Below are 143,676 nucleotides of genomic sequence, written 5' to 3' on the forward strand. Positions count from 1 at the left end.
TGTAACTTTTAAACAGTTATGTAAGACAATAAGAGGTAGGTAAAACAGTAATGAATGAATATCAATGGATACTAACATGTGAAAAATATTAAAATCAGAACAACAGAAGGAAGAGTAAAAATATACATATAAATTACACGTAAAAGTACAAACATTTGTGTTTGGTAGAATATTTTTTTGTTTCAACATTGCTTCTTGGCCATTAATCTTACATCATATGAATACCACTTTTGTACAATAAAGAATGCATTCGTGGGATGATAAGAACCCATAATAAAAACTGCCAGATTCTTAATAAGGAGTTCGTCAGTGAAGAAAACGTGCCAAAAATTGCATGACTTTCTCCGATAACAACTCCAACACTTGTGCTGTGTGTGTGCAAAAGGCCAAACTTTGGTTAGACAGGAGTTAAAGGATGGCAGACCTGTGTGGTGTTGCTTGAATCGTTGTTCACACTCTGACTCCACACAGCTGATGGTTCCTGCTTGGTCTCCATGGCAGCACGGTGCCAGGCCCGTTGCCAGCCTTTTCACTGATCACTTCCCACCTGAGACAAGCCAGGGACGCCTGCAATGCAGACATAAACATGATTTATGAGCTTGTAATGACAAGTCAATATGGTGAGGATATTTCTTACTGGTGCCAAATACAAATGAGTGCACATGGATTTTGTAATTAATGAGAAGTCAGAAGAGGGTGGATATACATGTTTTTTTTTTTTTTATTGAGGATGTGGACATGACTGGGGGAATTTATGAATGGGTCCCTGAACCATTTCACCTTTAGCAATGTTGGATTGTATTATAGGACTAGACTATGCAGTGGAAGCACAATGAGGGAGTGCAGCCCTGAGCTGACAACACTAACGTCAACCTGAAGATGAGATTTTCAGGATTTCCACACACAGGATCGCTCAGCTGTCAGGACATGCACTCCAAAATAAACCAGCATGTGTCTTCGGTGCACAGAGCGGTCACACACGACTCTCAGCGGGGGTACGAGGGGGGAAAAACGCGGTCGGCTTAACGAGGCCGACGGGAAAGTGGAACGGTGTAAATACAGCCGCGTTTCGCCACATAACCCACGGTGCAGAATCACGATCCGGTGAACTAATTCAAAAATGTAGTTGGTATAATCAATAATAAATCCGATTCCCCCCCATTTTAACCCCGCAGGTTCGCGGTCCCAACCGGACCATACCACACAAATGAGCGCCGTAGAAACCCGGGCATTCGCCGCAGCGCAACACCAGCATTACGGCCGTTTAGTCCCCGTGTAAGGCCTCGCAGCGGGACAAACATAACTTGTAAGGGCGCAAGACACCGGCGACATTTTGCTTTTTTTAACAACGGCGGCTCTGGAGTGTTAACGGCCCGCGTTATTTTGGTTAGACCCACCCGTCCCCCGTTTCTAGTTGAGTCCAGCCCTTCAGGTCTACCGTGAACAAGGAAGAACGGGCTCCATTTTGGGTGGGACTAACAACAACGGTTACATTTCGAAGAGACCTCGGGAAAATAAATATATTTTACAGCGATTCTATCAATCCAAAACAACCCGCGTGATTGATTAACATTAAGAAAGAGATTAAAGAACAGTCATGCCACTGAACTAACCGTGAAACAATCTCCGGTTTTCTTACATTTTGTGGGAAACGAACAAGTCGTTCTTACCTCAGAATGGTAGCTGCAGAGATGGCCGCATTGCATATATTAACATAATCTGCCTAGCAACACGGAGGAACGTAGGTTCTGATTGGTTGTCTTTATCTTTTGCGAAACTGTTAGAACAATATTTTAAAACATGTTTACGCATTACTTAAAAAAAATAGTAGAACTAACTAATAATATCGACGCCAATAATTCTGCAGTCATAGCCATCATTTTACAGTTTACGTTACTACAATAACAGCCAATCAGAAAATCCATTCCATGACCTGTCATATATATATATATATATATATATATATATATATATATATATATGCTCAAAAAATATATATATATATATATTTTTTTTTTGTTGTTGTTTTACTTAGGGACGGCAGAGACGTCAAAATGCTGGTAAATAACAAAGGCATTTTCAAAAGAAAAAGTTGTCAGTGACCTCTAGCGGTCGTATGGGGTACAGCAACAACATTCCCACATAAAATTCAACCCAACTTTTTTTGGGCTCTTTTCATTTTGAAAATAAAGAAAATAAAACTAAAAAAATTTAAATTAAAAAAAAATGAGCGCAAGAGATACACACATATGTACTATTGAATCTGTTCGATAAACGGAGGAGTCTCAAATATTCAGTTCCTCGGGATTTGGTTAATCCCTTTCTATTTGCACTAGCTGTTGTTTAGGTTGTCTCCCTGACATTTCTATGTTAATTACCTTTTTTATCAGGACTTTATTTCTACACTTCTTCATTATGGCCACTAGAGGGAGCCAAACACTCACGATTCTACACACCTGCTATTGCGCAATACAGCCACATATTTAGTACTGTGGATAAAAATCAGGTCTCAATAAATAAGTTAAACACAATCTGTTTTTTGTTTTTATCCCCAGTGTTCTGCAGAGCAAGCAAAGTCTTTTCAATCAGGTGTTTCCAGGAACACAGTTTCAGCTCTACAATGGATTGTTTGGGGTATGTCAACAGTATTCAAGCGATCTAAATCTTCTGAGATAAAAAGTTCTCACTTATTTTGAAAATTTTTTTTCTAGAGACCCAAAATGAGTACAAGGTCAATGGAGTATGGTGGAGGAGCATCATCTTTTTTTTAGGTGTGGCTCAACAGGGAAACCGTGCAGATCTGAAGGAAGTAGAACGCATTTAAATACACAGCCGTCTTGAGCTCACACAGCCTGAGGTTGGGGTCAAAATTAATTTTTCAGCCAGACAGACATGGTTTTTCAAAACAATCAGCATGGACATTATGTGTAGCTTCAAATCTCAGACAACCCAATCTTCGACTACACAAAAGAAAGACCTGAAAACTACAGCCCACATAACAGAACAACAGTTCAACAGCTCAAAAAGAAACTATTTGGATTTACAAACCTTAAAGAAAGAAAGCAGAGTTACTGTTAATGTGAATACTGATACATTGGGTTTAGTTATTTTTACTTATCTAAACTATATTTATGAATGTGACGAGAAAGACAAGAAGATTATGCCGTACAACAAATACACCACTGCTTTCATATACAGTGTAAAAACCGCAAGATGAAAGAGAAGAAATCTAAATGAGAAACAGGGTAAAAACAAATTCTCATAAATTTTAGAATATGATATAAAAAATATCATATTCTAAAATTTTAAAAGGAGAAAATCATGAAAATACATAGTTTCATTCAAATCTATAAAGGACAGAAAACATCCATAAGTTGGTACATGGAGTTCAGCAGTAGAGTCAGTTTAGGAATGTTAAATCATCAAAGTTCAATAAAAATCTATCTCCCATGTGACGTTGTCAACCAGGGAGCGAAAACATCCAAATATTCCTCACACTGTTTTGCGCTTGCTGAAATGTCTGGAAATAAAACAATAAAAAATGACATGCTCCAAAAATGATGTCAGCAAACCCCTGCAGATCAATTGTCACTCTTCTGGGTTTTGTTTTTAAAGTTTTATCCATGCACAACTTTGGTTGTGTTGAAACGTGGCCAGGTTGTGTAATCTGATGGGAATTTTATTTTTTCACTATTTATTTTTTTAATTTTAAGCGTATATCATGCCTTTTCAAATTAATTGAGTGATTTAAAGGAGACATATCATGCTTTTAAATCCTTCCTTTTTACATATAAATCATACAGTTGTGGTCTATACAACGCGAAACTGCAATGCTTGGGTCTGAATTCCTCATTATTATAGCTCCACAGGCCCCTTTTCAACCCCTTTTCTGATGCGCTTCTGAGAGCAACTCGTTTTGGGGCGGTCTCTTCAAATGCAAATGAGACACTTCATACCCCGCCTCCTCTCCAGGTTGCAGAGGTGACACTCGGTTCAACGTCACCCTGTTCGGCCATCTTTGTAGTTTGATAGAACAGATACAATTATCTAGCGGCGCAGAAACTTTATATTCACACATTATTTACAAAATGTCAACAACGGAAGATTTGTCCATCCAGCCATACATGTTGGAGCCAGAGTCGGACCCGGCGGAGCGAGATGAAAATGACGATGATGCACCTTCAGAACAACGTCTTCATATGGATGTAACGCAATGGTGTGTTACTATATTTACACTAACTTCTCCATCCATGCCCACTACTACAATACTGCCTGTATTACAACGACTATTTAACACAGAAGTTACATTATAATCTAAAACGAGCACACAGCGCTAACATATGAAGACGGTGCAACTGCTAATGCTAACAAAACAATGACAGGGACGTCTTATCATCACACTTTTTAGCGTTATATACAGCTTACCGAAGTGCTCTGTTCGTCGTCTCCATAGATAGAAGGAACTGACCGCTCAATCAGACGAAGTCTTTCGGCAAATCCTTCTTTATACTGGCGGAGGTTGCTGAAGCAGTCGTCCTTAAAGTGCTTCGCGCACACAAAAATGACCTTACCCACAGATGTGGGTACATTTCTGTGAAAAATAAAACTCAACCAGGCACTTCGAAAAGGTTCTGATGCTGGGAGACGGTGTAACGAAGCTTGTGGGTTACTACATCCAACAACCGAACATTTCGACTTATCCTCTCGTAACTTCGGTTGGACTACAAAATCGCAGCGAGAAACAAAAATGGCGGATTGCTCGAAACGTCGATGTCCTAATTTGGCAGTTCCGCTGAGAATACTGTGACGTCATTGTTCAAAAAACGTAATAGAGAATAGAAAAATCGAAACCGATCGCAAAATATGACCAAAACAGAATATAAAGATATCAACGGAGCACCTGAAGAGACTACTTTGAACTTTTCTGTACTTCTAAACACTCTAAATATACACCAAAATGCATTTAAGGGCTAAAAAAGTGGATTTAGCATGATATGTCCCCTTTAAATCTCTTTTAAATAATTTTTTTTAAATGTATTTCGATGGCAATTTGATTTTCTAATCTTTTTTTTAATTTTCAATAGTTGGTGTTGAAATCTCTTCGAAATGTAACTATTTATTGTTTTCCACCCAGTGAAGATGTGATTCACGCCACTGACCAGCTTTACCATCGTTATTACCCAATCAAACGTTTAAAGCAGTGATTATTTGAGTGTAAGTGCATTTCTACAGGAAGTGGGTTGTCTTTGAGGCAAAGAGCAAGAAGGAAACTTATTATCCCTTCTTAATGTTTCACAGGCTGCTTCAGGCAGGATGAGGAGTGAGAATAGACTGGGCCAGGCTCCTGCAGCCTCGATGACTTAAAAGAGTCGTTTTTACACACTTTTTAACCAAAGGTCAAGTGGAGCCACAAAACAAACTAAACATAACCGACTGTAGCTAAAAGTCGATAGATTTGCTACATTTAGAAAAAACCCCAGCTCATGTTGAATTTAGGACATTTGAGAAGAGTGTGAACTGTGACATTTTATCACAGTTTTAACATGTTAGTATGGCTTTTTAAGTCATTGGAGCTGTTTTAAGTACTTTATCTTGTTTTTAAGTAATTCTAGCCTTTTTTTTATTGCTATTTTAGAGACCGCATTTTGTAAAAGTTCGACTGTCCTTAGACATTTAATGATTTTACCTGATTTAACATTTTTATTGCAATTAGGACATTTTAGGTGTTTGGGATGTTTTGGTCATTTTAGCAGTTTTAGACATTTTTCAGTTTTTTCAGCTGTTAAGAAAGTTCCATTCGCTTTTAAGTTATTATTTCTCTCCGCTTATCAAACACACAGGTAAACCCGCTTCCTGAGCAGTAAACTCTAATAATTTACTGCCACATTAAATGAAACCCTGTATTTCTGTTTTTATTCTGTGTTCGCCTCCCGGGAAACTCCACATTTATCATCCTTCAATGAAAAGCAGCAAGCAGGTGACACATACTCCAGATGACAACCGATTGATTTATCACATTTAATTCAGAAGTCCTTTTGAGAGATTTTCCACTGTGCTCAAAAATTAATTGAGATTTAAAAAAAAGTTTTTTTTCACATGAGGCTGTGAGTTGCAGCATTCCTGTGTGCTTTTGTTTGAGGTTATATCAGTGGTTTACAACCTTTTTTTCCCCCCTGAGCTCCCAACATTGATTCTAAGAAAATCCCTGGTTTGCAAGCACATTCCAGTGAAACAAATAGCTTGACAAACTCTGAGCAGCATACGATGACTTTGTCATACGACGCTCATGCAAAGGAGGTGATGTCGGTCAGCTGTTCTCACCACAGTGAGTAAATATGAGCACATTATTCTAGTATGGCCTCTCTGCACCTGTGCAAGCAGGTGCGTTGTTTTGTTTTTTTTAAGAAATCTTAAATGACACTGTACTTATCTGTCTCTCTTATCTGCCCGATTTCTTTTTACACTCCTTATCATTCTTTTCTCTCAAAGGGTTCACTGGCCTCTTGAATGTTGCAGTGGGTGTTCTCAGTGTACTTCACTGATATAAGAGATTTGTTCCATGCAGGTTTTGCTTAAGAACCAATAATTAATTCGATTTCTAAACCATGTCGTATTTTCTGTTGCGTAGGACTTTCACTGAAAGTGCTTTATTAAAAAGACCCTTGAAAATAATCTCCAGATTTCAAGTGTCTCTTTATCTGGTTTTATTCTGGCATATTCTTCTCCACTGTTGTAACTTCTTAACTTCTAGTTGATTAATTGACTTGTACGTGAGAAACTATGCTCCATTGCAACACTGAGCAAACTTCCTGTCCATCCCAGGGCACACACACACACACACGCACACACGCACACACGCACAGACACACACACCCAGTGACACATACTGTGCAGTCACTCCCACAGGGGATTCAGAGTCACCGACAAAACATGCAAACTCACACCGAAGAGTCCAACCTGCAGCCTGACTGAGGACCTCTTGCTCACTTACAATTTATAGAAATAAACAACATGGTACACAAACAAACTAAACAAAATAATTAGGATTTTTTTTGGGGGGGAGGGGACTTATTGCCGTCCTCCAGTAATATACAAAACGCCACAGGACTCTTTCAATGTAGTTTTAAATGGTGTAATCCTTTAACAACATGGATACTTGCGTGACAAACATGTGACTCTCCCTGAATTCAGATTGTTTTGCCTGCCTGAGATTTAGGGTTTCTCACTTCTTGCAGAATAAAAGAAAAAAGGACAAATTCCGAGGAAAAATACAATCAGAATAACATGACAATTATATAAGGATTAAAAAAAAATAAGGCTTAAGGCAAAAAAGCTTGTTGAAAGAGTTCGTTCTCACAAAAATGTGAAAACTGATGTTAATCTCAAAGTTTTGAGAAAAATGTCAAAATCCAGTGAAAACTAATCGGAATTCACTGAAGAAAATTGAGAGAGAAAAAAATCACAATTCAAAAGGAGTCAAAATTGGGGAAACAACAATTATATGCATGTAACTATATGATTGTTATCAATGTCATAAATACAATATTATTGTTGTACTATCAATCTTATTAAACTGTGTGTGTGTGCGTGTCTATATATCAGGTTATTATTATTATTATTATTATTATTATTATTATTATTATTATTATTATTATTATTACAAGTAGTAGTAGTAGTAGTAGTAGTAGTACTGTCCGCCTGGTGGCGCAGTGCGCGGTGCTGTGGCTGCTCACAGTGCCCGGGGGGGTGGAGGAGGTGGAGGCGGGGAGGTAGAGGAGGAGTAGCGGGAGGAGGAGGAGGTGGAGGAGGCGGCGGAGCCACATTTCCAGAGGAGACCGACCGTCAGACGCTTCAGTCCCTCCAACGTTTTCTGCTCCGGCTGGAACAACAAGCGGATCCGGACTCGTCGCGCCTCCGTCGGGAGACAAACCAGCAGATCATTCCCTGGACTTTGCTTCGCTCTTTTACTCCCCCGGGACGCCACATTTGACAGATCTAGCTTTTTATTTTTTATTTTGATATTTTATTTTTTCTAATTTTATTTTACTGGATATAAGTTATCTCTAGTAGCACTCCTGGAAGATGGGTTCGGTCCCCGCCATATCGGTGCTGGTCCTGGGCATCGTGGTCCCGGCGCTGGCCGGATACATTGAGGTAGGTGGTGCAAGAAATCCGCTCCGAACGACTGTTTGAGAGGCAAACAGCAGGGAGGGTTTCTCCCCCCGTGAAGGCTGAGCGCCGTCCTCTTCCTCGGCTCTGCCGCCCGCAGATCCGCTCTGAAATGTGCGTATTGATCAGGCTTTTACACTTCCCTGTCAAGTAACGGGACAGATCAATACACTTAAATAGATAGAGCCTTTATTCCAGTTTTTGCAGCTTTTTTCATGCATCGTCTTGTGTGTTCACGTGGTTAAATATTAACCAGCCTGCTTTGAGGTCATTCCTCACCTTTAGTCTTGAGCTCTGATTTGTTGATGGTCAATGACCCACAAGGAGAATCATTGTGGGTTTTGCTGCAGAGATCAAACCAAAGACAGTCAGTGCTTAGTCAGGCTTTTGGTTTTTTTTGGGGACACTTAGAATATCTGCACTGGATCTCAGACATATAGAAGTCTGCTGTCCATTATCATTATGGAAGAGGAAATCCCATCCAGAGGGATTTCAGCTCTTCCTGTGTCAACAGGATGCCCCCCGTCCACACCAGACCCCCAGTTCCTGCTCAGCAGGGGGGCTTCTACTGTCTTCATGTGTCAGCCCTGTTGATGAGCATTACAATCTAAATGTAGGGTTCTCTAGTTCCTCCACCAGCACTCACACACGTGACACTTTACCTACTTCTGTGCTGGCTTACCGCTGACGGTCCCTTCAATGTCAGACATGTGTGTCATTGGATAACAATGTACCCATCCTCAGCGCACCCCCGCCACCCCCGGCCCCCGGCCCCCCCCTCCCAGGGTAAACACAAGTGTTCCTGCTCACTGTGGAGGCAACCATGACAAACCATTTTAACGAGACGTCTCCTCCTGGCACTGCTGAGTGCCGTGCAAAGTAGTTATCAGTGGATGCTTTTCCTCCCCTCCTGCGACAAAATAAACCCTCGGCCATTTTGAGGCAGCATTGCCTGGCATTGTGTGTCTGTGTGTGTGTGTGTGTGTGTGTGTGTGTTTATGTGTGTGTGTTTGGAGGGGGGGGGTAATGGTTATTATGTCCCCAAGTAAATCCATGCTGCTGCACTCTCTCACAAAGACCTATCCCCACTCCCCACTCCTCCAATGCAATGATTGCCTCCTCAGTCAGCCTTTCTAACCACACAGACGGGCCAGTCGATACTGTACTGACTCCCCCGAGATGATTAATGGACAAAATCAATGAATTTTCATGATCAGTCACCCAGATTAAATTGAGAAATTTATGGTGGCTGCCGTGCTCCTCGGCTATAAAGCTGGAGATTCTTTAACCAGCGGCTTTGTTTGCTGGATAGTTGCAGCGAGGCCAGTTGGATATCAATCCTTCGTCTGTAAAGCTTTGTCACACCTGAGACACGGGCGGCTGGCGCCGGTCCTAGTTTACAATGGCCCCACGACACTTTATGACCTGGGCAGGTCATCAAGTCCGTCACAGGGAAAACACAGACACATTTTCACACAGAAACTCATGTCATTTATAATATAATACCAACTGTAAGCTAAGGCTGCACAATATCAGGTCAACGTGCGATAGTGTCGAGTGTAACGATGGGATTTGCGATAAATACAAAGTACATGATGTTTATGTCTTTGCGTTTTGAGATTTGTTCTTCCAAATAACAGTGCTCTTTCTCTTGGCTCCGATTTACCCCTTCTGTGCCTGACTTTTAGTCATTTTTTCCACTCGACTTTACTGCCTTCATGTTTCTGCCCAATAAATCCCACTTTCCTGTCGTATTTGATGTTTTGTCATTTTGAAATTGAGCACGAACTTGTTGCAGTGCGGTCAGTTTTCACAGTGGCGATACGTTTGCCAAATGCTGTGCGGCGCTCGCATGAACATATTTAACACTAAAAGGATAACTTTGTAAATAATAACGACAGAGGTGACAGATTCCGGAGGTAATTGCTGGATGTTTGACCCGTGTCAGGACCGGACTCGTTGCCCTTGACTGTTGCTGCTGCTGCTGCCGCTGTGTGCGGTCTGAGCCGGCCTGGTGAGCCGCTGCACACACAGCCGAGGTACATATTGCTGTGCTGACAGGCTCGCTCTGCTCCTGGACCTTGATCTGGAGTTTATGAGCCTTTCCGGCGGCGTGGGGTGGTTTATTCCTCCGGCTCCACCTGCCACCTTCCATTGTTTGCCGTCTCTTTGCACATATGTTGGAAATGAGGCGGCTCTCTTCTCCTGCAGTTCCTCCTTCTTTTTAAAAAAAGCATTACGGGATTACCAGCTACTTACAGCTGTGTAAACAGTTTTGTTTTGTCAGATACCTGCGAGAGCGCCAGATTGTGAAGCTTTTGTTTCTTCAGCTGTATTTTACCCCCCCCCCCCCCCCACCCCCCATCTTAGCATCTCTGTGTCGCAAGGAGTGGTTTTGTCTGATGCTTTCATTAACAACGAGCAGGAAACAGAGTATTTATTTAAATTTTAATCACCTTTTTGGAGAATCCGGAGTGAACAGCTGTGCCATTTCTAAGCCTAATTTGAAAAATAGGGCATAGGCTCGCACCACCACTGAGGTTTACACTGAGAGTTGCATCACACCGAGGCATTCACTGATATGGTTCCCACTGGATTAATGGAACAGAATATCTGGAACAGTCAATGCATTCGGTACATTTTATTCTCTCTGCTGACTTAAGCGAGCGGAGATTATCACGGCAATGACACACGGTGTAAAATGACTGCGCGTTATGCAACACCACATCGCATTTTTGTGTCATAAAATCCCTCCCCAAAAAAATGTTCCCCTTCCAGCTGGCCTGTAGCATCAAATATATCAGCATGTGTCTAAATCCAAGGCAAGACAGAGCCTGTAAGGGAGGGACTTGTTTGGAATCTGCAGTGTCTTGGCTTGATCGTCTATTTTCAAGCATGTACGACTCGTCAGAGTGACCAGAGAGGACTAGACGGATCCAATGAGAAGAAATGTTGCATACATAATTCTGGGGGGGAACGATCTGTGCAGTATAACCCCCCCCTGCTGCTGTGCTTCCTGCTCTTTGGTTGCAGTGATCTTTGCAGCAGCCTTTTCCCCCCACATATCATCCAAAGCCTGCGTGCTTGCTGGTAGGCTAAGCATTGACATTAACGTGTGCTGTCTCCTGCGTGTTTGATCTGGATGCGGGCTGATAGCGAACAACTGCATGTGAATGACCCCCCCGCCCGCTCGGATGTGATTGTCGGGGCGGGTGTTACGGAACTGTCTGTTAGCAGGGCTGAATGATTCCCTATGAGGGCCTTTTGTGTTCCAGTGAAAAGCCTGGGACAAGCCAGGGTGTTGTTTCCATAAAGAGGTGAGCACAAATGAGGGGCCGAACTGGGCTGCTGGCAACCTTTCACTCCCAAAGAAGAAAAAACACACAAAAAACTAAACAACTATCAGTAGCACTTGTATTCAATAATGGCCTCTCAATACATCGTTGTGGGTGGTGGAGCGGTGTCAAAGCCTTCTGCCGGCTGTTTCTTTTCTCTCCCCTGAGCTGTTAAGATTGCCTTTTTGACCTCCGCGTCCTGCCGTGTGTCAATCAAGTTGAAGGCGGTGGCCTGCGCTCCATCAGCACAGAATCAACCCCCGCTCGCCCTTGAATTTGTAGATTAGCGCCTTTAACCTCGCTTTCAATTGTCGCAACGGCCCCGCATCCCGCGAATCCTCTTAGTGACAAGAAACACTGCGTGCTTATAGATCTGCGAAGGGAAAGGTACTAATCCCGGAGCCCTGCGCACTCGTACGCTCGGTCACCCACTCACTCAGTCAAGCCCACACTTCCACACCCTGCAGAGGCAAACTGACTTCAAAGTGCCACCGAGCACAGCGAGTCACCTGCATGTATTATCAGTGGTGTTCGCTCAATGGTGGAGTCTGATCTGTGCTCTGTGACTAACAGTAGGAAGGGATGTCTGATTGAATCTAAGCCCTTAATCTCTGTTCTTTCATTTTCTCAAAGACACCTTCATGCCACTCGGATCATCTCCACTTGTCTGTCTTCGTCTGTCTCCCCGCGTCTTCCTCCGTGACTGTTTCTTCCTCCGAGCATGTCTCCCGGAGCGATTCCATCGACAGACACGCTCTCAGCTCATCCCGAGGATTTAAATAGAGAGGCCTCATCAGACGAGCCTTGTTCTCACGATGCCAGGCTTTGTCTCCCAAGCTCTGCGTGTGCTCTAATTATCCCAAGTGAATAGAGTTGCCTTCGAGTTTTGCCTATTTTTATTTTTATGTTACAGCTGGAAATGTGTGGTTGTTCATCTGTTTGTGACTTTGTTTCGTGCTCCCGAATCCTCCTCCTGCAGCTGGGCTCATCACATATTTAGTTGGGTTTTTTTTTTTTTTCCCGGTGAGGGATCCTTGCCACGGAGTGAGTGGGTTCATATCGACACACCCATGACTGCACATCGCGTACGTTGCATCAGGCCTCCTGCCATATGTAGGCCAACCTGCGCCGTGGTGCCAGACCTCCTCGTGTGCACGTCGTCAAGGTGAATGCCACTACACCTGCGTCTGGCTGCTTTTGTGTTTTGTTTTTTTTTTGTTAGGTTTTTTTTCCCACTTTTCCTTTATAAAACGGCCTGCCTCAGCACAGATGCACAAGCCTTTCTTTTGTGGGTTTTTATATGGTGGAGTGCTCAGGAATGCATAGCCTGAAGTGCCACCGCCATGCTGTATTGTGTTGTGAGCGGCTCTCTTCCTGCGACGCCGATTGAATATAACTATACACGGTGGCAGGTTCAGTACACATGAATACCTTTACAAGCAGCCCTGCTATCAGACGTTATTTTTTAATGTATTTTCTCTTTGACAAAGAGAAGAAAGTCAGTGTAGGTGGCTTGAACCCGGTCACCCCCCCCCCCCTCTCGGTCTGTGTGTGTGTGTGTGTGTGTGTGTGTGTCCCTGTGGCTCTGTGAGTCATTCTTGCTGCTTGAGATTTTCTACCCATGAATAAAATATCTGGTGTGCTATCAGTGAGATACACTGCATCTGTATCTGCGCCTATGGCCCCTCCCGTCTCGTGTCCCCAGCCTCCGTCTGTCCGTATGTGAGGAAGCGTTCGCCTGGTGTCTCCTCCTGGTTTAATTCAGGTGTGCGCCTCTCGCTTTGTAACATCGGGGAGTCATATCACCGACTCTGGCGTGGCCTTTGCACTGATTTGTCTGCCTGTTATTTCTTTATTTATTTCACTTTGGCAAAGTGGAATAAAATGGAGGCAGGCAGGCAGCTGAGAATCAAAGAGCCAGTTTTGGCTGTGTGCTGGGCTTTGTGTCCTGCTGTTACCACATTCATCTGCACCAGCAAATGCACAAGCGTAATTTGTGAACCCGTCTTCAACTGGATTGTTCCTCTCAAGTCAGACCCAGTTTTGCAAACTTCAGTTGTAACTGATGTGAATTTTCTTGGAGCTTTTATTTGTCTCTTTGTCTCTCGACGTGTTCTGTGTGTGGGTTCGTCTGTTTTCATGCGTTTGTGTCTATTCCTTTATTATAAAGCTCTGTTATACTCCGTGGATGTGGGGAAGCCATTTTTGGACATCTTGTGTCCTGAGGTGACTCGTTTCGGCACGTCATTCAGGGCGCTCACATCCACGCGTAGCTTTTCTGCGAGCGCCTTGTGCTCTGTAACTTATGCATGGTCAGGTAGAGAGACGGTGACACGGTTTTAAAGCTGACAGAGAGTTGGGAATGTGCCGGTAAGCTGGCTGAATGTCTGCCGGGCTGCCTTGCTGCAGCGCTGCACAAATACTCCCATTTGCTGTCAGGGAAAACAGAGCATGTTCGTTCCAGCTCCCTCCCTGTCCACTTTACTGCTTACCGAGCTTCCTTCGTATCGCTCCCCTCTTCGTGGAAATGGTATCCTCCAGACTGGAACCAAGGGCAACATGGACTTCATCCTGTGTCTAGTTTATTACTTTTTTTTTTTTTTTTTCCTTCTCCAAGTTTATCCTCTTCTTTCCTCAGGAGAGCGGGGGGAAATGAAAATGTCAGAATGGTAAGAGATAGAAGCATTGCAGTATAACTGTATACCCAGAGAGAGGGAGACAGAGAGAGAGAGAGAGAGAGAGAGAGAGAGAGAGAGAGAGAGAGAGAGAGAGAGAGAGACATGTGCTCCTGCAGCCACTGCTGGTAGTTAAGCTATGTGACAGGCCTGTTAGCAGTCTGTCTGATACAGCGTTTTCTCAAGGAGAAGGTGGCCAAGGACGAACAGCAGCCCCGTAGGATGGTCCGCCTGGGGCGCAGACAGGACAAGGGGAGGTTTCACCCACAAAGGAGGGAAGGTCAAAAAAAGGAAACGTTATGAAGCAGAACTGTATTTTTTTTTTCAGGATTGGAAATGAGATGCAAGCTTCTTCCTTTGAGTTTTTTTTTTTCTTCCATCTAATTATCCCAAAGCTCTTGCCTTCACACACTGTAATTAATTCAATAATAGGTGTTCATGCGTGATAAAGAGCTAAAGCCAGCAGATCTTCATGCTGCCCTCAAAGTGGTAAAAAGTGGTGGACGTTAGCGTTTTGTAGAATTCAAATAGAGGGTTACGCACAAGTGAGAGTAAGCTCGTGAATGCCAGCGGAAACGCTGATGAGACACACAAACGCCACGAGAAGGTAAGAGTGAGAGTAAAGTAGCATATCAGAAAACCTATTTCTTCAGGTTTTTCTGGTAGTGGTGACTTAATTTGGGGCTTTTCAGTCGAGAGTTGGCATGTTCTCCCTGTGGCATACATGGGTTTTCTCAGAGTTGCTGTTGTCACACAGCCCAGAAACATGAGTTTGAAATTACTCAACCATTCCGATTGGGTTGAATCACTCAATTCCAGTATTTAAAACCATCAAATAACAAAGCACTGGTATCATTCCTGTACAAATAATGTTGGAATTTGTATCTTCGACAAGATTCTACTCCCTCCTCCCTCTGGCCGTGAGTAGTTTCAACCATTTTGCTGCTCATAAATAAAAAAAAACACTGCCTGTGGATCAGGGGAAGTGTGTTAAACGTAACTAACCCCCAGAAAGAATCAAATTTACAAAGATTGACTCAAAATGAGAGATTATTATTCAGTAAAACATTAAATATCAGCTTATGATACTCACTTTAGTAATGTTTTGAATTGCATTTGTTTTAATGCTTGTAAAATGGTTAATATGTGGTAATTTTGTACATAATCTTTCATTCAAATAAACACTTAATTCTTTTTTAATTCATTTTCCTCAGTTAATGCCCCCAAAATGACTCTTATGACATTTTTCTCTCATAAGCATAGCTTATCGCTTTGTCTTATTGTGTTAAAAACCCAACTGACAAATACATAAAACATATAAATATAATATCATACTGATTCTGAGAAGATGAAAACAGCCAATGTTTGACTTTTTTTGTTTGATAAATGTTGTTTTCTATTGATTGATCAATCAGCTGACCTGAAAGCTCTTTCCACAGTGGATGGCCGCTCTCAGCATTTGTCTTCATTCTCTTTGTGCATTACTGCCAGATTGTAGACCGTGTGTTTAGTATTCTGCGCCAGGCCTCCCTCCACACAGATCTGGCAGTAGCTGAGCTATGACCCTGATATTATCCTTGTAGTGTTTCTCTTTTTTAATCTTCTAACTAATGACCAGTAGAGATTTCCATTATCTGCCACAAGAAGTCATTATAAGCCCATTCTCACTTAAGCTTCCATGCAATATGACTTCCGACGCAACACTGATTGTCCATCACGTCATGAATTCAGAGTGCGGTCAGATCAGTGGTGGAAGGACTGTCTTTAGACCACTGTGTGGACATTGTTTTGCTTGAGGTTTTTTTTTTTTTTTTTTTTTTTTACCATTTTGTGGCCTAAACACTAGTTTTTCATTACAAAAGATCCAGCTAATGAATGCTGCCGCTACACACCTCTATCAGCCATTTTGATCTGAGATAAAAACCAATCAAGCACTCCAGAGAATTCCATTAGTTTGATGAGATATGAATATAGCTCTGAGCGCAAATCTGAAATAGTCTGCTGTTTTCAGACAAACCCATTAAAAGTCATTTGATCTTCCGGCTGCTAATTATAGAGTCTTTCTGAGCAGCTCGCTGCCTCCGACAGGCTCCGCCCCTTCCATTCCCCCACCTCCCCTCCAGCCACTCCCTCCGGTGATCGTCACATCTCGTCCGTATCTTTGATATCTAGCGCCACCGCTCTGTCATTGAGGGTCTCGCTCCTGTGAGGGCGGAGGGATTCGTCAGCGTCAGTTCCAGCTATCGCCCAGACAAAAGTAGTGGGATGCCGCGGAGGGGCTCGACTCGCCATGGGGGAGGAATCAAGAGGTGGGGAGCAAGGTCAGACGATCGACCAAAGCGAGTACAGTAGACAGGCTCGGAGATGGATGCTCCTGCTGTGGAGTCCGTGTCTTCTCCATAGAGACGTGACTGATTATCTTTTGGCCTCTGTTTGTCTCGCCAGAGTTATATTCTTCTCTAGTGTGATTGAAATCCCTCCGCCCTCCCCCCCGTGCAGAGAGGCCGAGTGAGGGCAGAGCAAGGCTTAATGACAGATAAGCATATCTACATTACATCCATCACGTTCCCTGGGTATAGATGGCCTTCTGTGCATTGCCGTGGGCATCACAGAATCTGTTGGCAGTGTCTACAAAGCTTCTTGCTTCTTTTTCCTCCCTCCGCAATCATAGTACAGATTCATTTGAAATCAGCTTACGTAGTCATAGGAGAGTGGCGATGCATGAAGGGTTCCAGAGACCCCCCCCCCACAAAAAATAATACAGCTTCAGTACGATCATGGTATGAAAATTCTAATAAATGTTTAATATGTTCTCAGAAATTTGCTCTGCAGGTTGGAAATGCTTTTTAACGTCGCCTCCTGCAGGGTTCACGGCACATGTGAATTTGAAATATGAGAATGATTAAGGCTGTCTCTCCGTTAACACTTGTGAGTGAGGAAAATGTTCCTGTGAGTGAGATTTGGACTCGCTAGTCTTTTAGAGGCTCAGATTTCACAAATGGAAGATTTTTTGTAATAATTTCTTTTATGTTGCACAGTGTAGTATTGAATTATCAAGGGTGTGAGTGGCATTTCTTTTTTTGGGGGGGGGGGGGGGGGGCTTTTCTCGGTGTATTTGACTCTGTGGGAGACCCAAAATTTCTAAATATCTCCAGAAGATGAAAGAGAAAACCAGTTTGCTGATTCACTGCAAGTCAAATTCCTCTTTTTCAAACCACAAAGTCAGAACGCCATTCTGAGTCGACTGGTCGTAGAGCTGTGTGCCCCCTACACGTTATCTTTAACATACAGTATGACAGGGCTGTGCATCTTCACTGACTGTTTCACGACTCGATTACGATTCTCTTGTCTTCGAGTCTACGATGCATCGCAATGTGTTGCATCCTCACTTTTCTTTATAACTCCTCATAGCTAAGTTTTGCCATTCTTGAATACAAGCAGTCGGATAAATATGAACTCGCTTTTTAATTTACAAAATGACAAACATCATCAACATGACTTTAGACTGAACATAGCAGAACCCTAAATATTCGTATGGCGTCAATACAGTGCAGTGTACCTCATAACAGTTAAATGTTAACATTAATGTCTAAACATTTAATTAAAGTGTAAACTAGGTACATAGTATAGCATGGCAAAAACATCCTGCAGGTTTGTAAGCCATCTGTGGCACGACGGTTTACAAGATTTACAAGATTGCCTTTATCATCTTAAAAAAATATGAAACAACATTTGAAGGATCGATTACCCATAATGGTAATCAATAATCACGAGCATAGGAAGAGAAGGATAATCCCAAGACATCTGTTAAAGTCAGATTTTTAGTTAGCCAAAGCAATCGCATGACTGTGAGGAAAGTTTTATGAATTTTTGTTCATATTAAGATATATATTTTTTGGTAAACACCATCAAAATCACTTGAAATCTAAAATACATACATTTTTACACATCGCTGTGCCTTTTCAATAAGTGCAGTTTTAGCTTTATCTCCGGCTGTCTTAGATGAAATAGTTTCGTTTGACTTTCTGATTGGCCAAGAAGAAACTGCTTATTGTTTAGCAGGAGTGGAAGGGAGTTAAGCAGCTCCAACTTTGTTGTGCTTGTTAGTTACGGAGCTGCTGTCTCTCTGCCTCCTCATCCGGAAACAATTCAGTCCTTCTGACGGCAACGTGAAAGATGTCTCACTCACATTAACACACATTATTCCTTATCCACAGTGCCTGCTTTTCATTAGCAGCATCACGTCAAATGGTTTCTTTCCTTCACGGGAGCTCTTTGTTGTTGCTTCTTTTCAATCTCATTAGATTACAAACTTCTATTAAGAAGCACTTGCATCCAGATTTAAAAATTTTTTTTACCAGTAATGACTGGTTGCTGGGATAATGGTAGGATGATGATTATTTTGAAGTGCATTTAACGTTTTGAACGTTCGCAGTGCGGGAAGACGTAGTTTATTGCAGTTCAGTGTTTTGAGATTGTTGATATTGCGAAAACAATATATGTCATTTGATTGACATTTTTAATTTGGTTAATTGCGTGATTTTTGTCAACTGTGATTAATTGCAGTACTCCTTTCATATTTAAGATAATATCGTTTTGAACGTGCAGAGTATAAAAGCACACTGCATTAAAAGAGAATTTATGGCTGATCAATCACTGAGTCCTGTTCAACATATATATGGCGCCGCATGTTGATATCGTGAAGACTATAAATTTGCGCTATATTGTGCAGCGCTACTAGTAACTGTAATCAATTTCAGTGACTTGCACATTGGCGTGAGCTGAACACCCCTCTGAATATTTATGAGCCCTCTGAGTAAAGACTATCTATGCCCGAGTACAATTTTGCCCTGCTGTTTGATGTTTGTGCTTTTTGTTTTGGCTGAGTCGTATCGAATCTTCCCCGCATGGTGTCGGGTCAATAACTTTCTCCTCTTTCGGCGTTCCTGCCCGGTAAACCTGTCACCTCTTCTCGCTTCACGTCGTCAGATATTTTGGAAACATGGCTTTGTGTCCTTGATCTCCTTCTTTCTCCTGCAGTTCATTTGGCTGCTTTCCTGCTCCAGCTTGGCCACGGCTGCCTTGTAGCGACTGGATGTGATATTTCCATGTTGTCCTTGAAACTGCTCGCTCTCAATGTCACCTCCCACCGAGCACCGTTGTAACCCCCCCCCACCCCACACACACACACACACACACACACACACACACACACACACACACACACACACACACACACACACACACACACACACACACACACACACAGGCGCTCAGATTTAGACACAGTGTTTCTCCTCCTCTCTTCTGTACACGGCCACATATTTGAGGACAAATTGGCTATCTTGTGTCTTACTTTGTTTATTGGAGCATTCTGCCCTTGTGCTCCCCTCGCCTCTCACTGTGCAGCGTCTCCGTTACACCTCTCACCCTCTGGCTGCGTTCTCCACCTCACTTTCCCAATTTCTCTTTCGCTTGCTCAACAATTACGTGCTCATTAACCGGAGGGTTAGTTTGCACTGACTGAGAGAGAGACGTCAGTGACAGGGCTGGAGGCCTCGGCGAGGTTCCCTGTTTCTGTGGCTCCTTTATTGACAAGTCGGCCCGTCCGTCTGCCAGCCTGCCTGCTCCCGAGGAGCAGCCGACTGGTGCTGCATGCTGATGAGCGTCGTCCAGCCGGAAAATGGAGACGCACGAGAGGGAAGGAAGGGAGGACGGATGCAGCACTGGGTATTTACTACACTAGGAGGATATGAGAGGAAGGGAGGCAGGAGAAAGTGGAGTGAGCACAGGTCATTTCTCCCAAATCCTCTCTCCTCGGCGTGAGAGATTAGACGACTGTGCTCGCCGGAGGACGAGAGGAAGAGAGCGAGAGAAAAAGAGAGAGAGAGAGAGAGAGAGGCACACTCTTGTGTCTAATCCTCCTCTTTGAAACTGCTGAGAGTGCAGGACAAAGTAGGGGAAATAGTCTGTGTGCACATAAAGTGGCCTGTGCAAAACACAGGCGCATAGTTCAAAACAAACTGAGCCCCGTTTAACAATTGCCTAAGCTGCAAATCTCCTGTGTAGCCAGAGCCAGGCCCACAACCAGCTTTTTTTTTTTTTTTTTTCACCCCGCCCACATGTCGCCTCTCAACGCTCCCTCACTCCATCACATCACCTGAAAAACCGCCACGGAGAGTCAAGCCCGTGTCAGAGATACCTCTGCAGCCCTCATTAGCTTCTCAGCCTGGGTGATGTCAGGCTTAGACGCACACACACACACACACACACACACACACACACACACACACACACACACACACACACACACACACACACACACACACACACACACACACACACACACACACACACACACACACACACACACACACACACAGCCTCTCCCTCTCCTGCTCAACTGACTGGATAGACCCTCCAGCACATCGGGGCTTTTAATAAATGGGCAGGCAATGGCCAATTTAATCATGCTAATGTGTATGTTACAGTGGGCGCTCTATTGGCTATTTGATCTCCGTACGGGCTCACAGGAGGCCATTGGAGGCAAAAGCTGCTGCAGGAAGATTGGAACTTAGGGACAGTGGGGGTGCACAGAACGGGAAAATGGGGCAAATGAGGGGAAGATAGGCAATTTTGTCTGCTCTTATTAAGATTCAACAGACAGTAACAGGAGATTATTGGGAAGTTTTTTTTTTCTTCATCTGAAGCGACGTAGCGCGATCAAGCAAAAGCACAAACCAGGGTGTCGGGTCAAGGCTAAATGCATTGTTTGTCTTAGAGGTGAAGCAAGTTGTTCTGTCTATTTTAGTCATAAACATCTGGCATAGTGATGTCAAGAATGTAATCCGCTCCAGGCCACGTGGAGCATAAGCCCGGATAGAGAGGGCTGAGAGGGTCGCTGGCTCACATGGCTCAGCCAGAGAGAGTAAGAAAGGCAATGAGATAGAGAGATAGAGAGAGAGAGAGAGAGAGAGAGAGAGAGAGAAGCAGGTGGAGAGGTAAATGCACAAGAGATGGCTGAGGAAAGAGGAGATGGGTTCACAAAGAGTAGCCCAGAGTGCTCAAAGTGAATGGAAATGAAAGGAGAAAGATGGAGGATGGAAGTGATTGCTCATGCTGGGAGCTCTTAGTGGGCAGAACTGGAAGAGTGGCTGATTGTAGTGACAGCATCTCCGCAGGAGAGACACGCACGCTCAAAGACATCATGAGTACAGCTGTGAAGTCGCTGAAACAAAAACCCCACCTACAAATAAACTCCTGTCATAATTTTTCTTAGGTCATTAATGCAAAAAAAATAACAGCTATTATTTTCTTTGTGGAAGAATTGCTCCAACTTCTGTTAAATTATTTATGCAGCCGTGCACCTGCTCAGCTTTGCAAATAAACAAGCTGCGGGTAAAGTCCTGGGTGTAATTATCTCTTTATCACTGCAGCACATGCTTATCACTTATTTCTCTGTTGACTGACTTTAATACGTACAACATCCTTCCCTGCACGCAGCAGCACATTCTTCACACTCAGGACTTTCAACTCTTTTTTTTTTGTCGTACGTGCACGAGACGTGAAGATCAACTCTTCAAATTCAATTAGCCACCTAATAAACCCTTCAGTCAGAATGAGAGCCATAAAGAAGCAATCAACAATTTACGCTCAGGCGCTTTTAAAAGATGTTGTGACAGGTTTTTGATCTTTTGACAAGACAAAATAAAATCAGGTCAACTTTGTATGATTAATAATTAGTCTGGCTAGACATAGCATATAGACATAGATCAGAGGGTCATGCAATTTTTACTTCTTAAATGTTTGAGAAGGAACCTAAAGTGAGGGCAATTCATACAATTTATTTAAACACAAATGTTTAAATCAGAATTTATCATTAGTGCAATGGAGACCAATCAAAACGGTGAAATGAGCTGACCATTATACATGTCTTTAGTTTGTCCTGGTGACAATCTTTTTTTTAAAATGGAGCTTTTCTTTTTTTTAATTAACACTAGTGGATTGGCCTATTAAATAAAAAAGGAAAATGCTCTGAAAGCAGCCAGTTTAGTATTGTATATCCCAACTCAATGTATTCTATTACCTTCAATAAAGTTCTCTGGAAGAATATTAGGCGAGTTGATTGTTGTGAGGAGCGATCCTCTCGGGAGGGTGAGATTACAGCGTCTCTGGGTAAACGATGTCACATTGATGTGAGTTTGGCTGAAACGAAGGCGGTCTTCTGGATCTTTATCCTTGACTGGTGCCAGGTGTGACAGGTAATAAGTTTTGTACATGAATAAAACACAAATTGGTTGATTTGACTGAACTATCTGGCACTGACTAACAGTACCAGGGCGGACATAAGAAATGAAGATAAGCCATTAAAGCTTTCTGGTTTCCATGGGGTCGGCTGACCAGAGCGATTTGTTTTTTTGTTTTTTGTTTTCTGAAGCATTTGGAAGCCACATTGAGAGTGAAGATTCAAGATAGGATTATTACATATTTACATCGCCTACTGCAAGGGGATTTCTAAACCATTAGGATTTCTAAAAGAGGAATAAAGAACATTGCTGAGTTTTAAATGACAACTATTTCAAATTTTGTGGAAATGCCTTTTTCATGCCTGGCTATTGTGATTCTGTGCACTTTTCCCACAATGCAAATATCCTAGTACCTGTGTTAGTGAATGTAACAGAACAGTGGCAGACTATATATAGAGCCTTACCAGATATTTCAAATGAAAAGCTTTTAAATAGCAAGAGAGTAGTGATTATCTTAATCACATATCTTAACAGCAATGAATAATATCTCATAATGTGAAGTTCAGCATTCAACCAGAACATGCTACGTGATGTGAGAGTTTGGAGGTGCACTATAACTCAAACTCTGCAAGGGTCCTCTCATCCTCCCACGCTTCCAAAACTTCTATGACATAGGCATTTTACTGCTTAACAGTGGCACTGTTCTGCCCTTCCTTTGCCCCACAGGCCTTCTGTGAATTCCTCTGCAACATCTCTTGACAGTGATTGAACTAACGAGGAGGTTTCAGTCGGTGCCACACTAACGCTTGACGTCTCCTCCAAAAATTTGGCAGCATATACTGCAAATAGGCGTCCTTAAGCAGAGACAAATTTGCTCTCTTGCCTTCCCTTGCCTCCTCAGCCTCTGTGCTCTCTGCCTGCTGCCCCTCAGCCAGTGAGAAACCTGTGTGTGCTCTGAATCTGCCTCATCGGGAGCAGGTAGCAGGGAATGCTACATGCAATGTTATGATGGCCGTGGAAGATCCTCCAGGCTGTGTGTGATAGGGCTGAAGAGTTGAACCTCCAGGAGGAATATATTCCAGGGGGGGGGGGGGGGGGGGATGCATGTTACCTGAGATCTGTGTCAAGTGGAGGCTGCAGAGGAAATGGCTCTTCAGTCCCCTGCTGCTTGTCTAAGTGGCAGCTTCTGCCCCCAGATTGAAGGAATAATAAGACACAGGACGCAGCGGGCGTCCCGGTGTCCGCCGCCGGGCGCTGCGAGCATATTCACAAGAGTGTGTATGAACAGCAGCTCTGCGTCGCCGTCTGAACCTTCCACTGATAAGGTCTGAGAGAGAGAGAGCGAGAGAGAGAGAGAGAGAGAGAGAGAGAGAGAGAGAGAGAGAAAGAGACGGTGAGACCACACAAGTGTATTGGAAGGAGACTGAACAATAAAAAAATATTAACAGGTGATGACCTTTGTTCTGCGAGGTCAGAGTGGCCCAGTTACTGAAACCTTGTGATTACTCTTTGTCTCCATGACGGTCTGCCCTTTGGTCTTCTGCTCCTACATCATGAGTGTCTGATGTTAAGATTTGTTTTGTTTTTGCTCAGTCACTCGTGGAAATCACTTAAGTTTATATAAACCCCTGCTCCACCCTACAACTAATGGAATTTTGCGTCCACAGTGTGAGCAAAACAAGAACTCAGGAGACAATCTCTTTCTTTGTATTAAAAGTCAGTGACCAAGAAAATTCAACTTGTGTTTTTCAACAAGCTCAAACTTTTATAAGTCATCACACAATCTCTCTGACTGCCTCACCGGCTGCTGGAAATCCGCTTTGTTTCTGAGCACCAGCAGATAGTTGGAGGGATGCATGAATATATAGACATTAGTGCTGCAGGATATTAGTTAAAAATGCAGCATGCTGTAATGTTTCAGGGATTGCATTCACAATATGACATGTGCTAATAAGAATGTGGTGATGTATTTGTAATGTACTGTTGAAATAATAAAATGGAATACGATTTTCATGAGTGCGTGGTGCATTGAAACATCATATATATCTTGCATGTCTATTGCAAATATTAATATTACAGTAATGATACATTTCAGCACTAATTGAGCTACATACCCTCTTTGAAACTGGTTCTCCTCGTATGGAGCCGCTCAGTATCTGCTGTGTGTGAGAACTGTGTCTCCACTTATGCTGACGATGGTGGATTAAATGTACATTTTGTTGGACAAGCACATGAAGAGTTGTAATATTCCAGGAAGTGTCAGACCATTTCGTATGATAGCAGGTTTACCTTGAATTAGACTGAATATAATAGGGATGATGATAAAATTTAATGTAACGTGAGTCCTCTTTACACTTCCCTCCACAGCGTCAGATTTCCTGCTGATCGAGCTCAGTGTGACCACAAACCGTTGAACATCAGAATTGCTCTAATTCGACTCTGAGAATAAATTACACATCGTATGAGCAGGTTATTAAATTTTTTTTAATCACTTCCTCTGACAGAAAATAGTGTACTACCTTAAGATCTATTTTGCTTTTAAAAATTCCCCCCGTGAGCACTTAATTATAAAACCCCTCCAGATGAAATGTGGTGCTAATTAGGATGGTATCGTTTGATAATAAAACACAGTACTGTCCTCGTTTTCTTTTATTTTTTTTCCTTTTTTTTTTTCCAAGTGGTTATTTCTCTCTCGTTGAATTAGCTCCACTGGCCAGGGCAAGCCTGCAAAAACAAGACCCCACTGGCCGACCAACTGGAGCCGCTTATAAATAACCCAGATGGAACTTCTCCCCAGTGAAATGACAGGAACAGAAAAACTTGTACTTACTAAAGGCCCGGTGATATTTCAATGTTTTTCGTTTACATGTAAACGAAGCTACAAATCACCGAAAACAATTATATCTGAAAACTCCGGCCGAACTGGAGATTTGGAAAAACTTCAGCATCGCGTGTGCGGGACCTGTGTTTACACTTTGCCTACAGTGATGACAATCGATGCTGTTTAAACTGAACTTGAGTTTACGTTTGTCCAAACGCTTTTGGCGTGTTTGGATTTACAATCACGCCATTATGTTGTTGTTGTGTTTTTTTTCCAGGATCCTGATTGGTACCGTGGCTTTATTTCTTCTCGTTACACTGCCGCCTAACGGCTTGGCTTGCTCATAGTAGTTCTTAGCAGGTTTGTGCAAATAAAAGTTTATATTAAACAATGTTATTATTGAAAGCGCGGAGGGGGAAATATCTGTTTTTGTAGTGCAAACGAGGCTTAAATGCAAGAGTACTTTCCTTTTCTATTGGCCAAGTATCTTGCCTTTTTTACTATATTTACATTTACATGGCAAGCTTTTAGTTGGCTTTTGTTCCAACAGCCACTTAACATAACGAATATTTACGAGGAAGCGGCTAATAGTGAGAGGAGCAGGGGTGAGCCTGAACGCTCCCCGACCATATCCTTGTGATGATGTGACAGCCCGATGAGAGAGAAAGGGTGAAGAAAAGAGAAGAGTGAGAGCGGAGGAGATGTCAAAGATGCCCTTTTTTTTGTTAGTGCAGAAAGCAGAGGAGGAAGATATAAAGACGGGATATGATTGAGCAGTGAGAGGCTGACACGAGGTTCGTCCTGAAGAGACGTATCATCCGCCTTCGACAGAAAATGTGAAGTGACTGTGAAAGCCCGTTAACAGGGTCTGTGCTCCTTCCGAGTGAAATCCGCCGTTCCAGTATGTATCAGGAAGCTACGACAGGCCCACAATGGCGAGTGAATCTTGGAAACTGACTGTGACTCTTTCTGATTCAATAGGGAAGTTAGACTCTGAAACCAAGTGAAAGTTTGTTTTTCCTCACGACGGAAGGTTTGTTATTTACATTTCGTCAGTGAGTGACTGTCCTTCAGTTCCACTCATCGTTTCTGACATGTTTATTTTGGTCATGTCCACATTGTAACCTGGGAAATGGGACTTTCCTAAATTGTGATGTTAATTTAAATGAAAGCAAATTAGAATTTCTTTTGGAAGAGAAATGAAAGTCTCCTCTATAGAAGGTATGTACCATAGTGTACCAATTGTGTGTGTAAGATTGACATTTTGCACGTAAAATCATTACTAACTGCATCGACACAATTTATTTTACGTAGCCCCAAGTTAATAATAGAAATGATGATGATAATAATACATTGTGTGGGAGATGAAAGTAAGAAAGAAGTAAGTAAAAATATCAATTGTCAATATTCCTGAGGAGCAATTACACTTTTATAATTAATTTGTCCTTTATTATGAAACCCGAGAGAACCCATCACCTTGTGAACCAACTTCCTCAAGATTTAAGTTTGCTTTTGTGTATATAAACAATTCACATTTATATAGCACATTTATCTTCAGTGTGAGGCAAAGCAAGACAGTCAAGGACTCTTGTTAAGTTTCCTGCCCAGCAACACTGGAACGCACGGGCGGGAGGATCTGGGGATTGTGATTAGTGGATGACCTTTTCCCACCTGTTGAACCGGAGCCCGGAGCGTACCTGGCTCTGACGTCTCATAGCGTGTCCTTTAAACGTTGCCTCCTGCGAGTTTTCACCCGTCTTCATCCAGATCGCTCTTAACTCAAGCTGAGACTTACGGTCTGGCAAATATTTCATCCCATGGCACTTCTCGTGGTGTGAGCTGGTAATGGGGAGTGACATTGCTGAAGACACTGACGCACGCTGCCATGGCAATGGGCACAGTTGTTTTTGTTCAGGAGTGCAGTGAACATAGACGTTTGTGTGTACTGTATGTCTGCTATGTAGGGGGGGCTCCGGTATGCTGTCTCCCTTTTTTAGACTGTTTGCTATATCCTGGGATTTACACATCTCATTGTTACAACACGCATACAAATAAAGGAAGTTGAGTTGTAGGTACAGTGTATAGTTCATAGCTATTACATTTCTGTGTCTGGTTCTTGTACATATGTATAAGTTTGCACCATATGTGGGACACACTACATTACTAACAAATACAACAGGATTTACATTTTTTTTTAAATCATTGAAATTCTAAATTAAATTCTGTGACAGTAAACAATCATTAATCACCGTTAAATCAGCATTAAATCCGATAATTACAAACTGCCTTCTAAACGAATGTCTCGAAACAGTTTGACTCTCTTTGATCGGCTGGTTTTTAATATTTTCCCAAGGCACAATTGAAAGTATTCTTTTGTGTCTTCTCCGGAGTCTGCATTTCTTCAGGAATAGCTATATTTATCGTGTGCCATCCTTTAAGCATTTACGTTCTTAAATGTCGGATTTAATCTTATTCCAAACGCATGACAAAACTATGATCAAACGTCGAACTTGTGTTGATGTTGAAATGTGACTATCATGTGGCTTCACTAATAACTGGGAAGAGGGAAAGGCTCCAGACTGAAATATATACATAGAAAACAAATAAATCGTCAGAAAAGCTGAAACCTTAGAGGACAAAGAATCAGACCCTGAGGAACTCCAACTTAAAACACTGTTGGAGTTCAGTGGGTGAAGTTGCTTCAAGGTGAAATATTTGAAAACTTTGCTGCACCTCTAAAAACAAACTTTATTACAATAAAGCGAACGATAGCTCGAGCTTATTTTAGCATATGTAGCTCGCTCGCTACCACAAAATTAACTCATAAACCATATCGAGAAGACATGAGTATTTGAAGCGTTACTTCAGCACAGTGTCAACCTATAAGGGTGATGATGACGTTTTATCCATCCATCCAGCCATCCGTTATCTTATTAGAAACACTTGTTGGTCATCGTTAGATAGCGACCTAACAACCACAAAACAGCATTATTTGTATACAAACTAGAAAGATCATTCTATTGATAATATTGACCATGCAATTATATTTCAGTTTGTGTGTTGCCTTTACCATTAAACAAGGATTGCAGTAAGTCTTATGTTTGAAATCAAGGTAGTTAATCTTGTCAGAACAAGTAAGGTAATTGATGTGTCCCAAAATATGAATAAAATAAGTCTTAAAATAAGTTAAAATTGGTAAATTAGTGGTCACATAGCTCTTATCATGCTTATAATGAAAATGCACACAAATAATGTTCCACTTTTAAGATGTTTCTTCTAATTGTGAAAGTATAACAGTTATGACATCTTCCTCCCGAGATAAAAGAATCCAGTCTCTCCAGTATGTATGTGCATGTGTCAGAGGAAGAGTATGTGCAGGGAAACCAGTGGAGCTGAGGGTCACTTTTGTGTTTGCACACAAGGACACAGTGTTGCTGAATGTGGCAAACAGGGCAGCAGCAGCTGTTATCATGAGTGGCGTCCTTTCCGCCACACGGTCTCACATGCTTGTCACTTACAAATGTGGCCCTCTTCCCCTTCCTTCCCATTATTATCGCCCTTCCTCTCAAGCCGTCCTCTTTTATTTCCATTTTTCTCCTCCATAATGATGATGATGATGATGATGATGATGATGATGACCTCTCTCCATGCACTCTTCTCTATCTTTCTCTGCTTTACTTCTTCGATCTCTGTCTCTCCCTCTCTTTTACCCCCTCTTCCTCCCTTTCTTCCGCAGCCTGAGTGTTCACTCTGTGTGTGAATAGCTGGGATGCTTTTGTAGATGGTTTCCATGGCGACGGGCCATTTGAACAAGTCGTCATTCATGTCCGTTTGCTGTAAGCTGGAGAGAGGCCATGTTATCTCCCCTCGACACACAGGCAGATCCGCGCGGCTCAATCACAGCGACTGCGAGTCCGCCACCGGCTTCTGTTGCCGCTGCTTAATTACAAAATGCGTCTCGCTGCCGTTCGTCTCCCCTCAGCGAGTGTACCAGCGCTCGCTGAGATCAAGTTACTGCTCAATCAAGTTTACTTCAAGATGGGACTTGTAGAATATTAACAGCGGGAAATAATTACCTCCAAAACAAGCTGCAGTGAAACACAACCCCACTGGAATTTTATTCCATATTTATTGACTGAGTCATTAAACTTTTTCTTGCTTTAAAAAAAAACCAAGTCTAGTACTTTGGAAGTTTACAAGAGAAAGTTGAAAATGGAAGTTCTATAATGGTGACATGCAGTAGTGTGATTTTAATTGGTAAATATTGAAATAGTGCCCAAAAATGTGTCATTATTGTGATATGAACACGGGTAATATGCATATTGCAAAAAAATTCTATTTTCTGTTCTCGTTCATTGTGCATTCATTTACTGCAAATTCTGAATAACTACATTTTAAATACAAATGAAAAGCTGCAATTAATTCACAAAACAATTGTTGTTAAGTTTTAACAGCCCCACAAAACAAAAAAACCGAGCTCATGTAAAGAGAAAGAACACTGTTACTTGCTACTCTGACTTCTAACATCTTTGTTTCTTTATTAAGTACTTTCCAAACTATAAGATTGTTTTTGACTTGAAAACTATTGAAAAAATGCTTTAGTTGAAAACAAAAATAACATTGACACAGCATTTGTACAAAATTAAGATCAAATATGACGGATTGATCGTACAATAAATGTTATAAAGTATTCCAACGTATTTTTTAATTCATCTGAGTGACAATCTGTAATTTTGGAGAAAAACTTATATCACTTACAAACTAATTTGGATGCATTCTTCTTTTTTTCACCTTTTTAGTATATTTTGAGTACAATTTTATTGTTTTTTGATATATAGACAGTCAATCCAGCCTATTTTATCGTTTTCATAATTTACAGTGCATAGCTTAAATACAAATACCACAGTTAAACCCAGCTTAACAGATACTCACATCAAGGCCATCTTACGGGAGTTAACCACATTCCTCCTTCAGCTTTATTTGTGATGGAGATTGTAGACTTTTGATCAGTTGTAGCAACAACAACAGAGAAAACTCGGATCACAGTCACATCAGGAATATAACGCGTCCAGGATGGATGCCAGAAAAATCAAGAAAAAATATGGTCAAATTCCAAACTAAGCTTTTTGAAAGGGGACACGGTAATCTAATAAAGAAGTACTCGTATCGGGAGTCTAACAGGTACAAATTTCCTGATTGAGTTTCGCTCCTCACTTCCATCACTTTGAACTCTCCTAAATCAATCAACTCGTCCCTCCTGAATCATTTTCTTGACTCGTGGCATAAAAAGAAATATAAGACCTGGACGACGTCAGTGGTATTTCCTGTGCTTCACACTTTGGAGCGGTCTCATTAACAAAGGCAAGTTCAATCAAGCTCAGGTCGGGCTGAGAGGATTACCAGCAGGCTTTTACTGTCTGAACCGGGGCTGGCATGCCTCGGCCTCGTTTTTGTCCTCTGCTGTGTTTTGGGCTGTTTGGCGACGGTGTTTTTCCACTCCCTCCGTGTCGGTTTGGTGCCGCAGGAAGGGGCTTTTCTCTCCTGTCCGCAGCGGCTGTGAATGACTGGAGGTTAATGAGCCATGTGGAGGTGACCGCTGGTGAACAGAAACATTATGCTCAGCTCTCTGTGGAGCGTCTCTCTGTCACCTCCCTGTCTGACAAACACGGGACGACAAGCAAAGGGACTGTAAACAAAAAGTCACGAGATGCTCTTCCTGGACAAACATGGGAAATTATTCCCGCAGCTGTTCACACATTGAATAAATCAATAAGGTTCATTTGTATTGCACCTGTCAAGGAAGGCAGTGCAAGTCATTGTGCTTGGCAAGGAATAGAACTACAATGAGAGGTGCAGTATAAATGATTCAAGTAATGTAATTTTCTTATCACTGGGGGGCAGTAGTGAGTAACCAGCTGAGTTTACGCTAAGTTTTTATCATTCTAATTTAATCCTGTCAGATTGAGAAGTCAGATTGTCCCGTTTCCATGAACAGTGAATAACACGATCGAATTGATGTGTGTGTTTACAGGAACCAAGAATATCATCCCATACAGTCATTGGATTAGTCCCATAATGCTTTGCACCGGTGGCCATTTGTGACATGAACCTAAATCCCGGCAGTATTGGCGATGCATTTGTTACCAACATTTGAAATCAACCTCAATGAGCTCTTTACTGATTGGGTGGTTTAAAAAAACAGGTTATACCACCTCAGATCATGTTTTAGTCAGATATTACTACGAGTAGTCACGTAATACACCATCTTGTGGTAAAGTGTGGGATTACAAGGGTGGGGTGATTAGTGATTGTTCTTATAATTTTAAAACAATGGTTCCTTTGATTAAGATAATTTGCCAGATTATTAAGATTAAAAGGAAAAAACTGAAATGAAAAGTGAAAAGTGGATGAAAGTCGAAATGACTGAATTTAAGAAACACAAAGAAAGAGAAAGAAAGAAAGAAAGAAAGAAAGAAAGAAAGAAAGAGGTTTTCAGAAGAATCAGACAATACAATTATTTATTATAAAGATCAAGCTGGAAGAGGGAATTCTGTACTTTACTTACAGGTTCTTAAAGGTTTTTCATAAATTCCATTTTTCTCCAAACAGTTCTAGACATCTGTTATTTTCCCTTTTCAAACAAATGACTAACTTTCAAAGAAAAAGTGGACAGTGAGTGATATTTCTCTCTACAGAGGGGAAAAATCCCACACCGATTTTATGCGAAACTGTAAATGTCACTGCTTCGGGGCGGCTGTTTTGGGGAAGAGAGTGGCGCTAACTGGAACTGCCCCCAGACTGTGGGAGCATTTTTCTGCCTGTAGGCTTGGCGCAGTGATTCATAGGGCAATCCCACTATAGTCCCAGAACACTTGATTGTGAAGACAAAAGGCCATTTCGCTCAGAAAGAGGAACTCATTTGCATTGCAGTGAGGCCGTTTGCCCTTTTGATTCCAACTCCGAGAACACGACATCTTTTTTTTTTTTTTTTTACCTTTTGTTATTCTGCTTTTACAGTCCAGCCGTTTGTGCGTGGGGAGGTGGCGGAGGTATTTGGTCAGTCGGAAAATGTCATTGCTGCTGTGTTCTCCCCCTTCTCGTCTGTTATCAGGCGCTGTGGAGCTGTTTTTGTTGTGACGGGGTTCAGTGCTTCAGGCCCCGGCCTTCCCACGGGCCTCGAAACTCAGACTAATCACATCGGTGTGACACACTGTCGTTTCATATGTGCATGCAGAGACTTAAAAATGACCTAACATAGTGACTGAAAAATAGAAAATCATTGTCGCAATAAGTAGCTCAATGTCGTTTCACAAGAGATGCAAGCATAGAAGGTGAGTAACCGTGCAAACCTGGAATATGTTTTAGTATTCAGGTTATTTGTGTTGGTTTGTGGTTACTGAGGACTCTGCATTATCAGTCTAAAGCACACAGTGTAAAGTCCCATCTCCTCATGCATTTGGACATTTGCTATTTTAACCCTTTAATGGTGAAGGTGAAGACGGAAAACTTTGACACACTGTGTATAAAACAAAGAAATGTTCATGCAGAAGTGTAGAGATATTACACATCAAATTAAACAGGAAAACCTGTTCTACAAGATTACATATGAGCTGTTTTTATATGATCCAACTGAAGCAACATTTCATCAACTAACCTGCTGGATTCCAAGATGTTCATTAATAAAAAAACAACAACTCCACAGATGATTTGATGCTAGAGCTCAAAATATAGCATTGGTAATAAAGGGTTAACAGCAGAGTCTGTGGGTAAAGTCCAGTGCATGGTTAAAAGGGATTTCTGTTTTGGACCATATGCCCCCCCCAAAAAAAGAAATTCCTGTCTTTTATCTTTAAATGACAGACATGAGCTTCCTACATAATTTCAGAGATGCTGTGTAACTGATACACTGTCTGCCAGCATTTTTCCATTTCACCTTGTAGGACACGCAAAAGGTATTTTTTTGTTATACCTATAGTGATATTTTTGAAAACTCCCAATAAAAACCCTGATATTGTTTTCAAAAGCAGTACAGACCTGCGTCAGTCTGAAAGTAGGAATTGAACTGCATTGCCTCTTTTTGCATATTATCCTTTTTCTGCTATTGCCGATTGTCGAGCTCAGAAACAGTTGAGAAGATATGAAAGTATTTTTCCCAATAAATTATTATTAGAGTCACAAACTCTTGACTTGAAGCTCAGTTGTTGTTGAGCAACAGGAAGCTCATCCACAGGAGAAAACAGCCACTTATTTGCATCTTAAACTGTTGTGTTCACGGGCTTTGAAGCTGTAAGAGCTGCATGGTCCTCTCATCTCACTGTGTTCTTGGGTGTTATTATCCTCTCACTGCACCTGCCATCAAACACTTACTGACAAGTTAAGAGTTCCAGTGACCAGCTTTTAGGCAGTTTGGGTTTGCCTCGAATTAGGGCCATAATCAAAAAACTTAATTCTCCTTATTCCGAATGAAAGTCGGCAGCCACAGATCTCTGCTGTTTGTATTTCTTTATTAGACCAAATGCAATGGAGTGTTTGGAAAATAAAAGTTCTGTTTGATCAGCGGCCAGCGCAGCTTCAGTAAAATTGCTTTCTCAACGGTTATTTCCGTAAACAGTAAAAACTAAACAATTTTCACTCCTTCCGTTGGTGGTTCTCATGGAGTGTTTAGATGCATGGAGACAACAAGAACCCTGAGTGGCTGTAAAGTATTTATTGATGAACGACTCAAACCACTGTGCATATTGTGTGCTTTTATTGTTTAGAGGGGATTTGCATAATAATATGTTGCTGCTAATCTTCAGGGAAATTTAGTTACAAGAGCAACAAACAAACGCAATAAGCAAGCACATGCTATAGTAAAAATTGTATATGGGAGCTCATATAGAAAAAATAAATGCTTTAATCACTCCCTACTTAAATTAGTAGTGCAATATCAAAGTGAAGCTTTTCCCCTCAGGTGATTGAAATCAATATTAATTCTATCTCTATGTAAAGTTTATATATGTCCCTACTGTGTGTGTGTGTGTGTGTGTGTGTGTGTGTGTGTGTGTGTGTGTGTGTGTGTGTGTGTGTGTGTGTGTGTGTGTGTGTGTGTGTGTGTGTGTGTGTGTGTGTGTGTGTGTGTGTGTGTGTCTGGATTTCTCACGACTGCATATCTTGTTTAAGTATTAAGTCACCACAGGGAAGGATTAGCTGGATTAATACAGCCAGGCATTTCTCCACAGTCACATGGACACTAAACATGCTGGGAATCTGCGAGTCCCGGCCGGTGCCTCCGCCTGGAGCAGCTTTTAAAAGGGTCAGACTGCGACCGTGGCTTCACCGCAGCGCCGCCAAAATTAGACCGGTTGCCACCGTTCGGGGCAGGCCTGCAAAGTTTATAGACCCGGTTGACACTGGAGCTGATCACAGTTGGAGCTGTTTTTACATGCAACACGTGCAGTTCGGGGGTAAATGTTTGTCACAAATGCCGTCCAGGCACGACTGCAAAAAAAACCAAAACCTGCTGTTGTGAGATCGTCTGCTCACACATTTTAAACAAATTTTTTTTTTTTGTATTCGGTTTGTTTTGGCTATTTCAAAGTTTCTCTGTGTTTGCTTTGGAGGATCGTCACCGAGGCTCAAACCTCGCTGTTTGAACGTTATCGTCCTCATGTGTTCATTTCCCCTTCCACATATCCTCTCAGTGTGTGTCCTCAGCTCACACACACTGCTGATCACACTGCTCAACCTGAGACCACACACACACACACACACACACACACACACACACACACACATGCAGACTGGATTAACGTCTTTGGACCAGGCCCAGTTGCTGGGTGGTAGGTCATGTGATAATTGACCCGAACTGGTCCAGGAGGATTTTTCTCAAACCTCATTAAGAAATACAACTTTCTTTTTGCGAGTTTGCACTAATAGCACTGCTTTCTCTTCCACTTATTCCTGCTGGAGTCTGCATATAATCAGCATTATTGCAGGTATCAGGCTTCATCTCTGGGGAAAAAAAAAGAAGCAAAAAATCCACAAAGTTCAAATGTGCCTGAGCTGAATAATATATCACAGGCGATGTGGAGGTTTAAATGGGTTTTTTTCATCAGAATCTGTTTTGACTTGTCGATATTTCATCACACTAAAGTTCAGCATTTTCATGCAAAATGCATCCGTTTCCATTCTTTGGCCGTCAGTCACCTGCAGGCAGAGAGGAAAGTTAGAACAAATCGATCTTTCAACAAAGGCGACTTTATTCTCACATCTATGTGTTTATGTCCAGTTTGAGACGGATGTGATGATACAAGTCAGATTCATACAGAATGCGTTCCCAATGATTTATGTTGACGGTAAACACTCTTTGAAATTACAAAATACAAAATCAGTCGTTTACTTTGCCAAGTAATGTTTTCCTCTGGGAATGAACCAGATTTACCTCTAAGGTGTGTATTTGTGTGTGTGTCTGTGTGTGTGTGTGTGTGTGTGTGTGTGTGTGTGTGTGTGTGTGTGTGTGTGTGTGTGTGTGTGTGTGTGTGTGTGTGTGTGTGTGTGTGTTGCTCCTTTAAAAAAAAAAAAACACTCTTGATGAACATTTAGCTGTTAAGAGAATAAAAGAGTGTTTGTGCGCACATCCGATGATTCGCGTGTTATTTCACAACAAGTTCTGTCGTGTCTGAGCTTGTTTTAGTGCAAAACCTGGTGTGTCGCTCAGAGCAGGCCAATAAAACATGTTTGTGTTCTGGAGACGGACTGGGAAAGCAGCAGCAGAAGCATACTGGTGTGTGTGCGTGTTTGCAGTAAAAAATGAAAACAAGCTAAGACGATCCTCGTCTCACACAGCCTGTCGACGGGCAACTGCGGCGGCAGGCTGGTCTCTCCCGCGTTCATGCCGCCTCTCGCCTGCCTCGCCTTACGGCCTGCATTCGTTTGAGAAGAATATTTTAAACTGGGATGGGAGCCAATCGGCAGACACTTCCTGCTGCCATTGTCTATTTACTGTAATTTGCCTGAGCTGCCGTCTTTATCCCGGCCTCTCCCCTCTCTTCCTGACTTCCACTCCCTCTCTCCTTCTTTTGTCTCCCTCGAGGTGTTCACACTTACACATGAAATGACATCTCATGGTGAGTCACTAATGAGAGATTAGGAGTTGCACTGGTTAGGTGTGGCGGGGTGTTTTTTCCATGTGTCACAATCCAGAGAGGATATTAGATTATGGAAGAAAATTCTAAATCATTAATGTGATATTTGAACTGACACATGATGGACAGAAAGAGAGGGATGGATGGATGACAGATAGACAGATGACAGATACATATAATTAAAATACAGTATGGATGAATAGATATGTAGATGGATGGATGATACCAAGGCAGATACTGTAGGTGGATATATGAGAGATGTTATAGAGAGAGAGAGATAAAGAATGGATGAGTCGTAAAGGGACAGATGCTGTACTGTACTATAGATGGATGAACCACATACCTGTGAAAAAGGTGAAAAAAAAAGTGTGAAAAAGGGAACATGTTACTGTTACTTGAAGGTCTTCAGGTTTACTAAACCCAATGAGCACGAGCACTGAACTGACCCTTGAGGACTCTGAGTGTCATTTTATCATCATCAACTTGATTAATCTAGTGAACTTGAGCACATTGACCCTTGACGTGATGCTTTGTACAAACTTGTGTAAAGTCCAACGCTTGTAGTTCAGGAAGGATGATAAATCATGGATGCAAATTAAAAGCGGTGTTGTTTATCGATGACCTTTAAGAAGGAGGTAAACTGCATTACATTGTGGTGAAAATACCTACAAAGCCCAAACTGGGGAGTAGTTTGTATTCATCTGCGGCCTTCCTCTGTCTTGAAGAGTTGCCTCTATTATTCCTCATTTTTCTTCTTCAGAATCCATTCTACCGGGGCTCTCGCTGGCCGACAGAACAAATCGATCCTGGGTGATTTTTAAAAAAAGAAAAAGAAAAATTGGGACGATGACACTGAAGTTTGTGCGCTCGAATGGTCATGAAATACATTTTCACAGCAGCGGCTGTCTGAAGCTGAGTCACGAGCAGAGTGAAAATTCTGTCGTCTCCAGAAGAAAGACGACTGCGTCTGTCTCTCTATCCGGCCCGAGGCCAGTCATCTCTCTGGTTCAGGTAACATTGATGAAACCACAAACAAGACCATTTTCTCCCTGTGAGCTGCTGCTGCTGCTGCCCCTCGAGCCCCCTGCCTCCACATGTCACCTCTCATGCTGTCCGACCCCCCCCTGTGGCACTCGGCTCCGTGCGAGCGCAGCTCTCGTCTTTAGCGCCGAAGAGGCATGTGACTGCAGATTTAAGGCAGCGGCATTAACTACCTCCAGTCTGTCTCCTCTGGCTTTGTTCCAGTTGAGGAATTAGAGACACACTGGGAGGAAGAGACGAGTTAGAGAGCTGTTGGAAGCTGTTGTCTCGGCCTCTGTGGTCTTCCCTCCTAATTTGATTCATCATCACCTCGGCCAACTTCTGCCTTGCTTGTCTCCCATGAGATCATTTATAAAAATGGTGAAACCCTTTTGGAGCAGGTTGCAATCATTATTAAATGTTGTGAAGGCAGGTTGAGGTGAAAAAGCATTCATGTGCAGCTCTTTATTCTAAACTAGTAGCTCAGACATTGCTGAATAAAGACTTGTGGCCCTTTGGTAGAGAAGGTGATCCAACACTCAAAAACTGCTTTTCTTTTCTCTTTATAGAAAGTATAAAACTTTACAACTGCGTGATTAAAAATGAAAGTAATACTTACTATATCTTTTCCTTTCAAAGTAAAAGCTTTGAGCTTTCCCCTCCCAACATATCTGCCCCTGATAATTACGTTTTTTATGTTGAAAATACAGGAAATCTGGAATTCAGTCAAAATGTACTTTGTATGTAAAACCTTTTTTGACATACATTGAACTTTAAAGAGACCATTTTTACTTTTTTTGGTCAATTTGTTTGGGTTCAGTGACATAGCTTCAGTCACAATGCAGAGAAGATTGATTTTATCACTAACAAACCAGAGGAGGCATGCCCCACCCACCATATTGCTTTAAAATACAAAAATATAACCCTTTAGTTCCAATCTAGTTGATGAAGGCAGGTTTTTGCGTGCCTACTGCTCCTCTCTATAACTCATAGATCGTTGATGGTATCAAGTAAAGTCTTCCAGAAATCAGAGAAATTAAGCTTTGTGCCTTTGTAATGGCGGTCATGTTAAAAACCTGCCAGATATTATTTCAAAATAAAAGCAGAAACATCCACTCATTGCCATAAAATCCAATTAAATTGCGTGCATGTCATGAAAGGGTTGGAAGATGAACTACAGAAAGAAAACTGATGAGATCTTCAGCAGATTTCTGAGCTGTGTATTGTTTTGAACTTGCTGAGGTCGCATATCCCTGCATTATGAACGTCCTCAAAACTATTTTCCAAAGTTGAAACAGCATCTTAAGGAAGTCGTATTTCAAACTTTTCACCTCTGAGACGCACAAACTCAGAATGCAGATTTTTCTTCCTGTAGTTGTGCAGAGATGTAGGAGTGGAGTAACAATGCAAACACAATGACATTAAGGAGAGAGGGGAAGTAAGGTTCAGTCTCTTGTTTTGTCCGAATTAGAATCAGTTCCTTTGTCTCTTGTACAAGCTGCGGAATATCCCGGCTTGCTTTTACAATAACTATTCTCCCCGAGTTCCTTTTTACATGCAGACATGTAATCAGTGTTTGCAGAGACCGCAATCGAAACATCAGAAATGGAACAATTTGAATGCATTGAAAAGCAAAACAATAATACACTGCGTTTAAACATTGGAGTTATTCAGTTTGAAACCTTCTTTGGGATCATTTGGAGCTGTCTGTTGGTTTGAGTCGCTTCGGTTTCATTTCCTAGTATTGCTCATTATGTGCTTCCTCAAACCTATTCAAAGTTTGAAGCGACATCTGAAAGCCACCGTAGCGCCCTGCAGCTGAAAGTCAGGATGCGTTTTATACCTCTTCCTTCTGCTTGTGGTGGTGGAGAGACGGAGGAGTGGATTAGCAAGACAAAGACACAGAGAAGGAAAGAGGGGAAGTTAGAGTCTGGGGCTGCTGTGGCACTTTGACCGAATTAGGAACCGTCTTTAGGGTGTTTAGTTCCTCTGCTTTTAAGACACTCGATATCTGGATGGACTCATGCTTTTAAAATACCTGTTGTCCCCCAATTTCATTTTACACGTCATCAAAGTTTTTATTTATTTATTTGCAGAACATGTGAATGAATTTACAAATAAAACAATCCGGAATTTTGGAGCGACCTATTGTTTTCATAAGTAGGTTTCATAAGCAGCCATAACTCAGGTTCCTCCGTTTTTAGTCTCTCAAATTCAGCATGCACTTAATTCCAGCTTCCGTCTGCCTGTGGTGGTGCGGAGATGTGGAGTAGCAGGACAAAGCAATGAAAGAGGAGAGGCTATGTTGAATCTGAGGCTCCAGGGAGTGTCTACTTGTTTGCATACATGGTTTTTTTTTTGTGTGTGTGTGTGTTTTATGATTCTGTGCTTGTGCAGCTGAATGTACAGTAAGCGTGGCTGGGGCTGTATTCGGTGTGTGTGCGCGTGTGCGTGTGCATACTCAGCTCTGGCTGGCTCTGCAGCTCATCACGCACTACAGCCAACTGCTGATTACACAGCACTTGTTTTGTCCTCGCTCTACTCAGTTCTGCAACCATTGTCAGCCCGCGAGACTGCACAGAATTAGACGGAGAGATTTGTCGAACACTCCTTTACCCGAGTCTCCCTCTTCGGCCGTTTCGTCCTTGGCTCGGCGCGACAGAGGACACCTCTGTGCACGCCTCTTCACGGCTGAAGACCCTGAAAATGGCCATATAATATTGGCTCGACTTTCCACAGTTGTTCTCTCTCTCTCTCTCTCTCTCTCTCTCTCTGCCCAATGACATTATGACAATCAAGAATGGATCAGTTCCGTTTGACTTCCCGCCTGGAAGCGCTCCGGTGTGCGTTTGCGACGGTTTGGCATGCAGGGCTTCGTCGGCTCAATGATTAATAAGCGAGTCCCGCGTTGTGACGCCCCGAGCATCAGACGAGTGTTAGCAGGCCGTGACTTATTGTCTCGGTGGAGCTGATGAGTTGACTGATGATAGCGCCACACCGAGTCATTTGAAAGCCAATGGAGTGAAGGCTGATCACATGCAGTGCTTCCTAATCCATCTATTTTCCGTGTTGAGTGGCGTTCGGTTTGGTTCAAGTGCACTGGGCGGACTCGGATGGGCTGCTATCCTCCAATCCATAGAATGCTGGTTCAATCTCCCATCTTATCCTGTAAATATGTCAAAGTGTCCTTGGGCAAGACAGTGAACCCTGAATTGCTCCCATGGCAGCTGTTGGCATTGGAGCATGAAGGTGTGTGTGTGTGTGTGTGTGTGTGTGTGTGTGTGCGTGCGTGTGTGTGTGCGTGCGTGCGTGCGCGTGTGTGCGTGCGTGCGTGCGTGCGTGCGTGCGTGCGTGTGTGTGTGTGTGTGTGTGTGTGTGTGTGTGTGTGTAGGTGGACATTCATAGTGCAGTAAATCATACTAGAGAGGAAAGTACAAAGAGATGGAAGGTCAGCAAAGATGGGAAGTAATGGAGAAATACTTATACTACTGAAACTAAAAAGGCTGGCTGTAGGTGTCTCTGCAGTGTTTTGTTGGGCCGGTGTTTCATCCACACAAAGACAGTTTTTTTGGAAAGCGAAACCACAAATTTTTGAAACAAGGCTCTCGTAGCGGACAAATCGGAAAATGCTCGCTCAGCGTCTCCACCTTTAAGGCCGAAAACACTAAAGTGCTGACTTCATTGCCCCAACTCTCTTTTTACCTGCATGTGCAAACAAAATCTACAAATTCCTTTTTTTATCGCAAGGGGTTCCATAACTAACAAATATTCTTCTCCTCCTCCTCCTCGTGTGTTTTGAGTTCGATGTGGCTGCTTCATGGCTGCGCCTCTACTATGGCTGTATTTGTGGCGGCGTTGCAGCACCTCTGCAGGCCTGGAATAAAGACGACAACGTCTTTCGGTGGTTTTGTGTGAGCGGACATATTTCTTGATGAGCGTTCATGTGCGCTGAAAGCTTTTAGTGAACGGAAACATTTTCACCTGTGTGCTCACGATCTCAAACCAGGAAGACACACAGAAGAAATCTTCCATCAGGGCTGCTGGGAGAAGAATTGTTTAATGTTTATCTTAAAGGATAAATCATCTACCCTTTGTTGAAAGACTTTGGTCCCAGGAGGCTGAGACGAGCAAAGCTCTGGCCTCGACCTGGAATGTCCTGATTTGTGAGGCATGACGAACTGCAGTTTTTCTTCCTTTCTTTTGCTCCCTGTGTGCAGGCTCTCAAGTCAATCCAGAGCATCCAAGCAAAAAAGGAAAAAAAAAGTGCACACATCTGAACTACTGTATTTAGTATCAACTCAGCCAAACGTTCTTTGGATTTGCTTAATGTCTGAACCGTTGTTGCACTGCAGCAATGGCTCACAGCAGCAGCCGATATACGCAGCACTGATGTTGCGCCATCATGTCTGGTATCGTTATCCATCTCAGTACACGAGCTGAATATGCTTTATGTAGTCAGACTTCACAGTGCGGAACAGTGTTTATGAGGGGAGCAAGTGGACCCAGCACTTTCTCAAGTCTGTCAGCCAGAATATCCTCAAAGCTTTTATGGACTTTATAATGACTGAGTGCATCAACCCCTATTTCACTCGCCGTCTCTCTCTCTCTCCCTCTCTCTCTTTGTCCTTCCGCAGGCGTTGGCAGCCAATGCGGGCACAGGTTTTGCCGTGGCCGGGCCTCAGGTGGCCATGTTCTGCGGAAAGCTCAACATGCACATCAACATTCAAACCGGCCGCTGGGAGCCCGACCCATCCGGAACCAAGAGCTGCATAGGAACCAAAGAGGGTGTGCTGCAGTACTGCCAGGAGGTGAGTCAGCGTGACACCAACACGTCTGCAAATAGGATGACATTAAGATGCCAAAGACAATTAGAGAAGGACAGAGAGTTTATCAACAGAGGGACAATCGATAAAATTACTAAAGGGTGGGGTTGCTCTCCTATGTGGATCCGTTAACCACCCTGTGAACTGGATGACACAAGATCAGTAATAAGAGAATAGATTGTTTTGATTGGGTTTATTCTCGATTTGTATATGGATTTTCTATTTAATAACATAATTTTTTATTATTAGATATCATGACTGTGACATTTGCTAACTAGAACAGATTTGTAGGTTATACACAGCTACGTCTGGCCGTACGGTCAGGTACAGTCTTCAGTGTCGGTGGATCTGAGTTTGAATCCTGGTTGGTGGCAGAAAAAGCTTTGAGCATAAAAACTAGTCAAGTTTGTGCTGTGAGTTGAAAAGACTTGCAGTGGTAAGCTCTGCATGAAGGGAGAAGCCCTGTAGACGCAGTGTATTCTTTTTTACAGTTAGCTTTAATTGAAACTAAGGTAGTAGATGTTTTGCACACCGGGTGGCGGTCTTGAGTCACTTTTGCATGTTTATTTTAAGTTTTAGCACTTTGTGTTGTTAAGTAGGTGGCATTTGTCATTAATGTGTTCTAGTTAGTTTTTTTGATTAAGTTGAAAACTGCTGCCAACTCAATCCAAATCTATAGTGATTGAATGCACCACCTTGTGGTAGAGAGTGGGATTGTTTTTACTTGTTTCATTAAGATGCATTATATCTGTGTTGTAGCCATTGTTTTGAGTTAATATTAGATATTTTATTTTTAATCGTTAAACTTTTTGGACTAATTAAACATCTTTTAATATATTTATATTTTCTTGTATTTGAAATAACTGCAGGTTTGTCCTTATAGTCCTTCTAATACTCAGGCACATAAAAAAAGTGACATGCTCACCTAATATCGATCGAGTTGCTGTATTTTTATGATTAAATTAATTTCCAAAAATTACACTTTTCTATAAGGAAAAGGATTTTGTAAAACTTAAGGAGGATTTTATCTTATACTTTGCTATTATCAGCTAACTTGCACCTGGCTATTGGGTTACTTAAGATAGAAAACTGGTGAAAATTAAATTGTGTGGAGAAAGGAGATCAATGCAAAGTGGTTCTCTGGTATTTTATGTATGTGATGAAGGGAATGCGGTAAAGGTGAGTAACTGTTCATCAGGCTGGGATTTCAACGTCACATAAACAGGCCTTGAAAGACGTCAAAGGTGGTCAGAAAAGGTAAAGGAGGTCAACAAATGAGTTAAATCCATGGGATGACTTGACGATAACAGCTCAGTTCATATCCAGTTGTCTTCCAATTACATAAGGTTGGTAGTTCAATGCCCCAGCTTACCTTTTCCATATGGCAACGTGTTGTTGAACAAAACACAGAACCCTTAATTTCCCACAATGCACTTTGAGTTGCCCACAATAATGTTGAAAATCAGTGATTATTACTCTTAAACAGGCTGCAGTAGATTTCTATTCCAGTTGCTGTCCATGCTAAGATAATGAAGTGATTTTCTGGTGCTTTGCAGAGGAAATTGTCTTTTCAGAGTGAACATCTGCTTCAGTTTGATCACAATATTCCTTCACTTTCATGCAAACAATTGTGGAAATGTGTTGAGTGGTCCTTTTTTTGGTATTTTCCATGATTCTCATCCTGTACTGCACTTTAATATGACATTTCAAAGCACATTCCAGTCTGCTCTGTGAAGAAGTTCATCACAAAAAAGTGCAGGTAATTTGAGCAATTGCTCACAAATGTGCAGTTTTTTTCTAATTGTATGTTGATTAAATCCTTGAAAGCTCATATTACAGTAACTGATGAGCTATATTTTGCGGGGCCATGTTATTATGCTACCGCTTATTTTTCAAACACTAACCTGAACCTGGCTACTGGTTTGTTCCTGAAATATACAGATGCATTTTTTTTTATCAAAATTGTGAAAATGCTGCACAGCTCAAACTTGAAACTATTTAATTAACGTGATGACGCTTTTACCATTTAACATACAGACTTCTGCACTTTATTACTTCAATAGTCAGCGGACCACCGCAGGGCGGCATTACTGCTAAACTAAGGACAGAAACAAGAGCAAAAGACTATCTCTTTGTTGTAACAAGGTTTATTAGTGATAAATGTTCTACCATTGGAAACCCTGTTTGTTTGCCTTTAAAATAATGTGACATTTGTAAGAAATAAGCATTTGTGGGATGAGTAGCTGAATGTGAGGGTTGGGCTAATGAAATGTTTTCTATGTCAATGCTAAACTGCTTACTTATCTTTATCTTTAGCTTTATCTTAGTAAAAGCAAACTCTTGCACTTTGTGTTTACAATCTGTGTATTTATTTCTAGGAAGCACTTTAACGTGGATGTTTTGTATATTTTGCTTTAAGAAAATACACTCATGCAGGTGAATAAGGGCCTGATTTTGACTTCAGTTTTGAAGATAAATGATTTGTACTTTGAAAAGTTATACCAGCAATCACAGAGAAAACATAATACTTTTTTTTTCACGTGAAATTAAAACACCTAAATCAATTAAAAATCATGAATACGTAGGTGATCAAAATATGATGATCGTTTATTCCATGCTTTTTGCAGCCTTAGCTCATGAGCTACACTTTTAGTATGGGTACATAGTGAATGAAATACAGTAAATGCTTCATTTATAAAACCACTGTTGCAAAAGTTCAGTACATTAATAAGGAAAACACAACAAGAATCAATAAGGAATGATGAAATGAAACTAAAATCAAGAGTGGAACACAGCAGCAAAGTCATAAATCGTAGATCATGTACAATTATATACAGATATAAGGAAGGAAATGATGTATTAGAGTCCATAACAAAGCAACAGATTAAAAATATTCCCTCACAATTAATTAACTCATAACTATGATTATCTATGATAAGAGACGGTGTTCGGGCTGTGCTGCCTCTGTGATATTGGATTTATTGAAGACATTGTCGTTCTGGTAAGTGGCTTAACAGGCTGAATAGCTGCGCGTCACATTGAGGAGATTGAAGTAAGAAGCTTGAAAAGTCTGTTTTCGTTTGACTGCGATCTCTTTTATAAAGGCTATTGAGCTCCTCCTGAAAGACTATTATTATTTACACATTATCATGTGTGGCATTTCAGTATCTGTGAAATATGACTGGGCCTTCCTTTTTACTTGCTTTTAAAATTGGTGCCATGTTTTTATCACATGGATATCCTTTCTCTCTCTGACTCATTCCTTCTACTGTATTTCCAAACGCAGGAGGCTGCTGGTGGTACTGTCAAGGTTTATTATGCATCTGTACAGGAACAAAAAAAGAAAGAAAAAGTGGGGCTGCGCGCTTCCAAGCAGCTCTTTCGAGTGCCTCAGTTGCATTTATGGGTGACATTTTGATGGCATTTGGCTAAAGTGTAAATCGTGTGCTCTTTCACAGTCGAGCAGATGGCATCTAGCGAGTCTAAAGCGAGGATTAAAGGCTCCTATTGATGCTTCACTCATTGCACCTTCTCTCTTCTCTCACACACACACACACACACCTCATATCCACTCTCCTTATTTAATATGCACTATCCATTTCTTCTCCCTGCAGATGTATCCAGAGTTTCAAATAACAAACGTGGTGGAGGCCAATCAGCCAATCCGCATCGAGAACTGGTGCAAGAAGGAGAAGAAGGTGTGCAAAGGGCACGCCCACATCGTGGTGCCTTACAAGTGCTTAGGTAAGCTCAGGCACTGCCTGGAGAAACTTCTTAGATGGCCTGGTTTCTCTTCGAATGTTTGACTTTTGTTGAATACAGAAAAGGGAGGAATTGTGATATATCGTGGCTATGGGCAGACGTGACACGGAGCGATATTGGAGTCCGATTAAGTTGACTAATTCTGGCCTTGAGCTGCACGCTGAGTAGATCCAGGCTGGATGGGAGCTAATGTCTCTCAGAAAGGATGGGTAAAGAAGGAGGAGAGGTTATTATTGCCGGAGCGCCTTGTTGAGCAATAAAGCACAATCTTATTTCCCCCCTCAGACAGTGGCCATAAACTCACACAGACACACGGGGTCAGCAGCCGAGGGGTCTGCGAGGAGGCCTGCTTTATTACTCCCCATTCCTCCATTCTCCTTCTCTGTCATCTGCAACCCTCTGCCTCCTCCGTCTCCTGCAGCATCCCCATAACCAGCAGTGGCAACATAGCTATATTCTGTTTTATTAAATGTCAGATATAGCCTCAGACTTTGCAGACCACATGTCTCCGTGCCCCCTGACTTATGAGAACTCGGCGCACTCTTGCAGCCTCCAAGGATTGCAATAACAGGGAAATGCAGTCCTGAAACAAAGCATCTCCCTGTGTTTGTGCGGCTCCGCGAGGAAGGAAAAAACATCTTCCTTCGCTCGGCAAACACTTTCCCGGCACCCTTCCTCCTCCGTCCAAAAGCTTCTTGCTGATTGAGTTGTGCCGCTCTCCGGGATGAAAAAGCCATTAGCAGCTGCAGTGGACTGTGAAATGGGCGACTATTCAAGAGCATTTTGGCAAGAGGGGAGTTTTTTGGGGGGGGAATTCATGGGACGGCAAACACACAACTGGAGTGGCTACTCGGTGGCTGGGACATGAATGCGGATGAGAGGGCTTCACAGGGGAAATCGCTCCCTCAGATTCTCCTCGGCCTGATCTCATCCTGCATCCACAAGCCCTTTATGTGTGTTTGTGTTTCCTCCACGCCCTGGGAGCAATTTGCCGTGGGGCAGAAGGGTATGCCTCCGTGTATCCTCACCTCCTCTCCCTCTTTATTGCACAGGGGATTAAAATCTATCCAGCTTTCACATCTATAAAAGCAACAAGAAAATGTAATAATTGTATTTTATAATCATAATAAAGCAGAGCTGCAAACAAACAGGATGTAAAATACGTCAGTGTAACTTTTGGATAGTTAAAACGGCAACCTATTTATAATCTCTGTTTTCACAAATTTGTCTTCTACATTTTTAACAAAACCAATACAAAAGTGTCATCAAATCAAAGTAAATGGCACTACAAGAACATAGAACAAGACAGAAACGCAATAATAGCTCAAGTTGACTTTCAGATTTGTCATATTTGTCCATTGTCCACACCTCCAGCCAACATTAGGTTCTGGAGAAGTATACAGTGATTTGTTCAGGGAAAAATGCTTGCTACATTTTTTTAAGGTTGCAAAGTTTTCCTTTTCGTATAAGTAAAAAGAAATACAAGTATATTCTGCAAAGTTACACAGGCGACATCTTTGTACCAAGCTGTGTTTTCAGACTGGTTTTTAGAAAAAACTTATTTTCTTAACTTTCTCTCCATGTTTCCATGGAGATTTCCTCTAAATTACATCTTGTGTTTTGTTCCAGATGTAAGAAAAGCAGAAGCTTCTTGTTTTCACATCATTAATATCTCACATTTAGGGAATCAAAGGTGATAGCTCCGGACTATTTGAAAAAGTCTGCCTTTACTTAAAACCATTTAGAAAATGAATTCTTTGATTACAGTTGTCCAAAAGTTATTATTAAAAATACTAACTTAATGATTACGAGTTGCAGTTTCATGTTATATTTTAGATATTGGTTGACTTCCTAATATATTTTCCATTAAATTCTCTTTTTGTTTGGTTCCATTGGCGAGACAGCTGTAGCAGCTGTAGCTGCAATCCCATGGTTGGTAGTTCAGTTCCCTATCTTGTCCTGTCCAGGTGTCAAAGTGTCCTTGGGCTAAACACTAGCTGTGGTTACATGGACCAAGATTAATCAGATTTAATGCCAACCCGATTCCATTTGCATCATATAAACACTTTAATCAGATTACGGATGTAAAGTTTGCGAGATTCTGTGCACGTGTCACAAACATCAAAGTGCAAAGCATTATGGGATTGATCCACTGAAATGAAACGGGTCACATCTTAGTGCCTATAAACCAGCACAACATACCGATTACTTTATTCAGTGTTCATGTAAGCTGGAAAGGCTGATCCTAGAATCTGAAAGAATGCAATTAGATTGATAAAAAAGCGACTACATAAAGGCAGCTACTGAGCCATAAAGTTCAAGCACCTTGCATGGAGGCCGTCGACATTTATGTGTGCGTGTAAAAATATGAATGTGACAAACAGTAAAGCACTTTGGATGCGCTTAAGTGGTAAAAATAGACTTTATAAGTGATGGGAATTTGCCATTTTGTCATTGAAGGTAGATCTTCACATACTTGCCTGGATTACTTGTCCTTGTTTCACTTACTCATCACATTTATGTCACACGCGGAACAAAGAAAAGGTGTTTTAATAAATCAGATATTAGCTTGAAACACCACTTGAAAAATTATAGACAACATGCCGTGTTAGGAAAGGACACAAACGTCGTGAACATCTGCCAACCTGTGGCTTCTTCAGGAATCGCACCCACACCTGAGCTTCCTCCTCACTGAGGCCCATTGTTGCCTCTGAGGGTGCTCATTATGATCCATTGACAGCGACATGGCTGATATTTAATTAAAAGAATCCCATTACCTCCTCTGAAATAATTAAGTACCTCCATCGCTTGTTCTGGCACATTTTTTGTCATCGTTGGTAAAGGTCTGAGCTCTCGTGCCCCATCGGATTAGAGGGGGCTCTCTCTGCCGCTCCGCCAGGTTGCAAATGAGGAGTCTGAACTGAGAAAACAGAGACAGATGGAGGAGGAGAGGTAAACATAAGGTGCTGGCGAGAAGGAGCCCATTCAGAGGGGTTTCTGCTTAATTATGTAATGGAGCGTGTTAGAGGCTTAGTTGGAGGGTTCTGATCATATGCTACAGGACATGTCATGCCTCTCCCACTTCACCTCGCCTCTCCTCTCCAGTTGGTTATTTGCCCGGCTCCTTTATCATATCAAATGTGATCATGAGCGCTTTTAAATTATTCATAATTTTGTGATGTTCACATAATGTTCCGGAGAAGTGGACATCAAAGGTTCTGCCTCGGATTCGTCGGTGTACTTATTGGAGAATCAAAAAGAAGCGAAACACACCAAAGGGAGGTGGGCTAAGTCTTGAAGGGTATGATTAAAAGGGGCCAGACCAGCACCCATGTCAACTTAATAGGTTTTTATGAATAATGCAAGCGCTGAAGGAAGGAGCTCAGTGTTAAAAAGAGACGGGGATGAGTTATGCTGTGTCCCATATCTCCACTGCAAAAGGCTCTGGACCACAATCCATCCAGGTTTCCTGTCTTCTAACAATGGCTCTGCAAATGAATGTGGTCTTTGTTCCATGGCACTGTAATCCCTGCAGCATGATGTCTTTGTCCAACATTAGAGGATTATTTCAGAGACTTTCTTTTTTCAAATTATTATTATGTCTGGAGTGGCGAGAACAGTCGGCACAGATGTGTTTCTGGGGTGTTGGTTAACGTGCGTGGCAGACGGTCGCCGACACAGTGATTAAATTGTTGGAAAAATGTTGCGCAGACTGCTGCAGCTTTTTGCTGAATTAAAGAGCACGTGTGAGCGCACAAGTACAGGCCTGGGTAAACAGAACGTTAAAATTAAAAGACAATTTTACTGTTAATTTCTCTTTTATTGGAAGCAGAACTTCTCTGACTTCTGTTTGTGTTGGTGGTGAGCTGCAGCAGTGTGACGCCACTGTGGCTTTTTGGCATCTTCAAATCACAATGTTGGGGCCTCAGTTTGTGCGTCCCTCGAGATTACTCTGAACTTCAAGTTACTCTCAGTGGAGGACAAACAGCTTACATAGCAGCTCTGTTGCTACTTGTCTCAGAGTATAAATGTCAGACCATTAAGAGGTTAAAAAAAAAACAACGATAAAAGTTAACTCCATTTCATATTGGAAGTGTCAAAAGTTTATTAATTCACTTCAGTAGGACAACAGACATTTCTGTTGAAAATAAATAAAAGTAGAACTGCAGGTTTGACATCTTCGCTGAAATGACGGTAAAAAGATCTGAAGGAGGAAGTTGAATTACTTTCTATTTGACGACACTTCTCATTATTTGATACAAGAAGCAACGTTATCCATTTCAAACAGATTTTGGTGGGAATGAATCGATGTCTGGTCAATGATGTCATGGCTTTTATAACTTCTAATGTTGAAAACCTTGTGTTAGTAACCTGTAGTAACCTTAACGTTGTCTTGGGTGTCGGTGCTCACGGCTGCATGTTGAGTATTTACGTGATTCGAAAGACTTGAGTTATTTCGGTGAAATGTAAATTAGGTATGTAACAACAGCCACGCCTCCATCCCACAGTTTTTAAACTGAATCTTTTCATTTACTGGGCCAGGCAGCATGCTATCATCCGTTAGGCTGCCCCTGCTCTTGGTACGGATGAAATCCGGGCAAAATAAATGTCAGTTGCTTTTAGATTTTACTATTAAAGCATGTAACTATCACCTATCAAAAACGTACAACCGTATTTTTAATTTCGATGCAAGTTATTTAATGGAGTCATCGCCTGGTATTCTCACTTATCCATTAAATGGTGTTTGAATCAATTCTTAAAATTTGTTCGGAAAACAAAATCAACCGTAGAGCTTTTTCTGACCCTTTTTCAAGCCACAACTTCCTCTCGCGAGAGTACATGCAAAATTTTGGACTGGTACGGATGGTAGTCGTGCATTTATTACAAGAACTGTCAAGCACAATCAAAATCTACTGCTTTGGGGTGCGCCCCCTTGTGGGCGATTCTGGTTTGAACAAAGAGCCCAAACGAAAAAACTCTGCCACTTTCAAACTCCAGATTTTCAGACAAGTTTCAACTGAGGTCAAACACCAATATACATGTTTTAACAAGGAAAAATTAGATGATTGCTTTGATTTTGATATGCTACCCCAGAAGGGTCAACGCAATGGCAAAAGCCACAACACAACAGTATAAAGACGCAACACTACAGCAGAGGCTACAACAGAAGTGTGCTGCGGTCGGAGGAACAGGCTTTGTTTCAGAGGGACACTATTTTCTGAGGGAACCAAAACAGAACCAAACGAAATTGCTGATTTTCTGAAAACACATAACGACAGTAATCACAATCATGGAGCAGCCGTGTTTTACTTAAGTTCTATTAAACTCTCCCCTAATCAAAGTAGTCCGTCAGAAATTATTGTCCCTTGGAAACAAAGCCTTTCCTTCCGACCGCTGCGCGCTTTCATTGCGGGATAACTTGTTGTGGCCTTTGCATTTGCGTTGACCCTTCTGGGCCACCGGATATTGAGGCGTATTCCCACAGACTTCTCAGAAACAATGTATTTGAAGAGGAGCAGATCTTGCTTGCGTTACTTTTATGAACATGACACAGACTCTTCCTGTTGAGTAAGCATGTTTGTTACAGCGAGGGCAGGGCGCTCAGTGAACAGCTCCTGATATCATCAGAGGTGCTGCGTCATGTGATAGCGAATTGCTTGATAATGGGTGCAAACACAGGCTTGTTTCAGAGCACCACACCTCGTTCTGTTTGCATTCCTTCAGTTCTGAAGAAATGAGTCTTTGCTTCTAAAGCTCACAGTGGTGGACAGAAAAGATAAAATAGCCACATTGCTCCTCAGCTGTAAAACTCTGTAGCAGTGCCACAGGTTTAGCTTCTGTGAAAGACTTGGCTCAATAAGACAGCGTTGGCTGAGCCTGGGGTTAAAAATGATCAACGTGAATGGAGGAAAGTTTTGTCTTTCCAGTGTCGGAGCTTGTTTTTTAACCCCGAAGTTTAATTCAAATGTTCCTGCCATTATGCAACATCGACCGCAAGCCACCTCCTGGTTTGAGTCACGTCTCCCTCAAGTGATCCGGGTGGCCTTGTGGCAGATCACATTCCTTCCCCTTTGAAGTCGACGTCCCCGATGCAAATGTAAAATAAATGTGAGTTACGCTGCCTGAAACTGAAGCTGCAACTCAGTCACGAAGTCACACAATACAACAGCTCTGTTGTTTGATGAGCTTTTTAATCATTTTTCCCGATGTGAAGTCTATTTCACCCACCCTGATTCCAGCTTCCCCCCCAAATATTCCCCAAATCTCAGTGAGGTATTCCCTCGACTCCAGCCATCATTTTCTATTAAACCGTAGTCAATGAAACAAAGACATTATTCTTGACATTTGTGCATTTTTTTCCTCTATTTTCTTAAACCACACAACAGTTTTTACCTTACATTTTATTTCAGACTTCATTCCTAAAATTACTTTCAATTAAGTCCAGTTTTGTCTGCCTTTAATACATTTTTCCCTGGAACTACCGTTTTTTTCTAACATTTTGCTCCGGTGTTTTACCAACATTGTATCCCTGACCCTCCCGTTATTAAAGTTTTCTCTACACTTTCAGCTCCACTGACATTTATTCCCATTTTGGATGACATTATTACCTGGAAGTAGTCCAGTTTTCATCAACATCTCATCTTCGCCTTTGATTTTATTACATTTTTCTTGGGATATGTCCAGTTTTCCCTGACATTTACTTTACATTTTCATACCGTTTTGAAAATGTTCTCCAGCTCCTCCTCCTCACATTTCGCCCCGCTTTTCCATGAGATTCCACTTTGAATTGTTGTGAATTACTAAGATCCTGTACAGAAAGTGTGCTAAATTGCATGCTCAGGCAAATAGATTGTGCTTTGCATGCATTTACGGGTGCTGTGGTCGACGCTGCAGGAAAAACCTTCATTATTGCCATATTTGACTGACAGTGCCAGCAAAATGTTGCCATAAAAGAAAAGCTACACAGCAGAATCTAAAATATATACTATATGAAGTAAGACACTCTTGAAACACGATGTTGGTGTATATGGAATATGGATTTCCACTCTGTACTTTAAGTTAATTTGTAGTCATTTCAGATTACAAGTAGAAAACTCAGTGGAATTATGTGGAACACTTCAAAAATGTGTCTTGTCATGTAAACAAATCTGGTCTGTGTTTGTTATATTTGTCTTTAACAGAGTAATCCTGACAGACTATTTCAAAAAATAAATAGTTTTCATATATTCTTGTGAAATAAACTGTGGAAATATTTGTCTTTTACACCAGCGCAAATTATATATGTGTCTGTTTTTAATTCATGATGCTATTTTTGCTAACTGTTGCTCAGGTAGGAAAATACAGTGATTATTGGAGTTTAAACATTACATTTGTGAAATGTTGTTTCAGAATTGTTCAAATATGATCAAATTCTCAACTTTCCTGAACTCACAAGTTCCAGGATTCAAAATGCCAGAATTCCACCTTTTTTCCTCTTCAATGTCCCTTTGGAAGAAACAAATATGATGAGTTACTTAAGTCCACTAACCATTTCTAAACTTTCTAAGGACAAAGATCTTGAGACACAAAGGTTTTGCTGCCGGCGGGTGAATCCAGTATGATTGCTCAGTGAGCGTTGTATCTGTGCTTTACTCCTGCAAACAGCCGGTCGAGGACACCGGGCAATGCTAGCGGGGATATCTGATAGATGGAAGGTTAAAGGAAAGGTGGATGAATGGGGAGTGCGAGGAGTCGTGTGCTGTGATGGAGGAGCGTACGCTGGCACGTACTCACACCTGCAGCCGCACGGGAGCACGCTGAGCGGCGCCGCTTGCGGTGACTGAGACACAGCTGCTCTCCGAACGGCGTCATCCATCACCCACTGCAGTGTGACTGCGTACGGCATCTGCTAGAAACCCACTGCACCCCACAGCCCAGGAAACCTCTGAGTGAGAGAGAGAGAGAGAGAGCGAGCGAGCGAGGAAGACAAATACACACACACACACACACACACACACACACACACACACACACACACACACACACACACACATACACATACATACAAAGGAGGAAATGAAAGCAGGAGAGAGTGTGAAGGAATGAATTGCACAGCATCCGGTGTGCAGGATATGAAGCTGAGGGTTTACGTGGAGTCATCATACTTTTTGTTAAGTTCTCTCTCAGTCTCTGTTTATTTTGCCAGAAGACAGGAAGAAGTTATATATTGGGATACTTTGCAGCCGTAAAATATTACAAATCATTAGGATTCCAGTAGGATACAAAACAATACTTGAAGCAGAATCCTCTGAAATGTCACAGCTAAAATGGCCACTTTCTGAATATCTCTTTGTTATTTTATGGCGCTAAACTGTTCTGTGATTCTATTTCAGTGCTCCATTCAGTAAGAATAGAGCTGAAATCGCTGCTTAATTGCAGACTGTGGCTGCACAGGAAGTCCAAAGCAACTGTAGCTGTCGAATAAATGGTCAGAAAAATTGTGGTGCCGGATGAAATGAGTCCTTAAATCATCAGAAAGAACCAATGGACTGTTTAACATTTTTACCACTGACAGGATCTGGCATGCTTACTCCTCAGAACCCTAAAACTTACATGTCCCAAATCATAAACTACCAGAAAGCAAAAGAATAAAGCTTTGACCACCAAATGTCAATGCTTCTGCAGGTAATGTGCCGAATGCAGGTTAACACCATGGCTCCCTGAGCAAATATGTTTGGTTAAGAATAACCAGGGATAAGATGGATTAAATGCCGATAAGTGATTTCCCTTCATCTAAAAGCTAAAAACAAATCTAAAAATCTAGAATATATAAATGTCTAGTAAACCGTGCCGTGTGGAAATCTCTCAACGGGACACAAGACAACAATACTCAGTCGTCTGCATTGCTCTGACATGTCTGTCCAATCACAGAGTCCATTGTCACATTTCTGACATCTCGGTATCATCAAATACAGACAATAGTGTTATAAAACTGCCACATATTGAGAGTAGAAGTTATCTTTGAAAAAGAGGCAGAAGCTCTAAATTGCTGTACCTTGTTCAAGCAACCTGAACACAATCATAGTCATTTCAGGGTTAAAATACAAAAAAAAACATAATAATTTTCCGTGTCAACAAATTTAATAATCTGCCGTTTGAACAATGATGATGACTTGAGAAACAGTCCAAGCACCGCGCAGTACTTGAGTAAATGTACTTGTACCAGTTGTGGGCATGGGGTGAGCTGGTGGGGGGGTTGTTACTGTGCCTCCTGGGAGGAGACGAGAAGCAGCTGCTGAAGTCCTCTGCTATTCCCAGTGTTCTCCTCTTCCTCGCCTACCCTCTCATTTTCCAAAACACTGCTTTTTTCACCCTCTGCCTGCCGAGGCCCTGCTCCAGCAGCCCTGCCTCGGGCCGAGGTCACGGCAAACCGCTAAATGAGCAGTTCCAGGACGGCTCCCAGCCCTCGTCGTGAAACCTCTAGACCCTCATTTGTGTGATTTCAGTCCGCCCACTCTTCAGAGGCTCTGATCTCGCGCGCGAAACCTTCTCTTCGTCCCTCGCTCGAAACCTTCTCTCTCTCTGCCTGGGTTTCCGTCTGCTCCTGTCGTACCTGAGCACCTTGTTCTTTAATTTCTCATGTGATCTCTGACTGCATTCCCAAATGTCCACGGTTTTTCTGATGCTTTTCAATCAGGGAGAGCTCGTAGCGTCTTGGGAAAAGTGGCAGCGCGAAACCTGATTTTCTCCGCTGCCATTTTGATTGCTGAGTTACGGATGTAGCTGTGGAGGAAGGATGAATCCCTCTCAGCTTCCCTGGCACAGACAGATGTTCAGGTGTCAAATATCTCCTCTGGTATATGACTGTGATGAAATGTAGAGGAGCAGGCAGCTATGAATTATTAAAGCTTGTTCTGTTTTTTTTTAATCTCATCTCATCTACTGTTCTTTTTTTAGACCCACCGGGTCGGGGGGGGGGGGTCTTCAACCTTTACGACTAAAATAGCCATTTCTGTATTCGATCAGTTGTGTTTTTGTTTGTGGTTGGTTAAATGCTTTTATATGAAAACCACATGTCTGGAAGGAGCCGGAGGGAAAGCTATGAGAGGAAGCAGACAGACCATTTGGAATTACTTAATACATATTCATAGACCAAATATAATCAACATCAGTCTGTGATTCTGATATTTCTTAGGCCAGCAGCCTTGCAGTCCCCGCCGGTCTGCCACTGCTTGGTTTGATTCCAAACTTTTGAGTCTTTTCTGTGTGGAGTTCTCCCTTGTACGTGGGCGGGTTTTCTCCAGGTACTCTGGTTTCCTCCCACAATCCAAAAAACGAGCTTTTGAGGTTAACCAGTGACTCAGAATTCCCCATAGTAGTAATGTCTCTTCTGTGTTTGACCTTGGATGGCCTGTGGTGACAGCTGGGATTGGCTCCAACCCTCCAGGGATGCTTAATTTGGATAAAAGAGTGAACCAAGTTTTTATTCATAAGCTTGATATATACTACAACCTGATCATGGTATTTTCATGGGAATTAAGATTTTAGTAGTGATGATGTTCCATATGTTCGCTGAAAAAAAGTCCCATAATAATGATGATGGTGGTGGTGGTGGTGGTGGTGGAAGATTCTTCCAAATAAACTGATGTTTATTGGCCTATTTTAGTCTTCCAGATAGATAGATAGATAGATAGATAGATAGATAGATCAATTGTAAGTAGTCATACTTTAAGATAAATACAACATGCAGCCTAAAATCTTAAAAACAGAAAGTTTCCCTCTAAATAAATGTCTTTATTCACTGTTAGTTTATTAAGAGTTGAAGACAGAAAGGTGGCATAACGGTATGTGATGCATAAATTAACAGATTATAACTCGTCACTTCAGACTGTATGTCTGCTGTGCTGCACATGTGATTAGTTGAACGTTACGGGAAACTCAAGAGTTCAGACTCCCAAACATGGCGATTTAAAGGGGTGATTATGGGGTGATTATGCAAAATTCAATTTCTAATGGTTTTCCAACTGTAATTTTCAGAAGTGAAGGAAGTCTGTCATCTCTCTGGCTTGTTTCAGTTTTTAAAAAGTGTGTTGCTCCAATGAGCCAATCAGAAATCAAACCCTTCATTGTGTCTTCAGGGGTTTGGCTAATCCCAATCAAGGTAGGCCTTCCCTTTGACCCTCCCACAATTAGGCAGCTCTGCTCTGGCACATGGCACCACGAGAGGAAGTACTGCCTCCTCTTCCCAAGATGGGCATATGTGGGCGGAGCCAGTCCAGCTCACACATACACAGCAGATTCTGAATGTAGCTATTATGATCCAATAGTCAAATGGAGGAAAATCAAGGAAAAGCTGGATTCCGGGCAATAAACTTTGAATACAACATTTTTGGACCGAGACCCGTGTGAAAGTGTTGAAAAGCTGGATAAGATGACACCCCTGCAATGTTTTTCTCTAATGATTTCTCTTTCTAATTCTTTTTCTCCGAGACACATCAGCAGTGTGACTAACGGGCGGTGCGTGTGATTTTCTGTTTCAGTGGGCGAGTTTGTGAGTGACGTGCTGCTGGTCCCAGAGAAATGCAAGTTCTTCCACACGGAGCGTATGGACATGTGCGTCAGCCATCAGCAGTGGCACGGGGTGGCCAAATCGGTAAGGAAGGAACTACTTCAGAGGAAATGGTGGGCGGCTGTATCTCCTCCATCACAAAGTGCTGGAAAATAAATGAAATCCTGTGGGAAGAGGAAGTCGGACGAACTTTATTCTGCTGTCATTTCTTCCTGTCGGACTGGTGTTGCTTCTCTCTGCGATATCTCTCCACCTGTCGAGGTGAGCCTCTGATCACAGGCGGACCGGGAGCCCTCACATTTCAGCTCCTAATCAGATTAGTGTTGTGGCTATAATGCAGCTAATCCCCCCCCTCTGGGCAGTTCCACAGCCGGCCCTCGGGGGGCCACTCTGACCATGACAGGCCCATCACCGAGCTTCTCCTCTCATCACTCCCCTCCCTCCTTCCTCACACTCCCTCACTCTTCCTCCTCCTTGCCACGTATTACAAGTGCCAGAACCTGAGTGTCATCTGCAGCTTCAGATAGCGTGACACCCAGAGGCAGCGGCAACCTGCAGTCAATGACAAATTTGTTACACCTAAGCAGTGATAAATCTTACCAGTAGGAGAATTGGGGTTTTCAAAAAAAAAAAAAAAAAACGACTCCAAAACAATCTGTCTCCATCACCACCTGCCACTGAGATGTTTTTAAAGCAGGGCGGCTAATCCTCGACTGCTCCACTGGAGTTTCTCAGTGGCAAACATTACACTCAACTTGTGCTGGATCCCTCCGAGCCGCTGTAGGAAGTGCGGCCTGGTTGAAAAATAGCATGTCACTTAAAGGACTGTGTGACTTTTTGGGGAAGTGCGGCACATTAATCACTCTTCTCTGTACGTGACAGGAGAAATAGCTCCATGTTGTGTGGATGGAGAGACTTGTTACTGCAGCGCCGCTCCAATATCACAACCAGTGGGTCAGATTGTGGGGGTACTTCCTGATTTGTAAACAGATTTACTATGATAATAATATACAGTTATAATGAAATATTGCAAGTTATACTACACACACACACACACACACACACACACACACACACACACACACACACACACACACACACATAAAAGTTTGTTCATTTATTGTGTCGTATTCACAAAAAATATAATCGAATTGTTTCATTGTATGAAGGAAAAGTTAGTTAATAAGTAATTAGGCACAAAATACTTAATCTTACTTTATCAGATTACATAAACTCTGGGACATGACATGATGTCCAGAGAGTATTTGTAATATAAGATCAGTGCTGTAGTAAGTCAGTAAGTGATTGAACATCTGGTGGATTAGTTGATGATAATATTTTTTTTCTGGTTTGAGCAGATTTAAAATGAATTATTCTGCTATGATCATTTTATCCATGCATCCATTCATGTTATTGATAAAGTCGCTGTATTTGATTTAATCCTGTTTTATCCGGTTGCCTCTTTATCGTTCAGACTCTCAGATCTGAGTTCAGAGATGATTACTTTTCACTGTTCTGAATCATCTCGCTGACTCTTCAATGACTGACATTCTCCCAGTTCCTTCTCAAACAAAAGGTTCAGTACATACGGCATTTTGTTCCTGGATTAGGCAAACAGACGAGAACAAACAAAACGTACACGGCAGGAAGATGTGAAGGGAAATGACTGCATAACAAAAATCATCAACCACCAGCACGTTTTACTGATTTTAAACTTCAACACACATTCTGTTCATCATGAATAATGTAACAACTTGTTCTTTCAGTAGAAAACACAATAAACAAAGTTTGAGAAAACAACCAGCTTCACGTTCAGCTCAAAGATCAGAACATTCACCTAGGGTCAATTTACATGAACAAATGGTATTTTGTTTCTATTTAAAATGTAGTTTATTGTAATTTGCAATTGAAGTTATTAACATTAAATAGTAAATCTCTCATCTGTTCTCTCCACTCTGTGTTGAAAGGCCAGAGTGAGTTGAGGGTCCAGTGCTCTGTAAGTAAGAGCAGGTAGACATGTGACCTGATCAGTTCACTCTAAAAGCCTCAAAGCTCAATAGAAAGAAGTAGTTTCCCTGTTTTTCTTTCTTTGTGCGTGCTTTCTGTGAGATTCTTCCCCTTTTTGAAGCTGTGTAACGTCCCAAAAAAAAAAAAAAATGCTTTAACCTTTCCACTCAGCTCTGCCAGTGTGCTCTGTCCTGATCACACTCAGCCATGTTACTTTATTTCACTACAAAAATGTAAAATGTTTGTAAATGCAATCTAAACTCAATCAGAATGTTGGAGAAGTAAAATAATTTAGCTCCCTGTTTCATGTCACTCTTTCTCATCCGGAGTATCTAAAAATGGAATATAAAACCCCCCAAAATAAAGTCATATCTGTGCTCTCTTTTGCACACTAAATTCACTTGAAGAATCAGAGACGACCTACAGACGTGCGTACCTCGATCCCGCTTTTAACGCGCCGACAGTTAAACATGCAGAGCGGCTCATGAATGTTGATGAGCGTACTTGGCGCTGTGCGCTGGTGATCGTCACGATAGCTGTGAAATGAAAATGGAATTTAGAAGCTACTAAGGAAAATCCGATTGGCGGCATGCTCCTGCTGCGTTTCTTAAAAACAATTAAAAACGTTGAGAAAAAATGGTCTCACTGTAACAAGTTTTCTGTCCGACTTGAAGCGCAGAGATTGTCGCTCTGCACTCACAACACAGCGGTCGCTTTGTTTAAGTCAACAGGGTTGACGCTAAAATGAATGGGAATTCATATTCCCGCCTAATATCGGCACATTCCTCCCAGCCGCTCAGTCAAACGTGCTCACAGCCAAAGTGACTTCAGCTCCGGCTGCTGCGCCGCTCCCTCAGTAGCAGCAGTGTGTTGGAATCGACGTTCCATGAAGCGTCTCACGTTGTGTCGACAGTCTTCTCCCGTCTCCAAAACATGTGTGCACATGTTTCATAGTTTGTGTTCCCTCTTTCAGTCGACTTTGTTTTCATCAATCCCACTCTGGCAGGAAAAGTGACGGCCGCCACATCATGTGATTATTGTTGTTGCAGTTCTTTATGGCTGCTTTGACGCAGCAGAATAAACAAATGTCACCGTGACAAAACCACATTTGCCCATCATGTGTGCAGTGTCACGTCCTGTTTTCATCCCTGACTCGCTCTCTTTTTTTTTTTTTTTTTTCCTCCTGCCCTCTCAGGCTTGTTCCACGACCTCCATGGAGCTGCACAGCTACGGCATGCTGCTGCCCTGCGGCATCGACAAGTTCCACGGCACCGAGTACGTCTGCTGCCCTTCCACCCGCAGCGGGGAGGCCTCCCCACCCTCCCTGCCCTCGCAGGACGACGACGAAGAGGAGGAGATAGAAGACGAGGAGATCGATGACCTGGAGGAGGAGAAGGCCGTGCAGAGCAGGTGAGCTCAGTCGTGGGTGCGCTCATGACGGCGGTGGAATTACGGCGAACCTTTGGAAGGGCAGGCTGGTATTACCGTCCATCTGGATGAATTAAAGTTTGGTGGCATTGATGTACGGCAGCTGCAGGCCCCGTTTGATAAATCACTCAGCCTCTTGGCGTCCGCCCCTTCGCTCAAACGCCTCCATGCCCTCCCCCTCTTCGCAGTGAGAAGCCGGCTGATGAGCGGCCCACGCAGAAGGAGGAGCCGGTGGAGGAGGATGAAGATGAAGAGGAGGAAGACGAGTACAACTACGTCTACGGGGACGAGGAGGTCGACGAGGAGGAGGACGAGGACGAGAAGAAGGAGAGCAGCAAAATGGCTGAGCTCCAGGACGAGGACAAGACTTTACAAGAAGTGAAAGGTTTGTAACGTGTCACTTCAGATGACAGATCACATTATTGCCATTTTGTCTTCTTTTTTTAAATAATTCAGACCTACAGTTTGAAATGCTTAAACCAAGTCACGTTGCCTCATTTGCAGCAGACGAAGCAGCTGCTCCAGAAGACGTTTGATCATATTTGTAATGTAAAAAGTGTTTGCTGCGAGGTTTGACTGTTTTCTGTAGTTGAGATTGGAACTGAAAATGCCGCTCCCAGTGGCTGGATGGTCTAACCAGCTGTCCCCCGGCAGCGGTGTGCACCCTGGAGGCCGAGACCGGCCCCTGTCGGGCCTCCATGCCCCGCTGGCACTTCGACTTGAGCCAGAGGAAATGTGTGCGCTTCATTTACGGGGGCTGCGCCGGCAACCGCAACAATTTCGACTCAGAGGAGTACTGCATGGCCGTGTGCAAGCGCCTGAGTAAGTCCCAACGTGACAGAGGCCTCCTTGACCGCTCTTCCTCCCTCGTCCTCCTCCTGCTCCTCTTCCTCCCTTCTATCTGTGTGTCTGTGCTGCAGACGCCCTGCACAAAACACCTGAAGGTCACGAAGGTTCCACCTGTCTGGCATCTAAGCGGAGCGCCTGCTGTGTATCTTCAGCTCTCGCTAGCTAAATTACCACAACCGTTTGCACCACGTCGCCACAAAATTCACTCCACATGCTTTGTTTTATTTTTCCCATTTGCACATCAAGTGCTGCAGCCAAGCAGTTTGAATTCACCTGTAGATCAAAGAAATTAGAAAATAAATTCATCAGACTTTCCTGGAGCCAACAGAGACATGTTCACTTTGCGTTTTATAACCATCCAGCTCAGATAGTTGATAATTAGGACATTTCTAAGATATTTTATCATAATTCAGAACAAGGATACACTTTGAATCTTTTGGTTTTTAAAATCATTTTTGCAGAAGTCATTTTTACAAACTATTGGTTACTTGTTTTGTCTTAGTCGATGTCTCAATTACCAAAAGTTACTTTTCTTTCACTTCTTCGTGAATAAGTGCTCTGTAATTTTAACACTTCCTGGGCCTCAACACATTTTAATCTTTTTTTGTGGAGAAGCAAAAACAAAAACATTTGATTTGAGGTTTTGTTTCATTATAATGTCACTTAATGTTTTGTAACACTAACATAACGTGTGTAATTTCCCCATATGGGATGAATAAAGTCTTCTAACAGATTAAGTTTGAAGTTAAGCCACTGCTGTGCGTTCAAAGTGTTATTACGAGACTAAAAGGATCGCAGCTGACTGGTTAGCCACATACATAGGATCACTTGCACCTATCAAGATTAAAACGGAAGCATCCATACCTACTTCTGCAACACATACGTCTGCTTAAATGTCATTGTTCACACTTTGCAGTGCATGCTACCTTGACCTTTCACAGCTTTCTGTTCTCTTTGTTTGCCTGTCTGTGTTTGCTTCTGTCATTTCTTACTGTTTGTCGGCTCCACCACCACAAACCCATTGACACATGTTAGTAAGCATTTTTTTTTTTTTTTTTATCACTCTTCAGTGGTAGTTTTTCATTAAAAACAGCTCATGGCCAAAACCAATTAGATTTTTATTTGTTTTCACATTTTGAAGATAAACTGATTCTATTAGCTGAAGCGGTCACGTTTGGAGCAGGAACTCTGGATTCATCTGTTTTTGATGGCGATGTCTCTTCCTGTTTGCCAAGCCGGAGTGTTGATGTTTTTGCACGTGGCGGCAGTTGCTGGAACCGAGTCCTGCGTGACTCTACAGCGAGGAACCCTGACCAGAGCCCTCTGGCCTCGCCCCGAGATGACCGGGCTGTCAGAGGCAGCGATATTTCCATTAGTGCTGGAGATACATTCTGTCAGAGGAAAGCCGATGGGAAGATGAAAGGAATTCAAATGGAAAGACTGTCAGATTCTCTTAAATTTATCCGACTTACTAAGTGTGGAGGAATGCCAGCGAGAGGTCTGCTTCTGTGAGGATATTGGTCCAGCTCCAACCTTTTCCTCCAGCCCTCCTCCTCTCGGTGCCCAGTCGTCTGTCCTTCTTGGCCTCTTACCTGTGTGCGCTCTGATCAGCTGCCCCCGCCTGCCTGTCTGCCTGCGTCCCTGTCGGTCTGCGTCGCCGTCAGTCCGCGGCCCTGACCGCCTGCCGTCTGTTTCTCAATCCGCAGTCATGCCCCCGACTCCTCAGCCCACCGACGACGTGGACATCTACTTCGAGACCCCCGCCGACGACAAGGAGCACAGCCGCTTCCAGAGGGCCAAAGAGCAGCTCGAGATCCGACACCGCAACCGCATGGAGAGGGTGAGTTAGCCGTCTCGAAGGAGTTCACCACTTTAATTCAGAAAAATAGTGATTATCTGAAGATGTTGGTGTGAACCTGCTGTGGCGACAGGATCACGTCCAGCTTACCTTCCTCACGCTGGCTTCACGTCGACTTCAGTGAAATGTTGAATCCTGGTCTAACGCTTGAACACATTTGGATCATGAAGCTCTGTTGAAAGTCCTGATCTAAAGCTGCCCATTAGAAGTTGTGTTGTAGCTTTTGAAACATGCAGGACGTGCAGGAATTTACCACCCCTGGTCAATAACACAAACCAACTCACCAGAATTCAAATCACAGTTTGTTGGATCCATTTTTTTTCCTCAATAAAAACTTACTTGCAAGTAATTATAATGAAAAGTTATTTCTTTTTATATTTGTTTGTTTTTGATCTGGTGTCCTTCCAGTCAGGTCCTGCTATGATCAGTCTGGGTCGACTTGATTTTGAAAGTCAGAGACGTGAAACTGATACTTAGATGAGATTAAATTAGGTGATGTGGCTTTGGCATCTTGTGTTTATAAATCCTGAACTCCCTTGTGGACTGTGAAAAGGCCTCTGTGGGTGTTTATTTTCAGTGAGTCAAAACCCTCCATCTGAAACTCTGAATGTTTTGGTAATATTTTGAATGAAAGAGTCGTAGCATGGGCAGAGACGTAATTTCCTAAGGGAATTGATAAAGTATGCTTTTCTTTCTTTCTTCCTCCGGTTGAGCCTCGCAGGAAGAGGACCCAAACACAGACAAAAGGCTGTATTGAAAAATAGTCTATTTTTCCTGAATAAAAGATGATTTATATGGAAAACCTTTTTGGGCTTTTCTAAATTAATAGAAAATTCACTTACACTTTTGACCACTTGACCTTTTTAAATCCGATTTTTCAGGCAACTTTCAGGAGACGAAAAACATTCTGTCATCCTTTGAAATGACTTCACGTGGCATAAAGATAAGAGCGTGAAGACATTTTACCAGAGTTGAAGTCATGCCGAGTCTATCTGGCTTGTTGAAGACTGAACTTGTTGTCTTTTCACTGACATGTTCTACCTAATGCAACGTTGACGTAACCATCAGATTCTCCCGACGTCCTGTGTCGTGAATGTGTTCTGCAGACTTTGCTCGATTGACTTGCTTTCATCTTAAAATGTTGAAACATCCCAGATAAAATGGTTTTGTACTACCGGAGTTGTTTAAGCTACAAGCTGACAGGACGCGTCTGTGTGAAGTTTTCCTGTCAGGGATTCATTGTTCGGTCTATTTACACAGGTTTTTGAACATGGCATTGTTCCAGCCATGAGTTTAACTAATCATCGTCCCCTGCTGTTTCATTATTTCAGAGGATTTTAACTTAAAATAAGCTTTAGTTTCTTATTCAGATGACTTTGATTGAGAATTCTTGAACATTGTGTGAATTTGTATCCCAAAAGTGTTGGGGTTTTTTTCTCCAAAAAGTAAAACAAGAACTTTCAAATTAGATCTTACTACTTTTCTATGATTTGTTTTTACATTTTTTGTAGCACAGTTGTCCATTACAATTCACTCTAAAAGAGTTCCGAGGACTAAAACAGGTCTCATGGTTCCTCCTTTTTGTGGTAAAACTTAAAGATCTCCCACAGCCTGTTTTATCAACAGTAAAGGTCCAGATGAAGTTGTTGCTGTAACATTATTGAAGTCTTTATTACCACTATTCTGTTATCTAATGTGTTGTTGCAAATATTTTACAACAATATGAACAATTTTGTGTTTCTTAGGAACTCTACTATTGCTCATTGTGGAAAATGTAGAAGAAAATGATTAATATTACATATATTCTCCATTAGAAGCTTTCTTTAAAGTACTGTCACCCGCTGCCCAACTTAGTTCAAAGCCAAAACTTGGTGGTGGGCGGTTTGTTCTTTCAATTTTGACAACAAAATAACAGGGTCATGTCTTAGGACATCCTCAGTTCTATTTATTTTACAAAACTGAATATTTCCTTGCTGACTCAGCACCACATGAACTCAACATATTACTGAATACTTCTATATAATTCTACCTAAAAAAAACTCGCCTAACATAGTTTTAAACACCGTTGAAAAACAAGTCATATTATTTAGGACATTTTAGACTCTGGATGTTGAAATCAAGACAATTTTCTGGGGAAGTGGGGCCGTCTAATAGTCAGCTGGCGGTTTTATTTTCACTTCTACATTAGAACAGCATGCAACTTTGCTGGACACATGACTGAACTTGTCAAATATCAGGTGCGCTCAAAGGAAGGTGACTTTGTTGTACTGAGGGGACGACAAGCCAGCGAAGTTGCCGGATGTTATTAACCAGCCATTGAAAAGCTTTAACATGCTGCTGGACGGCTGTAAGGTTCATACACTTGTGGGAAGAGCAGGCAGAACCGGAGCACAAGAACCTAGATACTTGGAGAGAAACCAGTGAGGCAAGAAGTGTGACACTATGTATGCAGGAAACATCAGAAAGTAAAAGGAGACAAAAACACGATTTTTGCACTGTGACTCAGCAGGTGCAGCAGGATCATCTTCAATATGGCTTCATTTCCTCTTCTCCAATTTTGTCTTTCTCTAGGTAAGGAAAGAGTGGGAAGAGGCTGAACGCCAGGCAAAGTACCTGCCCAAGACCGAGAAGCAAACATTGGTCCAGGTACGACACCGATCCTTCCCTCTGCGAAGCCTCCCTTTGTCCCTTTGTTTGGATGAGATATGATGGCTTACAGGCCCCGGGTCCCTCACTCCCCGTTCCATTAAAGATCCCTTTTCCCTGTGGCTACCCTATCTTTATCACACTGAGGCTAAATTAGGGCACAGGCTGAATGGGGAGACTTCTAAATGAGTCTGTGACTCCCTCGACAAGTCTGGAAGGCGTCATGAGTGAAACTGAGATCTTTTTTTATTTTTTTATTTTTTTTAATTGAACAATCTGAAAGTGAGCCACGCAGGTTAAGGTGTGTATACATATTTATATATGATGATGATTGTGTTTGCAGCACTTCCGGGCGATGGTGGAGTCCCTTGAGGAGGAGGCAGCCAGTGAGAAGCAGCAGCTGGTGGAGACTCACCTCGCCCGTGTGGAGGCCATGCTGAACGACCGCCGCCGTCTGGCCCTGGAGAACTACCTGGCTGCCCTGCAGGCCGACCCCCCCAGGGTACACACGCACACACACAGACACACACACACACACACACACACACACACACACACACACACACACACACACACACACACACACACACACACAGGCCTCTAACATCCTCACCTCACTGTCTCTCCAGCTGTCTCCATCTTTTCCACCTCTTCTGAGTAGATGTGCAAATATATTCACACACAAACACACGTCTGTCAGACCGCACTCGGCTTTACTCCACTTACGGCCTGTAGCTAATCTCATATCCTGTCAAAAGACCCTCTGCCAACTTGCTATTCATCATGAGGGGAATGGATTACTGCAGGCTGGAAAAAAAAAAACACATCCAAAAATCCTCCATAAGCACAAAGTCAATCACATTTGAACCTGCAGCTATAATCCATGTGTCATGTTTTTATTTTTTTCAACTCCTTTTTATCTAATTGTGTTTTGATCCCTTTGCCAGCACACTGTTTGGCACTCTGTGTAAAGGTGCCGGCCGCCTCTCCAGCCAACACTGTTTGGTTTGCTACCAAAATAAGCAACGGATTGAATATTTTGATTTTGTCCTCGGTTCAGAAGTAATAACACAGCCCCGACTTCAGAGCTGTAATTTTGTATGTGGAGTTTGTTACACCTCCAAATTTGGACGTTGCATCATCCGGCAGTGTGAAACTATTTCAGCGAGCGCCGCAGTAGATTTGATGCTACGCTATATGCAGTGGATTGACGTGCACCTCGCTCGTGATACTCTTGTCATCCTGCCTGCATATCTGAAGCCGGGAGGAAGACAGCCATTTTCAGTTCATGTACTCAGTTGCACAAAGTTTCCTCATACCTTATATCTCTATATTTATGTGACGATTAAATGTTTGAAATCAAACCTGCATTCGAAAAATTTGAATTGTTTGAATGGGAAAATTGAATGAAATGGGATCTGATAAAAAAAATCACAGCATAGCAGTTGTTCGCTCTCACGTCAATGAAGTTCCTAGTTGGAGATGGTTTAATAAATAAGTATGAGGCTCTATTTCACCATCTGACCCACTTTGGTTTGTCTTCTCAGCCTCACCGCATTCTGCAGGCCCTGAGAAGGTACGTCCGTGCAGAGAACAAGGACCGTCAGCACACCATCCGCCACTACCAGCATGTTCTGGCTGTGGATCCTGAGAAGGCAGCGCAGATGAAGTCACAGGTCAGCGTTTCTCTTTTTTCTCTAAATGTTTACCCATTGTCATTGACTTCAGTTAAAAACAAGGATCATGCTAATTTTCCCAATGAGATCCATAGTAATCAGCAACACAACTCAAATTGACATATTTAAGTTGCGACAACCAACACTCAACAATGCCGCTTATTTAACCTTGGAGAAAATTTGCTGTCATATTGCTTATTATATGGGGAAAAAAATCCCAAGTATTGAACCTATATTCATCAAGACAAGCATTAAATATCCATATTTCAGGAACTACAACTAACAACACACACACAACATAATCCTACGATTGCTTCATTTGACTGGAGAAGAATGTTGTCATATAGCTTATTCCAAATTCCAGATATTAAGTTATTGTTATGTAAAAACAAAACATCCCTTTGGTGTATTTAGAGAGCTTCAGTCGACACTCAACATGACACTCACAAATATTTAAGTGACATTTATGAAGAAAAGCTTAAAGTGATATGTTTAAGGAGTCAGAGATGAAGGCCAACGATGCAGGCACTTAACTTGACACTCACTTCATTTGGTTTAGGTTAAAAAAAAATGTCAGCACAGTCTTTATTTTCTTTTTAAAAATTCCAACTATGTACCAAGGAGCAGGGGATGTGCTTTGTGGAGGAAGTATTTGGATTGGAGAGAGTCACACATAAACTGAGATGACAAGAGGCACAATTTGAAGAGAAACGGGTGAAATGGAGTGAAACACAAGAAAAGGATACACACACACACACACACACACACACACACACACACACACACACACACACACACACACATACACATCTCACTTACCTTAAACTCACTTGACTTTGGTGAAATTAGTATTTTTTCTGTGGAAGGATTATTTAACATGTATTAATGAAGGAAAGCATTAAATTGCCATATTTTGGGAGCGAGGAACCAACACACACAGCTAACACACATTCCTTTTTAATTGACTGCGGTGTGAAACGGCCATCTTATTGCTCATTAAACTGTCATATTGTAGGTACTAGAAGCAAGAAATGTTTTGGCAATAATGATTTAATAGGCAGTTAATCATTCAGTAATGTATACTCTCTCATGCCTTGTAGAGTTTCCTTGGCTAATGTTAATATTTTAAGGGGCTCTGCAGCTGATTTTAACAATGAAGACATCTTGTATTAAAGGCTGTGTCTGTAAATGTGAAACCTCATGCCGAGCTGTTTCAAGAGCTCACCCTCCTGTTGGTGCTCAGGCTGGGGAGGGATAATGATGTCTCAGCCTGCTCCTCTCTGCCCTGTTTCCAAGTGTGTAGGAGGTTGAAAGAGTGTGTGTTTCTCTGAGCCGAAGCCCAGGAGGAGAGCGCAGCCTCATCTGATGCAGGGAGGGAGGGCGTTTCATTCACTTAAGCCCCAGCCGAAGATTAACATTGCACTGGTCTTGTGTAACGCCGGACTCCGAGCCGCTGCTCGGGGATTTGGCTGGAAGCTACTCTATTAGATGTACTCGCCCGTGTGTGTCAATGCCCTTCGACACCGTTTATAGCTATCCTCCACTGTTATGTACAGATATCACAGCAGATGGATGAAACGGCGGCGGCGGGAGGTGTAGCAGGAGGGGGGAGGACAGCAGGGCTGCTTTTTAGACAAATACTTGGATCTGAGGAGGTGATGAGCCTTATTGCCTTCTTTCACTCTATCAGACCTGCAGCAAGTTTGAATCCACACATCCAAATGTTGCATCTCTCAACACGTGAAAGCAAAACAATAGGATCTCCTGTCAACAGCAGTCATGCTGTGATTTTTATTGTTCCTGTGTAATGTGACTTATGCAGATCAGAGTTGTCCACATTTGCCTCCACTGATTCCTGCATTAGAAATAACACGGATGACAAACATTGGAACCCGTCTTTGTTATGATAGAGACTGCTTGTCAGGCAGCACCAGTAAGGCATCACACAGGCGGCAACATGCGTCTTAATGGAAAAGGTGCAGTGTTGCCATCTGTCGCTGGCTGCGGTGCACTGCAGCCGTGCGCTTTGAGATTAAAGCAGTCAATCATCGTAGGGGGAGATAAACACCAGTTACCTGCCAAAAGCTGGGCAGCTTTGTCAGTGCCGGCTTTTCATAGTCTGCCAACTGCTCTGGCAGCAGAAATATGGTAATGCTTCCTCTCTGCAAACATCATACTGCTGGTCGAAAAACAGCGATAGCGACTGGATACACAAAGTTTTGTATTTTTTCTTCAATCAGAAGACGGTGGGTTGTTTTTTTTTGCCAGATTTTGATGTGCTGGTGATCATTGAGGCTCACGGGCACAAGATCCTGTCAAGTCGGTTCATAGCCTCAAAGCTGATTTGAATATTACGCGCAGCAACTTGTTTTGTGTCTGCATGTCAGCAGGCTGCAAGCGAGTCTGAATTCATCTCGAGAAATCTGTTTTCTCAGAGAAAGAGCATCTCTGTGACGGTTCTGTTTACATCTGCAAACATAAACAAGACTCTTCGGCACATTTATATTCAGGGCGGCGAGAGTTGTTTGCCTCCATGTTTGAACTGTACATCCATTTATTAAATTTGGGTTAAAATTGGTGGTGGTGAGGAGCTTGACCGTTTGGGAAATACTCAAAGTCAAGCTGCTGTCTGGGCTTCTTTGGCCTCCATATTGCCATCATAAACCAATGGGGAATATGAACAGCTGGTTAAAATTCAAAGGTTAAACTAATTCGTTTTTTTTCATTTATACCACTGCAGCAATCGTTAAAACAAGAAATCAAGGTTTTACAGGCACATTATCTTCTCTATTGTCTTCCCCTTCATCTTCGTCCTCTACTTTGCCTTTGTCGTCGCCTTTTTGATCGGATTGTCCAATTTTCTTTTTTTTCCTGCTTACGCTTATTTCTGAATTTTAATCTCCATGTTTGCATTGTGTCGCTGCACCTCCCGCTTCTCTGTGAAAATCTCCAAACAGGAGAGCTCAGACTGTGATCTGCCGTACTTATTAGGTGATGAAACTTGACGAGTGGCAGTAAATGGAGGGATTTAGGTGAGATTTTACATAAATACTGCCGGGATATATGGTAATGCATTCCTTGTATTTATTGTGGGTGACTGTGTCTCAGCTCATGTAGAAATATTCCAATCCCCAGGTTGTCGTTGCAGTTCAATCCCTCATCTCACTCTGTCCATGTGGGAAACCCTTACTGCACAATATGAGTCAATAAATAAATTATGTCAACGCATTTCAACCTAAAACGTCTTAAAAGATATAATATTTGTCTCTGTATTTTTTATATTCCTAATGTAACAGTTTCCGTTTTGAGTTACAACAGAGACAAACTGTCTAACACTGTCACTGGTTTGAATGTTGCAGACAGGCCAAACACAGTAACTTTGTACGTGTTAGGCATGGTACCGCATGTACTCGTACATAGTGGCTACATGGACCGACTTTACAGATTAACATGAGCCTTGGGCAGGTTCTTCACCTCACGGTTTCCACACCGGTTGCTGTCGGGCAGACAACTGGGTGCCTGAGGACACACTGCTCAATCTGCCTCTGAGCCAGAGTCAGAAAGGTCATTTCACCACATTTCACCCAGATACCAGTTGTGCTCACTCCCTAAACACTGTCGTTGTGTTCAGCCATCCGGGAGAGACTCACAGTCGAGCCGCTACTCCTCCACATTCAGAGGAGCCAGTTGAGGTGGTTCATCTGATTACGATGCCTCCCATTGGACGTTTATGAGGGACATCTGACTGGGAAGAGGCCTACAGGTTGACCCGGGACTCACTGGAGAGATCATATCTCTGGTTTGGTCTGGGAGCAGCTTGGGGTCTCTCCAGACGAGCTGGACGTAGTTACAGGGAAATGCAGGATTCTTTGCTCTCCTTCATGTGGGATGATTGGGAAAGGAAACGGACGAGTTGAAAATGAATCTATAGTCACACAGTTAGGTCTTTATTAAATCACTTGGCTTTATGGTGATTGGTCTCCTTTCAGCCCTCTGGGAGTGAGAAAGAAAATTCTGTGGCCCTCAAAATGATCAAGGTTTCTCAGTTTGGCTGTATTAAAAGAAAAATCATGCAAATACTTGAAGTTTCGTTTTTAAAAATGGAGTAAAAAGCTGGTTCTTTGCACATCAAAGATTCTATTTACTATATCTGTCCACTCTTGTATTGTCTGGTTTAAGATCGTCCATTCATTCATTCATCGGGGCAGTGATGGCCTAGTGGTTAAAGAATCCGACTTTGAGTTCGCTGGTTTGACCCACACAGCAGACATTTCACCACTGTGGACCCTTGAGCATGAACCTTTAACCCCCATCAGCTCCCCGGAGCGCCGTAATGTGGCTGCCCACCGCAGTAATGAGGGTTAATGCAGGTAAAAAAGGAATTTCCCTAAAGGATTACTAGAGTATGATTAATATTATTATCTTCTGTATTTCTTTAACTATCTTGGTGTAGTTGGGTGCTGATTCAACCAGATCTATCACATGGCGAACACAGAAAGACATTTGCACACATTCACAGGAATATTCCATTCAGATACACCAGTTAACCTCAAAGTGGATTTCCTAGACAACCAGGGATAATTTCACCGTGAGGCAAGACTGCAAACTACTCAACACTATATGTGTTTCAGCATAGAGTAAGGATTTCTGTTCATTAAAGTAATTAACAAAAAAAATGACCTGAAAATATAGTTCTTGATGTAAAACGCTGCTGGGCTTTGTTCACTCGTCACTCTTGCCTGATTGTTCGCAAACCGCTTTGTTTCTCAACCAGGTGATGACCCACCTGCGAGTGATCGAGGAGAGGATGAACCAGAGCCTGTCGCTGCTCTACAAAGTACCTTATGTGGCCGAAGAGATTCAGGATGAAATCGGTGAGCTCCCGTCAATGTTAGATCTGTGCAGAGAGATTGAGATGTGATAGAATTTGCACATGTGCCCGGAGGATAATGGTAATACAAGACCTTTGATCTGGTTTTCATGTTTATTCATGTCTGGTATCTTTCGCAAGCTGACAGAGAAACACAGTCTGCTCTTTTTCTGAGAGGAAATACAATCATTACAAAAGCTCGAGCACAAACCAATTATCAGAGGCAGAGAAAAGGCCTCTAATTTCCTCAGTGTGCATTTGCGGAGGGGAATGCAGCTTCTATTCCCCGCTCACCAGCCCTCATTTTTACAATTGGATCTAAAGCCAGAAACTGGATTTGGAAAGGCGGGCAGGTAGTGTCCGGCACATTTTAATATTTTCCTTTTGGCTTCATTAAAGGAGCCGTGGTTCGCTGTTGCAGTGCGGATAAAAGTGGAGCGGGTGCAGTGACAGAACTGGGTCACAGCTTTCACTGTGCTTCGTTCTGTTGGGAGTTGTGTGGATTTACACAGAAAATAGCTCTCAGAAAAATACTAATTGGTAGTTAGCACAAATGAGAGCATACGTTTCTCACTGTAGCCTTGTGACTGTTTGGAAAAGACCAGCGTTGTCCGGGGGGGCTCGAAAGGTGTCTTCATGTGAGAGGTTGTCCCATGCTCCTGCTGTTTTTTTCTCCTGCAGACGAGTTGCTCCAGGAGCAGAAAGCTGACATGGACCAGTTCCTGTCATCCATCTCTGAATCGCAGCCTGACGTCACAGTCTCGTCGGAGGAGAGCGTGGAGATCCCCGAGGCCGAGGGCAAACCCTACAGGCCCATCCAGGTCACGTCCCTGGGGTCCCGCTCGGAGCCAGAGGGTGAGCATCTCCGGCTCCACAGTCACAAACACTGCGACTGTGTGCAGAACAATCAGTCACTCACATAAATCTGTCTGAAGGACACTGGTGACAAAGCACACCAGCACTGTTGCTCAGTCAGAGAATAGGCGTACAGTGTATTTTATGTCCATGTAAATGTGCCGTGGAGCCATGGATTGAGAGTTATCAGTGCCTGCACATTTCCCTGTGGCCTCGCCTTCAACACAGCGCCAGTCAAGTTCAGATAAAGACACAAAGCCTCGGGCTTTGGCGCTGAGTTAGAGCCAAATGCTCTGGGAGAGAGAAATGAGCAGTTATGGTTTCTATTCTTTGTCACACTGCTGCCAAACAAAAGATTGAATCCTCACGGAGAGAAAAGTGCTGAATGGAGCACTTCCAGCCAGATTGAAGGCAAATTACAAGTAAATCCCAAAGGAAGAATTAATTTACACGCCAGCAGCCCAGAGGGTTCGGACTGAGCTAGCCAATTCCAAAATGGCTCGTTTTCCTTTTTCTTTTTCTTTTTTTTTCAGTTTCGTTATTTCTCGAATTTTTATTTTCCGACTCTTCTCAACTAAACTCTTTTCCTGATCTATTAACACAGCTTGATAATCCTGCCTTTTCTCTTTTTACCTAAGTTTTCTGTCTTTTCTCCTCTTATCCCTCCTTTTCTTATCTTCTTTTTTTTCTGTTGCTCATTCTAATGCCAAGGCGATCTATCAGACTCCCCACGTGCCTTCAAGAAAGGTTGGTGCCTCTGTTGCGTCTTGTTTTTCTGCCCCATCCCATCACCCCAACCATTTTCATCTACTGCTCTGTTCCACTGTTCTTTTTCCTTTTTCCCTTTGGTACAATTTGGAAATCTCTCTCTCTCTCTCTCTCTCTCTCTCTCTCTCTCTCTCTCTCTCTCTCTCTCTATCTATCTATCTATCTCTCTCTTCTCCACCATTTCTGTTTTATCCAAAGCCATCTTGTAGTTACTTTAGTTACTTCTCCTACTTCTTTTTCTTTTTTTTGTTGTTGTTGTTGCCTCACACGGGCAGCATGGTGTGATCTTTTGCTTTTCATCATACTGGGATTATCGCTTCATGCTGAATGGCAGAGGCTCATAGTTTCAAAGCCTGGTAGTCGTAGGTCACAGCCGGCTCCCTGATCTCTCACAAAGACTGCTCAGTCGTCTGTTTGCTGTCATCCCGCCCTCAGTGCATTAGTCAGAGCACCTTGCTTAATTATTCCACCGCCCACACACTCATTGTCCTCATCAGTCGCCCTCTTCCTGATAGGAGCACTGAGATTTAGTGCCCCTGTCTGTGGCTCAGTGTTTCCGCTGCTGACCCGCAGACTGATCTAAATTGGTGTAATTTATCCTCCAGGGCCAGAGACGGAGACGTGGCTCTATCACCTGTTTGGTCTGATATGGGTTTAACCTCTTCTGCACACACAGCGATGTCCTCCGCTAATTCTTGAATCTAAATTATTCATTGATTTTTATCCAAATGCATCCGCAACCTGTAGAACTCTGCACCTCTGCATTAACTATTGATTTTTTCATTCATTTGAGCTGCAGCTAAGTATAATTTTTTTTACATGAGTATACTAAAACTCCTCCGACAAATTCAATTATACTTCTAAAAAAAAAAAAAAAAAAAGTTTACAACCTACAAGAAAATTACTTTTCAACATCCTGAGTCAGCCGGGCAGTCAAAGTCACTCAATAAATGACATTCATTCATTCTGCTGATTGACACTAGAAATAATGCGCTAATTGTGCAGCGTTTTACTCTGAGAGGTCACTCACTCTCCTGCCGCTGTGCGTTGTTGAGATATCATGTGATACCCTGACATCACCTCTGCTGCGTGACACCACATTGTTCCTAATCCAGAAACAATCGTATTACACTTCAGGCTCTTACTGACTGAGCCGCAGTCGCAGGAGAGCCGATGCAGGACTGTGTCCTCGCTCGCACCGCCTCCTCTCGGGTCTTTGAAGCCACATCACTGTGTGTGTATTAATAGATGTTTCACTGGTTTCAAACTGTGATGCACTCTTGAAGACTTTTGAATGAATCCCTGCAGTGATACAGTGATGTCACATTTTGTATGGTGTTCGTGTGTGTGCGTTTCCTACAATAAGCCAGTTAATTATAATATGATAATGTGATATAATAATACTGTTAAAAATATAATAATGATAATAATAATTATACCCTTTTTATTCGAATTGTTCACCTGGTTTGACTGCCTGCTTTATATTTGTATATAAATATATTTGATAAGCCTAAACATAGGAAATCAAGAAAAGTTAATTTCAGAAATCAGTATAAATGTGGTCATTTTCGTGAGTTGGATGTTTGCTGAAGAATCACAGCGATGTCTTTGAGAGGATCTTTTTAGAGGCTTTGCGTTGTGTTCACAGTGCTCCCACTGTGCTGAGTGGAAGAAAAGGCTTTGTTGTCAGCAGTGCACTGGGGAGACTGATGCCACAGCTGTGAGCAGAGGCACTGGATATCTCATGTGAAGCTGTCCAACACCAGTACCACCATCCCTGTTTTGTTTGTTTGTTCGTTTGTTTGATTGTTTCTTTGAGGTCTGGTGTCATTAACAGTGTTTCTTTTTCTTTGTCTCTGATCTTATTCCACCTTTTTCAGGCTCCGCCATGTCTGGTTTAGACGGCCTGATAGGAGCTGAGGAGAGAATCATCAACAGCAAACCCAAGATCAGCGAAAATGTGGTGAGCGCACCGCTGTCAGTCTGTACTTTTGTTGGCGACTCTGAGCTTTTTGTTTGACTTTCTTACCCGTCAACGCTTGAACTGAGAGCAGCATTGTTAAAGCAGAAACACCGGAGGACCTCTGTAAAGGAGCTGACAGACGGATTTTTACCACTCCAACCTTGGGTCGAGGCAATTGTACTGATTGAAATTAATGAGTGCACGCAGCGCTTTCACACGGCTCTCTTAAGTTCAGCTTTTAATGAGACAGATTGTTGCCATAACTATGCTGTCATAGTTTCAGCAATCTCACACTTGGCTATTTTGCGAGTCTATATTTGGCATTATGCCAACTGACCCTCGTTTCGGATGCGCTCCACGCTTTGTTCAGCTGTCATCGCATGTTATTTTGCTTTGCCAGGGACACGTGGACTACTTTTTCCTTCAACTGCTGCTTGTTGCTACTGAATGTTTGCTGCTCTGCATGTTAATCAAACTCCGACTGCCAAGCTTTGGTTTGTGTGCTTATGTGTGTCAGCATGCGAGATTGTGAATTAGGTGCACGCTTCCGTTTTGGGAATGCCAGTTTTGTTACGGCGGAGCAGCCGGTGGTTACTTTCAGACTCCGGACTGCTTCATCTCTACAAACTGCAGATTTCTTTTTTTTTTTTTTTTTTTGTTCCTGCCTCCTGAACACATCCAGTTCCTCCCACAGCACTTATTCCTCAGATTAGAGCTCTCAGTAATGAGAGGCTGACGGTCTGTTTCCAAAGACTTAAGTGTGTGCCTCGAAAGAAAGTCTGTTGTTGATGCTTGCAACCCCCCTCCCTCTCTCCTTCCAGTCTGTACCAGACAGCTCCAAGTGTATCATCACCCTGACACAGATTATCCTTACAGTTCACTTCGCTGCACATTCACACCTTCCTGCTCTTTTCCTGCCTATATCTCTCTTTCTATCACGCACACACACTCACACACTGTACACACACACTATGGTGAGTGTAACCTGGGCTCCCCTGTCTGTGTTGACAGGTGATTGATGAGTCACTGGATGTTAAAGAAGTGGTTTACAGTGCAGAGAGAGTCAGCGTTATGCATGATGATGAGCTGGTGAGTATAGCGGTGCCCTCCTCTCTGGGGATCATTAGCGATCAGTAGTCGGGGAGAAGGCGAAAGAAGGAGGGAGTGTGGGAGCGTGCAAAGATACCACTTCTGCAGATGAGAATGGTTTAAAACTTTTTGAAATCAATGAAAGAACCAACCACTGCATTAGCTCAGAGCCCTCATCCCCCTTCTTATTTTTCTGTTCAGGACAATATGTATTTTGGTTATTTCTGCATGGGTGCATGTTTGTTATGTGAATGTATCTGAATGTCCACATTGAAAACTATCTATTCATACGATGAATGTCAATCCACACAAGCTGAGTGTGCTCAGTTTATGTGTAAGAACCAGCAGTGGAAAAACTCTCAATGGCTGTCCTCATATGACTAGTTTGCGTCATATGCGCCAGACTATATCGTGCAGACAAGTGCAGGTGACTGTGGTCGTGTTTTTTATTTAAAATCCGCCCCATCTTTTCCACGTTGATCCACACACATGTGCATGTGAACACTTTATTCACTCGTTAGTTGTGTTGTACAGACATCCAGTCTCCCTGATACGCGGCGGATTTACAGCACAACGTGAGAATTAAGACTTGGATCTTCTTCAGTCAATTTATTCCCCCATTACAAAGCAGCTTGGAGAAAGGTTAATCTCTGAAAGTGATATTTTTTGCCTGCGCGGCTCGGCAAATCAGAATACTCTAGGTGTGGGGAAACAGAATTCAATTTCAGGCGTCCGAAATGGTTGTTGCTTGTATTTCAAAGGGAAATTCTTGTGCGAGTCGACTGAGGCGCTAATCTTATATCTTTCCATTATTACTATTGATCATGATAACAATTTAGTGCTGTAGCGATCTACGAACACGGATTCAGGCTGCTGCATCGACCTGGCTGTATTGATCGTTGCAAAAAAACTTTCGCTATGAAATCTCTAATTAACGACGAACTGCGAACACATCTCTCGGAGTCGGTAAACACTGACAGCAGTGGTGTCTGGAAAATCCCTGTCGCTTATGAACGGCACAGCAGACTGAGTTTAACTGTTGATGGTGCGTTCACGACCGTTTGAGGCTCGTGTCTTTGTAGCAGTTTGTGATTGTGCAGAATTAGCAGCTAACACCACAATAAAATGTTAATTTAGTTCTCATAATCTAAAAGTGATTAGTCATCGTATTGTGATCATTATTCATATTTATTACACCATATCAGATGCACTCATCCAAAGTGTCTTTTTTAAATGAAGTCCTGGTTAAAACAGCAGCAACATCCAAATGATTCTGGAAGAAATTAACAGAGAAAATTTATGAGATTCAAAAGCAGACTGACCACATATAAAATCCTTATAATAGACTTTTCCTCATTTGGATTGGTTGAAAAAGTAAACACATTATTGTGTGTAGTGCTCAGTGCTGCTTTTGTATGTCGGTGAAAATTCCTGCGTCTGCCAGTGTTTGGCTTCACTGTATTATTTTGACAAATCAGAGATCGAAGATCATGTCCACAACCTTTCTTTAGAAGCATTCTGAAATGGCAACCACTGTTTTTAAAATACTCCCACTGAGGCATTTTAAACATCATCGTACTGATAACCAGGACTCCAAAGACTCAACAAGTGCTTCATGTTTTTCGTAAAGACATGAAGTTCTTCAGCTAAGCCTGTACTTGAAAGCCTTTCTTCCCACTTCAGTGCAAACTTAGGGGGGAAAACAACAACAACACGGCTGCAGTATTCACAGATCAAAGATTGTATCATCTTAGTTTCCAATTTTAAAGAGAAAACAAGCAGATCGCAGGCATAGCAAAATGCTTTTGTAGATAAACAAGTACTTGTGACTCAAGCGGTGGACTTATTTAGTTTTTGAATAAAGCGCACAGTGATGAGTAAGACAACCACTGGCTGCAGACCGTGATGCACTCAAAACAGTACCAACATTTGGTTTTGTAATGTTTCATACCTGTGTGGATTAAATGTCAATTTTATCTACAGTGACTGTAAAAATTCACAAGAATGACAAATACGTGATGTATTCAAAATGATGGCAGTTACCTGGTTTGGACAAAGGCTGAACAAAAACAGAATTGAATGCATTTTAGTTCCATTAGTTTTCTGTTTCCCATCATTCCCAGCATTGCACTCAAAGATGTATAAAAGACACTGAAGACCTTATGATGTAAACCCACAAAAAGCTTTATGAAGGCTGGGAGCAGTGGACACGCCATTGGGGGGGGGGGGGCCTGTCTCATCCTGTGTTTAGTCCGTTTGCGCCGTGTCGTGTTCATTCTTTATGTTCACGCTTGTCAAGTCGGGTTGGAATAAAATGCTCCATTTTGTGGAAGCGTGAAACCTGCCATCTGAACTCTGGTGGAGTTTGATTGATGTGTAAACACTGTGTGGACTTTTAAAAAAACAAAACGAAGCGACCAAACACAGGATGGAGCAGGAGTCTTGAACCACTTTGCTTGTGTGTGATGGAGAACAAAGGTATTGCAGCTGCCGTTTTGCCAGCTTTATACACTTTCTGAGCTTTTGTGTCTGGTGAAAATACTACCACAATAACTCAGAGTGTATTTATTCTGCAACAAGGCATTGCTGTGGAAGTTATGAAAGTTAGGTTGCACAACAGCATGCAAAATGGATTTATCGACCACATTTCAATTGTAATTGTAATTTTTTATGCAGATTATTTGGGACATGTTTTAACGTTTAATGTGGGAGATCTGGCTTAAAAAATGCAAGTTGCAATGACCAACTTTGGAGGCCAATGTGAAAAGAGTGGCTTAACAGACGAGATGATACATATCGTCATCAAAATATGAAAAAACAAGAAGGAGTTAATTTGAATAGCTTTATTGTCATCATACATTTGGAAAATAGAGAATAGAAATAGCTTCCACTGGACAGTGCAATGGTAACAAGCTAGATTAAAAACAATAAATAATGAAATCCATCGTACATGGAAAGAAGATTATGATAACAATTGCAACACGTGCAATAAGAAGCAAGATATATATATACAGTACAGTGTGTGAGGAAATAAAATCAAATAAAAACCAATAGATTAGAATAGTAATGGACAGGAGATTGCGTGTAAGCCGCTTTAAAACAATCTGTCAAGCGTCAGACACCTTGTCAGAACTAGAGCATCAATATATTAGACACACTACTAGCAAAGGCCACGACAAATTAAGATTACATATAACTGAGACAGTGATAATATAACTAAACAAGTCAGGATGAGAGGACGGTACAATGTCAGACAAGTATTGAGTGAAATAAAACTAGATTAAAATACATTTACCGTGATAATAAAGTAAAATCCAATGTTAACGATCTGATAAGACAGGATGCATATTCAATCAAATAAGCATAATAAAATAAAATGTAATAAATCTGTAAAGGTGTTTGATAACAATAGGAGGGGGAAAAAACTGAATGAGGTGAAATTCTAAAATTGCCTGAATGAGTATAAAAACTGTGTTTCATTTTTGTGCGTCGGTCTGGATCAGAGCCCGCCACTCCACCTTAAATCAAACAATACTAGAATCCATTTGGAAAGTGAGACCCCCTGCGGAGCCGGTCTCAACCTGCTAGTTTGAGGCAGAGCAGAGTTCAGTACGGCCTGAAATGAAATGCACTAACGGAGCCATCACAGCAGAGTTTTAATCAGACCTGCCAGCTGTGAACACACCCCGAGTGTCTATTCATCATGAGAGTATTACACCGCCGAGGCAGCTGTTAAACGGTTGAACTGGCTTCATTATTACAGGAAAAAAAAAAACTGTGTTTAGTCTCCTCTCTGCTCTCCTTATACGTGTGTCGTCTGCTCACTGCTCGCTCTCCGTCTGCCCGTCAGGAGACCTACCGCCCCCTGGGAGAGGACTTCAGCTTCGGGAGCAGTGCGCTGATCGGCCTGCTGGTGATCGCGGTCGCCATAGCAACCGTGATCGTGATCAGTCTGGTGCTGCTGAGGAAAAGGCAATATGGCACCATCAGCCATGGCATCGTGGAGGTAATCAATCACTCACTTTGTTAGTGTTTATTTGTGTGGGACCTTTTCAAGCCACTTGGTGCAGTTCAAAGTGCGTCACAGGGGACCGTCACAGGGGACCGTCACAGGGGACCGTCACAGGGGACCGTCACAGTGACAATAAGACGGAACAAAAGAAGACAACAAACAGTAAATACCAGACAGCAACGACAAATTACCATCGATAATCAAATTGATGTTAAAAACAGTTGAAACGTAATGTTACATTGGTAAATGTAATTATAGAGCAAGGCAATTCACAGTGCCTTACAAAGGAATGAAAGAAATACTTTACTCAACTCATTTCTTTGTATTTTCACGTGCGGCAAAATAAAATTTAGTCAGTTTATGGCCGTTATTTTTGGACGTTTCACAACTTTTCGCACGAGAGGTCATCAATATATAAACGGAACATGTCGTTATAATTATGCTTATTTTTCTTGAAGAATTTTGATTCAGAAACAAACAAAGGAACTCAGTTGGAATGATAACTAAGAAAAGGTTACGATGATGTCGTTTTACTGGTTTGACACACTTGCAGTATGTTGAATGAGTTTGACTCTCCTGATTTACACGACTGCCGCTGCCCTCAAATCCTCAGGTACACTGTCGCAGTAGAAAGACGCCCCATCGCAGGTCCCGGATCTACATTTTGGTACAATTCACAGAGTCATGTCTTCTGGTCTAAAATAGATGTGTCAAACACCAGTTTGTTAAAGGGCCGGCATAATCTTTAAGCACCACCAATGTTAAAATTCTACCCCCAGTTTGAGTACAAAAAAAAAAAAGAAATACATATTTTGTATTGAATTGGATTTTCTTGTGGGCCATCTTTTCCCCACGTGCCGTGTTTAACATCCCTGATCTAAATCGTCCCTCCAGCTTCAGACAGTGTGAGCGCGTCGGTCAAATATTCAGGTGCACGTCTGAGAAATGCTTCAAGAAACAATAGAAGTGTTTGAAACTGACTGGTAACCTGTTTAGGGACTTTGAGATATCTTTTGTTGTGGAGCCAAGCATGGAGTCAATGCACACGCACGCACACACACACACACACACACACACACACACACACACACACACACACACACACACACACACACACACACACACACACACACACACAGATCTCAATAAGTTGCTGCTCATGTCCCACGTGTCAGGTTAAAATTGAATTACCGTCTTGTATGTAAATGAGAGACAAATTGGATTGTGATTCCTGCAGCAGTTTGCATATCGCACACGCAGCGTGTTGAGCTCTCTTGTGACAAGCCGCCCTGCGGCGCGCCGTCGTAGGGGGGGGGTCACCTCTAATGAGTGTCGTGTCTGTCCCGCAGGTCGACCCCATGCTGACACCGGAGGAGCGGCACCTCAACAAGATGCAGAACCACGGCTACGAAAACCCCACCTACAAATACCTGGAGCAGATGCAGATCTAATAGGAGCCCACAGGGGGGCGCTGTGGAGTCTGACAGAGGACAGCAACTGAGGAGGAACATACTACTGACCAATAACACATGATGCTATTGTTAAAATCATTTGCATACATCCAAACTCCATTTACTGGTTTGTTGAAAACAATCCCTAAATAATGCTACTACTTCTACTACTGCTACTATTGTATTATAGAGCTCTTTTTGATCATGTTTCTTTCGAAAAGGTGATGTATCAACCGATTTGCATAATGGAAAATATGATTCTGCAGAATTATCTGTAATTATCAATACAGCTATCTCCGATCAAGATGTATAGCTTTCTTCAGGCGTTTCTTTTCTCTTTTCTTTTTTTTTTTTCAACGTGAAAGGCAAATCAAACTTAAAAGTTTAATGTTTTTGAGTCGCCATCATCAAACGGGCCGAGCAGACACTGTACTTTTCTTTCCCACCACGCAAGGTGTCGTCCATGCAGTTCCTGATGGTTTCCTCAAAAAGAATTGTTGTTTTTCATTTGTTCTTTCTCCTCTTGATAATTGCTTGTATATGAAGGTTCTTTGTACCAATTAAACTGTTTAGTGAAACAACGAATGAGAAAAAAAAGGAAATCATGAATTATTTACTTTCTGTTCTTTGTTATGATAACAGACAAAAATATACAATTTAAATATATAAATATATATACATATATATATATATATGTGTATAAGAGTAGATGTTTTTATGCCACCATTTTTTTTCCAGGGGAAGAGGCCGCGAGTTGGTTTAGGGGTCCTTGGTGGTCTTGAGTGTTGAGTGCAGGCACACAGTGGGGAAGCGTCGGGGAGGGTGAGCGTGTGCACAGGCCTTCAGCTCAAACAAAACCTGCTCTCAGCCCTTATTAAGTGAATGTGATGATACAGTACATCCCTCCTTCACACACAAACACAGCCTCCCATCTGGAATGCAGAAAAGTGGATTTAATGAGACTTACTGATGCATAGTTGAATGTATAATGGAAGCTTCTTTTTATTTTTATTTTTTTCCCGTACTATGTATCTTGACAGCTTCGCTCAGACTTTGTAGCGTCAGTTATGTGACACTGGGCGATAATATTCCACTAAAGTGTCATTTGGTTGGTGAGGAGGATTTTTCATTTTTTTTTCTTATTTTTTTTTAAAAGCATAAACCAAGTACTAGTAAAGTGACTTAGTGAACAAATTGGGCGGGGGGGTGAAAATGTGTTGCAGTTGGCTTTGGCTGGGCATAAAGTGTGGTTTCAAACAATTGCCAGCCCTGAAGCACAAAACAAACTTGGCACAACCGACCCCGGGTAAAGTGAGGTTGTCTATGGTGCTAAAGCTACTGTACGTCCAAAATCACTCGCAAAGGTCGAGCAATGACAGAAGCTTGATTCTGAGCTGGAATATGCAACATGTGGGGAGTTTAACTGAAGCTTGTCTTCTGATTTTTCGGGAATTATAATACATTTTGTGACGTGATGAAATAAACAAAAACAGCGGTCCAGGTCAGGATCAGAGCCACCTAAAGAGGATTTGGAGCTGGAGGGCTGTGCAGACAGACAGAGACACACAGAAAGACAAAGCTTGTTGAGCTGGTTTTTGAAAATAAATTAAAAAAAATTCAATAAAAAAAAGCAATCTTGTGTATTTTTACAGGTAGAGAATGACACAAACAAGTAAACTGAATCATAGAGTTCTCTTTTTTTCTCCCTCTCTCTCTCTCTCTCTCTCTCTCTCTCTCTCTCTCTCTCTCTCTTAGTATTGTCTTTGTATGCCTGTATAGTTGATGTTGCAATCATGGCTTTTTTCCAGAGGATTACCTGTGGTGTGCATTGTTCTATGAAATGATATGATATATATTTTTAAGTTTGTTTTCTTGTTTTCTATTTCCTTTCCTCTTCCTGTGACAGTATCTCTGTATGTGACTGTCTCACTATGCACCCAAACAGCTTCAATCTTGTAACTGCCTGCTTGATTGTGGGAGGGGACTGGGAACTAATATAATATGCATATTAGTGATTTACAAAAAAAATAAAACATACAGTGATGGACACCGGTGGAAACAGATTTATGGTTACAAGAGGGATACACATCAATAAACTCACAACTTACATATGAATGTGTCCGGGGTTTTTTTTTAAATGAAATGTTGATAAGAGATTGCCTTGAAAACGTTAGAATATAAAAGATATTCTGAGTGTTTCCAGCATTTGCTGACAAGTCTATTTCGATCTGGAGCCCTCACACCGCGGGTTGACAGGAGCTGTTGTCACAGCAACGGTGGTTGAAGCTCAGACCACAATTGTGTGAATCATCATTTTTTTGTTTTGTTTTCGTCTTTGTGTTTTTCTCTTGAGTTTTTACCGTTAGGGTGAGAGGCAGAGAAAAACTGATCATTAAAGCATTAAGCAAGTGCTTAAAAGTGCCCAGCGTATTTATGATAACAGATTTATTGCAAACTAATTGGAGTTAACTTTGATCCTTTTGTTAAACCTTAAATGAAGATTAGCCTGCATACAGTGCAGTCTTACTGGAGTCATATCAGGTAAGCCGAGAAGCTCGCTTGAGATGATTAGTACGGTTTTGGCTGTAAATATAAATTGCACGATCATGAACTGCTGCTATAGATTTAAGTGATTTAGTTGTCAGCAACAAAGCAAGAAAAATACAGTTTGGTGACCCTGCCTTGGCCAAATGTAAGTTGGATAAAGTAGAATCAAAAATGGATAAATGGATTCAACACTGGCTTGTTATTGAATGTTGTTCATATGTTTTAAAGTTGACCTTATCTGAATAATATTGCTTATTGTAATAATATTGTATGAACTTTATAGGGTATTTAAAAATGTTCAGTATCTTAATTTACGATGTAAATTATCAGAACTCGTCGACACCATTACGTTCATTTAAACACAAGTATTTACGATGAAGGGATGAAACTAATAATAGGAGTTTTGTTTTAGAGCTTATACTAACTGTCATTACTGGATCTGCCATTACATTATGACCACCTGCCTGAGTTCCCATTTTGCTGCGAAAATAACCTCGACTCACCAAGGTATCAATGTCACTTGACCGTTGAAGGTACTCTGTGGTATCTAGTACAAAGATGAGCAACAGATCCTTCAAGTCCTGCAAGTTGGAAGCTCTCTCTTGGTTCACTGCTTGTTGCTTTCTCAGACCATATTTAATAGACCCTGAGCACTGCAGGCCAAGAACACCACATGAAAGCTGCACTTTTGGGAACACTTTGAGCCAGACATCAGAATTTGGTGCTCGTCAAACGTTGTTAAGCCCTCACTGGACCGGCTGGAGCTCAGTTGGTAGACAGAGTCGTCTTTCAAATCATAAGGTTGCAGGTTTGATCACACATCTCCCTCTGTACATATTGTGTTTGAGCACTGAGCTCCAAATTGCTCCCAATGGATGGATTGAGTGTCTGCATTGGCAGCCATCACCATTAGAGTGTGTGAACGGGTGAATATTATTGCAAATGTCAAAAGGATTGGGGTCTGCTGACACGATGGAAAAATGCTTTTATAAGTAAAAATCCATTTACCCTTGGCCACCTGTACCACCTCTAATGTGTTATCCTCAGGGGTGAAAATGTTCAACTGCTGTCTAATACTGTATATCTCCCATCCACTAACAGGTGCTATGATGAAGAGATCATCTGTGTAATTCATGTTGACTGTCAGTTCCTATCAGGCCATAATATCATGTTTCACCAGTTTCGTCTTACAGTTCTACAAACAAGAAACTGAAACTAACACATCAAATATTCCCCAACATGATTTGAAGCTTGTGGTTGTATAATTTTAACAACAGAGAAAATAATGGAGAGCAAATATTTGCTTTTTGGGAAGTGGAGGAGAATATTTGTGTTTGAAAAAGACCTGTGTTGGCGCTATTGAGCAGGCTTTTTGTAAATGCTTTGGCACATTTTTTTGTTTTTTGTTTGGTCCTACTTCATATAGTATTTATATTGCTATTTATTTATTTATCTTTAATTTTTGGGATATAGTATTGTTTGTGGGCCTTATTTTGAATATGCAGATAATACTATGGGCACCTGAGGTTCATTTAGGTAGGTAGCAGGCATAGGACCAGCATGCACCAGGGTAGTCCTATGGTTTGGGGTTGATTCTTGTGGCCAGGGCAACAGAGGCAAGCAGGAAACAATGGCTCCTTTCTTTGCTTGCTCAAGATGAAATAAGATAAGGCGAAATGCAATGGCTTTGTGTGGACAGTGATCTTTTGCCTGTGTATACCACATACCATTGGGCCATTAGTGGCTTTTTGGGGAAAAAGACATATAGGCACCTCGGCCTATATTAATGAAAATAGTTGCTCAATGATAATCTGTTTTAATGAGGGGTTTCATTAACACAGGTAGTACTGAAAACAGCTATGGTGTCTGTATATAGTTTAATTCGAATTTATCTGATGCATGTTTGTAGAGGATGGTCAGGGAGAACCTATTCGAGGCTATTTATTTGTTCATTCTGTCTCTATTAAAATGAATACATGCTCTATGCTCTATGACATTATGTTATTATATCACCATGGAAATACTGATTCCTGTAAGTGTCCTCAGGAAGTTTTCGGTGGGGGGGATGCCGCGTTTTCACAAACAGAAACTTATTGCTCACTATGGATGTAAAATAAATGGAGGTGTGTCCGAAGTGCGTCATCGTTGCGCCACAAACTGTGTACCTGCCTGATCACATGACGGATACTAAAAATAGGCTACATGAAACCGTCACTGTCTCACTATTTGACGAAATAAAGTCTCAGTTTACCTGAATATACAGGCTGGACTCAGAAATCACCTGACTATCTGTTATGTTTACACCACATTACTCAAAGCTCCTCATTATTTTGTTCTGTTCAACTCTGGGTCAGTTTGAGGCAGAAAACCGGTTTATTTACTTCCGATTTTAACGATTAAGTCTGAATGGACTTGGAAATGTGATAGCCTTTGTTTACAAAACTGCTAATCACAGCTGCTTGAACAATTTACGTCACGTAGAGAAACTACAAGGTGGTGTCTCACCGTATCCACGTTCTCACACCGGAAGTTAACTGTGATACAAAAAAAACAGTTGTTTGATGATTCAGAGCTCTACTTTTCTTCATGTCATGAAATGATGACACGTAAATATATTCATGCTATTCTAATCCAGAAAATCACATTTAATTCTTCATGGATTCTTTAATTATTTGCGGTGCGTCCTGTATTCATGTTTTCTTGACAAAAAAGTGGAATAGTTTGTTTACATTGTAGGGAAAAGGAAAAATATTGTGTTGTTTATTGATCTATAAGGAGCCCTGGAGTGGCCATAGAGAAAAAAATAATAATAACGCGTGGGAGCTCGATAATAAGTTCCCACAAGTTATTAACTCGGGGGAACTTATTATCTCGTGGCCAAGGATTATATTTTTTTCACCAATGTCGCTGCCATCCCAGTCATATTTGCTGTTATGGACGCTTTGAGATCAAATGATTCTGACCACATTAGATATTGGTGTTTTCTAACTAAACCATGTGAATTACTGACATGTAGAACTCATGTTGGCTCAAAAGAGAAGATATAATTCTCCGCAGCTCCGCAATCATGTATCCCCCTCTTTACCATAAATGAATGAGCTTGGAACTTATTCTGTCAATGTTTGGCATTTGGTGTTTCTGTTTTGTTGTCGCCGTTCAGTTTCAATATCCGTTCCTGAAACGTTGTGAAATTGTAACGTTTTAGGCTGAGCATTAGAGACAAACTAGTCTCATAGAAACACACAGCTATTTAATTCACCTGGAACATATATCAGTTTCGAAGCATATAATTGCGATGTATTAAATGTCCTGAAAGAAACGTCTCCAGTTTCTGTTTTTGTTAGTTTGTTTATTGTAGTGGTCAGAGAAAACAGCAGAGGGCGCTACACTGCAAAAAAGACGCATCACTCCTGAGTAATATCACAACTAATTGATTTTTGAAATGGAAATTCTGACGATGTTGAGAAAAGATAAAGAAAAAATAGGAGGGGGGGTAATTGCTTCGGTTTCAGTTGGAGCTATGAAAGAAGAATAAAATCCATTATAACTTATTAGCTAACCGATTAGCTTCCTTGTGCGTTGCCATGGTAACGACAGTATTTTACGTTGACTCTCTGAAACGTAAATCTTAGAGAATTTCCATCAAAATTAGATGTTTATTTGTTATTTCCTAAACCGGTCAGCATGTCAGGTAACCCGCCGCCCTACTCCTCGCAGGTGTACCTGGGCTGGCGACACGCCCGCACCGCGCGCACACACCTGAGGCTCCCGGAAGCAGGAGGAAGGAATTTTCCTCGCAGTAGTAGTCAACTTTGAGTCACACGGACTCACGACAATTGGGGTCATTTTTGTGAACACCTCGACAGAAGACGACGATCCATCACTTTCCAGCCACGACGAGGTTTTTATTTCAGTTATAGCCAATAAGTTGCGTTAATTCCAGGAGGATTTTCTTCCATAAACACAGGAGTGATCTGCAGGTTGTTCACCTCCGGGAACAAGTGTCCTGTGGACAAAGCTACAGGTTAATTACTGGCAGAGGAGCAGGAAGGACAACAGAGGTCGTTTCTAACAGCAGCAGTCTCTCAGAGACTTCATGGACTACATGGACAGTGGACTGAGATACACACCTGCTCAGGTGAGACACTATTGTTGGTAGTACTGTTGCCTTATTTTTCTTTTTTTTTTCTTTAATGCAGATTATGTTCATGTAGCTCGAAAATAAGCCTCTTTTGTTGGATTTTAGTGTCCAATGTCACTGCTACACAAAAAGTACTTTGCTTCCAACACACTAAGAAAGGTCATTTGTGTTTTCATTACACACACACACACACACACACACACACACACACACACACACACACACACACACACACACACACACACACACACACACACACACACACACACACACACAACAGCCCTACAAGTTTAATTCCAGTCTGACTAAACTGTGGCATTGTAGAAACCAAACACGTTTAATGTAATTCTTCTTTATTTTTCACTGTGAGGTAATGAATCACCATTAAGTCAAAGGATAATGTGCAAATGGAGACAAACAGTCACTGGATTCATAAGCCAGACTGGTATTTCTCAATGAGATTTCCTGAAGATCCATCAAAGTTTTTTATAGTGAACAATCACCTCTGGCACATTTCTACACAAACGATGCACCAAAATACTTTAAACCTGTCTAGAAAACACAATGAATTGGTACACGCTTGGTGAACTTCAGGTATCTCTCGTCAAGCCGTTTTGACCCAGTTTTCAGGAGGAAAGCAGCCGTCAAAACGCTGCAGACTGAATTCCTCCAAGTTCCTCCATCCTGTTGTGACTTGTTGACTTGAGTACTTCTCTTTTGTAAACGAATAATCACTGGAAATCATGTGGCAGCAATACTGTGAAGTAATAAATACAATATACTGTGTGGAAAAATCTAATTATTCAGCTGATCTGAGGGCTATTAGCTTGCAAAGTCACTTCTTTTTACACAAGTCATTCGTATGGTGATGATGGCTGCAATCATTTTGTTTTTCCAGAATATCATAATTTGCTGCTTTGTAACATTGTTAAGGACTGTTTCCCACAAGAAAATGCAAACTGCCAATAAACACGGTCAAATCCATGTTTTCACATTTGATGTAATTCCCATAGATTAAATGCCAAATTCAAGTCAAAGTTCTGGTCTGAAAATGATCTGGTGCAATGAAAGCTTCATGTTAGGGGATGTTAATCTAGTCTCTGTTTCACTTTAACAATATCTCAGGGACTGGATCCGCGGTGCATGTAACACTTGGTTTATAAAGAAGCCGTGCTTAGGAGGCCCTACACCGAGACCAGAGGATTATATTTTAATGTGACAGATGTAGAGCCTGCTAAAGTCAAAGCACTACATATTTAATGCTGGTGTCCGGCTCTCGCGGGTGCTGCGAAATTCATTGCTGTCATTCAGAACGAGTGTCAGGTTTAAACGGGCAGAAAAAGATGAGAAACACATTTTTATCATTTTACAGTACAAAGGATCTCCCTATATGAACCTCGTATGACTGACAAGTTACCTAAGAGGTTTTTGTTGGCTTGTAAAGTAATCTGATTTTTACAGTATGTATAGTCTGCTTGCAGCGGGCATTCACAGAAACTTGTTGTGCTGTCGGAGTGCGTTGCTCCCAACAGGTTTGACAGGCTTTTACATGGTGAAACCTTTGTACTCCCTCCCCCCCCCCGTCTCACCTCCTCCAGGTAACCACAGGCCCGTGACTCACACTCCAAATTGCCTTTTACAGTGTCACACACTGAAACTGCCCAGAAACTGTCACTTCGGCCATTCTTATTTTTGGATGAGACTTTGAATGAAACTGTTCAGATATTTTTCTTTAAGTAGTTTGTCATTCGTGCAAACCATAATGTCCACCTCTCATTACTTAGCATTAAATTCTGTAGGTCACCACCAGCTGTGGCGTTCCTACAATACATAAATATCTACTTGCTACTCAGTCGAACGTGTGTTCAAAGTATAGAAAATATCTACTATCAGCACATACCTCAGTCCTCTTTTAGGCATGTTATATTTCTATTTTGAGAGTGTTATGATCTTGAAGGTTCGCAGCTTCAAAACAGAGCATTTGTCACTTGATTTGTGTTTGTAGGTCTTTTCCAGGTGGAGTTTGCATGTTTTTCATCAGATAGCCCCGTTTCCTCCTACAGTCCAAAAGCAATCTGTCAAACTTGATTTACAGGGCCCTTTTTCGGTTGTGAAATTTGCTTTACCCAGAAAAAGACGTACTATTTTTATAAACCTTAAAAGCATCCCTAACTCGGCCCTCAAGCATCTAATTAGCTTAGCCCCTGGGCAAAAAGCAATGCGAGGGTCGCATTTTACGTTTTAGTGAAGCAGGTGTGCATTTGGGTGATCAGTAGACACATAGCGTGACACACAACCACGACTGTGAGGTTAACGGGTGAATTGCTTATAGGTGTGAATGTGAGGATTGGATGGATGGTAGGTGAAGGAGTCATGAGGGGGATTTTGGTACAAAACCCATTGGAATGGAAAGAGATACCATAACTCAATAACTTATACTTGCGTGGTCATACTCTCGGCCATACTCTTGTTATTTTTTTATTTTTTTTATTTCTTGTCAACCATTTTTTTGACTGTCTAAAATAAAATATAACAGGAGTGTAGGTGGGCTATGCCAAGTGATAAATGCTTGTTTGAGTCATAAATTTATTCATTCGTAAAACTGTCTGGCTTCCAGGACAAAGACTGGGACACCTCTGTCCAGTTCTTACCAGCGTCCGACAACAAAAAGCTCGAGAAGAAAAAGGGTCCTGGGAAAGTCGGGGCTGTGATCGGCGTGGTGATCTTCGCCGCCGTCATTGCCCTCATGGCTGGACTGCTGGTCTGGCATTTCCACTGTAAGTCCCTCTCCCTTTAAGAAATGAGTTACGCATGCACAAGGCAAAACGAGACGTACGCGCCGAAGTATTGTGAGTACAGAACAGAAAAAAACGGGGCTGCGCACAACGGGAACTAACAGGTGAAGACAAAAGAAAATGACATTCAAGGTCGAGAGCGATGCAGCTGGTGACTCCTGAGTCACATTGTTGTAATAATTTAAAGTGTTTAATTGTTCAAAATTATTGTCAATTTGAATTATTCTTGGCCCCTGCTCTAACATCTTCCAGATTTATTTTTTATTATTGGAGTCTATAAACAAATTTGTAAATGTCTCATAAACTCACAGATACACTCACAGAAGGTCAAAGAGAAGCACGTATCAGTTTCATTTGATGAAATATGAAAAACATAGACACGCACGGATGATTTTTACTCAAGTATGAAATGTCTAGAGGGGAGTGATACTTTATTCAGATTATCTACTCGTGAAAGTACACGATGTGAATACTCGAGGGTTAAAAGGACGTCATTTGAAAGAAGTACATGCAGGAAATGAAAAGCCACAGCTGAAGCACTTGAAACGTCCGGCGCAGTGAGAGTCGGTGTGTTGATCCAGCGTTTGTCTCTGTGCTCCTGAAGTTCGTAAAGATGTGCGACTGAAGAAGATGTACAGCGGCTCCATGAAAATCACCAACCAAGTGTTTGTCGACGCCTACGAGAACGTGAACAGCTCGGAGTTTAACGCTCTGGCCAAGCAGGTGACTTCACAGGTGAGACGGCGACTCAGGCCCCCACGGGGCCTCATCACACCTTCTTTACGCCGGCGTGCTCGGCTTCGCTGAATTATGTTCATTTTGTCGTGTCGGCAAGTTTAAAATCGTCCCTGCTTCACTTGCCGGTGAAGAAGAAACTTAAAAAATGTGTTGGGCTTAGTTTTCATTTGTCCACTTGGTGATCCGCCGTGATTTCTACGTTTCAGCTTAAAGCCATCTATTCTAGAAGTCCACAACTTTCCAAGTACTATGTTGGATCCACGGTTCAAGCTTTCAGGTGAGGCGATGCAAAGTTTTTATTCATTTCTAGTTTCACTGAAATCAATTTCATGTTTCCACCTCTGTCGGATCGATGCCTTGCTGGATGTGTCGAACACAGATTTGAAATTCGAGCAGAACTCGATTTAGCAACTCTTATCATTTCTTTCTATTGGGAACAATGAACTGTATCTTTCAACTTCTTTGCATGATGAGTCTCTATGATGAAAACAATTTACATGACTGCCTGGACCCAATGAATAAGTCAAATAAAAACATTTTATCTCCATGTAAAATCTAATCAAAATCAGAGTTCAGAGTCACCAGATGAACTCAAACACGTTTGTGAGCTGCAGGAGGAAATCAGAGAAAATCCTTTCATATCTACACAAAAGGAACTAAATGACTCTAAAGTGTTAGATGGCGATGTTACCCACTACTCCACCATGCAGCCTTGAATGTGATTCCATTGAGGAGAGTGATGCTACAGCAAAAGTGACCAACATAATTGCACATAGCAGATTTCTTTCTATTGAAATGCAGATCTGATTTTAATCCTTAAGAATAGGTACAGTAAACCGAAGCAATCATTATATTGATTTATATGTGTGTTAATAATAGAATTGGGATCCAGAAAACTCAACTTCCCTCTTGGATGGATTCGGTTATTGTGGCTTAGTTAGTTATAGTTTATTTCATTCATTGACAAAAGAAAGAAAAAAAACCAATTCAATCCAATACAAAACAAAAGTTTCCAGTTATGAATGAAAGTGAGCAGAAGGAAGTCTGAACTTACATAATCTGCTCCTTTATATCCCACAATAAATAAATAAAAATATATAGCAAACAATGACTCTAGAGTCTTTAAGAGCTGTTATGTATGAAGAGTATTGAGACCCCAGTTACCAATCAGTTTGGACACTGTGTTAAATTCCTTTTACTGTTTTAATAAGAATAAAATGTTGCTCTGGCAGAACTTTGCATTCAGTTTTATAGGTATTTTTTTTACAATTATAAGATAGAACACACATGCAGTTGTGGGACCTGGTGTTTAAACTGTACCCCCCCCCCCCCCCCCCCAGTGAAGGCAGTGTCATTGCCTACTACCTGTCTGAGTTCAAAGTTCCTTCGGGTCAGGAGAGCTCCATCGACAACATCATGTCCTCGATGGAGAAGTTGGTTGGCAAAGAGCAGCGCAAAATCGACAGACCCGGGAACGCCTTAGTCCTCGAAGATGTGGAGTCGTCAGGTACAAAGCAACTGTGTCTTACTTGTAGCTTCACCCATGTGCTGAGGCACTTTTAAAAAAAATAATATCTTTGTTTTCTTTTACAGCACTTGATTCTCGCATGTTTTCAACATTGTTTGACAGTAAGTTTTTAGTCTGTTTTTCCATCGATAATCATGTGTAACCACGACACAAATCCTTTGTATTTATCTGAAGCGGCAGCAGGTAAAATCGCACACTACTTTACGCATCTTTATCTCTTCTTAGGTTTTTTCGAGTTCACCATACATACGAAGCCTGACCATATTATGGATATTCAGTCTCCGGGTTTCCCAAACAAACCGTATCCCGCCAACACCTTCATACAGTGGCAGCTGAGAGCCGACCCCGGCTACGTCATCAAGCTCGACTTCGATACCTTGAATCTGGAGGAGGACTGCAAGAATGACTTTGTCAAGATTTACGACTCCCTGGTGGCCATTGAGGACCGGGTTATGGAAGAGTGAGTTTTCATTTTATCTCACCTATTTTCATCTGTCAACTTACAAACAGCCATATTTCTGAGCCATTGACCCTGTGACGCACTGCGGGTGTCTTCAGCTTTCTGAACTTTGGTGTGTTCGGCCCCCTGCTGGTCAGACGCTGTGCTTCTGCTGCACGGGAAGGTTTATCCACTTCCACCATCTTCTCTTTCACTTGAGTTAAGAGTTAAATCAATATCAGCATGGAGACCTTTCATTAAATGAATGCACAGCACATTCAGGGGTTGTGTTCTTAGTGTTGAGAGAAAAGAAAAGAGAAAGCTTTTATTTGTAAAAGTTCAGAATGAATCACCTGCAGAAAAACAGCTGTAATAACTGAGCCTTTTCTTAAAGTCAGTGACTTGTACCTTTCTTTATTAAATGTTTGAGCTGCTTGAAGTATTAAGGGTGAATAAAGTTCCATTATTCAATCATTGATTTTTGTATTTTCAGTAAAATAATTGTGACTGAGACCATGTGAAGAAAGGTTCATAGAAAAACAGGAATGAAGACCATAAAACTGGTCTTTATTTATTTTGTTTTACAGACGAATAACAGCTTTTCCCTCCGAAAATACACGCTTTTACTTCAAGCAGCAATTGTTATTCTTTCTGAATAAAGTGTCATTAAACTCTGCATGTTAAAGATGCCCAGCTCGTCTGGGGCTCATTAAACATTGTACCCTGAATCTCAGTTGGATAAAGGCAAATATTAAGCATCGTAAACCTGATTTATATGAGCAAATCTCATATCAGGATTTTATAGCAACACTGATTTGTCTTCTGTTTTTCTGCAGGCTGTGTGGTTACTACTCGCCCAGCGACCCGCTGACCTTTCTGTCCTCCAGAAATGTCATGCTGGTGACTTTGGCCACAAACCAGGAGAAGCACTATCCAGGTTTCAGAGCAAGAGTGTCACAAGTTCGGCGTGGAAGTAAAGGTAATGACCGAAGCGGACCAATACTCACTGAAGCTTTTGGAATAGGAACAACAAAAATGTTTTGACGTCTGGGGTGACTTTATTTTTTTAAACGTATTTATTTTAAACAGCGGTATCATGCGGTGGTCAGCTGACCGGTGAAAAGGGCAACTTTTCTTCTCCCAACTTCCCAAATTACTATCCTCCGAGGGTTTTATGCAAGTGGATGATCCAGGTGAGCCGTCACAGCTTGATACACACACAAACTCACTGTCTTGTTTCATATCTCTTATTTTTCCCCCTCAAATCCACACGTAATCCACTTTCCACTTCTTTCTGTCCCTCGTGAAGGCTCCTCCTGATAAAGGGTTGAAGGTGACCTTCAAGAAGTTCCTTGTGTCCGAGCCCAGGGTGGATCCCACTAAAGACTGCCCCAAAGACTTTGTGAGGATCAACGGGAGAAAGTGAGTGTTTTTTGTTTGTGCTTTTCATTAATAGCAGCTGAAAGAGCGGCTGAGTCACTGCTCGCTCATCTCCTCCTCAGACTGTGTGGAGATAAGCCCGATGGCACACTGACGGAAACCTCCAACACCAACAAGATGGAAGTGTATTTCATCTCCGACTCTTCCTACGTGGACCGAGGGTTTAATGCATATTTTGAGGCCATTGACATCAAAGACCGTGAGTGTCTCAGTTTGTCACCGACAACGATCCTTCCTCAACGTCCGGAAAGCGTTTCTCATGTCATCTGTCATCCGCAGCCTGTCCGAAGCAGTTCCAGTGTAAAAACCAGGCCTGCATTAAGATGGATCTCAAATGTGACGGCTGGAATGATTGTGGGGACATGAGCGACGAGCAGAACTGCAGTAAGAACTATTTGATACATTCGTACTCAGGCTTCGAGTTTCTATCTTCATTTTATCAGTCTTCTCCTTGTCATGTATTAATTTCATCATATTTAACTGTGTTCACCTCTAGAGTGCAGTGCAGACAGTATAAAGTGTAGGAATGGTTTGTGTAAGCCTCAATTCTGGAAATGTGATGGCGTGGACGACTGCGGGGACCGCACGGATGAGATGGACTGTGGTAAGGAGGGATTGACGAGTCACAGTTTGTTTCATATGAGCTGCGAGGAACGGTCGGTGAGTTCGCTCATGGACGTTTCTTTGTCTTCCAAGGCGGCTGTAAATCGGGAGAGCTGATGTGTAACAATAACAAGTGTATTTCCGAGAAGAAGCGCTGCGACGGCAGAGACGACTGTGGAGACGGATCAGATGAGCTCGACTGCGGGAGAAGTAAGACTGCGTTCAAATATTTCCTTACAAATTAAACTAACTTCTACATTTTCAATATAAGTAACTGCTATTTCTAACATAATGTGACACTGGGAATGGAAAGCTGTTCCGAAAGATTAGATGCATCAGTGAAAGCGTGCTCTATGACATCAGCAAACAAATATGGTGGATATGTTTCCACATCTTTGTGCTGGTGTGGTGAATCGCAAAGTAAATGGTAAATTGACTTCACTCGTAGAGCACCTTTCAACTGCGTGAGCAGACCCAAAGCGCTCTACGTAGTTCTTCACATTCACACACACATTCACCCACACATTCACACACCAAGTGATTTTTGCCGTTTTTGGATGTGACACATTTTTATGTTACTTTAACATGTTTATGTAACTGAAAGTTATTGTTTTTGGACGTTTCGGGGTGTTTTGTGGCAGGAGGCATTATCTTTTTTCGGGGAGATTTGTTAAGACACTTATTGACATAGTGAGCCTTGGTATAGTTCTCCGACCTTTACACAGTCAAAGAAGGAGAAATTTATGGTGTATATTGTCGGCATTTATATGTTAAAGATAATATCTTCATAAACGAAAAAAAAAAAATTTCTTTCGTGGTGTTTAGTGCAGTTGACTAGCGATCAGTTTGTTCATTTAAAAATGTAATCGCATAAAGATTAATTTAGTTTGTCTTTTCTCTGTGAATTCTTCTCTGAGCCTGTTTCAGTGCATTCGGTTTGACTGGTTTTCTCTCCTCAGCCTCGGCTGTTACTTGCACTGATTACACGTACAGATGTAAAAACAATAAATGCATCAATAAAGTCAACCCGGAGTGTGACGAGACACGGGACTGCGAGGACGGCTCCGATGAAGAGAACTGCGGTAAGGAAGCCTGGCTGGAAGCATCGGTCAGATGAAAAAAGCATCCCTCGTCGTCGCCTGCATAATTTAAGCTGCAAAACCAGCGTGAACCTTCACCCACTTTGGGTGGCACAACAGGCTGTGACAGGTCTGCCCCGTGACTGACTGACTGATTTGCTTTTCAGATTGTGGGAGGAGTAGGTTCAAGACGTCTCGTATCGTGGGCGGTCAAGATGCCAATGAAGGAGAGTTCCCGTGGCAGGTCAGCCTGCAGGTCAAAGGCTTCGGTCATGTGTGCGGAGCGTCCATCATCAGTCCGAAATGGCTGGTCACTGCTGCCCACTGTGTGCAGGACGATGGCAAGACGAGGTAGGCGCTCTCTCAGTGACAACTACAGTTATTTTTGTTCTCAAGAAGTAGCAACATTTCTCAGTAAGGTAGAAGTACAGCTACTTCAGTACAGGACTGACTGAAACCTATTTATTCAAATATGACAGAAAATGATGTATAGGGTGTGAAATTCCTGTATTATTCTCAAACATTTTACGCTGACGGTGCAGAATCAGACCAGGGTTGCTGACTGTAGACTGAAAACCAACTGCAGTTTTTCTCTATACATGCAGATACTCCCAGCCCGGAACGTGGGAAGCTCAGCTCGGCCTGCACATGCAGCGGAAGATGACGGCTCACGTGGTGAAGAGGAACTTGAAGCGAGTCATCCCTCACCCCAATTACAATGACTTCACCTTTGACAACGACATAGCCCTGATGGAGCTGGAAAGTCCCGTCACCTTCTCTGACTACATCCAGCCCGTCTGCCTGCCGGCCGCCCAGCACAGCTTCCCCCCTGGCAACACTGTGTGGATCACCGGGTGGGGAGCCACGAGAGAAGGAGGTGAGCGCATGCCAACAAGAACTTTCACTTTGATATGTGGTGCCACCCCCAACTCTCAATCAATTCTCACATAGGCTGAAGCTCAAACCATAAATCTTCATTTGATTTCTCATTTCATATAGAATGAATGAATGAACCCACCAATTGAACTCCACACTGCTATTATTTCGAACACGCCTCTTACACCTCCTCTGCGTTCATGTTGTGCTTCAGGATTTGCGGCAACGGTGCTCCAAAAGGCTCAAGTCCGGCTCATAAACCAAACCGTGTGCAACAAGCTGATGGAAGGACAGATCACGTCTCGGATGTTGTGTGCTGGAATTCTGACGGGAGGAGTCGACGCTTGCCAGGTAACGCACTTCATTCCTTCTTTCTGCTCTTCTGTGTCTCCCAAAGAAACACATTTCACACACTTTTCCCTCAGATATTGAAATGATTGTTCACTTTGCTTGCTCAGCCAACACGGTGTCATCAAACACTAAAACCGGAGTAACGAGGATGTTCCCCTGAAGAGAAAGGACAGCATACTTTACTGATGTCTAGAGATTAAGCCAAAGAAAAGGGGCAAAACTGATAAAGCGGCGCGTCTGACGAGAAGGAAAAGCGAGCAAACCTGTCAAGAACACGTGAAGAAGCTGCAGGACAGTTTAACCAACACTAGGATAGTTCTGTATTGTCACTTTGCAGCATTGCTGCACAAACAGGATCTAAATTGAGGAGCTATGAGAAGTGACTCTCACCTACAAACTAACTGGAGAAGTGACTGCCTGAAATATGCTCATCAGCTTCTTGATTACTCAGTATTGTTTTACAGTGCGGTGGACACGCAGCATTTACATAAGCTCACAATCAACAGTTGTGTGTTTGCAAAACCAAAGAAGATGCATTAAATGTGAAAAAAAAAAAAAAAAAGAAGACGACGACGCACACAAAAAACTACAACAGTTTGAAATATTCTGCTTCGGGGTTTGTGACAGATGGAGCCAATACACAGAAAAGACACAAAGTGGGATCAGATTCAGGATTCAGACATAATGCTGTCTGTGGGAAACTGAACAGAGAGATGATCCAGAGTGGTATTGAACTCCTCCATAAGCACGATCAAAATACACCAGCCGTTGTGTATGATTAGAATGTCCCTCTGCTGCCCCCTTGTGGCACCACTTTACCAAAGAAAACAGTAATCTTCTCAGTAAGATTGAAATCTCAAGTTAAGACCAGTTTTTAGAATGAGCCACAACTAATTGATGCTGATTAACCCTTGTGGCTGCCTCGCTGGATAAATAAACCATGAATTAACCACTGCCTCAGCACTGGTGTGGTATTACAGGTTGTGTTGTTCATATTGCATTTTCAAGCTCATAATGTCTTGAATAAATATCTCTTGACTGTTTTTCATCCTCATGACTGGTTTCGGCCTTTAGGAAGCTTTATTACATCAAATTAAATTACAATGCAGCAGAATTTACATATTTTGGTCAATTATATAATTGTTGGCCTTGTTTCAAGCAGCCAATTGTCCAAAGGGTTCAAACATGTGTCCAAATGGGAGTGACATGCTTCTCAAAAGGTCTTTACCAACTCTTAATCCTCCAAGAGTCGGGCTGCTTGTCTTATTGTGTGTATTCTAAGATCCACCTCACTTTGGATGTAATTTGCGTTTTCCATACAAACCACTGCATACTGGATACATACAGCAAAAAAACATTTTGAAGATGTTCTCTGGATCATAATGGATTAAATAATTTTGAGTGCAGATTAAAGATTTATTCACATATGAAGACTATTGAAGTACCGTTTGCACTGGATAAGGAACTTTATTCATTTTAGTAACAAGGGAATGCAAAGACATGCACATGAACAAACATGAGCATGCAACATTAGCAGCACAGGAAAGATGAGAAAAACAACATTTTCCTTATTTTTATTAAAGCACATTTTAAAATATGATAAACCATAAAATAAATAGTTACTGGAATATAAATATAAGTATGTTTATATTGTTACGCGCCCTTATAGAAGCGGCCAAGGCGCAACATGAAAGATGCCAGCATGACTAGATGCAAACATTTTAGTCTATTTATGGGATGTGGGAAGAACTTCAGTGATGTAGGGAAAACAAGTTCTTAACTGCTTCTTTTTCCAACCGAAATCCAAAACATGAAGCAAAATGCTGTGAAATATTTTCTTCATAATGCAGATAAATGTTCTTGTATCAATAGAAATGTATTTGCTTTTAGTCCGTATCATTTTCTTTTTTGCTCAATAGTTTTCACTTGTTTTGAAATAAAAACATATAAAGTTAGTCTGTTGTTCTGTTGTTCGGCAGATCATTTTGCTTAGTTGAGGTCATTGTTTCCTCATATTTCAATCGTTTCACTTGGTTTTCCAGAGCTTGCTTTTATCCGTGTGTTCTGACTCTCGGGTTTGTGTGTTTGCACCGTGCAGGGCGACTCTGGGGGTCCACTGTCCAGTCCGGCCGGCACGCGCACGTTCCTGGCCGGCGTGGTGAGTTGGGGAGATGGCTGCGCTCGCAGGAACAAGCCAGGCATCTACAGCACGGTGACCAAGTTCCGTGGCTGGATCAAAGAAAAGACGGGAGTGTAGTCAACTGAGAATAGGTCAAAGAAGGTCCAGAGACATGGATGTAAACGCGAAGTCCTGACCGGCTCAACAGGCCGACGTTTATCTTCAGTGAAAGACTGTCCTGGCGGCTCTGAGTCACGGTTGTAGCTGCAGAGGCTCATGCACTGTTTGCTTGAAGAGCAATCATGAAATGTTTTCTATCCACTGTGATTTATTTTTTTAATGTTTTAAAATGTAAATAGACTTTTTATTGTGTTTTATGTCGTGCTTTTATGGAGAGTAATGTTATGAGCTGCACAAGAAATGGATTCCTGGCGTGATTGTTACACTTCTGAGGTATGGATTCTTCAACTGTTTTTACCAGCGGCCATCACAAACTTCCCACCTTGGCTCCTCGCTGTTTGTTTAGGATTTCATAAATTTAAAACAAAATGACAACAAGCTCATTCCATAGGGCCTCCTATGGACTGGTATCGTAAGAGCAGCAGAAATCCATGAAAACCTTTTTACATTTGTCTTCTTTGACCAACAGGTCAGTCTTCTCACCATGGCTGACTTTTAATTTAAGCACCTATGAACTGTTTGGAATGAAACTGAAGTACAAACAGTTTTTATTTGAATCTGATCCTTCATGTACAATATGATGTTACTTCTCTTCACTTCGGCTCAGTTTCAGTCTCTGAGCTTCTGTTCAGTTCATTCGATCTCCGACATGTAAATGTGTGTTTTATAGCAGATGTTTTTAAATAAAATATTTCTATAATATAAGCTTTGGCGCATGGTGTCTGTTTGAAATTGCAATCGTTTTGAATTTCAAGTTACATCCACAAAAAAAATTAACAATCATTTCAAATACACTTGTAAAGTTTCTGGCTTTTTCTTGTTTTTGTTTTTTTTATTTTTTATTAAAGATTAAATGAGAAAATTAAAAAAGGTTTTATTGAATATTGTATGAAATTGTTTTTTTGATTTCCATGTCTTATTAAGTAAAATTATAAAGAACAACAAAAATTCTAATATTTCAGTTTGTGTGTAATAAGTATAAAACATGGAAGAAGCACTAAGTTAAATGTGGAAGAAAAACACCAACATGTATAGGTATCTATTGGAGAAGAGTAAAACAAAGTTCACATGAATAAGAAGATATTCTATAGCTGTGATAAACTAGGAATAAGGAGATGAGATCAGTTTGATGCAAGTTCCAAAATAATACTTTGGATTCAGTTATTTGCCAGGGGAAATGAACTGTTATGTTAAACATACAAATACAAGTTAGATTTGAAAACTCAAATGATTGAGGTTGCAGCTTTAAGTGACTTTGAATTATTAAATATGTTAGATTATAGAAATATTATAGATGAATGAATACTTGGCAGAAGCTGCTGGGTCCAGATTAATAGAAAACTAGCCCGACAAAACATAAAATGAATGAGTGATACAACATGTCAGAAGAAAAGAAAATTCTGTGAAATAATTACAACAAGGAACAAAATAAACACAGACATACGCAAGATACAAGGAAACTACATCCAAAAATCCACATTACATTACTAAAAAGAAAACTAAACAATGACAAAATTATAACTTGTGATGAGAAGGAGGACTTTGTATAAGCCCTTTAAGGCTTCTTTCCTCTCCTGCACAAAACTTTGTCATTAACCTGTTTTACTTTCAAATCATTCTGTTAATGTTTTGTGAACGAAAGAAAAGCCAACAAAGGTGCAGAAACATATGACGACAAACACTTAAAACAGACAAATTAAACAGTGAAAAAATTACACCAAAAAAACTTCGCAAAACTGACACAAAAAGACACAAAGACAAAAAGAGACACAAATGTCACAAATATTCACAATAATGAGTCACAAAGGCTACAAAGAAACACAAAATTGCCCATTCGTGACAGACATAATAACAAAAAAACAAGACAAGACAAAATTGTCATAAAAGATTATAATAATGTCTTCATGCCTCAATGCCAGCAAGGGTTTTCCGGAATAAAAGCAATTGCTTAACTTTCCGACCGGAGTGTTTTTAGGGACGGAACAACCGGTGTCATAGTGTTATTGTTCCCCCGGGCCGCGCTGCAAAAACTGAGTAACTTAACAGATTCAAGTCGCTAAATCTTTCATTTTCATATCATTTTTTAACATCGTTATTATACTTGTAAATACAGAATGTTCTGTTATTTCCATTTCAGCAGTTAAAACGATGTTTAAGATTTGTGCTCGGCCGTGTTTCAGTTAGATTAATCTTCAGGTTACAGATGTATTAAGCTGGATATTCGTGCATCCGTGTGGAGGTTGTTCAGTAGCTTGCAATGAATTAGATTTAGTTTGGTACAGACCCGCATTCATGTGGATTTTATTCAGTAGCTTGAAATGAATTTGATGTAGTTTGGTGCAGGTCAGTGGAACTATGGCTTCAGACAGGAGGAATTGGGACTGGGACAGTCCGCAGTGCAGAGCCCAACTGGATCAGGTTTTTTTTCGTGAGCAGGACTACATCAGGGCCGGCAGTACCGAACACAAAGAGTTCTGGGCTTTCTTCGACCGCTTCCAGAGGTTTAAGACAAAGAAGGACATGTGTGGGACTACTAAAGAGGACAAAGGAGATGGGACAGACAGGAGGAATACCAAGATTGATCTGGGTCTTCCTAAAGAATATGATGCTCGTTACAGGATCAACGTGTCTGTGTGCAGCAGGGACATCGAGGAGCGCCTGGGGAAATCAGAACACAGAGGAAGACAGAGATCCTCCGGACCGGGTCCTCAGGAGGTCTCAGACTGCCGCCTGGCACTCCTGCATTTCCTGGACTTTAGTCAGAGGCAGAGTTTTGGCAAACTGGCCAAGCTCCGCCGGGAACAGAAGAACCTGCCCATCTTCCAGTACCGTGACCGGATTGTGGAACTGGTGCGAGTTCACCCTGTGGTCGTGGTGGCGGGAGACACAGGCTGTGGGAAATCCACGCAGGTTCCTCAGTATCTTCTTTCAGCTGGCTTCAACCAAATCTCCTGCACGCAGCCGCGGCGGATCGCCTGTATATCCCTGGCAAAGAGGGTCAGCTGTGAGAGTCTCAACCAGTATGGCTCAAAGGTTTGTGCTGCACCATCACATACAGATTCTTACTTGTTCAGAAGGAACAGTGACTGTTGAAACATGATATACGCATTTCTGTTTTGTGAACAAGCCATAGAGATTGCTGGATGTTGTTATTATTGTTTAGGTGGGCTACCAGATCCGCTTTGAGACCACTCGGACCACCTCCACTAAGCTGCTGTTCCTGACAGAGGGCCTCCTGCTCCGACAGATTCAGCAGGACAAGTCGCTGTCCCAGTACCAGGTGGTGATCGTGGACGAGGTCCATGAGAGACACCTCCACTGTGACTTCCTGCTCGGGGTCCTGCGCTCTCTGCTGGCTGACCGCCGCGACCTGCGTCTCATCCTCATGTCGGCCACAATCAACATCAAACTCTTCTCGGACTACTTTGGTAGTGCTCCAGTGCTGCAGGTTCCAGGCAGGCTGTTTCCCATTCAGGTGAGGAAACAACAACTGTAACTTGAGGCATTAACATCTGAACCTTATGAAAAGAATTGCATTTCCTGACAAAGACAAACTAACTAAAAGGGTCACGTTGGTTATTTTATTAGAAGTAAACAATCTTGATTTCCATTATGTCCCTGAAAGCCCCAAAGTCTACATTTTAATCTCTGTATTCGAGTTAATTGTAGTATATTATTATCGGCTTCCATTTCAAAAGTGCACTACAAGATCAAAGCCCGAAATGTTTGATTGAGACCATAAAGGTGACACATTTCAAGTTGGTGTTTTTTTTGCATTTGCTGTCCTAAGGTGATATATCAGCCCATTCCACCTGAGGAACAGCCCTCCCGCTCTGAGAAACTAGATCCTAGACCCTACCTGCGCATCCTGCAGGGTATCGACCAGCGTTACCCCCCCGAGGAGCGTGGAGACCTGCTCCTCTTTCTCAGTGGCATGGCAGAGATCTCCACCATCCAGGAGGCCTGTCAGGTTTATGCCACACACACGCGTCGCTGGATAATCCTCGCTCTGCATAGCACACTGTCACTTGCCCAACAAGATAAGGTACAATACACTTTAATTGGATTAAAAGGACATCGTTTATTGGAGTATAATTTACTACTTTTAATTCTCTGTTATGATGCTGTACTGCAGGTGTTCGACATTGCTCCTCCTGGGGTCAGGAAGTGCATCATCTCTACCAACATTGCTGAGACCTCAGTCACAATAGATGGGGTGCGCTTTGTTGTGGACTCAGGTATGATGAAAAAATACATTTATCTTCCTGTACTGTACTGGTTGGAGTTTTAATCTGGTGGGGGGGAGTGGCAGCAGTGTTTTCAGAAGCCTCTGGTTTAATACAATTTTTTTTTAAATCACTTAATGCAAAGTGAATTAGCAGGAGGGAAATCAATATCTCTGTAAAGCAGTAGGGATCTGTCCAGAGTGCACCCTGCCCTCCGCCATAGTCGGCTACGATCATCTCCAGCACCCAGCGACACTGAACAGGAGTATAGAAGATGGATGGATGGAAATCAGTATGTGGTTGTAGGGTTTGTCTTCAAAGCAACATCAGTTATTCCAATTTTATTTGTACACAATTCTTGAATGAACTTGGAGAACTAAGTGCAAATCTTTTGTGAATGCAGGTTGGCTCACATCCGTCTGGTTCTTCATGTGAACCGAAACATTCTGGTTTACTTTGGACTCTTTGGGGGCCAGACCATCACTTTCAGAACCGTTTGTGTTCATACACATTGAAATTAGTTCTCTATAAACATCACCTGCATGTTTGGGTTTATTTTCTTTTGCTGAAGAATATATTTGTTTAGGCCAATCAGGGCTCTTACTGCAAATGATTTACAGCGTTATATAACATAACATATGATAGAAGCACAGCACTGTATGCGGCTACGAACCTGAGTATGTCCATCAATCTAAATTCTGCAGCAAATCTTTGTTTAGCTTAAAAAATAAAAAATAAAAATCTTGTGACATTCACAGAGACTTCAAAAGAAGATGACACTTTTACGTTTTGTTGTTGTTTTTTTGCTCCAAAAAAACAATATAAATTCTTACACTAAACTTGGGCAAAAATAATATGTGACTCAGAGTAATAATACCAACTGTATTATGGAGTCTTTTTGTTTTTGTTCTTCAAGGTAAGGTGAAGGAAATGAGTTTTGATCCCAAAGCCAAGATGCAACGGCTGCAGGAGTTTTGGATCAGCAGAGCCAGTTCTGAGCAGAGGAAAGGTCGCGCCGGTCGTACGGGTCCAGGAGTGTGTTACCGCCTCTATGCCGAGTCGGACTACGACGCCTTCGCTCCATATCCTGTCCCTGAAATCCACCGAGTGGCTCTGGACTCCCTCATTCTGCAGGTGATCATATTTTGTCAGCACAAATGTGTTAGTTCAATCTTTAAACTAGAAAAAAAAACAAAAAAACATTAATTTGGAATTTAACCAGGTTTTTGTTTGGGGTTTTTTCACTTCGCAGATGAAGAGCATGAATCTTGGAGATCCTCTATCCTTTGTTTTTATAGATCCTCCTCCAGCCTCAAGTATCCAGACTGCAGTTACTTACCTGAAGGAGCAGGGGGCGCTGGACTTTCGGGGTGAACTGACTTCGATTGGTAGTTTGCTTTCCCAACTTCCCGTGGATGTGGTCATAGGTAGGATTCTCTCATTTGGGGACCACAATACATTTTTGTTTTTCAAAAGTGAGAACATGTTGGTTTGTTTGCAGACTGTTTCTTTGTTGTGACAATGCTTATTTGGGAATATGCATTTGTGGCATGAGCAGCAAAGCCTTGTATGTGGATTGTGGCCATTAAGAATCAGTGAAATCTTCTCTGCCAATGCCAAACAGCATCTCTTTTTTTCTGTCACACACTTTTTGTCTATAGTTTTACAGAAAATACAACAAGGAGGGCTAATAAATCTAAAAATAAAAAATAATGGTCTACTTGTATGTCTCCCACAGGGAAGATGCTGGTGCTGGGGTCTCTGTTTAACCTGGTTGAGCCCGTGTTGACCGTAGCGGCGGCGCTCAGTGTTCAGTCGCCTTTCCTGCGCAGCTCGCAACAGAATCCAGACTGCACCACCGCCCGGCAGCCCATGCACAGCAACCAGGGAGACCCGCTTACCTTGCTCAACACCTTCAACGCCTGGGTGGAGGTCAGTTCACAACATATCACCAGCTGTTAATGAGGTAACCACATTTCCAAAAACCTTTGGACAGTTTACACGATCGCTAAAAAACTAAACCCGCTGATAACATCCAGCACTGACTGCGTTTTATGTTGTACACATACATTTCTTTACATTCTCAGGATTGTTTTGTGATATCATGCAATGTAGCTGTGGCATTGACAAAGTCTTCAGAATTTTATGGTGTGGAGCATTATTGCAAAATTGTTTCACAATTTCTACCTACATGTTTGACAGATTAGTAAATCAATGCCGATCTTTCCTTCTGAGAGGTTCTTCTCCTCTAAAGAGTCTTTTTGTTTCCAGTCATGTTACTGAATGTAAGAGTCTAAGAGAATATGTGTTAATGACAGCTGTTAACTGGGAAAAATTAACATTGGTGTTAAATATTTCCACTGCTGAATGAGCTTAACTGTGATTGGTTGAGACTGCACATCCTGTTTTATTTAAATTGAAAATGCACTCATTGATTTTTTAAATGGTAAAATATCTTTATCTGGTGTTTTCTGTGTTCTATTGTGAAAACAAATATTGAGACCTTCTAAAATGGATGAGCAAAATTATTATTGTTATTTTTTGTCGCTTCTTTTTTAATAAGCCACCGGTTGATGATGCTGGTCATAATGCAACCGTTAATGGAATCAACCTTGTTTTGTTCCCCCCATTGTATAACGACTTGCATCACAATTATAATTCAGGCCCTTTTATTGAACCTTAATCTCAAGATAGTGAAATTTAAATAAAAGAACAAACAAACATGCTTCTTAATTTATTTTGTTAAACAAGCACAACTCAAGTCAGAAACTTTGTTTCATGTATTTCTTTTTTTTTTTTACTTGGGGAAAATGACTTCCTTTAAGAGGGCGACCTTATGTGTTTACGAGACTTGTCGATGCGTCTTGATGTGTCTAGTTTCTTCTTATATTATATATGAGAGGATCTTCAGAGCTACAACAGTTGGTGTTTGGTCTCTTCAGGTGAAGGGAGAGCGAGGAGGAGGGTCGAGGAAGTGGTGCAGGAGGAGAGGCCTGGAGGAGCAGCGGCTGTATGAGATGGTCAACCTGCGCAGACAGTTCAAGGCAGGAGCTCGACACGACACGCCATGCAGTCACAAAATGACCAGTTCTCCCTCTAGTCAATGTGAGTGTTGTCTCATGGCACGGTTCCTCTCTGCTTATCAGAGCTTGCTGAAGAGCCACGGCCTCCTGGAGTCACAGGAAGGCGGCAGCGCCCCCTCTGGTGGAGACCGGGGGCAGCGCAGGGAGAGGCTGACCGAGAGGAGAAAGCTACATCAGATGAAGAGAGACCACGAGCTGCAGGAAGGCGGCAAGCGTAAAGTCCTCAGGCTGGAGGAGGGCGAGGATGGAGCGATGTCTTCGGGATCAGACACGGAGGAGAAGAGCCGAGGCAGGAAAGACAAGGAGGGACACAAGATGGACATTCAGGTAAAATTCAAAAGAGCACAAATAAACATTAGAAATCGCTTCTGTCAGAGTACCCCAGAGCAGCTGTGGCTACATACGTAGTTTACAAGCATCCAGTATGGACTGAACGAATAACGCAATGTAAAGCCCTTTGAGTCTCCTAGAAAGAAACGCTATAAAAAAAAAACCTATGTATTATTATTAGAATAGTTTTAATTAAAACACACAACATGAATTAGATAAATAAGTTTGATTCCTCTGACAAATGTGAAACTTTTTATGGTACAGCAGCTCAAGGATAATTACAACACAAAAATGCACATACACCTACATAGTGTTGTTCAGCTGCATCTAAAATCGTAACAATAGTTAGTGACTTTGTGAGTTATTTCTACTCTCCTATCACACAGACAAACCTTTTTTTTTTTTTTTTTTAGCATTTTTAAAACCTTAATTGTGATTATTCTGGCCTCCAGTTGAATCAAATAGGAACAAACCATCTTATATTATGAGAGGATCTGATGTTTTCAGATGTAAGAGCAGAGCGGAGATGATTAAGACATTTTTTTTTCATGGCCACAGCACAAATCTGCTGCCCAACCTACAAAGGCACGTTTCATATAACAAAGCACTGTTACAACAAAGAAAAAAATAATCGTGCTTTATTAACTTAACTTTGCTGCGTGTTCCTGAACAGGAAGTGAAGTTCAAATTGCGTCACAACGTGTCGGAGCTGCAGGAGGCAGTGAACACCAGCCAGGATATGTCCTCCCGCCAGCAGGCTTTGCTCAAGCTGCTACTGTGTCGAGGACTCTACCCTCAGCTGGCTCTGCCCGATGACCACAACTCCACCCGCAAAGACTCGGAGCAGGTCAGGGAAATCCTATTCACACAGCATAACGCTAAGTATCCCGTCTCCAAATATATTAACTGTACTGGAAAATATTCACTTGAAGGTGTTTCACACAAAGAATAAACAAGGAGTCGTGATCCACCCGACCAGCGTGTTTGCCAGTGACCCGGAGGTGTTGCACGTGCCTGAAGACGATGGCGGAGGAATGGGTAAAACACTCTGAAAGAACTTCTTTTTTTAGCGGGGGAATATACTGTGTAGGTATTTAAAACCTCAATTTATAACTGATTAACTTTCATCATAATAGGGCAGAGTCGGAAGCTAATGTAGCTTTAAAATGAAAGTCAAAATGTCCAGGGACTAAAACAGTAAGACACAAACAAAAAGGGTTTTATTTGTAGTTTATTTGTAGCACATTAGTGGCTGATGTGCTCATATAATTTAAAAAAGTAGTAGTATTGATGCTTGTGTGGGGAAAATACAATCCGCATGTCTGATATCGAGCAGATCAAACACGACATTATGACACTTTTCTGTCAGGACATTAACATCTGGAGCAGTTTGAGCTCCACTTGCTTGTCTGTTTAGTTGTCTCACAAGAGTTTCCATTTTTTAAAATGTTTCTTTACTTCCTCCTCCTTTTCTGCTGCCTTCAGGGTCGGACAAGCGGGACAGCAGCAGACACCAGCTGCTGGCCTTTGTCACTCTGCTGGAGACCAACAAGCCATATTTGTCCAACTGTGTGCGCGTCCCAGCTCTGCAGGTCAGTACCACATGTGGGGGTTTCCCCTTTATTGAAATCCCCTCAAATGACTTCTATTTCTTTTTTAATTCCTGTGCTTTCTGATGCATGTGATGGTAAACACACGTGTCCCGACGGTTCACACAAATAGTGGAAAAGGCACATAAAGCTTGCCCTCGCAAGGACTCTGCTGGTATTAAACGTTAGTTAACGGGATTAGTGAGCGGAGAGAGGATTGGATGTTTAATAGAAGTGAGGATGATGGCGCATGTGGAGGTCACCTGATTAGGCCTGTCTGGGACATGTTGACATTGTTTTGTGTTGCTGGAGGAGACTCGGTATGCGAGGTCCAGTGGTGGTTATACTGATTATGTTAGAAAAAACACCGTGTGCCTGGAAAGGGTGGATGACCAAATTCGTACGGGGGGTTTTCGAGAGCAGAGACAGATTAGTGAGATGTTGTGAGATATACCAACTCATCAAGAGACGTGGTCCTGCTCCTGAATGTTAAAAAATGACTGAAAAGGTCTCAGCAATAATTCTCTCTCTGACTTGTCCTGGAGGCTCTGCTGCTGGTCGCAAACTCCATCGACACCAACGCAGACTGCACGCGGCTGGTGGTGGACGGCTGGCTGGAGCTGGAGCTGAGGGAGCCCAACGAGGCCCTGAGGGTGCTGTCCACCGCCCTCAAGCGCCGAGCCGAGTGGGAGCGCCTCCTACTGGCCCAACTGGCACAGAGCAGCCCTGCAGAATCGGCAGCTCCGGTACAGGGAGTGTCTCGCAGAGCCACGGAGAAGCTGAGTGAGGGCCTGGTCCGCTTCCTGCTCTACACCGAGGTAGTCCTGTTACTTTGTGCTTCAATGGCTGGACATTGTCCATCATGAACTATGATTCTCACTCCCTCCATGATGCCCTGGTCAGCAGCACGAGCATCTTCAGCAACAGACTCATTCCACCAAAGTGCAGCACAGAGCGCCGCAGGAGATCTAACGGCTTAGCTTTCATAGTACTTATTTAACTTTATCCTTTCATATAGACTTTTGCACTTCTATGGTTTTTATTCTTCTTTCTGTGTGGATCTATGTTGCAAGAATTTCCCCCAAGGATTAATAAATTCTATTCTATTCTGTTAAAAAGCAGTAAGACTTGTGAGGATATTTTTTTGTACTTGAAACAAAAATACATTAAAACAAAGGAAAAAGGAGAATTAAGAAAGTAAAATTCAATGTAATAGAATAAGTAAAGGTTATTGTTTACTGGAAAAACTGAGCAAATAATGCTTTAAGACCCGAGTGTGCACAGTAGTGGAACTCATTTTTTTTATTTTATTTCTTATTATTTTGTTATTATTGTTGTTGTTGTTGTTGTGTTGCTGATATAATCACGAGTATTACAATGACTATTATGATTATTACTATTATTACGTCCACCACCACTACTCTTACTGCGAGATGAGAGCTCTAACCTCAGCTCCACTGGGCCTTCTGCTATTTACTCTATTATTTTCATTATCAAAAGGTTGTTGCATCATGCAGCTCTATGGAAAATAAAGTATAAAACCTTCTATTGGCAAAGAAGTGGATGATACTCAAAGTGAAGCTCCAAGTGTTTTACACGAGATCAAATGAGAGAAATTAAACAGCTGTAATTACATAATGAAACATTTCTGAACTCATTAATTCAGATAAAATAGATTAAAAAAAAACTGGGAGGACAACAGATCATGAGGCAATAAAAACCATCTAATAACAAATATTGGAATTAATTCATTTAAAGCAATTGTATTAAGATATTTCTTAACTTGCTTATTTAACACAAATACATTGTTTTAATATCTGCTCTGCTTACCTTCCCTGTTAGGTGAGCTACAGCCTGCGGAGGCTCACAGCTCTGCAGACCCAGAACCTTTATGTTGGACCTCAGGCTGAGTCCGAGTCGTCTTTCTCTGAAACTCCGGATCTGAGCGTGCTGTTCCCAGGAGCCCGGGCCAAACCAGACCCCATCAAAGGAGGCCTGCGTGTCACCAGCTTCTTCACCTACAACTGCCTGACGGTGGGTTGATCTGGAACCATCCGGAAAAAAACAAACATTTCACTTCTCGGTCACATCGTTGGATAGCAAGTTCTTTTTTATATTAAGATAAATTTTTTGTCAGTTTCACGAAAGTTAAACAACTGGAAATTATCTTTATTTCGGTTTTGTTTTGGTTTTTTTTTCCGTCATCACTCACCGTCACTGAGCTCTTCGTCCACTGAAAAGCTCCTGAAATGTCCAAGAACATTAAAAGATAACTTTTTTTTTCTTTCTTTTTTTTAACACTGTAAATGTAAATTAATACAGAAGAAAATATTTGGGAAGGTCCTTGAGTTGATTGGTATTAATCACAAAATGGCTCAATCCAGTCCTGCACGTGTTTCTCATTTAAACGAATCGTCTTTATTCCGTCAACAAACCATTGAGCGACACTTCATGAAACCACATTTATGATGAACATGCTTTGCAGGATTCGAAGGACCTCTACAGCGAGTGTTTACGAACGTTCTGGACCTGTCCTAACTGCGACCTCTACATGCCCCTGACTCCTCTGGAGCGCATGCACCACGAAGCTTCCTGCAGGCCGGCCGGGGAGCAGCAGGAACCGGAGGACGGTCAGTCTTACCCGCTCATATATTCACTGTGTTAATCCACTGAATACAGCATGAAAACACAAGGTGGAGCTGATGGAGAGACTTTGTCACTTATTTCAGGTTACATGTTTTTTTATATTTATCTATATACTCTTGCTCGGGATGTCCTGGAGGTTCATGAAGACGAGCTTGAAACCAGAAGTTTGATGGTGTATACCAACACCTTTTTTCTTCTTCTCTCTCTGATTGAATTATTTTATAAAGTGCTCAGGAACAATTATTATTATTATTATTTTTTTAGGATGTTTGAACAGTGTAGGGGAATTGTTTTGCTTTATTCTCATTCTGATGGTTTTTATTGCTGCTTTGAGGTTTTTAAACGTGCAATATAAATAAAATAGAATTAATGTTTTGAAAGAACTCAGAGCTGCTACATCGTCATGTATGTAGTTTCCTTGCGTTGCCTCGTCTCAGCCAAACAACTCCTGTCAAAATGAGCTCAGAGGGGGCCGAGCTGGTCCAAAACTTTACAAGAGTTTACCTTGAACATTATGCAGGCCTCCTTTATCTCTTATTTTAAAACACTTCAACAGAATCCTATAAATAGGATGGATAAAAGTGGGGGAAAAAAAAAGAAATTTCCTGAAGCGGATTATATAGGATAATAAAAAAAAAAGAAATTTAAATGCTGCTACACTGCTGAGTTTCTATGCACACTTTTTGTAGAATTGTTTAAAAATCGCCTTTTAGAATTTTATTTTTGTGTTTTATGAATTACCTGTACTGCAGTTTGTTATTATTCTGTTATTCATCCTCATGTGACGTTCATAGTTTATATTTAGCACTAAGCTGCTCTGTGGTTGTTTCAAGTGTTTTATAAATAAAGTTGGACTGGCTGGGAGGAATTTGTGGTTAATTCCTGATTGTGTGATTTTGGGGATTTCAGGGGCTGAAAGTGGAAAGGCGTCCTCCTCTTCTTCCGCGTCGAGTCTGACCAGAGTTTATCACTGCGAAGTCTGTAATGAAGACCTGAACCTCACCTCCACCGAGATCCTCAAACACAAACGACAGCACATGTATACAACGAAGTGACTCGGCCACTTGTGTCTGTTCTGTCATGGAAACATTTTTAAAGTTTTTTTTTTTTATGCAACATTTGTGTCTCGTCTTAAAGATTTCTTTAGAGTGAACTCTTTTTCTAGCATTCTGACATTCACACCCAACCTTTCTTGTATCTTTGAAACTAAGCATGACAAGTTGATGAAAATGTGCAATTATGAATTTTATCAATTTAAACTAAGTATGAATGAAAGGTGAGAAATTACAGACATCTCTGTGCACACTACCTAGAAAAACATAATTATGGACTGTGTGTGAAACCTGCAGCTAATATAGCGTGCAGGATGAGAAAACTACTGTGTCATTATCACATTGAGGTATCAACTGATGAATACTGATAATTACGTGATTGCACATTAACAGCTTTTTGTTTTGTCTTTGTAAATCTCATTGCTCATGTGCCCTGAAAACACACAGAAATAGACACTGTGGGACAGAGGAGGCGGGACCTTTTTAGCAGAAATGGTGCCGGATTGGCTCCATGCCACATCTCGGCCAATCAGAGCATCTGGGGGGCGGGGCCTACAGTTCAGCTGACCCACAACAGAAAACAATTTTCGCTGGTTTTTAACTCTTGAGTAAATTTTTTTTTTTTTTAGAAGACTGAAAAACAAAAGAAAAAACAAAAAAGATCACAGGATGCAAACAGAAAACTACCAAATAAAGGCGGGATTGACTAAGTGTACGCTTCCTCCTGCTACTTTGAGTGTGTTAAAGCTTTAATCATTACTGAATCGTTTATTCAACTGAAGGTGACAGCAAAGATTTTAACAAGATCTGTTTTTGTCTGAATATAAAATAATCAAATTTGGATTAAAAATGTTTTTGCTTTTGATGTGAATTTAAATTACTACGATAAAGATAATTAAAACTCAAGGAATTAAAAAGCAGCTATACTGCTGAAGGTACATAGACACTTGTTTAGCAGTGCAACTGAATTCTCAAATGTTTCCTGATACGTGAAGTCTTTCAACACCTTGTTCACAACAACAGTCCTGCATGGTCTCTAGAGTTAAACACAGACATACACACTCACATTTTCTCCTACCTCCAACCTCACATGCATGTTTTTGCACTGGGGGAGAACATGCAAACACCACACTAGATTCAAACCAATAACCTTCTTGCTCTGTCCAAGGACACTCACCACTGCACCACCATGCAGCCCTAACACTCCTCCTGTGTAACGGGAAGGTTGTTGTTTAAAAGCATAGTATTTGCTGTCCTCGGTAAATCTAAATAATATTACACTTTGGTTTATTGGCTCTTTTGAATAAAAATCCCCAATATTTAACTTTTCGATGAATTTCAGATTTTGCATGTAACAATGTGATAAATATTTGAATCGTTGCCCAGCTATAAAAAAAAGATATAAATGTATGATTTTCAATGAAAATAGCTGCTGTTTGTAGTTTGAAAAATTGTACTTTGTCATGAAGAATAAAGGTCAAAAGGCACCGACACCGAGATCCAAAACTAAACGTCAGATGGCAGCAGTCAGTGATTCTGAAGGAAAAGGTAGCTGTTATGTTATGGCATTAAAATAGCATGGGCATAAAAGTCATATTATGAACATTAAAGGTCCCACATTATACCATTTTTCCATCAATATTCCCAAATCGCTTTGGTCCTGAATTTCATCCAGTCTAAAAGTTCCTCTGGTGAACACTAATGAGAACAGGCTGTGTCTGTTTCTGTCTGTCCACACCTATTCCAGGTCCGTCTCGAGATAAAAAAAAAAAAGCTTTACGGTGTTTCAGATGAATTGGTTTCCCTGTTAACTGGCGACCCTTTCACATCTCTCGTTGCAGCTAATAACAGACGCTAAAAACCCGACAGAAATCTGTAGCTGTCCTGACCAACGACAAACCTTTTGTGAGTCCTATATTAATATACGTTGTTATTGGCGGCAACGATGAACGCTAAAGGAAGTCAGTAATCAGATTACTTTTTCAAGGTAACTATGGCAACAGTGGTTTCAGATTCACTGGTGTCCCTGTTAAATAGTGACTGATTAGGAGTTACTCTTTTAAAAGTAACTTAGTTACTTTGCTAATTACTTGTTATGTGGAGGAACAAAAGTCACGGTGAGTTCAGACATGCGCACGTAAGAGAGGAGAAGAAAGCGCTGGGTTAAAATATAGAGTGAGGGTTTAATAATGATACAAACCCACGATATGTAACACCTCAAAGCAGCACATTGGCACAAAGTCAGAAGTAAGACAGCACAGAAGATAAAAACCTGTCTCAAAAAAATAAAGAATCAGAATAAATATCTCAATAAATAAATAAACAAGTAATATCTCATTAATTACTTTGAAACTAATAAATACGTACATTTGAAAATATGCACATTGGCAGAAATCAATAACCGAAAAAAAAAAAAAAAAAAAAAAGAAGTAAAAGAGTACTTAATACAGAGTTACTTAGAAATCATAAGTTATTGATTACTCAAATCAAAAGGCACATTTATTAAGATGTAAGAATGGGGCCTGCAGTTGTGATCGCATGACTGTCAGTTACTGTACTCCAACACTGATTCTGGACCAGAAGTAGCAAACTGTGTGCAATGGCTTTACTAGTTCTGTCTGTCTGTCTGCACCATTGTGTGTGTGTGTGTGTGTGTGTGTGTGTGTGTGTGTGTGTGTGTGTGTGTGTGTGTGTGTGTGTGTGTGTGTGTGTGTGTGCGCGCACGCACTGCAGAGATTGGTGGGGAATGTGTGTGTTGGACAACTTTCAAGATCAGGGGATGGCAGTCTAGTGACCGACTTGAGTTTGTGTTTCCTGCAGTCATAACAGGAAGTCTTTTTTCTTTTCTTTTTCATTTTTTTTGTTTTGTTTAAAGTGGACCAACATTGTTGGCAGGCTGGCCTCGTAGTGAAGACAAACATCCCGTCACAGAGAAGTCGGGGGGCTGCGTTCGTCAGCGAGTTGAGTGTCCTGACGCTGATCTCCACTCCCTATTCACTCACTTTAAGTCACTTTGGATAAAAAGTTCTTGGCAAAAACCTAAAATGTAAATAATACGGTGAAGCTTCTGAAAGGTTCATTCTGCCGTAATTTGATGTTCAGCCATGAGACTCTTCTTATCGGTCATCACTGACGTCCTTAAAGCGTTTTTAGTCCCTCCATTTTCCATGGGAACCAACAGATTTGGAAAAATAAATGCCCCTCACACCTGCAAGAACTCAAATCCTCTTTCAGCGACGGTGCATGTTGCATTTTAAGTGTTATTCTTTCATACTTTAGCATCGAATTCTAATCTTTCTTTCAGATTCAGATTTTTAAAACCTCACACAAACTCATTTCATTCTATCGTCAGAGCTCCACATGGTTAAACAGCCTCTGAGCAACACTTACATCTATGCTGTTATCATTGTTTTACTATGAAACTATCCACGTTTTTGTGGCTCATTTCTTAACAGTGATGATGTGTATGCCTTTTTATGAAAATGATTCTTTTTTGCAATGTCAAACAAAGATTGTAGGAATAACAAAAAATACATTTCTTGGTGCATAACAATGTTACAGGAGAGTGGGAAAGTTCCCACTTGAAAGTGGGAAAAATACGTCTAAGCTTGACTTTCAGGCAGCAGATGACTGGATCCACAAGAGAACAAGTATTCCTACAAATGTGCAATAAACCGCGGTGAAAGTGAAGCTATCCTGACTTTACTACCCTCGAGCAGGTGAGCTGCTACAAAAATAAAATATCGGCATATCCATACGTGTGACGGGAAAGTCTTTCAGATTTTACAGGCATTATTTCATATACGTGTTGATGATTTATATTATTAATCGGCACATGGCAACTTCATTTGCGTTTGCCATTTTTTTTAAAATCTTTTTTAGTAGCTTAGCACATGCAGGTTTCTAGCTTTAATAAAATAACTGTAGTATTTCAGTGCATCTAGAAATCAGTTCACTTCAATTACAAGCATGACTCTAGTTTCATTTGTGTCCATTTGTGTTTTCTTTAATCTACGGATTTTTATGGTGTTTATAGTTGCTGTTATAAACTCAGGAGTAAAACTTTCCCAGCTGGTAACTTTCCATTTTTCCAGCCATATGAATGAATTAAAAAAAATAATAATCTGAAGAACCAGTGTATTTAACCTCCGAGGATCATTTTGGGTTGTCTAGACCACAGTACAAAATGAGTTTGAGTCTCAGGAGGTTGATCGGGTCCATCGTCCTGCATGTTTCAGATGTCCAACAACTCGACCACATTCAGGTAATCAAGTTTGATTTAAGAACTTGTGGTGTGTTTAAGAAGCTGGGATACCTTAAGATCCCAGTTGGGAGATTGGGAAATGTCTAGTTCCCCGTCGGGAGTGACATTAAAAAGGAACATTAGCAGATAAATGATTAAAATGATTGTCATCACACATGAATTAAATTATGCTTGTAAAGTCAATATTGCCTTCAGTTTTCCACTCACATAAGTATCAACAGTTTATCCAGCAGGGTTTTATAGGGGTCACTGTAGGACACCATGGTAACTTTTTCACCTTAAAGTCCCTTTAAGAAACGTCGCAGACTCGAGTCTCTGGCCTCTGATTGACACGAACAATATGGGGAAGCCCAACGCCAGCGAACACGCCTGCTTTTCTGAACCTTACACGGTCCCTCTGAACAAAGCAATGTGCAGTTCTCCAGGTCACAGCGACTTCCTAGAAACTTTAGATCGGTCTCAGACCATCAAAGCTTTGGGATCCCGGACCACAGGTTGGGACAAGATAACTGAAGGCTGGCTCACTAACCGATGCACGCACGACGTGTTGAATTTCCCACCAACTTTCCCACATTCCGGTTCATTATGAATGCACCATTGATGACTATACGTGCCTCAAATCCATGTGGAGGAAGGAGCTCAGGAATGGATATCAAAATTATGCCTTTTCGGAAAATAAACACAGAAATGCAGCGCACATCACCGCAGGGATAAAAATGTGAAGGGGCATTTCGTTTTGTTTTTTTTCAAATTTCTGCCGTAAAACGTCTTCACAAACTGTTTCACATCCCCAGCACCTTGGTTGGAGTAAGAATTTGAAGGATTGTTTCTGACTCTCATGCAACACCTCAGCTTTCTGCGAGGTTTTGGGAAAGTTTGAATGGAATAGCATTTAGGGCAGGACTCAAGATAGCAGCTTTTCGACTTTATACTTAAAGCAACATTCAGCAAACACATCTGCCACTGCGGCCCGACAAAGACCTACCTTCATTCATCTTTTGTAAATTTTTTTGTTTGTTTGTTTGTTTGTTTATTTTTTCAAGTTAATGTGTCTCCTTTCTTATCACAGGGTCAACAGTCTACAGCACACACGTTCAAATGTCACACCCGTGAGCCACGTGCTGCTGCTCAAATACAACTTTGTGTTCCTATTTACCTTTTATATCAAACACAGTAACACACTACAGTATTTCAGTTCCTACACTTTTCCCATTTCGCCTTACCCGAACGTGAGCAACCGGTACAAAAATACTCTTTCAATACATTGTTCATTGCACTTAACTTTTTTTTTTTTTTCTCTTTTCTTTTTATGTTTTTTTGGTGGCATCTCATTTAAAAGGCCGAGACGCGGGGTCGGATTGGTTAGCACGGGGTCCTGTTTTCTTTGGGGAGTGTACGGCTGCGGTGTACATTAGGTAGAATAGACTCGCTCAGAGGCCTCAGTTTGTAAGCACCTTGACTGATTCAACAAGTACAGTGGTGGATGTGGTGGTTTTATGATGATTAATATTAAAAATATATGGGGGGGAAATGTGCAAAGTGAGGGTGTTTGATGTCTGACACATGTTCTCTTACTTTTTTCTTCATAAAACAAAAAGCAACCGAGTGTTTGGTTACATTATGGATATTATTATGATTTTTATTTAACTCTTTGTGGTTGTCATTGCAACTTCCCTTAACTATAATTGTCTCTTTGCATTTGATAACCTTACTTCCACTGTGGTCAACTTCTTTAACCGAAAGACAACACTTTGTGGGCTCAGATGCTCATACGGTCTACGTACTTCCTCTCCCCCACTCTTTTCTTTTATGAGCAAGATTTGAGTCACATCTGAGGTAAAAAAGAGGTAAAGGGTGACATCTGTTCATCTGACTGATAAACAGGCCAACGTGAAGCTTCCCCCAAGATCTCATGTTTGTGAATACGCGAATGTGTGTGCCATTTTGGGGGAATCATGTCAATATGTTTTTACATTTAATAAAATATACCAATTAAAATTATAACAATCATATATATAAACATCTTTTGTTTTTTGACTTTTTCTTTCGGAATTTAAAAAAAAGAAAACAAACGGACATTTGAAACAGTGTACACATCACCGTTGCCTCTGCCACCCTCGTTCTGCGATGAAGTCACTGACAGCTAACTGTAGCCCAGCCGTCGTTCTGTAAATCCACTATGAAGGCTCCGGGTGACTCCCGCGGAGCCCCGTCCGAGTGCGATGCTTCTCCAGCACTCGGGGACCGGCGAGGAAGGCCCCGGGTTGAAAAGAGAAAGAGCTGAATGCAGTGGAAGGCTGTGGGGCTTTGGAGGGACACGTAGGGGGTTTGGTTCTTCTGAGAGCCCTGTTCCACCTGCTGGGGGGGCCACCTCCTGTTTCCTGTGCTCTCTCCGCACTTTACCCAAACCCCCTTGGTCCGGGGAACCCCTCCCACCCCCCTTGCCTGGCCTCATCGGACCGCCTTGTGCTTTCCTCCACAGCAGCCACACCTCTCCCCACATCGCAGGCAGGCGCGCAAAGGCAGGTAGCAGCACATGCAGGGCACGAAGAGTGACAGGGCCAGGAGAGCCAGCCAGCGGGCACAGCAAAGGGGGTGCGGGTGGCCCCCCATCGAGTCATCGCACGAACAAGGCTCCCAGAACTCCCCCTCAGAGTCCGACATGCAGTGGTAGAGCAGACTCTCCGCACACCACACACAGGTCCACTGGCGTAGGCAGTGCAGGGCGGGGTCCGGGGCGTCTCTGCAGCGGCCCCGCCCGTTCTCCGAGGCGCTGAAAACAGAGCGGCAGTACACACAGCGAGACGAGCACGATGACGACGCCTGAGGGCACGGGCTGTCGTCGTCCGGGGAGATCACCCCCGGGTCGCCGCTGCTGCTGGCCCCTCCCCCTCTCTTACGAGTCCGTGACAGGGGTGTGGCCAGTGAGGTGTGGATGCAGCAGGGCGAAGGCGAGCTTTTGCCCGTCTCCTGGGGCGAGCCAGCACCTGAGGACACGCCCGACACAGCGTTGGGCATGGACATGCAAGTGGGTGACGACGAGGACAGACGCTGGGAGGCTTTGCTGTCCAGGCTCACGGTCACCTCGCAGCCCGCCGTCCCCACTCCTGCCAGCTCCTTCTCAAAGCGAACCACACATAGCTCCGTCTTGTCCTGCATGCTCCCTCCGCCACCGACAACCACGCCCCCAGTCAGCCCCCCAACCATAGTCCTCGTGGCTCCCGCCCGTCTGTAGTCCTCATAACCTCGGGAACCCCACAGGTCTTTGCACGGGTCCACGCTGCGCAAGTCTCCCCCCTCCAGCAACGAGAAAGTGGGCGGGAGGGGGGACAGGGGGGAGGAGGCCGGGGGGCCCACAGGAGGAGTGGGCGGAGCAGGAGGTGGGGGCGGGGGCGCTGGGGGATTCAACACAGCCGTCATTTGTGAGAGCTGGTGCTGTCCTGACCTGGTGTGGATCTGTGGAGAGGGTGTAGGATTACACAGTGAGTCAGGAACAGTGTGTACTGTGGCAGCGCTCACAGAACGTTTCTCATCTCCAGAATTATAAAACCAAGAAGCTTTTTGATGACAGCGCATCATTGTAGGTGGGCTGAGAACATCCCAATCAATCCATTCATCCATCCATCCATCCATCCATCCATCCATCCATCCATCCATCCATACATCTTTCCATCCATCCATCCATCCATCACTCACAGCTGACTCTTGCTTATCACAGACCCTCAATGCACAAGAAGACAGTATAAAGACCCTGATTTACAAGCCATCCTTCATTAAAGCTAGCAAACTATTCATCCCTGCATCCATTTACTTCCCCACTTTATCCAACTAAGGGGCTCATGGAGCCGATCCCGATGAAGTATGCAACCAGGTATGCAACCAGGACAGGTCACATGCCCATTAAAAACCCACAAAGCCCCAAAAACAGTCAAAAATGAAAGGAGCTATTCATCAATCAATCTTAGTGTCACGGGGTAGCATCAATCCTAGGTGATGTGGGGCAAAATGTGAGCTACATCGTGTAGAGGTCACGAGGCTAACACACACACATACAACCACAAACACACATCAAGCCTACACGCAATGCAGAATCCACAAACAACCCAACGACTGTGTATCTGGACTGTGAGAATAAACTGGAGAACTCAAAGAGAAGCCATGCAGTCAGTCGGGAGAACATGTCATTCTGATATGTGAAGGAGCTCAGAATCAAACGAGGGTCATCAAGCAGCGAAGCAAGGGTACCAACCACTACACCATTGTTAAAATTTAAAAATGAACTGAAATCAAATCAAAATGCATCTCTTTCCGTAATCTCAGCAGAGTATTGAAGTGGTGCTACCTGAGCAGGGGTCTGCGTGGTAACAGCATGGCTGGCTCCAAAACTAAACTCCTCCGACCGGACGAAGCAGGTAGACGACGACTCGCTCGTCACTATGGTAATGGGTTTGGGAAGCATCTCTTTTCTGCTGTTGGACGACGACTCGCTCCCTGTATGGGACTGGCACAGGTCACAAGTCACCACACAAGTCAAATAAGTTACTCAAATAAACCCTGAATGTGAGGAACAGAGATGTCAGTCAAACATTGGGAGGTGAAAGCAAATGAAGGTTTTGTTATTTTTATGGAGCAAATCTGGGATGTCTGTGAAGAAATTGTGGCTTATGGATTAAATGCAGTATGTGATGGAGAAAGACATTTTGTGTTGTGAGTATTATCAGTTTGAACCACAAGATGGTTGAGCGAGTGCCTGTATCTCCGCCTACATTTTGTAGTAATAGAAAGAACATGTCAGAACAGGAAATGCAAAGCGCATGAACGTTCCGAGAAACAATAACTCACTATTTCCACCCAGTGGCTAGGAGTGGCATTACTTAAATCTTGCATACTGTACCTTTAAAGTACAGTTTTTCTCACTGCAGCTGGTAAGTAACATTCAGGACGAGGAATTGACCTTTAGCTAAGCTCCGCCCCCAAATGAACCTATCGCATTCAACTACCGACTTCCTGGAACTCGGACATTCTTAGCGTAACACTCGGTAGAGAAGCATAAGAAAATGGAAACGCATTTGTTGTTTTCTGGGCTATTTAAGTATTTGAAGATGCATAAATGGTCAAACGATGCAACAGCGATATGAGGTATCCCCAAAAGATAAACAACAGGGTTTATCTGATCTCAAACTCAAACAAAACATGGACAAATGTCTCCTGTGGAAGAAGCTGTGTGGCAAAACACACAAACTCAATGTGACTATAAACAAGGATGTCTACGTTGGTTCTAAAGTAAAGCAGTGTCTTGTATAATCTCAGCAATCTAGCAACAGTAACTAATGGGGGCGGGGCTTAGCCAGAGGTCAATTCAGTATAATAACCTGCTCTGATACTCACAGCTTGTCCATCATCCTCTGTGTCGGCCTCCTCTGGCGTGGAGGACGAGGGCGAGTCCGAGCCTTGGTGACATGGCGAGAAAAAGCAGGGATTTAGACTCGGTATTTTTCCTAAATGCAGTTCGATCAAAGAGTGTGTACCTCTGTCGAGCTTATCTATGACAGCCTGCAGTCCTTTCTCAAAGGAGATGGCGTCGGCAGGGCTCTGGAACGTAAGGCCAAACTTCCGATCTTCAACTCGCCAGTGATGGAAGATGGGGTTCACCTTGTTGTACACTAACCCCCTTTGCACTGCACAATCCAACACCGGCTGAAGGAAGAAGCATGCAATAACCACAACACAAGGAAATCCTTCACCAACCAAGACGGGACTTCATTTCTCTGTTTACACTAGATCTGCTAAGCTACTGAAACAATACCTGTTGATTGTGGTCACCACTTCAATTCAATTCAGTACTTAAGTAATATTGCCAGTACTAACACATTGTCTAAACATAGAAAAGTTAATGATTTTTAACTGTAGCAATGAATAACAGTAAATGTGCTTTCTTATTTATATGTAACATATTTGAAAATAGCCCTGATCTGGTTTTCAGTTCAGAAGAAGCTGCGTATATGCATCCAAACTTAGGGATTTTAATGCAAATGTGTGGAGCGTTCATACCACATATGTTGTTAACAATACTATAAATAGTGGAAGAAGAAGTAGTTCCTGCCAGTCAGTGAAGAATGATTCTTCTGAACTGTTTACTAACTTTCTTCCACGGTAACTAAAAAGAAAACCTACAATCAATAGAGTGTGAACTGATTTTTCTGACAAGAAAAATTTTCCTAAAACAGACACAGCTGCTATCAGGAGCATCTTGTTTTTATCACCAGGTTCAAAGTAAAACATTAGAATAAAAATTTAAAAAAGACTGATTTTGTATATATCGACCTCATTATAACTCATAACAGAGGGATTAAAGCTCACAAATGGACATTAAAAAGTTCTTTGTTTTTTTAAACTAGTGTTCGCTACTAATGACGCTACAATCCACCTGAAGTGATGTTCCAGAGTGATGCAAACATAATGTAACCGATTACTTTCCAAAGGAAGTAACTCCATGCAGGAATGCATTTATACAGGTAACAGTTGATAAGACTTAAGTACTGAGGATGTTATTGTGCACCAACTGCTGCCGGGGGTGATTCGCTGTCCAGTCTGTCCTCAGTCCAGCTCTGAGAGCTTTGGTAGTTTCAGTTTCAGCCATTATTGTGTTCAAAACGTCTAACGTCAACTCTTGCAGAGGTTTCATCTCCAGAAATTCTCAATCAAGCAAAGTAAAAATCAAGAACCAAAACTTTGCGAAGGTGTAATTTTTTTTGAGACGTCAGTGGATCATTAGCCCCAAATACACCGAAGATCACAGTCCCTGATTTATGAGCAATCAGGCTTCTTCGCGTTATATTATTTCAAGGCTTTGTGATTCTAAACAGAACCAATTAAACACAAGATTTTACATAATTTACCTTTGAAGTAACTCAGACTGTGTAACGCAGTACAGTTGGTGGGGGTAACAGTTAGCAAGTCATAAATATTACTTTACATTTGTGGATCAAAAGGAGAAAGATTCTGTAAACTGTGCAGGAACCTGAGCCTTGCTTTGTTATCGGTGTGGCTTTTCACTCTTTTTCAATCATTTTGTGTGTATAGGTCGTCCACGTGACCGACGGGATCACAGCTGGGCCTGTACACACTTGACGTTATACTTTATTAGCCGGTGATTGAATGACAATGGAGCAGAGGAGTTTTGTGCATTTTCACTAGTACAGTATGTGTGATTTAAGTATTGATGATACTTTTGTGCATGAGCTGCTGGTGGTGGCGATTCGCTGTATCATCCAGTCTTTCCTCAGTTCAACTCCAGTTTTCACTGTTACAATCTAACAGTTCTTCTCTCGACGCAAAGCTCTTAATAATCAGGCTCCATCGTACGGTAAAGAGCTGTTACCTCCATGTTATGCCGTCAGGACACTTTGTTCTCAGGGTCCTGCTCACTGGAGGTTCATAACGTTTCAAAAGGTAGAACAGGAAACAAAGCTTTTAGGCATCGTGCTCCTTTCTTCCAGGAGGTTTTACTGGTTTCTACTTTAAAAATCAGGTCTTCCTGTTCGAAAGCTCAGCGCTCAGAGTGGCTCAGGGTTAAGCTGGACTATTTTCTCGTTTCGCTGCTATCGGTTTAGAGTGCTGAGAGACCTTCATTCTCACAAGTTTCTCTACCCTTCTCACTCGCCGTAGATTCATTGGTAACTATTGCAATCATTTCACTTTATGTGGTCTGTGCTCTCTCCTGTCTGTGCCTCCCTGCAGGATCTCTGACTGTAAAACAGGAAGCTCGGAATCTGATCAGCTGATGAGATCTTGACGTGGGAAGTAACAATAAAATTGTCCCAAATAAAGTCTACATTTTGACATTGGATTTTAAACACATTTTAGCAAAGTCCCTGTGAAATATAGTGATATGTCAAAAAAAGCACATCCTCCAAGCATGCATTTTATTTTGTATAAATTTAACCCCCACAGTGATTGATTCTAATTTGCTAGAAACAAGTTTGAACTGCATTGCTGAGGTCTGAGGTCGGGTCTCTTGTGTTCATTACATTTAACCCTGAGACCTCCAATGACTATCATTTTTACACTTTTCAATATGACACACGGCCAGACTGGCGCCTCTGGTTGGCTCGTTTTAGTCCAAGGGCCATATATTTGCATCCAACGACGAGAATATTTTTCATAGTGTCTTCAAAGCATAAGTCCAACCTATTTCCCACTGAGGGCCACATATTGAACAGTCTGGTCAGGACAGGGCCACACACCGTAGTTCCTGCACCACGGTTGGGAAGCGGGCTGTAGTTTGAGGACGGGTGACAGCCACGACGCTGCTCATGGACCTACAGTCTTTAGGTGGTGTTGACAGGCAACGTGGCACCAAAGACAGCCATAACACACGCACACACTCACTGCTCGGTCTCGCAGTCGCTCTCCACGTATGATGTACTCTCTCCGCCCCCTGCCGTCGTGGCTCCGCCCCTTGCATATGACCACGTGACTGAGGCCGCCACCTCCGAGGGGCACCCAACCGCCACTGGAGTCATCACGTGTCATCACCACCGCACGAACACGCACACTGTCAGAGGAAGAGGAGGTGATTTAAACACAGGTGAGCGCTGCATGCACAGTCATCCAGGTGCACCTATGTGTAAATATTCAACTGTTTCCATAAAAAAAAAAAACATGAAATTCACAGAAAAATGTAAAAGCGCAGAGAACCGACAGCTCTGGCCGGTGAGTATGTAGTGGCGCTGCAACATGACAGCTCAGAGGCTCCATCATCCACTCACAGGCAAGACAAACACACACGTGACCGAAAAAGTGAATCTGATTTTAATTACCACAGCGAGAAGGGGAAAGTCTGCTTTACGCACGCCGGGGCGGAATTGTGCGCCCTGTCACTTTTTTTTTTTTTTTTTTTTTTTGATGCAACAGGGGCTATAAGATTTCCAGTGTGGAAGGAATGGATAGAAAGAAAAGAGAAGGGAAGAAATGGTAGGAGGAGGAAGAGGAGGAGGAATGAGTGTTTCCCAGATAGACGTATCAATGAACGCACCCATTCGCCATCAGAGGCCCCGGCATCCTTACAAAAAACAGAGAGAGAGAGAGAGAGAGAGAGAGAGAGAGAGAGAGAGAGAAGCAGCTGAACGACTGGCTGAATAATTCAGCACCGCAGCTCGACATGTGCACGGAACGCGTGCTCCTCTTTTCTTTTCTTTTTTTTGTGAGTTTGTGTTATTCCCAAATTAAATTGAACCTTAATTTGTTGCGTTTATTTTCCCAGACGCTCTTTTTCTCCATTCCGCCCCTGCTGCTCGCGCTCATTAACACACCCCGATATTATGTTATATTTTTTTATGAATGAGACGAAGCGAGACTGCAGCGTTACATACATGGATGCATTCAACAGTAAATATATATATTTATGATTTCAAGAAACAAAACGAAACCAGGCCCGAGTAAAAGGCAATCGCGTGTGAAAAAGGGAGGAGAGGAAGAAGAAGAGAAAAGGAACGAGTGGGTGAGAGGATGGAGAGGAAACGAGAGATGGGGGGAGGGGGCCGATTAGAAAAGGGAAGGAAGGAGAGGAGGGGTGAGGATGAGGGAGAGAGAGAGAGAGAGAGAGACGGAGAGAGAGAGAGGGAGAGAAAAATCACATTTCATTCATAAAGTTTGGCTTTAAAAATCATAATGAAACCCTGAGACACGTTGATAAAAATCACAACGCCTCCATCCCTCCCTCGTTTGACTGTAGCCATGTCTTGAATGACGCGATGCTGGCCACCAAACTCGCCATATTTCGCCTTTTTTCCCTTTCTTCTTCCCTTCCCCATCCATACATTTTACACACTGGTTTCGTGATTGTTTTTTTTTTTTTATTGTTTTTTTTTTTTTTTTTTACCATGTCTAACCACGCATTTGAATTGTTTGGCTGTCGTTATGTTGCCGTTAATTTGCTTTTTACGCGCATATTGTGTGTTGCCAGTCATCCAGAAGAAGCTCGGGTCCACATGTAAAAGCTTGGCTGTACATTTCTCACATATTGGCATGGATCTAACAGAAACGGGGTGTATGCTGTTGATTCAAGACTACGTAATGGTGTTTTTTTTTTTTTTTTAATTCCCGGCTGCCTGCTAGATTGTAGGAGCACCGATGACTGTGGTAACAGTGCATGGTGCTGGGTCGGTGTACCACTGCCGGTTGCTGCTGGCGTCCTCTCTCATGGCTCAATATGTATATGTGCAATGTTAAAAATGAAAATGTAAGGACTTACTCGCCCTCCATGGCTCGGTGTTGCCCGCCGCTTGCAGCAGCCCACCCCAGGGTCTCTCCTCTCCTCACTCTCTCTCTCCCTCTCTCTTTTTATCCTCCTTTCAGGAAACACTCAGACTCACTCACATTCTCCCTCTATCTGCTCTCATTTTCCTAATCTCTCTCTCTCTCCCTCCCTCTCTCTCTCTCTCCACCTTGATGTCGTTTCGGTGTATCAGGATAGGCTTGAGGTTGCAGCAGCCATTTTCCGCTGGCAGCATCCTCCCTCCCTCCCCCTCTCCCTCTCTCTCTCTCTCTCTCTCTCTCTCTCTCTCTCTCTCTCTCTCTCTCTCTCTCTCTCTACCTGCCTTGTGCCAGCACATCCGCACTAATCATTGACAGCATCGCGGCTCGGTGGTCTGTGGGCTTTGTCAATGTGACCATGTGATTTTAAATTATTGAGAAAGAGCACCGAGCTGCTGATGTATGCAGTGACGTGGGTGGTAAGTGAAAAGCTGGCTAAACCATCAATGACCTCTGCCTGGTACCCGGATAATTAGGGGGCAAACAAACTCCAGTCATCAAATATGAATATATATTTACAAAAATTACACTTTAATTATATATATATATTTTTTTTAGGCCTGGAAGGGACCAAGATAAAACACCATAATGTTGGTGCTCGGGGCGGCTGAAGTTTCAGAACCACGGACAGCAACACATACTTTTCCGAGGTTTGGATTTGACGCAAAAACGCTTATTTTGTCGCTCTGGATGCGAATTATGCACACACATGTAGGCAGTCGTGTGGCAAAAAGAGTTATAGTTGTCAAGTGATTTCAAATAAAAAATCTTAAAATAATGTCGATTGGGGACTGATCCATCGTCCAACCATGAAGCAGTTCAAACAGCCGCACTAACAAATCCTATTCACCGGTAAAAGAAAGAGTCTAATAGGCAGGAGGTGTTTTAATTGTTACAATCTGTTTATTTATCGGTTTACTTACTGATTTGTTTTCTTTTGCTTTGTTTTGCGGTTGTGAATATGTGATTGATAAACACACACACACATACACACACACACACGCGCGAATGAATGAACGAATGAAAGAATGAATGAACGAACGAATGAATGAACGAATGAATGAATGAACGAACGAATGAATGAAAAAAGAAACGTGATTGCGAATATCTGTGCACCTTATTTACTGCACCTACTGCCTTGAAATGTGTAAATACTGTAAATATCGACATCTAATTCATTGATTACTTGTAAAGTACCCATCTATCTTTTCTTCCATCCATCCATCCATCTAGCGATCTGACTACTGCCAGGACTTTTACATAATTTAAATGCAAAAATGCTACAATGAGACATGTTTTGAAAAGAATCGTAGTTTAAAACTTGGATTACAGGGTTTTGTGATACTTCATAAAGTAGTGCCATTATTTTATGACGCACCAGTATGGAATTATTGAAGCCGTTACAATTGCCAGAGTTTCAATGCGCTCCTTACTTGTTCCTCTTGTGACAACAGTTGCATAGCTGCCGTCTCTCTGTCCCAAAGTGCAAGTTTAGAACATTGTCGTGTGCTTTATTTGGGCACCTTGCAGACCAGGACCGGGATAAAACACCACACTCAGCACAACTTTTCAGCACCACGGACAGCAACACGCCTCCTTTTAATGCAAATTGATTTAAACACACATTTGTCTCAGCAACTATGCAGTAAAACTATGCTGTGTTTTTAAGTATTCTTAATTGCCAATACTGAAATTAAAATATTACTGTAGTTTAACTGCTAATGTTAAAGACGGTTGAAATACAAACATCACCGTCTTACATATTTTGAATCGTACAAGCTTTACACCTGACTCATTAGGAGCATGTGTAATGCCATTGCTCTTGATGCTATAATGACCAAATATTAAAGGTCCCATATCATACAGTTTTTCAACAATTTCTTGTGGAGCCTGTTTGTTTCCTTTTTTCTTCATTTAGTGCAGTTGTGTGTTTATGACGTCTTTTGTATTACACATAAAAAAGTTTTATGACTTTAACATGGGTTTCCACAGAGGTTGAGATTTGGGCTGGTTTTTATTGAGGCTGTCGGGTTTTACGTTGTGTTGGGGCTTCGAAACAGTGAGTCAGATCTGGCAACCCTGGACCAGACGCGGCTTTCCGGTACCATACGCTAATATTTACAATGGATTTATTGCTATGGCTAATTTATATAGCCATAGCAGGACTTTTCAAAATACTTAGCATGTTGTTACAGGTACTAGCAAGTAGCTAACGGTCGCTCCTGCGAACTGTAAGAGTAACTGATACAGATTTTCATATTATACTGAATTTATTCAGGATAACAGTAATCTTTTAGTTTTGATTTACCTGTGGGAGGGTCAAAGTGGGAGTGGTTATTTCCCTGCATGATGTCATGAGGGAAAATTCCTGAATCGTCCATATGAGCGCATTTGCTAAAAAGTGGAGCAAGTAAGTGAGGGAGATGACAGACGTTCTTCACTTCTGGGGCCTCATACACAGGCTATGGGGACACATATTACTGTCTGAATTTTGCATAATATGGGACCTTTAAGGTATAATTGATACAACTACCAGAGTTTCTGGAGGCTCCTTAACCTTCAGACTGCTGTTTCATTAAAAGTTACTAGTTTTTAATGGTAAACTTCTATTTACTGGAGGGTGAGCACAACAGTAATCCATAACCACCTTTGTCCCCCTGACATCAATGTGATATATTTACAGTTCTAACATTAGCATTAGTCTCTACATAAAGTAGCTGAGGTGTATTAGAATCCAAGAATAAACCTTAACGTACCTTTCAAAGAGCCTCTTCTGATGTCTGCATAGTTATCTCAGCTGTTATTTCCCTTTCTTCTCGTTCATGAATCCATTTCTTTCAAGAAGTGCTAACCTCCAGATGATAGAAACTCTTCCTGATGCAACTTAATAATCATTAATTAATCATTTAACAATAAATAATAATAATGATAATAATAATAATAATAATAATAATAATAATAATAATAATAATAATAATAATAATAATAATAATAATAATAATAACAATACATTGGATTTATAATGCACTTTACATTTAAACAATCTCAAAGTGCTCCAGGAAAAAAATAATTAAAAGGTAAGAAAGAAAACTCCGACTGAATTTAATGATGAATCAGCTATTAAACAGATAGCTAATGTGTCACAGCAACACTGGGACAGTGCAGGGAAATGCACAGAAATAAAATAGAGCTAATTAAGAGGTTCTTTTAAGTACATGAAGTGTTGTCACAAGTATCTGGTAACTGTTTTATTTTAAAGTTACTCGTAAAAATAACTATTACATTTTAAAGAATGACTAATTTTCAGTAGCTTGAACAACAATGGCTGCAGATCAGTGTTGTAATTATACACAGTATTATGATCCAATTAAACAGAGAGTGAACTGATGGACACAGAAATGCCTCACACTTTTAGTTTAGATCAGTGTTTCAGGAACACATACGGCCCCATTTGGCAGCTCGGTTTAATGATTAGAAGAAAACAATAAGTTCAATTGAAATAACCTAATGATAACGCTGACGACAACATTGTTCTTTGTTTTGGTGCAACAAAGTATGTCTCCATTTAAAAGAAATATTCACATTGAATGCATCTTTGGAACAGTTGAAATAAAAAAAATAAAAAAGTGCAAAGTGAAATTTGTTTGGCTGCAGTGACTCTGCAGGCTTACGTTGGCACGTTGTTTTCAGAGCTGCAGTTTCTGCAGCCATCAGTTTGCATGTTTCCATAGTGGGCATTTGATGCTGATGTTAGTTACAAACTTTAAGATGCTAAGATAAGATAACTTGGATCAACTTTAAGTTTCAACCCAGTACAATTATATTAATGTAATGTCAATTTAAACATATTATCCATCTGATGTCGCTTTTACAAGTGAAATAAATGGCAACGTGACTGTATGGAGAGAGAAGTTCAGTGGAGGAAACGTCTCCCAGCGGTGTAAACCTAAAGCAGCTTCACTAGAAAACGGCCCAGGGATGCCTGAACCTGCCCTACCTGCAAGCTTTAAAAAAAAAAATAAAAAAAAGTATTCAGCCTAAAATTGAAAGTAGACACTGTGTCAGCCTCCTTAACTGAAACTGGGAGCTGGTTCCACATGAGAGGAGCCTAACAGCTGAAAGCTCCGCCTCCCATTCTACTTTAGAAAAACTAGGAACCTCCAGGGGGCAGCACTCTGAGAACCAAGTGTTCTGGTGGATAAGATGGGACTCGGTCCTTTAAGATATGATGGAGCCTGGTTGTTAATAGCTTTATGGGCTAAAAGAAATATTTTAAATTATTTTCTAGAGATTTAACAGGAAGCCTATGAAGAGAAGCTAATATTGGAGTGATGTAGGTATTCGTACACCCTGATTGTCGGGAGTTACAATAAGTTACAAACGTGTGGATCAATTCCTCATCTTCACTTTGAGTCGTGTTCCTGATCTGAGATACATTACAGGTGAAAGAAAGTGTTTTATGTTAAAGTCAAATGATAATTCCTGGTCCAAACGTCCTCACAGTGGTTAGTGGAGGTCAAAGGAGAACCATCCAGAGTGGGTGTTTGTTCAGAACATGTGTCTCTGAGGTGTCTGGGGCTAAAATATATTAACATAGGTTTCATTATGAGGTTGGGTTTATGTCTTTAAAGAGAAGCTTTATAACAAGTTGAATCACATGGATGCACTTAAGAAAAACCCTGCTGATTAAGTCATTGTGAGGGAATTTCTCAGCTTTAGTATTTATAGACAAGTGAATGATGGACTGCTCCTTAGCGACATACTGTAACATTTGTAAATGCTTCTGTCTCCACTTTATCACCACTATAAGTTCACTGCAAACTACAATCTCATGTCACATCACAGGAAATTGTGTTTATTTACTGACTGGTGCAGTTTTAAGGATTACAAAATAATTATCAGAAAACAGTGTTTGCAGTGGTAATATGTATTATTATTCCATTTGTGCTTTGATATGAAATGATAGTCATCTTATTCTACATGTATGGTGCATGCATTGTGAGGCGTGTAGTAAAACTAGACCTTTCAACAAATACACTTCAGAACCATGTTCTCAGTGGGGGAACATAAATGTGAGGTCAAATTACATAAAGCTAAGATCAGTTTTACAGGTTTAAAAAACCGCCAACCCAAATATTTCGATGTATTCAAATTAAACCACAAGAGGGTTGTGCAAAGTCACCAAAATAGGACGAAGAAAGGAAATGACTAGTTTGTCCAGGAGGTGGCAGTAAAAGCAGTAACAACTGAGCAGAAAGGCAACCTACAGCAGGAGATCGACACTTTGACTTATGTTAAGTTACTTTTTACACTACAATTATATAAACACACATTTACACCACCACATCCACACATAAATAATCCATTCTGTGTGGCGGTGGATGGCAATTTCCAAAAATTCAAACATTAGTTGGACAGGTTATGGGAAGAGAAAGGTAGTAATCTAAAATGTCAAAACAGGCTGTTTCTAAAGGTCCTCAGATTTGGACTCATTGAAACGAAGAAGTTCTTGTGTACCTCACAATGATGAATGCTGCCCACTCTGGGGCAAGACATGGAGGCTAAATTAAGACTTTTAAAAATTAAAGTTTGAAGAGTGAAAAACAGAACTTGGTCATGATGACACAGCAACTTCATTCACTGTCGATCACGAAAGAATGAATAAAAAAAAAAAAAGAATTTAAGAGTGCTGCTCATACTCATGTTTGTCATTAATTACTTTTAGATGATTGTCGTTTTTTTTAATTCAGCTTCATGGATGAGCCTCTGTGGGTCTCTACATTGTGGTCATTTCAAAAAAACCACAAGGAGGCTGAACAGCAAAGAAGAACAAGGCAAAAGTCTTCTGTAGTTTTTTTTACGTCAAGATGTTACAATTGGTCCGATTTTCTTTTTTGGATAATTTCAAAAACATATAAACACATTATAGGATACGACAGTTGCACTGGGACTATGTTGGGAAGTGTACATACCGTCTCTTGCACTAGTTTTCTGAGTTCAGTGTCTGGGGTGTACTCCGTGTATTTCTCTCTCCACAGTAGAATAGTGGGTAGTGTTTTTGCCTCACAACAAAGTAAAATCCCAGTTTGAGTAGCAGTTTTCCAGACTTCTTGTGTGGCGCATGTACTCTGTGTGTTTTCTCCCACAGTCCAAAAACATGCATGTGAGGTTAATCAGATGCTGAATTGCTTGTGTGTTAATGTTGTCTGTCTCGGATGAAGATGGGTGGATACAGACTTGATTGAAAAACAAAACAAAAAAAAACCACATATTAATAAAGTTTATTTTTGAATTATTTATTGCAGACAAGGATTTGCTTTGTAAGATTAACTGGATTACAAACTTAATCTATGGGAGGAAGAGGCAACACTGTATAGAAAACAACTTATGGCAATTCCCTCAGTGGTGGATACAAAGTGGGTGTTGGTCTGAGCGCTACTGAGGAGGAAACATCTCGTCTCACCTACAGAAACAAAAAGAGGTTGTGTGGCACTGAAAGCAAAAAAAAAAAAACAACAAAAAAACCAGGGTGGTGATTATGAAGATTTTTTTTTTTTTCTGGTAGTTGTAAAAGCAACACACAGGTCCAAAGTTTCTACACATTGTAGTTCAGAGTTTTTGCTTTCCAGTGACCTTCGGGGAACGGCTGATGAACAGAACAATTTAAATGTTACACATCTGAAAAAAAACTGGAACGCCTTTGTGTGTGTGTGTGTGTGTGTGTGTGTGTGCGTGTGTGCGCGTGTGTGTGTGTGTGTGGTATACGGGACCGGAGTCGTGTTTGTCTGAGTGCATCCGTACGGGGTGGAGAGTGTTCCTGGGGGCGGATTACACAATCATTTCCAGCTGTCGTGCGTATTCGATGACCTGTTGTGCCAGCTCCGTGGAGGGGATGTTCACCTCCTCTGTCCGCTGCTGCTGACTGCTGAAGGAGTAATAACCATCGGCGCTCAAACTCCACCCGCGCTGGAATCACACCAAAACCACAAGTCACATTTCCATGTTTGCAGATTCCATTCGTTGTATCTCAGAGTGAAACATTTTCTTCTCTTCATAACGTGAACGCATGAAGAAAGATTTCCTTATTCAAGTCCCCATTTCCCCCACAGATAAAAACAACCCTTCCCATCATGCACATTCAAATACAACTAGTGAGGATTGTCCACGTCGGGCCGGCACTGCAGCAGGCTGATTGGTTCCCTCCTCATTCTTGAGAGAAATACAAACCTTCTTGGCGTAGTCTGTCATCTTTTTGGGGGTGTTGAAGAAAAGCACCCGGGTCGCCTCGCCGAACTGGATCTGCTCGTAGGCCTTCTCTATGCAGCCGGCAATCTCACCGCTGTGAGTGGAAAAGAAATACATCACTGATTTAGAGGAACTCATCGCATCATCTTTGTTAACTTGCTGCTGATCGTCACAACATTAACAATTAATGCCTTCTGGTAGACCTTCTTAATGATTTACCAGGATGTCTTCCATAGGCATTACATCACATTAACAACACTTAATACCATAGTCTAACAGGAAAAATAAAACAGCAGCCAACAAAGGAAAAAAAAACAGCCTCTAACTCAAACTAACAAGGAAATAAATGAGTGTCTAGGTGTTGCTGTGCTCTTACCGGATTGTGTCAAGCAGAATGTCTATAAAATAGGTGTAGCTCTCTGCCGGGATGTTGCCTTTGGCCAGAAATACCTTGTTGTAGCTTCCCTCCATCAAGTACTGAAAGTGCAGGAGAGGATATAAATGGTGTTAATCGCAGTCAACATACATAGAACAGAACAAACCGAGCATCTATTGAAGGTTTTCTATATGTAAACAGTGAAACTTCCATTACTTTTACATTATTACATCAATTGAATATTTCAATCCTCTTTTATTTTTCTATAATTTATAATAGAATTGATGACCATTCTGAAAGTCAAACACAAAATGTTATATTTTATAAACTCAAAAGTTGAGTTTATAAGTTTGAGTCTATAAATAGAATAAATAACTTTATGAGATGTTTAAATACATTCACATAAATATCCTTGTCCAATTCTAAAAATTACTTTCAAAGCTACATTGTAACGTATAACATATATACAAAATCATACTTTAAGATGCATAATAAATCACAAAGTGGAAGAACCAAATATGTATATAAACTGAATGCAAAAACTAAATGTCACAAATTCAGTATTTCAGAACTACTCCAAACACACGGGCTAATTTTGTAAAGGTAAAGGCTTCAGGAAGTTAACTGAATGGCTGGTGGGAACACACACAGCTAAATATTTTTTTCCGCTTTTGACATTAGTCACAATTTAAAATAAAGTGTTTATTCAACTGAGGAATTCCGTCTCCAAGAACAAACCTGATCCCTACTGCGGCAATAATGAAATACTGTAATATCTAAGCTGCTACTTGAATACATTTCAAACCTACTTTGTTAAATTAACTTAAGAAGAGCAATAATTTTGATTGATTAATTTACTAAATATGCTTTCAAATCTTTAAAAAAAAAGAAAAAGTTCCCATAAAAACAACACACGATTTGTCTTTTGTCCAACAGTGAATGTCCAGACCTGCTCTAAGGACACTGGGTGTTTGATGTATACGTTGCTCTGAATGTCTCGTGCACTCAGCCTCTCCAGCTCTGTGTGGAACTCAGACACACGGTTCTGTGAGAGCAGGAACAGCAGGTTCAGCCCCAGTAACTGGTGCATGTAGGCGGCTTCAGGCAGCTCGTCCCTCAAAGACAAATAACCAAGAGAAACATGTTAGAAGAATTTAGCGTGCAGCCTCTGATAAATTCTCACATAACAAAAAAACGGCATTACTTGTAGTCAAAGTAGTAACACTTTAGCTGCGCCATGTATCGCTCAAAGGACGGGATGTCCTTCTTCAGGATACTCCACAAAGCGCCGATTTCAAGGACATCACCTGAAACACAGAGGTATAAGGTTGTTTTTAGTATTATTTCAGTAAACTGCATACAGATTATTCATTGGAGTTTATTATCGAGCTTCATTGTACTCACGAGCTAAAATGAGCTGCTGCTTGGTCAGCGCAGACCCGCTGGTCGGTAGAAAGTTCAGCTCCAGTAATGAAATCTGAAAAAGACAAAAGTTGTGATCATTAAATTAAACATTTCAATGTCACAGATTAGAATATAAAATGCTTTTTATTTTGCGCTGACAGGACAAACTTGAAAAAAAGAAAAATTTACAAAAGGTACCTCCAAAAGCTAGTACTTTTACTATCCAGACAATTGTTAAGGAGAAAGTACTTCAGATCGGAAAGTTCACTCCAAGTTCATAACAAATTAATGTCGCAACAAAAACTAAATACCAAATCAAGTTTACACTTAATCAATTGATAAGGCCAGTTTTGTATACGATTAGAGTTTGTAGTAAAGGTTAATGTCTAGTTTCATTATATTTAAGCTGTTGGTTTATGGACGTCAGCTGTCGACTACATCCAAGTGAATGAAGCTATATGAACATGGGCAACAATGACTAATCTCATAATTTATCAATAAACAATTTGACCTCTGGAAAAGTATTTCATCCTCCTAAAATTAACAATAGAACAAACGCTTTAAGTCAAACGTAACCGAAAACAAACCAGTAAACATTGTTAGCCCTGTTAGCGTCAGTTAGCACACCTAGCTCCCGATGCTAACAGCGACACCGTCCACTAAGTGGCGACGGACTCCGTTTAGCGCATTAAATCCATCATAGATGGCGACGTGAGCGAGCTCACCTTCAGTTTAGTGAGGAGTTCTCCACATTTGCTGAGGTTGGGGTTTTTCTTGTTCCACTCGGTCTTGAGGGTCTCGTACAGCCCCGCAGTCTCTTTCAACGCCATGGTGATTCTGCAAAATGCACGACACCGGTCGACGGAATACGGTAGGCCGCTGTCGCGAAACGCTTCCGTTACGGCAGATGGCGCGTTCACGTGAAGCTAAAGAAAGTCCGGAAAAATTACAATAACGCAGCTGCTTTTTTTCCCTTTTGAATCATTACAACTTTATTAAAACACAAATACTGAACACGTCTAACAAACTATATTTTAGTTCACAAAAGAAAACAAAAATTAAAACATTTACATACGTACATATATACCCACCTAGATACATGTAGAATATAAGGGTAACACAAGTGCACACAAACGGGAACAGTTTCTAAAAAGGAGTAGGAATAAGATTGAGATATATATTCCACCCTTTCTGCTACATAGATTTTTTAAATGAGCAAAATTACAATTTATTGAATAATTATGCCATTGTTACATTTTTTTACATTGTCTGTGACTGCTAGACAATAGACAAGTGTCCCAAAATACAAGATAATCTATGACTGAAAGATAATGTGTGAAAAAGGTTTTGGTTTCTCTGTAAGGTTAAAGTCGCCAACTACTGTATTCTTCTTCTCCATACATTTCATAGAGGAAAAATAGTGACGGAGTTCCTTAGGAAAAGTGTGAAAGTTTGGTTTTGTTTAAACATAATTTTCTTGTGTATATAGAAATTTCCAGAAATTACAGTTATGTACACTATATAAAACATGTTTTTTTAAGGGCAAAATGATGCAAGTCAACCGAAAAGGCATTACTAAATTTTAAAGTGAACACCATTCACTTCGGTGGCCACAGGAAACTCGAAAAATTTGGAAATTGAGACTCTGTTAGGTGAATATAGTTCTTTTATGAAAATGTATAAAAAATGACGCCATTTGGACGTTTTTTCGTTGAGTGAGGTAAGAGATGGGCTTACATTATTTTAAAGTAAATAATAAAAGCCTGAGGGGTTGCTTTTAAAACACTGTCGTATTGTCATATGTTACATTTAGAACAGGAACCACCGAAGTTCACATTGTACACAAATAACTTCATCTCCAAGCAAGTCGGAAAAAGTACGTGATTCTCGATGAACACTTGAAGGCAGCACTCTTCTCGCGAGCGATCTGTGAAGGAAGATGGCGGCGTTCAGCACGGACCGGTGGCTGAACGAGCTCCCGAACCACGAAATCTTCAAAACTATCCGCGAAAAGTTGAAGTCGCAGCCCGGCCCGAGTGGAAATGTCGCTAAGAACCTGGCGTTCTGTCTGGGCGGGGACTTGTTCCTGTGGGACGACGAGGACCGCGTGTTTTCCACCACCAACCTGCGGCAATTGAGCTCGGATGAGGCTCCAAACGGCGGGAAGATGCAGACGCTGCTCTGCATCAACCCTCCGCTGTTCGAGGTGTGCCAGGTGCTGCTCAGCCCCACGCAGCACCACGTCGCCCTGGTCGGCCAGCGTGGGGTGTCGGTGCTGGAGCTCCCGCAGCGGTGGGGCAAGAGGTCGGAGTTCGAGGGCGGGCGGAGCAAGATCAACTGCAAGACCATCCCGGTGGCGGAGCGCTTCTTCACCAGCTCCCCGTCGGTGAGTCTCCGGCAGGCGTCTTGGTTCCCCAGCGAGGCCGACGAACCCTACCTGGTGCTGCTCACGTCGGACAACACCATCAGGTTTTACGGGTTGAAGTCGCCACAGACTCCGGCTAAATTGCTGCCAGTGTCGCAGTCGGATGACGACAGCAGCGTCCACCGTCCGGTCCGATCCTACGCAGCCTCTCTGGGGGAGATCGCCGTGGCGTTCGACTTCGGGCTCATTTCGTCACCTCCTCGGAAGCTGGCAACACTGAGCTCCAGGGACCAGCCCGTGTACCCGCTCTACATCCTCTACGAGAACGGGGAGACCTATGTGAGCTACACAAGCCAAGCAAACGGCGTGAGCCTGAGTAAACCTGTGGGACCCCTCCCCATGTATCCTGCAGCTGAGGATAACTACGGCTATGATGCATGTGCCATCCTTTGCCTGCCGTGTGTTCCCAGCATCCTGGTCATCGCCACAGAGACGGGCACGCTGTACCACTGCGTGGTGATGGATTCCGAGGAAGAGGAGGAGACCGGGGCCGTGGAGAAGTGGATCCGTGGCACGGAGGCGGTGCCAGCATTGTACGTGTTTGAATGCGTGGAGCTGGAGCTCACGCTCAAGGTGGCCACAGCAGAGGATGAGGAGCCTCAGGAGCTTGACTTCACCTGTCCGATCAGGCTGCACAGAGACCCGCTGTGTCAGCAGAGGTACCACTGCACCCACGAGGCTGGGGTGCACAGCGTGGGCCTCATCTGGGTCAGCAAGCTGCAGAAGTTCCTCCAGTCGGACGAGGAGGATAAGGACGGTCTCCAGGAGCTGGCCGCAGAGAGGCGTTGCATCGTAGAGCACATCCTGTGCACCAGACCCCTCGTCACCAGCGAGTCGGCTCCGGTTCACGGCTTCTTGATCGTGTCTGACCTCTCCTTGGGCGCCACCATGATCTGCGTCACCAGCACATACGAGTGCATCCTGTTGCCCCTGCTGAGCTCCATCCGGCCCCCTTCTCCTCCTCTGCTCTGCTCCCATCCGGGCCCGGGCCTGGGCAGCTCCCCTCTGCGTGGGCTCGCCGACGACTCCTTTGAGCTGCACATCCGCAACATCCTGGCCCGGAGCTCCACCAATCCCCTGGTGCTGAAGGCCGGGGAGAAAGACACGGCGCCGCCGCCTCCCGAGTGTCTGCAGCTCCTCAGCAGAGCCACGCAGGTTTTCCGCGAGGAGTACATCCTCAAGCAGGACATGGCCCGCGAGGAGCTGCAGAGGAGGGTGAAACTGCTGACGGGGCAGAAGAACAAGCAGCTGGAGGAGATGACGCTGTGCCGGGAGGAGAGGAGGAGTCTGACCGAGGCCGCCGAGAAGCTGGCCGACAAGTACGAAGACGCGAAGTATCGCCAGGAAACCATCATGAACCGGGTGAAAAAAGTGCTGTGTGGCCTGCAGAGGCAGCTGCCCGTGCTGTCAAACAGCGAGAAGGACATGAAGAAGGAGCTGCAGGCCATCAGCGATCAGCTGAAGTACCTGGACAACTGCATCCGGCAGGTGAACATGAAGATGGAGTACCAGAAGACACAAGTGGACAAGGACACGCCGGCGGACAGGACGACGGTGTCGCTCAACGCCCACCAGAAGAAGGTGGTGCAGGACGTCCTGCGAGAGCAGGGCCAGCAGATCGGTGACATGATGAAACAAATCAAAGACATCAAAAACCACTTCAGTTTCTGAGTAGCGATGTTCAGCAAACAGCCTGAAATGTTTCAGATTTACTGTTTGAATTTCCCTTTTGTAACCTTAAACAAGAAGCTGCGGAAAACTTAAGCTCCACGCAAATGTGGCATTTAAGCCAAGAGATATTTTCTATACTCTCGTATGACTTCATAGTTTTCTCCTGCACAATGGTTTTGTTCTAATACAGTGAATTTGTCCTTCTGGGCTCGTTTCAGCTCTTCTGATATTTCATTCCATTAAATCTGCTGACTCAGAACACAACATGCTGTGTATACATAACAAAAATATTGCAGTTAAACCAAGTTTACTGAGATATTTTCAACATGGTTTAAACACTTTTGGGACAATAAACTTAATGTGATAAACTGAATGTTGTCCATTATTAGTGATTTCATATATCAGGCGACTATGAAGAAGTGACTGTAGACATTAAGCTTCGTGCATTCTGATAAACTTCGCTTTACTTCAGTGCCACGACTTTCTAACCAAAAACACTGGGAATTTGTTACTGTTGTGAAGTTCTAAATGAAACTACGCTTACATCGAAGATCAGAGAGAAACTTTGATTGTAAAAGCTGCAGGAGTTTCATCCTCACCAGCAGTGGCCAATTTGTGACTGAGCATATGAGGTATGGTTGGTGATTTTAGTAAAATTTTCACCCTTAATAGGAACAAATAATATTTGCTGGAGCCGATTGCAACTGACTGTCAAGGCAGGTTTCCCCCTGTACAAGTCGTCAGTCCATCACACGACAGAATCACAGTCACACGTATCTAAAGTCCCCAAATGGCCTCAAACACATGTTTAGTTTTTAAAAAAAATTTGTTTTCGAGTGTGAGATGGCATGTAAACACTGCAAAAAAGAGCCCTGTCAAGAACAATGTCATAGTTTCCAGTAATGTAATAATTTTGCCCATTTTAACAATGTCAACAATGTAATAGTCGTCATACTCCTTTGTTACAATGCAACACTCAGGATTGTTCAGAAAAATAATAATCTTTTGCTTTTTCATTACATTATTGCTCTTATTACGTTGGAAATGGGGAAAGAAATTTGTGACATTATTGGTTGTAACAAGGCTCAACCCTGATCCTGGTGGGGGAGGTGAAAGTGTGAACCACTCCACCACTGTGCCGCCTCCTCCTATACCCTTTGACACACGAAGCTAAAAGTTTCCTAATTGGAACAGAAGCCACACAGAATGGGGATG

General features: G+C 42.0%; 7 protein-coding genes across 12 annotated transcripts in view; 4 read left to right on the plus strand and 3 right to left on the minus strand.

Annotated features, from left to right (window-relative positions):
• The window catches only part of prdm10 (PR domain containing 10), a 12,999-nt gene extending 11,288 nt beyond the window's left edge, over positions 1 to 1,711 (minus strand). Inside the window, exons 1-2 of one of the 3 annotated variants that reach the window (XM_080460289.1) lie at positions 1,671 to 1,711; positions 425 to 567 (exon numbers count right to left, since the gene is read on the minus strand). In XM_080460289.1, the coding sequence (XP_080316415.1) occupies positions 425 to 496 (72 nt within the window). In that variant the 5' untranslated portion in view covers positions 497 to 567; positions 1,671 to 1,711. Of the gene's footprint in view, positions 1 to 424; positions 568 to 1,397; positions 1,475 to 1,670 lie in introns of those variants that run through there. The other 2 variants (XM_080460290.1, XM_080460291.1) reach the window with 2 other exon arrangements.
• A 6,075-nt stretch (positions 1,712 to 7,786) lies between these two features.
• aplp2 (amyloid beta (A4) precursor-like protein 2) lies at positions 7,787 to 83,641 on the plus strand. 4 transcript variants are annotated; one of them, XM_080460292.1, is made up of 18 exons: positions 7,828 to 8,154; positions 42,027 to 42,200; positions 45,830 to 45,959; positions 57,497 to 57,609; positions 60,728 to 60,942; positions 61,149 to 61,345; positions 61,615 to 61,782; positions 63,516 to 63,649; positions 66,239 to 66,313; positions 66,657 to 66,815; positions 67,861 to 67,989; positions 72,764 to 72,863; positions 73,541 to 73,714; positions 74,426 to 74,461; positions 76,363 to 76,445; positions 77,457 to 77,534; positions 81,385 to 81,540; positions 82,896 to 83,641. In XM_080460292.1, exons 1-18 carry the CDS (start codon positions 8,083 to 8,085, stop codon positions 82,995 to 82,997), a joined length of 2,295 nt encoding a protein of 764 aa, XP_080316418.1. In that variant the 5' UTR covers positions 7,828 to 8,082; the 3' UTR covers positions 82,998 to 83,641. The 4 variants fall into 4 exon arrangements, with proteins under 4 accessions (XP_080316421.1, XP_080316419.1, XP_080316418.1 ...); XM_080460293.1 differs by lacking the exon at positions 74,426 to 74,461 and having other exon boundaries at positions 7,820 to 8,154; XM_080460294.1 differs by lacking the exon at positions 77,457 to 77,534.
• Positions 83,642 to 89,260: 5,619 nt separating this feature from the next.
• Positions 89,261 to 102,691, plus strand: st14a (ST14 transmembrane serine protease matriptase a). The gene is made up of 19 exons (XM_080460460.1): positions 89,261 to 89,682; positions 92,303 to 92,462; positions 93,085 to 93,215; positions 93,425 to 93,495; positions 94,559 to 94,725; positions 94,812 to 94,847; positions 94,972 to 95,206; positions 96,022 to 96,164; positions 96,275 to 96,378; positions 96,495 to 96,607; positions 96,688 to 96,824; positions 96,905 to 97,009; positions 97,122 to 97,229; positions 97,322 to 97,438; positions 98,188 to 98,310; positions 98,475 to 98,658; positions 98,913 to 99,184; positions 99,398 to 99,534; positions 101,633 to 102,691. The coding sequence occupies exons 1-19, from the start codon at positions 89,641 to 89,643 to the stop codon at positions 101,789 to 101,791; spliced, it is 2,544 nt and encodes an 847-aa protein (XP_080316586.1). The 5' UTR covers positions 89,261 to 89,640; the 3' UTR covers positions 101,792 to 102,691.
• Positions 102,692 to 103,796: 1,105 nt separating this feature from the next.
• On the plus strand, positions 103,797 to 116,257 carry dhx34 (DEAH (Asp-Glu-Ala-His) box polypeptide 34). Its single transcript, XM_080459135.1, has 16 exons — positions 103,797 to 104,866; positions 104,997 to 105,308; positions 105,624 to 105,878; positions 105,969 to 106,071; positions 106,976 to 107,193; positions 107,312 to 107,486; positions 107,798 to 107,991; positions 109,002 to 109,103; positions 109,206 to 109,469; positions 110,146 to 110,319; positions 110,405 to 110,510; positions 110,958 to 111,064; positions 111,607 to 111,879; positions 112,904 to 113,095; positions 113,547 to 113,691; positions 114,617 to 116,257. The coding sequence occupies exons 1-16, from the start codon at positions 104,189 to 104,191 to the stop codon at positions 114,760 to 114,762; spliced, it is 3,444 nt and encodes a 1,147-aa protein (XP_080315261.1). The 5' UTR covers positions 103,797 to 104,188; the 3' UTR covers positions 114,763 to 116,257.
• A 4,085-nt stretch (positions 116,258 to 120,342) lies between these two features.
• Positions 120,343 to 129,575, minus strand: spred3 (sprouty related EVH1 domain containing 3). The gene is made up of 6 exons (XM_080459921.1): positions 129,279 to 129,575; positions 127,415 to 127,580; positions 124,552 to 124,720; positions 124,412 to 124,473; positions 123,366 to 123,524; positions 120,343 to 122,479 (listed from the first exon to the last, which is right to left on the minus strand). The coding sequence occupies exons 1-6, from the start codon at positions 129,287 to 129,289 to the stop codon at positions 121,475 to 121,477; spliced, it is 1,572 nt and encodes a 523-aa protein (XP_080316047.1). The 5' UTR covers positions 129,290 to 129,575; the 3' UTR covers positions 120,343 to 121,474.
• A 6,029-nt stretch (positions 129,576 to 135,604) lies between these two features.
• psmd8 (proteasome 26S subunit, non-ATPase 8) lies at positions 135,605 to 139,240 on the minus strand. Its single transcript, XM_080460409.1, has 7 exons — positions 139,091 to 139,240; positions 138,366 to 138,438; positions 138,166 to 138,268; positions 137,911 to 138,076; positions 136,962 to 137,062; positions 136,568 to 136,679; positions 135,605 to 136,306 (listed from the first exon to the last, which is right to left on the minus strand). The coding sequence occupies exons 1-7, from the start codon at positions 139,193 to 139,195 to the stop codon at positions 136,169 to 136,171; spliced, it is 798 nt and encodes a 265-aa protein (XP_080316535.1). The 5' UTR covers positions 139,196 to 139,240; the 3' UTR covers positions 135,605 to 136,168.
• Positions 139,241 to 140,283: 1,043 nt separating this feature from the next.
• nup88 (nucleoporin 88) overlaps positions 140,284 to 143,676 on the plus strand; it is a 3,550-nt gene continuing 157 nt past the window's right edge. Inside the window, exon 1 of the mRNA XM_080459156.1 lies at positions 140,284 to 143,676. This exon is cut by the window's right edge and continues 157 nt beyond it. Within this exon, the coding sequence (XP_080315282.1) occupies positions 140,305 to 142,461 (2,157 nt within the window). The 5' untranslated portion in view covers positions 140,284 to 140,304 and the 3' untranslated portion in view covers positions 142,462 to 143,676.

Source organism: Lipophrys pholis, assembly GCF_963383615.2.
Source record: "Lipophrys pholis genome assembly, chromosome: 3".
Taxonomy (NCBI): Eukaryota; Metazoa; Chordata; class Actinopteri; order Blenniiformes; family Blenniidae; genus Lipophrys; species Lipophrys pholis.

What these genes read in the sequence shown, in the direction of transcription:
- aplp2 (XM_080460292.1), top strand. Translation starts at nt 8,083, where the DNA reads ATGGGTTCGGTCCCCGCCATATCGGTGCTGGTCCTGGGCATCGTGGTC. An exon ending in AGAAGCAAACATTGGTCCAG is followed by an intron (nt 66,314 to 66,656) that starts GTACGACACCGA and finishes TTGTGTTTGCAG; the next exon opens with CACTTCCGGGCGATGGTGGA. An exon ending in AGAGATTCAGGATGAAATCG is followed by an intron (nt 72,864 to 73,540) that starts GTGAGCTCCCGT and finishes TTTCTCCTGCAG; the next exon opens with ACGAGTTGCTCCAGGAGCAG.
- st14a (XM_080460460.1), top strand. Translation starts at nt 89,641, where the DNA reads ATGGACTACATGGACAGTGGACTGAGATACACACCTGCTCAG. An exon ending in GAGCGACGAGCAGAACTGCA is followed by an intron (nt 97,010 to 97,121) that starts GTAAGAACTATT and finishes GTTCACCTCTAG; the next exon opens with AGTGCAGTGCAGACAGTATA. An exon ending in CAGGACGATGGCAAGACGAG is followed by an intron (nt 98,659 to 98,912) that starts GTAGGCGCTCTC and finishes CTATACATGCAG; the next exon opens with ATACTCCCAGCCCGGAACGT.
- dhx34 (XM_080459135.1), top strand. Translation starts at nt 104,189, where the DNA reads ATGGCTTCAGACAGGAGGAATTGGGACTGGGACAGTCCGCAGTGCAGA. An exon ending in GCGCTTTGTTGTGGACTCAG is followed by an intron (nt 106,072 to 106,975) that starts GTATGATGAAAA and finishes TTGTTCTTCAAG; the next exon opens with GTAAGGTGAAGGAAATGAGT. An exon ending in TCACCTACAACTGCCTGACG is followed by an intron (nt 113,096 to 113,546) that starts GTGGGTTGATCT and finishes CATGCTTTGCAG; the next exon opens with GATTCGAAGGACCTCTACAG.
- spred3 (XM_080459921.1), bottom strand. An exon ending in AGCGACTGCGAGACCGAGCA is followed by an intron (nt 124,721 to 127,414) that starts GTGAGTGTGTGC and finishes TTCTTCCTTCAG; the next exon opens with CCGGTGTTGGATTGTGCAGT. An exon ending in CCACGCAGACCCCTGCTCAG is followed by an intron (nt 122,480 to 123,365) that starts GTAGCACCACTT and finishes CCCTCTCCACAG; the next exon opens with ATCCACACCAGGTCAGGACA.
- psmd8 (XM_080460409.1), bottom strand. Translation starts at nt 139,195, where the DNA reads ATGGCGTTGAAAGAGACTGCGGGGCTGTACGAGACCCTCAAGACCGAG. An exon ending in ACCCAGTGTCCTTAGAGCAG is followed by an intron (nt 137,063 to 137,910) that starts GTCTGGACATTC and finishes CTGCACTTTCAG; the next exon opens with TACTTGATGGAGGGAAGCTA. An exon ending in TGACAGACTACGCCAAGAAG is followed by an intron (nt 136,307 to 136,567) that starts GTTTGTATTTCT and finishes GTGTGATTCCAG; the next exon opens with CGCGGGTGGAGTTTGAGCGC.